This window comes from Phocoena phocoena, chromosome 2, assembly GCF_963924675.1.
Source record: "Phocoena phocoena chromosome 2, mPhoPho1.1, whole genome shotgun sequence".
In the NCBI taxonomy this organism is placed as follows: domain Eukaryota; kingdom Metazoa; phylum Chordata; class Mammalia; order Artiodactyla; family Phocoenidae; genus Phocoena; species Phocoena phocoena.
The window spans coordinates 152169585-152286111 of record NC_089220.1 but is presented as its reverse complement, the minus strand read 5'-3'; the positions used below and the strand labels follow the sequence as shown (position 1 = coordinate 152286111).

The 116527-nt window shown below is 43.0% G+C and overlaps 2 protein-coding genes across 2 annotated transcripts; one reads left to right on the top strand and one right to left on the bottom strand.

Annotated features, from left to right (window-relative positions):
* Window positions 1–1708: 1708 nt before the first annotated feature.
* LOC136118553 (protein TASOR 2-like) lies at window positions 1709–67149 on the bottom strand. The gene is given in 25 exon segments (XM_065871786.1): window positions 1709–1827; window positions 2254–2435; window positions 4485–4590; window positions 5527–5680; window positions 6483–6608; window positions 9743–13543; window positions 16737–17166; window positions 17493–18366; window positions 22117–22359; window positions 25292–25996; window positions 29256–29318; window positions 29416–29488; window positions 32624–32727; window positions 45543–45643; window positions 47480–47579; window positions 47680–47699; window positions 47782–47912; window positions 49408–49499; window positions 52435–52507; window positions 53590–53627; window positions 61225–61263; window positions 61266–61281; window positions 61578–61723; window positions 66120–66253; window positions 67145–67149. Coding segments are annotated over 25 exon segments (7875 nt in total).
* A 2786-nt stretch (window positions 67150–69935) lies between these two features.
* Window positions 69936–95268, top strand: ASB13 (ankyrin repeat and SOCS box containing 13). Its single transcript, XM_065872473.1, has 6 exons — window positions 69936–70013; window positions 83564–83751; window positions 84897–85047; window positions 87278–87412; window positions 93712–93903; window positions 95101–95268. Exons 1-6 carry the CDS (start codon window positions 69971–69973, stop codon window positions 95226–95228), a joined length of 837 nt encoding a protein of 278 aa, XP_065728545.1. The 5' UTR covers window positions 69936–69970; the 3' UTR covers window positions 95229–95268.
* Window positions 95269–116527: the final 21259 nt, after the last annotated feature.

Below are 116527 nucleotides of genomic sequence, written 5' to 3'. Positions count from 1 at the left end.
GGCTAAGCCTTCAGTTACAGAACGGGCGGCCTCGTGGGTGCTGGAAGGTTCTTCAGGGGAGGAGCACGGCTGGCAGGTGCGCTGTACTTTCCTTTTCCGTAGTAATTTCAGATTAATTCAGTGTACCAAATACAGTTAGTTATGGTCCTATTAGATTCTTATCCCTGGGGTAAAAATCAGCTGAGTGGGTCTCTAAGCAAGAGCTAGGGTAAGAATTAAAACTCAGTCATTCTTCCTCCTCCTAAGAACATACCGAGGGGAAAGGAACACTTTCGGTTCTGTAGGGGGAGTTTAAAAGCAGATAAATGGCTTTTGAGGGAAGTTCCTGTGCAGGCTGACATGACCCCCTGGAAGGGCCAGTTGGAGAGTTGTGAAGTGTCCTCTTGCTGAAGCCTGCTGCTCGGCACCGCACGAGGGAGGGGAAAGCACCGGGCAGGCCTGCGGGGATGAGGCTTGACAGATGGCGGCCAAAGTGAGGTAAGTGGTAGGATTCTTTTGGAAGCTACTTATTCTGCTAAATGGCCTAAAAAATTTAAAGTGCTGTAGAACATTCTCTTACAAATTTAATATTTGCTATAAAATCATTGCAGAAGCAGTTGAATGATTTTTAGTTGTCCTTATTAAAATGAAACAAATTAGGTACAAAAACCTTTGTTCCAAATAGATACTATGTATCTTACCAATGTTTTTGCCTGGTTTTGAGTTTTAAAGATTGGTGTAGAAATTATTTCTAATATAAATAAATGATTATTTCTTCCTCAGAGGGTTGATTTTTGTAGTACGCTGTTTACAAAAATTGAGTAAGTGAAAATGACAGTTTATAAATTTGTACCATTTAGGAAAAAAATGTTTATGTAGTGTAGCATGAAAAACAGCAGATAAAACCATTGAAGATGTTAGTTTTTACACAGGTGGTAAAACCTTTAAAACAGACTACAACATGCATTACATGTGCATTTCTGACCTTAACGTGCAAAAACAAAGCTACTGGTTAAAATACTTAGTTTTGCTACAATTGAGTACACTTGTAAAATTCTTATTTTTATCATTAATTTCAATGAATAGTTTTGAAGCTATTCTGCTTAAAATGAGAATAACTTAAAACAATAATATCGAACACTGTAACCCAAAACTAATGGAAAACTACAGTGCTGCTGTGAACAAAGCCAGACAACAAAGTCAGACATTCTGGCAATGTGTAAAACACGAAGAAAAATGTTCCCCCAAGTTGTAGAACACTGAGATACACAGAACAGTCTTCTCATATAAATCAAAGGTTTTCAAAGAAAAGGGAAAATACTCATTTGTTGTTGGCATCACCGATGTCTAGGTAAGCTGTAGTTAAATCACCTGGACAAATACAAAATTGATAATTCCGTCTTTAAAATAAAATAACCAAGAACTATTCCATAAATAGGATGCTACCTACTGGGGAAAATGTCTATGCATGTAGGCTACATTGTCTTCCGTCCTGGCAGCAGATGGACTGCAGGTGAAAACACTCATAGAATGGAGGTTAATTATTTCATTAGTGATACTTGAGAAAGTCCCATTTATGCCAAACTAGCAGCATCCCTAAATAAACAAAACTTTAAATTTATAGCATGACGTATAAGGTACAAAAGTTTTTGAGCAACTGGTTTCCTGCAGACACAGATGTCAGCATCTGCTGTCATCCAGCTCACATGGGAGAGAGTCACAGGTGTTCTTACCAGTAGCTACTCCTGAATGGAGCTGCTACTTTCTGTATATTTTCCATAAAGTCATTTACATCTGTAACAAGGATGCCACTGTTTTCAAAGACATCTCTGGAGACAACAGGCTTTTCTGTAAAAAGAAAAGTAAGCTTTTTTGGTGAAAAAATTCATTAATACATTTTAAAAGTAGCAAAATCCCTTTTATTGAAAAAAAAAGACTCATACACGTGAAGGAAAAAGCGAGCCTGTTTCAAGTGAGGGATGTGGTTGGAGCTCTGGGAGCAGCCGCCTCCATGGACGGTGGTGGGAGGGAGGGAGCTGAAACCACTGATGGGCACTTTTTTAAAAGCTTAGATGGTTACACCTAACAGATCTAGTACAGGTTTTTTTTTTTTCTTCTATTAACAGGACAAAACCCACAATACCTGCTGCCCCAGCCTCGTGTGTGTTTATTCCTGGCCGCCAATGACTCCACTTGGATGGAAGGACGTTTCTAGAGTGGACCTACTGGGCGTTAACTGGTTGATGAAAATTAGAACTAAGGCTATGAATTTACCTGTAAGGAAGACGGCAAACCTCGCGTGGACGTGCTGAATTTGCAGGTTTAGCAGACATTTCAGGTGCTCAGCTTTTGTTGATGATCGCGAGTCACACTGGTGATAATGAAGCAGCTCAAAGATATTTGCACTCTGATACGATTTCAATATTAAGTTCTTTTTATATGCAATTGAATCCACTCTGAAAAATACACAAAAATGTTAAATTTAGATAAGTCTAAGTTTGTGAAAGATTTTCTGTATCTTAATTTTCAGTTGCTTTATTCCTGGACTTTTTCTGGCCTTCACTGTACTTAGTCAAACTCCTTTTCCCTTCTGTGTTCTTTTGTACAACACACTTGGCTTCCCAGACGTCACCATCCTGTCGAATTCCCTCAAAACATTCCGAGTGTACTTACTCCTCATCCCGTCAGGAAGGACAGCACATGGCCATCGAACACTGCTTCCAGCCATGTGGCTGGTAAGCCTCCCACTCATTCCCAGCGGGCCCCTTCCTGTATCCTGTCTCATACAGCAGTGCTTCCTGTGCTTTGGCTCTCCAAAACCACTCTACTTCTTTTTGGTTAGATAGTCACCAACTTCATTAAGATCATCTAACAGCTAGAATTTTCTCACCTCACTTTTAATCTTGTTTCTACCTTTTATTCTTCCTTTTAGAGGAAAGTGTTCCATCCTGCAGCCCCTCCAGTACTCACACCCTCGCTCCTGCTTGCTGGAGAAAACCCAAAGCCTGCGTATTCCCAAAGCTCTAGTCACACCATGAACTGCATCACGATGAATTTCCTTCCAGGTTTTATCCTTTATATGTGTAAATTTATATGCCTGGCATCATACTGTACATAGTTTATCACTGTGAACAGAAATTTTTTATATGCTTCTAGTTACTATTTTATGCTATGTGTGGCATTATTTTGCATATTTAAAAAATTATGTATCTATTTAGTCCTGTATCTGCCTAGAGATGAATTAGAGGATGGTTTTGTAGCTACTGATTACCACGCATGGTTTTTGTTCTGTTTTGTTTTAGTTTTGGACAAATTCTCCCCACCTCCAAGGGCAAAAGGATATGATAAGTTTTCTGAAAAGTTCTCACTATTCGAGACTGGCCTGATGTGAAGAGATTCCAGTGACATAAGTGTCTCTGTTTACGCAAAGTCCTATGCATGCTGAAATAATTTACACTGACGGATCTTAACAGGTGTGCTCTGCCACCTCAGCTTTCATCTGCTTCTGTACTTACTCCTGAAGTTGAACCTTCCCTCTGAAGTGCTGTGTTAACTAAGCCCTGTGAGGGCCCCTTGGAGCCCCTTCCTCCCTGACAGTCTCAGCTCTCAGTTCTACTCCCTCTTTTCCTCCTGTACAAGTTCCTCTCCTAAGTGCAAGCCTTTCCCCAACTGCTATTCTCGGCCATCTTTCGAGATCCCGTGCACATCCACAATTTCAGTTGTCTTCCTTGGAGAAAGCAGTGCGGTCAAACAGAAGGTAACTGTCAGGTTGGAGACGAACATTCCGGGTCAAAGCCCAGCTTCCTGACTTCCTCCTTGTCTGCCTGGGTCAGGTCTGGCATCCTCTGTGCCTCAACTTCCACATCATTAAAGTGGGTTTGTACTGTCTGCTTCCTATGTGTGAACTTATTAGGACAGTCCTGTGACAGATGACCTGTCCCATTTATAGACTCCCCCAGTCCACCTCTGCATTCCCACACTCCTTTTCCCGTCTCATTACAACCTGCAGGCCCATCTTTGATACGGAAGGGCCTCCCGCAGGCCCCAAGTCTCATTTAAGGGAGTCTGCCTGTTTCTAGTCTATTATTTAAGAGTTAAATTAAGGCTACACGCTGGTCTCAATTTTTCTGTCCTTATAACTGGAGCAACCTAATTTATGAATAAATGTCCAAAAACCCATAGGTGAATTTATTTTTTTTACATTTTAGGATTCCTGTGTGTGTCTGACTTGGTCACTGTTGGTCTGGAGAAGGCAACTCAGACCCTGGATTATGGTCACAACACAGCTTCCTGCACTGAAAGCCTTGCTATAAAAACAAAACCCAAAAAACAGTCCACAGACCTAAACACTGCCTTCAGTGACATAGACGATTTATGTTCTTGCAAAGTGACCTTGTGGCAACACGTGGATGACACTGGTCCAGAGCTCAGCGAGCCTTTCTGGGTGAACCCGGGTGTCTCCACCCTTCCCCACACCCAGGCCTCAAATTCCATAAAGGTCTCACCTCACATCTTCTTTTAGCTTTTTAGTTTCCCTGTAGTGAAGCAACCACTTCCATATTCCATTGTCATTTAGTTTCTCCAGGATTTTGATAATTTCCTTCAGTTGTACTACAGAATGAACAAGTTTGACAAGAGAAGATGTATTTTAGGATTTTTGGCTTGTCTAGTCAAAGCCCAGGGATGATTATTTGTGAGAATAAGGCCCCATGTTTGAGTGTTGACCATCACTGCCACTCCTGTAGCTGGGCAGGAAGGATGCTGTGCTGCTCTTTAACCCGTGGTCCCTCAACCCAGCCCCACCTTCTCATACTAGCAGGAGAGCAGAGCACTGCAGTCATTAGCAGTTAAAAGCTCTGAGTGTATATAAATCTATGGATGGAACGAAAGTGGGGTCCTGTTGCAACAGAGATAAGATAGGTCTAGGCTTCTAAATACAGAATCTACAAATATTTTCATCTCCACTTTATATGCAACATTCATGCTTGTTAAGGTACGTCGTCCTCCTCTTCAATGGAGAAGTGGTATCCATGTTTACTTCTAATGTGCTATCAGAGCTGGGCAGGTTTTGATTGTACATAAAGTGTCTGCCCTGTGCTCTAACATTCTTTGACGTCAAATTCATTGCCCCGAGAGAAACTATTTATATATGAGTGTTTAAAAGCAGATAACTGAGAAGACTTCCAGTAGCCATTTTTTAGATTTCCATGATACCGACAAAATGGTAGGGGTGATGGCAACAGAAATGGAGGAAAGAGGGCTGATTTTAAACAAATATGTAGCTGATTTGATTTGGCAAAGGGAGGAATTGAATATAACAAACTCTCAAATGTGTATGAGTAGTTTAGCCACATTACCGAGTGGTTTTAATACAAAAGAGGTCAAGAGCAAAGTGCTTATTTAGCACAGCATATGACAGAAATTAAGCCCTCAACAGATGGTGACATATTGAGTTACTACTGATTTCTTTTTGATGAAATAATATTTGAATCACTGGGCAAGGAGAAATTGATTTGACTAGATATGAAAGAAAAATGAGAGACAAACCTAATGTTAAAGTTTCTAGTATTCTGTCATCTGACACCACAAAGCCTCCTGTCTGGAACAGCTCTTGGTAGGTGTAACTGAGGACGTCTTCAGGGCTGTCGATTCCGGCAAAGATGACACTGGGCAAGTGCTTCAGCTTCAGCAGAGAAGGAATCTGAAACATAAAAAGGTACCCCGGTGAAGACAGGTTCATTGGGTCATTTTTGTCACTTCTATCCAAGGGTGTCCAAACTCAGGAACAGCTGGAAATACCTTTAACCTTGATGACTGACTGGTAATTCTGTCAGTTAATAAGGACTTTTAACTCCATCAGCAATGCTGCAAACTCATTAAGATTAGTTACAAAGTGGTCTCTCAACTCCAAAGGTGGAAGACGGAATGAGGGGAGAACACCTGAGGTTTGGGACCTGTAATCAGGCAGGTGGCAAGCTCACCACCACCCTAGTCTCCCGCTTCACGTGGCGTCCGTGCTGTGGGTTCAGTTCCTGCCTCCTGAGGCAGGACCATAAGCCCAGGCTAAGCCTCGATGTCAGAGCTTTTTGGGACAAGCAATTACTTTTATTTAACTGATAGGTAAATATGGTAACAAACAAAGAGTTAAGAAAATTTTCAAAAGTCCTTTTAAAGCAAGATTTATTACTGTTAGACACCAACAAGTGTAGATTTATATCTCAGGTGAGAAAATTTTACCAGTCTCTTCATCGAGGTTCTCCCTTAGTTACTATGAAAATGTTCTTAACTCTGAGACATAATTTGCCTTATAAATACCTTGGTAAATTACAACGTTAGTATCAGCAGTACAGTATCTCAACCCCATTATCTTCCCACTTAGATTCAATGGTATTGTGCTTTAACTTCTTCCCTAAATAAAAAGGCAGTGATGAGCCTGATAATTATAGAATACCATAAAATGCCCAGAATACATTTCTCTGTAAGAAAGTTACTTCCAAACCTACCTGATGCAAATGTGACGATATATCTTCATTTCTGATGATGACTATGAGCATATCCTTCTCCCTGTAAAATGCTTGACAGAAATGCTGAGGTTCAATTTCTGTGTAGCCTCCTTTCCTTAGAATATGCTGAAAGATTTACAAATAGACATGATTTAAAAACGGATACTTGCACAGAACTACTTTTACAGTTTACTAAAAATATCAAAGACCACATCCTGTTTACTAAATTACGTTCTAATAAGGCAACATAAATGGCAGTTTATCTTATTACTAGATGTCAGCTTTCACATATAAAATGACTCCTGGGTATCACTGACAACTGGACTTAGAAGTTTATTTCAAAGGCAAAGCACTTTATAATGAATCTTTCATGTTTATAAAGTATCAAAGGTGGATTCTTCTGAAACCTCAGACTAATATACATACATGAACCTCACCCTATTCAAGGGAGTTACCTTGGGAAGGCAGATATTTACTTTAAAAATGCCATCTCCAGTCAAAATGTTTCTACGACTTTTGACAATACCCATGATGCCTATGCATTACTTTGAGTATCGATAACAAGGACGGATTCTGGAAGCTGGCAGTGGCTTGGACCCAGGCTTTGAAGAGTGGCGGGAGCCGGGTGTTACACTGTGCCTGGTTATGGGGTGCGGCTGTGTTCCACAGAGCAGTTCTGCAATAAGCCTCACTGGGAGGATAAGTTCGTGTAGTTAAAGAAGTTAACCTTTAGGAGTTAACCTAAGGTTAAGAAGTTAACCTTAACCTTGTCCTCCTTTGTGATTTTGACATTGTTTCTGTCTGAATTATTCTGGAGGTTTACCCAAAACACCATCACTTGTCATTTCCTTTCTAAAATAAGGTGTTACTTTGGTCAGTCTCCCCGCCAGATCTCAAGACAACTCAAATTTTGACTTCAAGTTTTCACTCAAAATATATGGCAATGCTAACACAACATAATGAATCAACTATACTCCAATAAAAATTTAAAAATAAAATGAGAAAAAAAGTATGGTGATGTATTTTCAAAAGACATTCCTACAGACAAGATATCTTTGAACAAAGAGCTCCTTAAAATATCTAAATATAAATCCTTATAAATCCTCACCTATTTTACTAATGAACGATTTGAATTAATACAGTTTCTGATAGGTTCAACCTTTTCATCAGCTCCTGTGGAATTCTGGGCCATCCTGTCACACCCTGAATCACCTTATGAGTAAACAGGGCCTGACACCCCATCACTGGTGAATGCTCCAGGACAGACGGATTCTCCACCATAGCTTTCTGAGCTTTTTAAAAACACTTTGCTCTTGATCACACTTTATTCTCAAATGTACTTTATACTATGTCCACACTCTCACTTGAAGTTGTTTTCAAGGTGCACACGATGTTATTTTCTGTTGTAAATAGTGGCCACGTGATAAAATATTACCATGAAATGATACAGTCACTACTGAAACAAGCATGTTATCTACAAGTGTTACTTCGATAAACATCACTGTGACTGCCTCCTTATGAAAACCAGTGTCACCTGTGCTCTGTAAAAGACATGAGAACTAAGATAGTGCATTGTTGCTTTTGAGATGGAAGCAAAAAGAAATCAAGTATTTTGCTCAATGTGGTAAAACAAGGACATGGCCATGGTGCTCAGTTGATCCCTGACTTATTTCAGCGCAGGTCAGGGTGTGGCGTATCTACTCAGCCAGAGAAAATCAACTTTAATTCAAGGTTAAAATAAATAAATAATTTCCAGGTTACTTTTGGAGGCTAATCACCTTCCAAAGACTGAAGGCCACTTAATGCTTTATTTTTTCAACTAAAATCTTACCAAAATGGCACAGAAATTGCAACAAAGACAATGGGGAGGGGGGCGGGCGGAGGGCAGACCAGATGTGGCAGCCATTTGTGAAGAACATTGGACAACAAGAGGATCCTTGATTCCACAAATTTGGAAAACACTAAAAATCATATTAAATGATACAAAACAGGAGCCATCAGCTGCCTCACAGGAGAACGTACTGCTGACTCGGGCGACACGGGGAAGCCTCGCGTTGAGGCCGGTTGCCTCGCTTTTCTAATCCACTCTCCGTGCTGTGGTGGAGGGACCACTCTGTCAAGTGCAAACGTGCTGCTCCTCATCTTTCAGAAACATTTCTCGGTGCCCTGCAGGGACCTCAGGAGAGTCCAAGTGCCCCCGCGTGACGTCCACGTGGCCCTTTTACCCCTGACGGTGATCGCCGTGCCCCCGACCGCCCCCCACCCTTCAGGAAGCCTCCTTAGGCCCCGTGCTTCCCCCCGGGGCAGCGCTGAGCCTCGGCCCGCAGGTGCCTGATGACCGCAACGTCCACACTGACCGATGCGGGGCAGGACTTGCCAGGAGGCGCAAGGCGCAGTCTGGGGCCTTTCGCTCCTCCGCAGCGGCCCTGGCATCTACACGCCGCGCACCCATCATGGCGACCGTCACGCTCGTCACTCAGCCCAGATGTTGCAAACATCTGCAGGCGCTCTGTGCTCCTCAGCAGCTTGGCGCTGGCAGGGGTCTCCTGGGACACGTCATCCCGGGGCAGCCACCCTGACTTAACCCAGGACTCAGCACGAGGGCTGACACGCGTGGACCTGAAACAAATCTCATCGGGCATTGGGACCCGAACCCTTACTGGTCTACCCGTCCACACCTGGTGAGAGGCCGGCGTCCTCTCCTGAAGGAGAAAGTCCCTGGGCCCCTGACCAGGTCTGCCACCCTCAGAATGACATCTTCGCACCTGCTCCGCCACACCTGCCACAGCTGCACAGTTATTTTACCATGTTTCTCACGTCCCGTTAGACCGAGAGGATCAGGAGAGGCAACATTCCCCTCACCTGCGCACGTGGGGCTCCAACACGCACACCTAAGAAGGACCCTGGATCCCCCTCACTCTCCACACTAGTGGAGGTACACAGGTAAGTTTTTTTTTAAAGCTGAATCTTAACCGTTGGCCTGTGCTTGTGTGTACAATTGAATACGCCTCCACTGGACTGTTTTATGAAAAGAACTCACTGCACTAATCCTGGGTAATCATACAAATCTTCAAATATAGTACAAACGGCAGATCCCTGTGGCCAAACCTTTAGTCTGCAGGGAAAGACTGAGCGGAGAAGCTGAAACACCACTTCATATCAATGGCTTCTTTCTGAAGCTGAGAATCCTGTATTACTTACAAAAAACTTAGACAGCGATCAAAATAATATAAACTGTTAAGGAAAATCTGGCACTTTACCTTTGTTCTTACAAAGAATGACTTGTCCTCTGTCTCCACGAGGTGGAAGAGGAAGGTCCTGGTACAAGCCTCCTTCACAACCCTCTCCAGTTTGACGTGCAGACTGGTGCACAGGTCTGCAACCACGTCATTGTAGGAGGCTGGCCGAGGGATGGAGGGACACAGCTCTCGGGGTTCGGCTTCTCCAGAAGCAGCGTGTGGCTCTTTCTCCTGGAAGATGACCGGGTGGCTGTTCATCACCTTGTTGAATTCGGCGTATTCGTTGAGAATGAGGGAAATGTCATTCCGGGACTCTTTCAATGTACTGTTATATTTCAGTTTGTTGAGGTGGTATGAAACAGTTGAATTTCGTTCAGAGTTTGGGAGATGATTTCTATCGTGGCCACACCTCTCCTTCCAGGAGGAGGAGGAACGGCCCACACAGCTGGGTGTCTGCCTTCTCGCCTGCTGACCCTGGTGTCTGGGGCCTGAGTGCACTACTGTCACCATGAGGGGACTCCTGCTACGGGAGGAAGGAGGCAGCCCTGGGGACTCGGGCACTTTTGTCGCAGGGAAAGCCCCCATGGCGCCCTGGAGAGGGGGCTCCTTAGGAAAGACGGCGGTGGAAGGGGCGGAACACGGAGCAACTCCCGTCTTCACAATTTGCTTTAGTTTATGTGCAAAACGCAGATACTCCAGATCTAAAGTGTTCTGGGTGAGGTCGTCTGCCACCTGCCAAGTGTCTGTCCAGGAGCTGAGCAAGCCGCCCTTGGCCATGACGCCGGGGTGCCTGCACAGGCTATGCAGGGTTCTCGTGGTGTCTCTCAGCTCTTTAGTGACAGTGAAGTTAGCGTAGGTCCTGGGGATCCCACGGAGATCTCGGATTTGGACATAAGAGGGCACACACTTATCTTCCTTCTTTAATCCCATGGGCCGGCTTCTGGGAGGAATGCCCGTCTCCAGCCCTGGAACCTGGCTCGAGTAGCCCCAGTCATCATAATCACTATTGTTTAGGTTCAGGAAAGAGTCAAAACCATCTTTGGAAGTACGTTGTTTTTTCTCGGTGTGACCGTATCGCAAAGTACAGGACTCTTCCGTATCTAATCTGGGGTTTCCACACTCACCAAAAGAGTCTTGATCCGAATCTCCAGAAAGTGGTTCATAATGGATGTCAGAGTTCACAGTGATATCCAGGCCTCCACCTCGGGTCACAGAGCCCCACTCAGCCCTCTGCCCCTCATCAGCACTCTTATCTTCCACCTGCTCTTCAAAGACCCCACAAACAAGAGGGGCACAGGATTTGGGAACAAAGGAAGAAGGCTCTGTATCGATAGTTTCACCTGTTGCGGCTGTATTCTGGTAAGAATCAGCATGTAAATAGACGGGGAAAAGCCCACCACTCAGCAGAGCTCTTGCTGCACACGGTGACCCATCTTGCAGCATGTGGGCCGGTTTGTGTCTGCCTTCTGAAGAGGTGATATGCAGCTGAGAGCCGACACCTCCTACATCTATAGCTGTTTCACATAACTCAGCTCCAGTTTCATTATTCTTGAGCAGACTGGCCATTCTGACGATCATTTCCTGTGTTTCAAACTCCATCCCGGCATCGCTGGGTCCTGCCCTGTGGGTTAGGGTGGCCTCTCCCGAGAAGAGGGTGCGCTTGGGGAGCTCCAGGTACCCGCGGGCCGGCACAGCCTCAGCTCCGGCAAGGCACAAGGACTTAACCAGGATGTAACAGAGTTCGTTTGTTTGCAAATCAATGCTCGAGTCATTTTCCTTAAGGCTCTTAGAGCTGGTCTGCTGTTTTAATGACACATTCACACCACCTGGTGTGGTTGTAGAAACAAACGTGTCAGCAAAAGATTTATTTTCAAGGATCTTCTGAGGGCTAAACGGAGGCTCACTGGTCTCCACGACAAGATGACTTAGGTGGGGATTTCTGTTCTCTACACTCATTGGTTGCAGTGGATTTCTTGATGTTACCAGGTTTTCTAGAGAATCTCTGCATGTGGCAGCTGAGGCAGGCTGGTTTAACTCCGCATCATGGTGTGGCACCTTTTCTGAGAAAGAGTAACCCTCACCACACTCACTTGGGACAATATCCTCAGTGACCTCACCAGGAAGGGTTAAAAATCTATCTTTTCTTCCTGGGTGACTTTTTAGTATTAGAGGCATTTCAGCAGAAAGCTGCATTTGCTGTATCTGAGTTAAGTTATCTTGTCCCACTGGATGGGTGGGACCAACAAAAGAATTTTCTTTTTCTGTTATGGCCAAATCTACTGTTTCAACCTGGGAGGATCTGTCAGTTTTCTCACAGTGTGCATTACAGAGTTTAAAACTACTTGGAGATACAGGCCAAGCTGGCTTTGCTTCTTCACCTGGTACCTGGCAGTCAGGGCTAGAAGCTGGTGACACTTCTTCAATTAAAGAACTGAAGGAGAAGTCTGAACCAACATGAACTTCCTCTGCAACCTCAAGGGCACAGGTTTCTTTCGAAAGTATGAAAGCCACTGTCTGTAAGTTATCACCTTTTCTCTCACTTTCTCGTGGTTTCATTGACGTGTGAGCAGCAGAGTTCACAGCAGGCACCTCTTCAGGCTCAATTATTTCTTCCGCTGTCTCCTGAAGCTCTAAGCAGGGGAACGGGGCCTCCTGCAGCTGCTCCATTTCACCAGCGGATGCTTCTTCCCAGGGACTCGTGGGCGGTGATATGGTGAGAGTGAGGTCAAGGTCAGAATCCTCCTCTGATAACTGGAGGCTGACTTCCTCTCTATTCACAGATAGGCTGGTTTGTTTGGTAAATGCAGAATTACATGTTTCAAAACTCATATTTTCACTGTTTAGACCACTCTTGTCATTCTTTAGTTCTGAAGAGCCATCCGAAGCATTCCTCATTGATGGGATGCAGTCAAGTGAATCTTTTTCTTCCAAGGGATCAGAGGCTGACGATGAGAATACTTCTTCAAGCTGGGACGACTCTACAGTCTCTTCCGAAGAGATGCTAAAGAGACTCTGAGTCGACAGAAAACATTCTTGAGAGCGCTTCATTTCTTCTCTGGGTAACAAATAACTAGAACTTTTAACTAGTGATAATGCCTCTGTTACAAGGGAATTATTAGACGGCGATGGTGAGCCTGCAACAGCCTGCCCTTTCTGTAATGAACACATTTCTTTAGCAAGTATCTCTCTACTCACTGAGGAGGCACAAAGGTACTTAGTGCCTTGTTGTCCTGACATTGCCAGAGAGGGAACGTCCCTAAGACCCTGTGTCTTTTCAAATGCGGACACAGGATGTCTAAGGCTTGTAGCAGGTGATACTTGTTTAATCAACTCCACATTAAAGGGTGTAGGTTTATCAGCTCTGTTTACAACTTCTGTCTGTATTGGTGCATAGGCATTTTTTTCAAAAGTGAATGTAACTGGTTCCAGATTAATCACTACATACTCCGTATCATCCTCCCCTTCCAACGATGACTGACATTCTTTGTTTATAGAGCTGCTATGCCGGATAAGGCCCTGCAAAGCACCTGTTTTTGTTTGCATTTTTGCATGAAAAACATCAACTTTGCTTTCAAGGGTGCTGTACACAGACTTTTGAAAAATCATTGACGGATTGCTGATCCCATCGTAAGTCCTGGCGAATGTGGACTGTGTGACAGTATCATTATAAGATGTCACCTGTGTGCCATCAAGTGGCTCAAAGGTTTTATCTTCAGCAGGAATAGGAGATCCATTAGTTTGGGTACTTCCAATGCTAGAAAGCACCAGATTAGAGGTCTCTAGTTTATCTGATGACTCTTGTTCGGCTTTCCCCCCAATTATCTGAAACGATAAAAGCAAAAGAAATAAATTAATTAAAAAAATCAAGAGCCAAATAGATCTTTTTTTCAAGCATTTACATATGTGAAGAACAGAACAGACAAAGATCAATTTTAGTTTGCTCTGTTCTTTTGAATCTTCATAGCGTAGAGATCAAGCAAATCCCTCTCTTCTTAGGCTTAAAATACCCCCCAAATAGGAATTTGTTTTATCTAAATACACACACACGAGAACTCCAAAACTTTCTTAGTTGCACAGCCTTTTTTTTTTTTTTTTTTTTAATGGACTTTTGGGAAGAAAAGTGGCTAGACCACTGGCAACTTAAAGACTTGAAAATGCAGACTGTTTGCTAAATAGCATCACTTACTTCAGAAATGCAGCAGTAGAGGAAAAAGTGCTCAATTAATTTAAATTATTTTTAGTAAGATTAAAAGATAATCTTTAAAGCAAAGAATAACTTATTTTAAACACCAGCTTTCAATTAGACTATAAATGCACTGTCCTCTGGAATGTTCCCATGAGGAAACACTAATTATTATCTCTTGTACTCAGAATACACTGATAAGCAGCTTTCCCGAGGTATCAATCTCTATCCTGTTAAATAAAAGTCCCTTACCCCTTAGCTGTCTTCTTAGCTTATAACTGGACATAATCTCTCTCTCATTTTAATACCTCCCTATTCAACAAAGCAGTAGAAAACACAGTGCAGCTTGCATTAATAAACTCAACTAAAAGGACTGATTTAAACAGTACCAGAAAGGATTTAGCATAAACAGTAACAGAAATACCTCTGGACAATTTTGATAACCTCATAAAAAGGCTGTTTCTTTTCTTTTTTTTTTTAAAGGCTGAAGAATGGTCTTGTTCAGAATATGGTAAAGTGGATTGACCATACAGTTGACCTACACCTGTAGCTCTGGAACACTACGGCCACAGATTTCCTGCCAGATTTTGAAGCAGTCGTGTTGTAAGTCAGGACCTGTGTTTCAAATCTCTTGTTAAAAACATCTCTGCCTTAGTCAAAGAAAGACACTGACCCGAGCAATTGGCATGGAGGAGCTGAGACTTGGTTTTAAGAGGACATGACTGGCCAGATACAAAGCATAGAAAACTCTTGATGGTACACTCACTCTGAGAACAGTTGTGTGACCCTCCCAATCATACTGTGGCTGATAATGTTGGGCCATAGTCGTGAATCTCACCATGCCTGTGCTCTTAGTGAAATGAAAACTTTGATAATCCTAGTTTGCCCTAGAATAGGGAGTGGTACAGGATGTGTGTGCACCTTTAAAGTATGGGTACAGTATTCAAGAAGATGACGGAAACATATTTCGAAGTATATGCTATAGAAAGTGTTAGGAATCGTTAATTTTAACATTCTACTTTCTACTTAATACTCTTTCATGTTTGCAAGAAAATCATTCCTAAGTGGACATTACTAAAGTAAGTTAATATATATTACCACAACCAAAAATACTTTATAAGAAACTAGTGTGTGTATAAATATATATGTAATAATTAAAATCTGCCTGACTAAACATAAATACTTTCTTATTCTAAGGTAGTGATTTTATGTATCTCTTTGAGAATAAGATGAAATTTATGAACCCCATCCTCAGGAAAAAAACGCATACACACGTAACATATATTTTATGTGTACACATATAAACACACACATATGTGCATATATATACATAAATACATCCACAGTATTAGACATTGAGAAACAGCTAGAGTGTCCAGATCTGAGTCTTGGCCGGACAATTTACTATGTGCCTCCAGTCCATTCTGTACTTCTCCATCCTCAGTCTTCTCACCTATAAGATGGGTGGCACGGTCCTTACCTCACCTGGCCGTGTGAGAATTAACTGAGCTAATGCAAGTGAAGGGCTCAGACCAGTCTCTGGCCCACAGCGTTCCATCAGTCTTCATTCTGATGAAGATGAGCATCTGCAGACGCTCACAGACCCTCTGAGGCTCACCCCTGGACCTGCAAATCCCCACGGAAGCCCAGGTACAGAAACTCAATGTTAACACAGGCACTGAAGGTGCCCAAACCCATGTAAAATTATTCTGTAATAAATCTGCTCTGAAAGCTTAAAAAGGCAGGTATTTTGTCAATCCATTTACTTAGAATCTTGATACAACTTTTTAATTTGCTCCAATTAAAATTCGATTATCAGGCTTCCCTGGTGGCGCAGTGGTTAAGAGCCTGCCTGCCGATGCAGGGAATACAGGTTTGTGCCCCAGTATGGGAAGATCCCACATGCCGCGGAGCGGCTGGGCCCATGAGCCGTGGCTGCTGAACCTGAGCATCTGGAGCCTGTGCTCCGCAAAGGAAGAGGCCACAACAGTGAGAGAGGCCCGCGTACCGCAAAAAAAAAAAAAAAAAAAAAAAAAAATTCGATCATCTGTCCTATCAGTTGAGAACAGTGAAATGAAACAAAGTGTATTTTTCATATTTACAAACAGTTATCTGCAGACCTATGAGAGGTCTGGCATTTTATTTACTGTCTCAGGATTTGTTTTTTGTTTTGGTGGTATGCGGGCCTATCACCGTTGTGGCCTCTCCCGTTGCGGAGCACAGGCTCCGGACGCGCAGCCTCAGCGGCCACGGCTCACGGGCCCAGCCGCTCCGCAGCATGTGGGATCTTCCCAGACCGGGGCACGAACCCGTGTCCCCTGCATCGGCAGGCGGACTCTCAACCACTGCGCCATCAGGGAAGCCCTCAGGATTTGCTTTTAAAAATATTTTTTAATATATTCAATTTTAGTTTCCTTTAAGGTTTATCAAAGATTTTTTATATTTATTATTACTGCATTTGATCCATAAACACTATTATAGGTAAACAGAATAAGTATTATTCACCTCTTTTAAAAGATAATAAGCTCAGAGAACAAGTAATTTGCCCCAAATCATACAACTAAAAAGTTACATAATTATGGTTGGCTCCCAGATCACCTGAGGTGTACGATTTTTTCCCTACTTTTGTTTCTTCAATCGGGGTGGTAGATAAGCTCTACCTGCAGACAATCCAGACTTTGTAAACTAAGTTTCTGGCATTCTAATCCTTTACATAGCTAGAGAATCCACTTTCCTAAAAGAAACCAATGCCTTGTTATGAATGTGATTTTACGTACAAAACAAATTTCTTCAAAACTAACACCAGCATTTACAGTATTCAGCTTTACCTACCTCATTATTACAAGAATAGATGAACTTCTGGCTTTCTGGGGTCTCTGGATGACCTGCTGTTGCAAACATTTCTTTCTGTTCATTCTGCACCCAAAGCTCCAAGCCTCTCACAGGCGGTGGTTTCATGAAAGGAAGCAGGGGGTCAGTGTCTGGGAAGGACACTTTGGCAGGAGGACCTCTGGGAGCCTCATTAGTCTCCAACAGAGGGTCTACGGAGCACCTTCCCACACCGGAGGACTCTTCAATTTCACTGAATTCAAACGATTCTAACGTGCTATTTATGCACACGTATTTTGCTGGGTTGCTGTGTTCTACTACTTTTCGGGATGATTGTATGACTTTGTTTTGATTGCTATAAAACAGAGCTACCCACATATGAAGTAAAAGCTTCACTTCTTCCATGTTATCTGGTAAATCAGTATTCCAAGGCCTGAGATTTTAAAGAAAGAAGAAACCAAAATCATTGAAAATGACTATTTTAGTTGATTATCTTATAAGTAAGTGCCTTAATTATTAACCTTAGTTTTTGTGTTCATTTTTATTTTAAAAATTACATGAACATGAAACAATGAGTAAAATAAAAATGAAGTTGATTTAACAAATAAGTACAGTGAATCTGCTTGGTATTATTCCCAAGTTACTGGATTTTACACACTTCCTTCTCCCTCCCCAGAGTTTAGCACAAGTATCCCTTCTCGCTACATTTATCTCAACAGAAAAGTTCATCCATTTTCATCCAGTGTCACTCCTACTCACCCGTGTAGTGCTCTGACTACAGTCTTCTCCAGGGGGTTGTTGGTATACTTGCTGTCTAAGCTGAACACGTAATCTGCTTCCCATATGAAGGTGACCTGAAAGGAGCCGTCACAGCCGAATACGGTACGAGAGCGGCAGAAGTCCTGCAGGCTGGAGGGCGGCACCCTGCTCCTGCGCCTGAGCGCTGGGGCCTCGGAAAGCTGCTGCAGTGGGGAGGTGACCTGCTGATGCCGAAATGGCATCACTTTCCCCACTGGGGTTCCCGCTTCAGGGCCTTTTGTGCCATTCTTGGCAAACGCAGGGCCTGGGGCCCCTCTCTGCTGTAGATGCTTCTTTGAATGTTCTGCAAGGAGCAGGGCATAGGAATGCTCCACAGCAACGATAGAGCTTTGGCTTGCGTCGGAACTTTCTAGGGTTTCCTCGGGCAGTGCTGACTGGGCTTCTGCAGGGGCCTGAATGCCAGCAACCAAGCTTTCTTCCTCCTGGCTGACCGTGGGGTCTGATGTCAGATTACTCTTATCAGAGGAGGGCTTGGATAACGGTCCACCTTTTTGACTTTTAACTCCTCTATGATATTCATGGTCTGATGTACCGCGCAAAGAATGTTCTTTAGAAAGCAAAACATCGTTCTGTGGCAATTCAGAGGAGCAGGGCAAGTTTCCGGGCTCAGAGGATGGTGTGGTAGAGGTAGCAGCGCTTAGTGCAAGATCAGCCAACATATTTAGGGCCTGGGAGTCACAGTTGACAATGGAGTTTTCAGGTGGGTCTTCTGGAGCCACTGTGATATTTTCTGGCTGAGCTGTACTTATGCTAATAACATCTTCTTGACCATCTGACATTTCTGATTGAAGCTGTGAAGAAGTTTCTCCTTTGGCTTCAGCATAAAAGAAAAAAAGACACATAACACTTGATTTCCATAGAATTAATTCTTTGTCATATTACTGTGGTTCAGTGAAAATCAACAGTTAAGTCAACATATTCAAGAAAAACCTCTTGATATGTTGCATAAATTGTATGTTAAATTTTTATTACCAGAGTGAGGTCTTGTCCAACTTCCTGATGTATTATAATGTATTTACCAGAGGAACAAGTCTTAAGGAATGTGCATATTAATTTAAAAAGAAATCACCCTTCAAAACTGCATGTACTCAGGCTTCCCTGGTGGCGCAGTGGTTAAGAGTCTGCCTGCCGATGCAGGGGATATGGGTTCGTGCCCCGGTCCAGGAAGATCCCACATGCCACGGAGCGGCTGGACCCGTGAGCCGTGGCCACTGAACCTGCGCGTCCGGAGCCTGTGCTCCGCAACGGAAGAGGCCACAACAGTGAGAGGCCCGCGTACCGCAAAAAAAAAAAAAACCTGCATGTACTGACCTACACACAAGGCATACTGCTCAGCTAAAGAAATATACAAAGAGAAAAAAACAAAAACAAGAAAAGAAAACAAGACTCCTGCCCTCAGAGAGCTTACAATCTAGTGAGAATCTAAGAATTTCTAAGTTTAAAGTGTATATTATAGAAGGTTAATGTACTTTCTTAGAAATCATTTCCCTTGGCAAGTTATTAGAGAAACCACCTAAGTTCAAAATAGAGATGATTTTTAACCATACTGATGTTTAATTATAATACGTTATGATACAAATAAAAAAGGAGGAAAGTAAGAATATTCAGAATCGCCAATTAATTTCAAGTTTTAAAACTTCAGTTTCTGCATTAAAAACATTTCCTCTCTATTCTATCTGCAAAAAAGCAAATCTCCTCATCTACTGATAATTCTCCTTACAGCAGGTACTCAAATCTACCCACTGGCATTCGGTCAGAAAACTAACATTCTCAGGTGGTTTACTTGCCTTCTCAGGACTTTTATTCAGCCTTTTAAAATGTGATTATCACGAAGGACAAAGTTCTCAACAATACTGGGCAGTGAGTCCCTGTGGCAGGTGGCTGGATGGACAGAAGCCAACTGTGCTCCTCTTTATAATTAGCAGTAGCAGGTCTGCAATAAATTACTAACCTGTCTGCAAAGCCCAATGACAGTACATTTACAGAGAAAACTCTGGCCTATGAGGTCATCAAACAGAATGACAAGAGTGTGTGTATGGTGAGGAGGGTAAAATTAATCAACCACTGCCCAGTTCTTATTTAAAATATCAAAGCCCAACGGGGTGAGGTACGAGAAAGTGGCCCAAAGAGGGCTGTCACGTGAACCCTCCGGGTGTACTGGAAACACATTCATTTTAGGATCTGATGTGTTTACTGACACTAAGTTCATTCTATCCTTAAATACTACGGTTCTTACACTGAGTATCACTATGAGGAAGGTCGAATATAGAGAACACTGTATTGAGTCAAGAAAAAGGGTTCATTTTAATATGTGTCATTTCAGGTAAATCATTTAATAACTGACTTGTTAGAGGTTTTCAATTAATTAAAAATACAATACTGATAATCTATCTCTTTTCAGAAATACAGATAAAATGATGCCAAATAAATTATAAAAAATTAAAGAGTTCAGTAAATAAAAACTATATTGAAAACTTTAAAAAGGACAGAAAACCATTAGTTTCAGTAACAAAATGATTGAGCCTTCTTAAACTCTGATATTTCAAGTAAAAGAAATGAAGTGGATTAGCATGGGTGATTAAGAAATAAAAGAAAAATTAACACATTATTTAAAAGGTGGTAATCTTAAAATTTTAACTTGGAATGTGGCTGCACAATATATACAGACACTTGCAATACAAATCGCCCTATTTCTGAATACCCATTCTGGAAACTTTTCATTTTCTGGGTTCACTTTTCTGCCAATGCCCAGTTGCACACCTCCTCCCACTAATCGATTAGCCTACAAGTATATAGAAGCCAATTCAGCACAAGGAATTCTGATGACAAGGCTGGGAATACAATGCATTATGTATGTATCTATACTCATCCTGTTTACAAACTAATTGGAAAGACAGGACCAAGACACACCGGATGATTGGAAAATAGTATGAATTAACTCTTTAATGTTCTCAAAAACCCAAAAAAGAAATAAAAAAAAAAAGGAGAAATGAGTGCAGATCAGAGCATCAGGAAATGACTCCGTGTGGACTTAGCTGAGCAGAGGGGACTGCACAGGAGTGACAACAGGCGTGGTTTGTGTGGGTGGCACCACGTGCCTGGCAGGGAAGGCACGCATTGGGAAACGGCAGGAGAGAAATGTGGACCCGTGGGTAAGACCACCTCGTAACTGCCTGGGGAGACAAGCAGAGAGTCTGTGTTGGGTATGACTCTCTACAGGTTGTACGGTGATATGACTGAGGAGCTTTCAGAAAAATCTTCAGCCATAAACAACATTAACGAAACTGAGGAAAGGGACTTCCCTGTGGTCCAGTGGTTAAGACTCTGCGCTTCCAATGCAGGCAGTGTGGGTTCGATCCCTGGTCAGGGAACCGAGATCCCACATGCTGCAAGGTGTGGCCGAAAAAATTTTTTTAAAAAATGAGGAAAGAAAAAACCAAGCTCATCCATAGTACCATCACCCCAACAAAACAAGAGTTTCTTTCCCTGAATTCCACTAAATTTGAGGCTTTTAAAAAACCTAAAGGTAGCTGAGAGAAAGTAGAATCATGAGATTAGACAGAAAACTGATGGAAATACAGAGATATGAGGAAATGAAGGTTTTTCTAAACAAAAAACACCACCACACATACAACACAGTAGGACTCAATACCGAAGATACTGTAAAATGTATAGATTTTGCAGCTTGGTGGAGCTGCAGTCTACTCAGAGAGACGGGTGTGAAGAGGGACATGGAGCTGGGAGAAAAGTGAGGTCCGCGGTGATGAGGGAACGTGCCAGCAACGAGGAGGTTCCAGCAGGTGGAACACGGAACTAGCAGTCAGCTGCTGGCTCACAGAAGGAGACTTGGTTATTCACTTCCCCACAAGTAGAAGTAGAAAAGCAAAACTGCTTTTAAAATTAATTTAATGCCTTTTAAAACCAAATACAGGGGCTTTCCTGGTGGCGCAGTGGTTGAGAGTCCGCCTGCTGATGCAGGGGACACGGGTTCGTGCCCCGGTCCGGGAAGATCCCACATGCCGCGGAGCGGCTGGGCCCGTGAGCTATGGCTGCTGAGCCTGCGCGTCTGGAGCCTGTGCTCCGCGACGGGAGAGGCCACAGCAGTGAGAGGCCCACGTACCGAAAAACAAGAAAAAATACAACTGAAATACAGGATTCGAGATTACTGACTGCTTTGAACCATGTCTTTACAGTTCCCTCTGGACAAACTTATAATATCCTTTTTATAACTGATTATGGTCCAGAAAAATACTGCCAGATGCTACTTGCTTGTGAATTTAGTCATTAAAAAAGGCCATTTATACTTTAACTCTGCTAAACAGTTCATGTTCAGGCTTTCTGCAGAATGAAAAGTAGGGTCTATTTAGTGAAGGTATGAATCTTTGCACTTTCTAATTTATTCACAATGGGAAACCAAGTTACTTGTCCTGTCAGTGTCTGAACTAAAGAAGACCACAAGAACATGACAGATTTCAACTGATCTTATACTGTTTCAATATACTACTTTATAATCTCGATTAGTCTGTATTACGGTGCTGAAATTTACAGGAAGAGGACTTCTTACCAGGTTGTGGCTGCTTTCTGATTCTGGGATTCTGATTGCCTTTTACTATATTTTCCCTCTGTTTTTGTGGAGATTTCTTCACAGGTGGCTCAGCCCTTGGAACAGTTTTGACTGGAGATGTCTCTCGTTTCCTTGCCCTTTTAGCATTCGTTGACACTGGAACATCTTTAGAAAGAGGAGCTTCTTGGTTTTTCCAATCCAATTTGGTTGTCTGTACAAACTGTGCAGTCAGCACTTCAGCACCTTATGCAGAAAAGACACCGCTTTTTAAGGGGTAGGGGGCGCACATATTTATCAGCATAGCTTTCCTTTGATTTGTTTTGGGGGGGAAACTTTAATAATGGGGAATAAAATATAAAATTTGGGGTATTTCATTAAAAGATTTTTGAACTTGCTAAGTGTTGGTCTATATCCCTAATTAGGATTAGGAGAAAAATATCAGAGTAATAACTTTATAAAAACAAGGCATGACTTAATTTTTTAAAACGATTCCATAATCTTTGCTGACTGATGTGGCAGGTAAGGCTGAACATGCTAGTTCACAGCACAGGGTGACGGATAATTCAATTTACACAAAAGCGACACAGCTCCCATAAAGCCATATGGTTAAAACCATGATCACACTGTAGAGAAGAGACTGTAGGTTCACAAAGAGCCATCTTACATATTTTCCTTCACTACACCTAAATATCAAAGCTTTAACACTGCCTGAAAAATCATCTCTTAAGAGAAGACAGAGGAAAGGTACATTGAAGAAAGTCCTCTTCTGATTTAACTTCCTATAAATCTATTATAATTGCTTATTTCTCTTACAAAATGCTCAGCTTTACTTCTCGCAGGGAAGGAAGGAAAGAACTAAAGGTGGAGGCACATGAGGAGAAAAAACTATTAACAACCTGCTTGTATCACACGCAGAAAGTGTTTCCATCCTTTAAGAGTTAAAAAAAAATGTTAATAAATGTTCCCTGTGAAAACGTTTTCCCCATTGACTATATAAAATAATCACACATGTGAATGTTTGCAAATATTTTAAAATTACGTTATATGGAAAATACTATTTCTAATTGATTGAGAACAGAAAACATATTAAACAGTTTCAGAATGTGATGGTTATTAGCGAAATGTAGAAAAGAGACCAATTTCATTTTATTCTTTTGAAGGTTAGAAAAATTAATGGTTTTTTAAAAAAGCTTTTAGACTCTCTTAATGTTGTACATTTCCCTGGGTCTAATTATTTTCTTCCCTACTAAACTATCAAAGGCAATAAAGCAGCAGTTTTGTTTTTAGAGTAAGACTTCTGATTTTATACTGGTTACAATTTCTAAAATTTTTAGCATAAAAAAAGGCAAAATATAAGTCAAGCAGGAAAACTGTTAAGACTAAATTAAGAGGAGAAAGAAAATAAGATGAGATGATCAAGACGAGGGGAAGCGTAACATCTGCACGGGCAGGAGGGGAACATCTCTCACAACCTAGGTCCTGCGAGGAAAAGGAGAAACACGAAACAGGTGATCCTGCAGGGACTGCCCTGCTTATTTGCATCACTCAATGACATGTTTCTCAAACTGCATGCAATAACCTATGGGTGTATTATAAAATAAACTTAATGGGCTGCAACCAGAATTCTTTATTAAATGAAACAGAAGATATCAGATTGTATTACACATAGTTAGGGTAAATGCTTCCTGAAATTTCTGTTTCAGTAATGTATGAATTTGTGTGTACTGGACTACAATATACAACGTATTTCTTTTCTTTTTTTTTTTTTGAGCTTTTGTGGTATTATATTTAGTCATCTTGGCTGGTTTAATCACATCGTTGTTGTTGTTCATTTTTTGGCCACACTCTGTGGCATGTTGTGTCTTAGTTCCCTGACCAGGGATCAAACCCGTGCCCTGTGCACTGGAAGTGTGGAGTTGTAACCACTGTACTGCCAGGGACATCCCTCAAACATATTTCTTATAGTGGATGAAATTAGCACACTTGAGAAACAGTGACAACATATATGTTGAATTACAGGTAATTTATTTAATACCTTTAAAATGGTTCATATAGAGAGAAACCCAATATGGTTGGCCTGGAATTTGTGAGGAAATGTAGAGTGTGAGTTGCTGCTTCATACTGCCGTTCTTTCTACCACCCTCCTAAACACACACATACACACACAATTTCTCAAACTATAGTTGGCCAGAAATAACTACTTGTTAAACCACAGGGTAAAATCTTAATTATCTAGGATCCTGGGGATCCACACACCTCCAGTGTTTCTTCTTTAGGCATCAGAATTTTAAAATTCAAAATACTATAGATAGGGTTGGCAAATTTTTTCTGTGAAGGGCCAGACCTCAGTCAAAGCCGCCCACCTGGGCCAGCACAGTGAAGTACAGAGACAACAGGTAATGCCTGAGGGGCCCTTTGGCCCAAGTCTGCTCACCTCTTCGCTAAGGGGTCATAGAGCATAAGTTCCTTAGTTTTAAACAAAATACACCACACGTAATCTGAGATGACTCTAAGCCAAAATTGTGTTATTTGTTGTGCTCTGTTCACTGAAGTGCATTTGACTAACATTAAATGGCTCTGGACGCTGATTCTCCCTCAGTTTTCAGGGGGCAACAAAACCACTTGAGGAACTGTTTAATATATATGTCTCGAGGCCACTGGACCTTGTTTCAGTAGGTCTGTAGTAGGATCCAGACGACCACTTTTAAAACACACAAAGGATTAGAAATTCTGCCCCAGGATGCTCTAGTTCTGGGAGAGTCCAGGCACTTTCCCCCCTCTTTAAACATGTTCAGGCTATCACTTATCAGTTTTTGCCATCTGTTCTTAGTGTGCCTGAGTTTAGCAGATCCTCTTCTTCCACTTGAATTTGTCCGAGGACAGTTCAGAAACTGAATGACCTTATTTCTTACACAGGTAAGTAAATAACTGAGTGATGATTTGAGCAGTTTTACAAGTGAAATACAAGCTTCTGGTGGGTGGGCTTTTGTCCAATTTCTTGATTTTCATGTTATCTAGATTAGTGCTTCTCCAACTTTAGCATGCACACAGATCACCTGGAGAGAGCTAACGGACACTGTCAAGCTACAGTCCAGGATCGTCACACAGGAACAGGGTTAACAGACAACAGTTATTACTAATTGCTCATCTGAAAATCCATACAGACCATGCTTACCGTTTTCTCTTTTCTCACGAAACTTGAGAGTTCTGCGAGAGTCTGGACGCTTGTTTGCTCCAGCAGGAGTTCTTCTGGGAAAGGGACGGCACAACTTCACCCTTTTACTCCGTACCACGGGCAGCGTGCCTGCTTTTCTCTTACGCTGAACTCTCAGATTTGATGCTGGACTTAATGGGACCAGAGCTCCCTGCCTTGCTTTAAACATCTCTTCAGAATTCTTTTGTGTTTCTGTTTCTTTTCTTACTTCTGCCTCTGAGTCGTGAAATTCAGCATCTGGAGTTATAACTAAAGAAAATCCAGCATCACAAATTCCATCTGAAATACAAGGAGACTGAGCACACTCTGCCAATAAGTCTAGTGCAGTAGATACTTCCAAAATGTACCCATTAGGATTTGAAAAATAAGATCTCAACTGAGTTAAAGACTGTAAAGGGCACTTTTCAGCTGGAGGAGTCAAGTCAAAAGCACTGGACACTTTGCCAAAGAATGCAGTCTCTTTAATTCCATCCTGAGAAGCAGCAGTCAATGAAGGACTTTTGTCCACCTTGTACAGTTCTTGGAGATTATGTTTTACTAATGTGTTTGGACAGATTCCTTTTTCAGAAAATGATTTCTTTGCTTCCAGGAGGGCACAATTAAGGGCAGGTAAAATAGGTACCACCTTCAATGAGATGTCATCTTCAACTTTCAAGTCTTTCAGCCCTAAAATATATACACATGTATTAAAAACCCAAAGTTCTTGTTTTTTCAAACACATGCAGGAAAAAACGCTTTAGATTACAAAATTACACGATGGTTAAATATGATACAGTGTTTCAAATGGTAATCTAAATAGCAATTAATAGAAGACTTATGGATGCACTTAATGAACATATATTATCTCCATATATATGAAAACACGCACACACAGAACCAAAAAAGAGTCACTCAGATGGGATCATCAGGTGAGAATGAAGGAGGCAGGCCCGCCTGCAGCTCCATCTCATCTGACCAGGAGCCCAGTGTGGGCTCAATGCACCGGCATTTAGAGTTGGCAGAATTACTTTTCTATTCTCATTTTCTGCTTTTAAAATATATCTAATCTGTACCTTATATGACCTACTTCAAATTCTCTTAAGAAGGTAGTCACAGGTGCAAACTTTCAGTTATAGGATAAATAAGTACTAAAGATGTAAAGTACAACATAATAAAAAATAATTAACACTGCTGATGTTACATATGAAAGTTAAGAAAGTAAATACTGGGACTTCCCTGGTGGCGCAGTGGTTGAGAATCCACCTGCCTTTGCAGGGTACACGGGCTCGAGCTCTGGTCTGGGAAGATCCCACATGCCATGGAGCAACAAAGCCCATGCACCACAACTACTGAGCCTGCGCTCTAGAGACTGCGAGCCACAACTACTGAGCTTGCATGCCACAACTACCAAAGCCCGCGTGCCTAGAGCCAGTGCTCTGCAACAATAGAAGCTACCACAACGAGAAGCACGTGCACTGCAATGAAGAGTAGCCCCTGCTAGCCGCAACTAGAGAAAGCCTGCAGCAACGAGGACCCAACGCAGCCAAAGAAAGAAAAAGAAAGGAAATACTAATAGTTCTCATCACAAGGGAAAAAATTTTTTTTCTATTTTCTTTGATTTTGTATCTATATGATATGATGGATGTTCACTAGAATTACTGTGGTAGTTGTTTCATAATGTATGTAAGTCAAATCTTTATGCTGGTAAACCCTAAACTTATATAGTGCTGTATGTCAATTATATAATACCTCAATAAAACTGGAAGAAACTAGAGTTACAACACAAACCAGTTGAACTAAAAGAAAGTAAACCCTAAGTAACCCCCAACTCTCACGGTAACTACTGGTATATATTTCATCATCTTCTCTATCAAATGAAATTTTTTAATATTATGTAACTAGACTGACTAGTCTGTATTTTACTTCCTCTCCCTGGTTCACTCTCTGACTGAAATGCTAATTTTTCAGCAACTCAATAACCTAAAGGAAAATAGTACAGGGAAAAAAGAGAAAAGGTCAGGTCACTGAGAAATAGGTAATAAAATCCTAGAAAATGTAATTTATCAGTAATAAAAAACCCACAGATAATAAAGACCTTTGGTGCCTACTAAACTGAAGTATGAATTATACCATTCTTTTTAACGAAAAAGTAACTGCAAAATTAAGAAACACCTAGCTGAATACATTTATACTTGAGCAGGTATCAGGAAAAGAATGGCAAATAAGAATAAATAGGAAAATGTGGCTAGCCATTAAAATAAAAATTCCTTTCTCTGCAGTTCATTTAGATAGTAACAAGGAAAAATAAAACATGACAAAGTTCTTATGTACTACTAACAGTTCACAATAAAGCAGCAGTTTTCTAGACAACTTCATTATTTCAAGAATTTGGAAAGGCAGAAGTCAGAACGATTTGTAACAGGCTATTATGAAATCTAAGAAAAAGAACTTTTTAAGTCTGCTAAGCGAAGAGTCACTCAATTTAAAACAAATAACCACAGCACTGAACATTTCTGAGTGACCAGAAATAGAAGAGTGTCTTAATGAACTAGAGGAGGCTGTGAACATTGAACACAACAATCCAATGTTTACTCAGAAAGAAATCCTGTGCTGTTCAACACCAAATGGTACAGGAACTAATGTTTCTTATTCAGGGGGTAGTGTACACCTAAAAATAAGAATAAAGGCAGAGCTCCTGCATACGGAGGGAGGCAGTGTGGGAACAGAGCTGGAAGCCAGCTCAGACTCAGCTGTTTGACCTTGGGCAAGTTTAAGTTTCAGTTTCCTCATCTTTGAAATGGTCACAATAAAAATACCTATTAAGGGCTGTGAAATCAATTGTGCCTAGCAGAATATCAATGTAGTAAATGCTTGAAAAATGCAAGCGGCTATTGCCATTATGTTATTATAATTGGTAATATTTTGCTTATTCCAAACAGGTAATGCCAGTAGTTCTCTGCTTTGAGTAGCTGAATACAATTTAAAAACATCAATTAAAAAATGTTTTTGGATTAGTTGTAGCTTTATAAATACCATATACTATATATAAGTTATGTTTAAACATACACAGTGTGGTTATAAAACAATGAGGAAAATTTCCTCATATGACAAAAAGAAATGACTCATTTACTTTATTTATTTGCTCAGCAAGCACTTATTATTTTTTAGGTGCCTGACATTGCTAAGCAGTAGGGATGCAGTAGAATACAAGAAAGGCAGGCATTAAATAATTATAAAAATAAATATTTAAATTATATTGGTGAAAAGCCTAGGGGTCCTCATTGAAGGAAGAGTGGTGATGGGAATAAATAAAGTGATATTTAAACTGACACCTGACAGCTATGGGTAAGTGGCTAGACCAGCACTTCTCCTCCAATTTTATTCATTATCTACCCCCACCAAAGAGAGGCTTTCTAGACTTTGTTTCCTAACTGCCCTCTGAAATTCTAATACCACAGATATACTGTATATCTATTTACAGACTGCAGGAGCAATATTTTTTGCCCCTAACAGGCAATTCCTGGTCCTGGCTTGGGGGGTGATCAACATCATCTGATCAGGGGGAAGGAGACAAGTAGTCCAGACAGAGGGAAGTGCTTCTGTGAGGACCTTAAGTCCTACTGACGGGGAGACTATGATAAAACCAACTCCCAGCTCTTGTTGTTCAATAACAAATGAATCCAGTTTTGGACATGCTGAATGTGAGGACCATCTGAGACAGTTAAGTAGAAAGAAATGTCCATAGGCAGGTGGATATCTGAGCATGGAGCAGACAGGAAAGGATAAGCCTACAAAGAAAGGAGATGAAGGATTAACCAGGGAGAGTAAAGGAAGAAAGTTATTTAAGAGAAGAAAAGAGTTACCAGGGTCATATGCTGCTGAGAGTTTAAGATGAGGACTGAAAAATGGCCCACAGGTGCAGTGAACTGCCAGTCCTGGTCCTTACCTGCTGACGGGGATGAATGGAATAAATGCAACCCGTGAAGACCCATCTGCTCCTCTCCAAAACCTACACAGAATGAGAATCAGAAGAAAAGTGAGGTTGCTGATCTTATACAATAAAAGTAAACATACTGAAAAACATTTATTCAAAAAGTTGTTCTTACTTGTTTCTGACATTAAGGCTGACGACGTAAGTAAAATGAAAAATTCTCGATCTTCTAAGCATTTGACGATTGCCTTAAACATAAAATAGCAAGAAAGAAGATTCAATTCCTCTCTCCTTCTCCCTCTACCACATTCTTCAGTGATTTTTAAGCTCATGAAAAGTTAAAGAAAAAAATTCTTGAAATGTCAGTATTTATGGGAATCAGGACAATTTTGTCCCCAGTATCAGAAACTGCAAGTTCCTTAGCATTCAAGTAATCTTGGCCTTGTTATGGCTACATATATTAAATAACTAGAACATCATGGGTTAGTTTTAGGATAGTGTTCAATTACATAACAAATCAATCAGAAACAACGTCTTTCATTTTTTTTCATTGACATGTTGGACATTTCATACTGCTAAGTAGCCGCTCTGTTCCCATTTAGCCACTACAAATTCAAGGTCAATCAGACCTATGATTAACATGTTAAGCTCATTTTAATACAAAACATATCACAGAATCCTGGGACTAGAAAAACTGGAAGATACCATCCATTAAAAGAATCCTTTCTACAGCTTCCTAAAAGATGAGTAATAAAAGGAAATAACATCATTAGGTCCCCTGGTTATAAGAAATGCAGATGAAAATAAATACTTCTATTTTCCCTCTACCACAGTCTTCAGTGGCATCTTCTGTCATTCTAAATCACAGAGATAACAGCTCTTCTTCCCCATTAGTCACCATTTCAAAAGCCTATATACCCTTAACAAAGATAAAATTCAATGTCATACGATAATTTGTCAGTTAAAAAAACAGAATAAAAGATACCACTTTATAAAGTGATAAAACATACTTCAAACATTGACAGGTCATAAGCCTACAAATACGATAAATCAATAAATTATTCAACAACTCAAGTATGAAAAAAAGACTTCTTTTCTAATTATTTATTGGAACTAATTATGAGACTGAAACTTCACCCACAGGAACAATCACTATTGTGAGTCTCCAAACATTTCTATCACAGCCCCTATGCATTGGTTGGTTTACATTTTTGTCTCCTATAGTCTTGTAAGTTCCTTGATGGCAGGGACAATTTGTCTTTTTGCTTCTGGCACACAGTAAGCACTCAAGAAAGAATTACTGAATAAATGTATCAACAGTTATATATACCCATATCTTTGGTATTTATCAGCAAACAAATGTAATTCTTGTTTTATTTTTTATCGGTGTAAAGAGTAAAAGTGACAATAATTAGCTACATTATTCTGAATTTTAGTTTTGTAATATAGATGAAAGTAAAATCCTATATCTGCTTAAAACTGTACATTTTTTTATTCCAAAATACGTGCAAGTAAAACAAATATGTAGTGTATCTTATTAGTCTCTCAAATTATGCGCTGAAAGGGCTATATAAAATTCCTATTTTAACCTTTGTGGGGAAAAAAAATCACAGAATCTTTGAAATATCTACTTCTAGCCTTTTCCATTCACACACAGAAAAATCCAGCCATACATGTCTTTACCACCTTTTAAAGAAGAGACCTTCCTCAGTACTGTTCTTGAAGTCCAGTGTTGTAGGTACAAGGGACATTTACTGCTCGTCCACTATACACCAGGCACCAAGGTGTCAAAGATGCTTAAGACATGATACCTACCCTCAAGGAGCTCAATGTCTAGGTAGGGAGACCGATATGTAAAGATTATTCATTATAAAATGAGGCAGGAAAAGCAGCCTGGAGCACTGAGAGCGAAGGACCTTATGTGATAAGTAATTTCTGTTAAGTAATTAACACACAAACTGTGAAGTAAAGCTGGGCACCGAGTCTCCTGAGTTCAATACCGGAACTACTCACAAGTAGACCCTTCACTAATGCATTTTCTGAAAGTATCTTTGAACTTCCTTCCTTTGAATTTCCAAATATAAAATGAACTACACTACTTCAAAAACACATAGCCTATAATCCCAGTCGATATTCAGTGGTTATCTGCTCAGCATCCTGTGTCACCCACTGCACCTCCTCACTGCAGAATGGGGGGCACTGACCTCGCACCCAGTTCTGGAAGGTGGGCTCTGAGTGGCCTGAACTAATCAGTGTGGGCCATTCCCTTTCTAGTTACTGCTGAGAGACATGCAGATGATGGAACTGGTCTAAGGACATAAGCCATGGTTTGGAGGACGGGTTCTCTCTGGATGCAAAAAGGAAGCACGCAGCCCTGACTGGCAGCCTAGGACAGAACTATTGCACAGAGGAGGGAGAAGCTGAAAGAAAAAGAGTCCTGAGCAAACAGCACTTGAACTTGCTTTACCATCTAAAACTGAAAAGTAAGCCTATCAAAACTCTTTATTGTTTAAGCCAGTTTGAATTTCTGTTACATGCAACTCAAGCATCTTACCTGACACTACCCACAAGGCAGCTCACCTATCTATTCTGTTAATTTACTGGTTTCATACTGTCTACTATGGGGATAAGTCCGTTGTGCCACTAAAGGGCTGAGCAGACTTGTTTGGTCACTTCCATCATGCACACTGTTTCCTTTGGGATGTTTGGGAATCACTCACTATAAGGTCAGCACCGACTCCTATCCTCAGACCGAGGAGCCCTGGTTAACACAGTGGAGAGGTCTTTGGATGTTACATATTTCTTAGTGGAATCGTGCTTTTCTACGCTATGAAAACAACAGAAGCAGCAACTTTTTCTTCTTTATACACCTAGGTGTTGACAAGGGTCACTTTTAAAGAAATATCCCACAAATCAATCTCCTTTGATTAATGCAGAAATACTAGGGATCTACTCAATTCTTCCATCATAAAACAAAAACAACAAAAAAGGATTTGAGAAAAACTGTCCTCCTATACTTAAAACCAGGAGTATGAACTGACTAGTGAGACACAGAAAAAGTAAACTAAGATACAAAGGGGATGAACATGTTAGCCAATAAATATCATGTCAATAAATATTAAATGATAAATATCCTCTTAAGGGAATTTCCTGGCGGTCCAGTGGTTAGGACTTGGCACTTTCATTGTTGTGGGCCCGGGTGTGACCCCTGGTCAGGGAACTAAGATCCTACAAGCTGTGTGGCGTGACCAAAAAAAAAAAAAAAGAAATCCTTTTAAGCAAGCTAAAACAATTCAATCTAGGCAGAGCCAACTAATAAATAGATATCAATTTCTCAATTTAAGGAAAACATAATAATAATATTTTAAACTGATGATTCTTACCAATTGCTCCCTTTTAATGTACTCTGTTAGTTTATCTACTTTTTCCCCTTGTTTGTTGGACAGTTTCACCTCATACATATTGAAGCACATATCTTGGCAACAGACTGTGGAGAAAATCAGAAACACAGAACATTTCCTATTTTAAAATGCTATTGTGAAAAATTCCGTTTCTCCCTAGACCCACCGTGTGGCTGACATGGTTGGTCTTGGTGCTCCGGCCTGGTGTCAGGCCTGAGCCTCTGAGGTGGGAGAGCCGAGTTCAGGACACTGCACCACCAGAGACCACCCGGCTCCATGTAATATCAACCGGCAAGAGCTCTCCCAGACATCTCTGTCTCAACGCTAAGATCCAGCTCCACCCAATGGCCAGCAAACTCCAGGGCTGGACGCCCCATGCCAAACAACCAGCAAGACAGGGACACAACCCCACCCATTAGCAGAGAGGCTACCTAAAATCATACTTGTAGGGCGCGGCCGGATAGCCATTACGCATGCACTAAGTATGCCGCTAGGGCGTATGCACCTAATATGCTAATCAGGTTTTGAAGCAGTGGCCTATCCAAAGCCCGGCTTGCGAAATGCGATAACCATACGGACGAATCAGGGACTTACACGAGTCCTTAAGCCCTTATATAAGCAGACGGGCTCGAGCGTACGGGGGTCTTCCTTCCATCCGCCCGAAACCAAGCTGTACTCCAATAAAGTGTGATGCGAGAAGAATCTAGCGTGTGGTGATTCGTCATTCTGCTGGTCAGAAGCGGCTCGCCGCAAGTGGTGCCGAAACCCGGGAACCTGCGCGCCCCGCATGGAGGACCGATTCAGAACTCGACACACGGAGTGAACCGCCGTTAAGTAGCCCAGTTTAGGATCAAGATCCGATTTGGGTCCCGACAAGGTTAACAAGAGTCGTGGAAGATAATCCCAAGAACGATGTGGAGCGCTCAAGGAGTGACACTGGGCTGGATACTGTTGATGAGCTTCCCCCTGCTCAAGGCGGAGATCAAGACGTTTTGGGGAATTAGCCGAACCTGGCCAGTCCCCATCCCCGTTCATTCTCAAAGTACCATTCTCCCAGTATTGTATTCCACTAGCTGTGAGATGAATACGGCTTGTGCTAGGCCACTAAGCACAGATTGGATGCTCTGAATAAGAGCAAGCAGATTGGAGAATTCCTAAAGGGAAATTGGTCCCGCGAGGCGGAGAAGATGATATTTAAGCAGAAGTTGAATATCCTGCAGCTGAATACAACCAGAGTGGATCCAGTGACTCTTGGAGAATTTACCGCATGGCTAGCTAGAGCATTTTCCTTTTTTAAGGAATGGGTGGGTGTGGGACTGTTCGCAGCCTGCTGTTTGTTTGGGATAGTGTTGTGTCTCTGGTTGGTCTGTCGTATTCGCATTCGAACCCGGCGAGATAGGATAATGCTCACTCAGGCGCTTGTGGCCATCAGTGAAGGCGAGTCCCCCGCAGCCTGGCTCTCCACCCTAAAAAACATATGATCGCCCTTGCACAGAGGGGCCTTGCCGCCATTGCACCTCTATAGGGGATCGGCCCTAGGGGCTGCCTCTGCACGGAGAGGTCTCGTTACCATTGCACCTCCATGAGGAGCCCATGCCACGTGAAGACAGCCCTTGCACCCTGCAGTTCGATTGCGAGCATTGCACGCAGGAGGGTGTCTGCGAATGCAAGCGGAAACTACCGGTACACCGTGTACATACCCCGGTATGAGCACTGGTACAGGTCAATGTCCGCTGCAATGGTCGAAAAGAAAAAAGGGGGAGATGTAGGGCGCGGCCGGATAGCCATTACGCATGCACTAAGTATGCCGCTAGGGCGTATGCACCTAATATGCTAATCAGGTTTTGAAGCAGTGGCCTATCCAAAGCCCGGCTTGCGAAATGCGATAACCATACGGACGAATCAGGGACTTACACGAGTCCTTAAGCCCTTATATAAGCAGACGGGCTCGAGCGTACGGGGGTCTTCCTTCCATCCGCCCGAAACCAAGCTGTACTCCAATAAAGTGTGATGCGAGAAGAATCTAGCGTGTGGTGATTCGTCATTCTGCTGGTCAGAAGCAGCTCGCCGCACATACTAAATTCAGAGATATCCCGAAACACACCACTGGACGCAGCCCTGCCCACCAGAAAGACAAGATCCAGCCCCAGCCACCAGAACACAGGCATCAGTCCTCTCCACCAGGAAGGCTACACAAGCCACTGAACCAACCTTACCCACTGGGGGCAGACACCAAAAACAAAGGGAACTACGAACCTGCAGCCTGCGAAAAGGAGATCCCAAACACAGTAAGTTAAGCACAATGGGAAAACAGAGAAATATGTAGCAGATGAAGGAGCAAGGTAAAATACCATCAGACCAAACAAAGAGGAAATAGGCAGTCTACCTGAAAAAGAATTCAGAGTAATGATAGGAAAGATGATCCAAAATCTTGGAAATAGGATGAAGAAAATACAAGAAACGTTTAACAAGGACCTAGAAGAACTAAAGAGCAAACAAACAATGATGAACAACACAATAAATGAAAATAAAAATTCTCAGGAAGGAAGCAATAGCAGAATAACTGAGGCAGAAGAACGGATAAGTGACCGGGAAGATAAAACAGTGGAAGTAACTACCGCAGAGCAAAATAGAGAAAAAAGAATGAACAGAACTGAGGACAGTCTCAGAGACCTCTGGGACAACATTAAAGACAGCAACATTCAAATTATAGGGGTCCCAGAAGAAGAAGAGAAAAAGAAAGGGTCTGAGAAAATATTTGAAGAGACTATAGTTGAAAACTTCCCTAACATGGGAAAAGAAATAGTCAAGTCCAGGAAGTGCAGAGAGTCCCATACAGGATAAATCCAAGGAGAAACATGCCAAGACACATATTATTCAAACTATCAAAAATTAAATACAAAGAAAAAAATCCTAAAAGCAGCAAGGGAAAAGCAACAAATAACATACAAGGGAATCCCCGTAAGGTTAACTGCTGATCATTCAGCAGAAACTCTGCAGGCCAGAAGGGAGTGGCAGGACATATTTAAAGTGATGAAAGGGCGGGGGGGACCTTGAAGATGGCGGAAGAGTAAGACGCGGAGATCGCCTTCCTCCCCACGGATACACCAGAAATACATCCACACGTGGAACAACTCCTACAGAACTCCTACTGAAGGCTGGCAGAAGACCTCAGACCTCCCAAAAGGCAAGAAACTCCCCACATACCTGGGTCGGGCAAAAGAAAAAACAGAGACAAAAGAATAAGGACGGCACCTGCACCAGTGGGAGGGAGCTGTGAAGGAGGAAAAGTTTCCACACACTAGGAAGCCCCTCCGCGGGCGGAGACTGCGGGAGGCGGAGGGGGGAGTTTCGGGACCGCGGAGTAGTGCACAGCGACGGGTGCGGAGGGCAAAGCGGGGAGATTCCTGCACAGACGATCGGTGCCGACCAGCACTCACCAACCCGAGAGGCTTCTCTGCTCACCCGCCGGGGCGGGCGGGGCTGCGAGCTGAGGCTCCGGTTTTGGTTTTGGACGGAGCTCAGGGAGAGGACTGGGGTTGGCGGCTTGAACATAGCCTGAAGGGGTTAGTGCACCACGACTAGCCCGGAGGGAGTTCGGGGAAAAGCCTGCACCTGCCGAAGAGGCAAGAGACTTTTTCTTCCCTCTTTGTTTCCTGGTGCGCGAGGAGAGGGGTTTAAGAGCGCTGCTTAAAGGATCTCCAGAGACGGGCGCGAGCCGCGGCTAAAAGCGCGAACCCCAGAGAAGGGCGCGAGCCGCGGCTAAAACCGCGGACCCCAGAGACGGGCAGGAGACGCTAAGGCTGCTGCTGCCGCCACCAAGGGGCCTGTGTGCGAGCACAGGTCACTCTCCACACCCCTCTTCCGCGGAGCCTGTGCAGCCCGCCACTGCCAGGTTCCCGGGATCCAGGGACAACTTCCCCGGGACAACGCACGGCGGGCCTCAGGCTAGTGCAACGTCACGCCGGCCTCTGCCGCAACGTCACGCCGCCTCTGCCACCGCAGGCCCGCCCTGCACGCAGTGCCCCTCCTTCCCCTATCCCCCAACCCCCGGCCTGAGTGAGCCGGAGGCCCCGAATCAGCGGCTCCTTTAACCCCGTCCTGTCTGAGCGAAAAAACAGACGCCCTCCAGCGACCTACACGCAGAGGCAGGGCCAAATCCAAAGCTGAGCTCCTGTGAGCTGTGAGAACAAAGAAGAGAAAGGGAAATCTCTCCCAGCAGCCACAGAAGCAGCGGATTAAAGCTCCACAATCAACTTGATATACCCTGCATCTGTGGAATACCTGAATAGACAAGGAATGATCCCAAATTGAAGAGGTGGAATTTAGGAGCGAGATCTATGATTTTTTTCCCTTTTCCTCTTTTTGTGAATGTGTACGTGTATGCTTCTGTGTGAGATCTTGTCTGTATACTCTTGCTTCCACCATTTGTCCTAGGGCTCTATCCGTCCATGATTTTTTTTTAAAAATTCTTTTTCTTAAAAATTAAGTTTAATTGTAATAACTTTATTATACTTTACCTTCGTTCTTTCTTTCTTTCCTTCCTTCCTTCCCTCCTTTAGACAACGAATCACCCCAAATTGAGGAGGCGGTCTCTGAGAGCAAGATTTATGATTTTTCCCCCTTTACCTCTTTTTGTGAAGGTGTATGTGTATGCTTCTGTGTAAGATTTTCTCTGTATAGCTTTGCTTCCAACATTTGTCCTAAGGTTCTATCCGTCCCTTTTTTTTTTTTTCTAAATATTTTTTAATTCAATAACTATATTATACTTTATTTTATTTTTACTCTATCATCTTTCTTTCTGTCTTTTTTCCTTCTTTCCCTCCTTCCTTCCTTCCTCCCTCCCTCCCTCCCTCCTTTCTTTCCTTCTTTGCTTCTTTCTTCCTTCCTTCCTTTCCTCCTTTCCTTCTTTCTTTACTCATACTTCTACTAATTCTCTCTACTTTTTCTCCCTTTTATTCTGAGCTGTGTGGATGAAAGGCTCTTGGTGCTCCAGCCAGGAGTCAGGGCTCTGCCTCTGAGGTAGGAGAGCCAACTTCAGGACACTGGTCAACAAGAGACCTCCCAGCTCCACATAATATTAAACGGTGGAAATCTCCCAGAGACCTCCATCTTAAAACCAGCACCCAGCTTCACTCAACGACCAGCAAGCCACAGTGCTGGACAACCTATGCCAAACAACTAGCAAAACAGGAACACAACCCCACCCATTAGCAGAGAGGCTGCCTAAAATCATAATAAGGCCACAGACACCCCAAAACACACCACCAGACGTGAACCTGCCCACTAGAGAGACAAGATCCAGCCTCATCCAGCACAACACAGGCACTAGTCCCCTCCACCAGGAAGCCTACACAACCCACTGAAACAACCTTAGCCACTGGAGACAGACATCAAAAACAACGGGAACTACGAAAGGGCAGCCTGCAAAAAGGAGACCCCAAACACAGTAAGATAAGCAAAATGAGAAGACAGAAAAACACACAGCAGATGAAGGAGCAAGATAAAAACCCACCAGACCTAACAAATGAAGAGGAAATAGGCAATCTACCTGAAAAAGAATTCAGAATAATGATAGTAAGGATGATCCGAAATCTTGGAAGTAGAATGGACAAAATGCAAGAAACAGTTAACAAGGACCTAGAAGAACTAAAGATGAAACAAACAACCATGAACAACGCAATAAATGAAATTGAAACCACTCTAGATAGGATCAATAGCAGAATAACTGAGGCAGAAGAACGGATAAGTGACCTGGAAGATAAAGTAGTGGAAATAACTACTGCAGAGCAGAATAAAGAAAAAAGAATGAAAAGAACTGAGGACAGTCTCAGAGACCTCTGGGACAACATGAAACGCACCAACATTCGAATTATAGGGGTTCCAGAAGAAGAAGAAAGAAAGAAAGGGACTGAGAAAATATTTGAAGAGATTATAGTTGAAAACTTCCCTAATATGGGAAAGGAAATAGTTAATCAAGTCCAGGAAGCACAGAGAGTCCCATACAGGATAAATACAAGGAGAAACACGCCAAGACACATATTAATCAAACTGTCAAAAATTAAATACAAAGAAAGCATATTAAAAGCAGCAAGGGAAAAACAACAAATAACAAACAAAGGGAATCCCCATAAGGTTAACAGCTGATCTCTCAGCAGAAACCCTACAAGCCAGAAGGGAGTGGCAGGACATACTGAAAGTGATGAAGGAGAAAAGCCTGCAACCAAGACTACTCTACCCAGCAAGGATCTCATTCACATTTGATGGAGAAATTAAAACCTTTACAGACAAGCAAAAGCTGAGAGAGTTCAGCACCACCAAACCAGCTTTACAACAAATGCTAAAGGAACTTCTCTGGACACGAAACACAAGAGAAGGAAACTACCTATAGTAGCGAACCCAAAACAATATAGAAAATGGGAATACAAACATACATATCGATAATTACCTTAAATGTAAATGGACTAAATGCTCCCACCAAAAGACACAGAGTGGCTGAATGGATACAAAAACAAGACCCTTATATATGCTGTCTACAAGAGACCCACTTCAGACCTAGAGACACATACAGACTGAAAGTAAGGGGATGGAAAAAGATATTCCATGCAAATGGAAACCAAAAGAAAGCTGGAGTAGCAATTCTCATATCAGACAAAATAGACTTTAAAATAAGGACTATTAAAAGGGACAAAGAAGGACACTACATAATGATCAAGGGATCGATCCAAGAAGAAGATATAACAATTGTAAATATTTATGCACCCAACATAGGAGCACCTCAATACATAAGGCAAATACTAACAACCATAAAAGGGGAGCTCAACAGTAACACATTCATAGTAGGGGACTTTAACACCCCACTTTCACCCATGGACAGATCATCCAAAATGAAAATAAATAAGGAAACACAAGCTTTAAATGATACATTAAACAAGATGGACTTAATTGATATTTATAGGACACTCCATCCAAAAACAACAGAATACACATTTTTCTCAAGTGCTCATGGAACATTCTCCAGGATAGATCATATCTTGGGTCACAAATCAAGCCTTGGTAAATTTAAGAAAACTGAAATTGTATCAAGTATCTTTTCTGACCACAACGCCATGAGACTAGATATCAATTACAGGAAAAGATCTGTAAAAAATACAAACACATGGAGGCTAAACAATACACTACTTAATAATGAAGTGATCACTGAAGAAATCAAAGAGGAAATAAAAAAATACCTAGAAACAAATGACAATGGAGACACAACGACCCAAAACCTATGGGATGCAGCAAAAGCAGTTCTAAGGGGGAAGTTTATAGCAATACAAGCCCACCTTAAGAAGCAGGAAACATCTCGAATAAACAACCTAACCTTGCACCTCAAGCAATTAGAGAAAGAAGAACAAAAAAACCCCAAAGCTAGCAGAAGGAAAGAAATCATAAAAATCAGATCAGAAATAAATGAAAAAGAAATGAAGAAAACGATAGCAAAGATCAATAAAACTAAAAGCTGGTTCTTTGAGAAGATAAACAAAATAGATAAACCACTAGCCAGACTCATCAAGAAAAAAAGGGAGAAGACTCAAATCAATAGAATTAGAAATGAAAAAGGAGAAGTAACAACTGACACTGCAGAAATAAAAAAAATCATGAGATTACTACAAGCAACTCTATGCCAATAAAATGGACAATCTGGAAGAAATGGACAAATTCTTAGAAATGCACAACCTGCCAAGACTGAATCAGGAAGAAATAGAAAATATGAACAGACCAATCACAAGCACTGAAATTGAAACTGTGATTAAAAACCTTCCAACAAACAAAAGCCCAGGACCAGATGGCTTCACAGGTGAATTCTATCAAACGTTTAGAGAAGAGCTAACACCTATCCTTCTCGAACTCTTCCAAAATATAGCAGAGGGAGGAACACTCCCAAATTCCTTCTACGAGGCCACCATCACCTTGATACCAAAACCAGACAAGGATGTCACAAAGAAAGAAAACTACAGGCCAATATCACTGATGAACATAGATGCAAAAATCCTCAACAAAATACTAGCAAACAGAATCCAACAGCACATTAAAAGGATCATACACCATGATCAAGTGGGGTTTATTCCAGGAATGCAAGGATTCTTCAATATACGCAAATCTATCAATGTGATAAACTATATTAACAAATTGAAGGAGAAAAACCATATGATCATCTCAATAGATGCAGAGAAAGCTTCTGACAAAATTCAACACCCATTTATGATAAAAACCCTCCAGAAAGTAGGCATAGAGGGAACTTTCCTCAACATAATAAAGGCCATATATGACAAGCCCACAGCAAACATCATCCTCAATGGTGAAAAACTGAAAGCATTTCCACTAAGATCAGGAACAAGACGAGGTTGCCCACTCTCACCACTCTTATTCAACATAGTTTTGGAAGTTTTAGCCACAGCAATCAGAGAAGAAAAGGAAATAAAAGGAATCCAAATCGGAAAAGAAGAAGTAAAGCTGTCACTGTTTGCAGATGACATGATACTATACATAGAGAATCCTAAAGATGCTACCAGAAAACTACTAGAGCTAATCAATGAATTTGGTAAAGTAGCAGGATACAAAATTAATGCACAGAAATCTCTGGCATTCCTATATACTAATGATGAAAAATCTGAAAGTGAAATCAAGAAAACACTCCCATTTACCATTGCAACAAAAAGAATAAAATATCTAGGAATAAACCTACCTAAGGATACGAAAGACCTGTATGCAGAAAATTATAAGACACTGATGAAAGAAATTAAAGATGATACAAATAGATGGAGAGATATACCATGTTCTTGGATGGGAAGAATCAACATTGTGAAAATGACTCTACTACCCAAAGCAATCTACAGATTCAATGCAATCCCTATCAAACTACCACTGGCATTTTTCACAGAACTAGAACAAAAAATTTCGCAATTTGTATGGAAACACAAAAGACCCCGAATAGCCAAAGCAATCTTGAGAACGAAAAAAGGAGCTGGAGGAATCAGGCTCCCTGATTTCAGACTATATTACAAAGCAACAGTAATCAAGACAGTATGGTACTGGCACAAAAACGGAAAGATAGATCAGTGGAACAGGATAGAAAGCCCAGAGATAAACCCACGCACATATGGACACCTTATCTTTGATAAAGGAGGCAGGAATGTACAGTGGAGAAAGGACAGCCTCTTCAATAAATGGTGCTGGGAAAACTGGACAGGTACATGTAGAAGTATGAGATTAGATCACTCCCTAACACCATACACAAAAATAAGCTCAAAATGGATTAAAGACCTAAATGTAAGGCCAGAAACTATCAAACTCTTAGAAGAAAACATAGGAAGAACACTCTATGACATAAATCACAGCAAGATCCTTTCTGACCCACCTCCTAGAGTAACGGAAATAAAAACAAAAATAAACAAACGGGACCTAATGAAACTTAAAAGCTTTTGCACAGCAAAGGAAACCATAACCAAGACCAAAAGACAACCCTCAGAATGGGAGAAAACATTTGCAAATGAAGCAACTGACAAAGGATTAATCTCCAAAATTTACAAGCAGCTCATGCAGCTCAATAACAAAAAAACAAACAACCCCATCCAAAAATGGGCAGAAGACCTAAATAGACATTTCTCCAAAGAAGATATACAGAATGCCAACAAACACATGAAAGAATGCTCAACATCATTAATCATTAGAGAAATGCAAATCAAAACTACAATGAGATATCATCTCACACCAGTCAGAATGGCCATCATCAAAAAATCTAGAAACAATAAATGCTGGAGAGGGTGTGGAGAAAAGGGGACACTCTTGCACTGCTGGTGGGAATGTGAATTGGTTCAGCCACTATGGAGAACAGTATGGAGGTTCCTTAAAAAACTACAAATAGAATTACCATATGACCCAGCAATCCCACTACTGGGCATATACCCTGAGAAAACCAAAATTCAAAAAGAGTCATGTACCAAAATGTTCATTGCAGCTCTATTTACAATAGCCCGGAGATGGAAACAACCTAAGCGCCCATCATCGGATGAATGGATAAAGAAGATGTGGCACATATACACAATGGAATATTACTCAGCCTTAAAAAGAAATGAAATTGAGCTATTTGTAATGAGATGGATAGACCTAGAGACTGTCATACAGAGTGAAGTAAGTCAGAAAGAAAAAGACAAATACCGTATGCTAACACATATATATGGAATTTAAGGAAAAAAAAATGTCATGAAGAACCTAGGGGTAAGACAGGAATAAAGACGCAGACCTACTGGAGAACGGACTTGAGGATATGGGGAGGGGGAAGGGTGAGTTTTGACAGGGCGAGAGAGAGTCATGGACATATACACACTAACAAACGTAGTAAGGTAGATAGCTAGGGGGAAGCAGCCGCAAGGCACAGGGATATTAGCTCGGGGCTTTGTGACGGCCTGGAGGGGTGGGATGGGGAGGGTGGGAGGGAGGGAGGCGCAGGGGGGAGGACGTATGGGAACGTGTGTGTGTGTATGGCTGATTCGCTTTGTTATAGAGCAGAGGCTAGCACACCATTGTAAAGCAATTGTGCCCCAATAAAGATGTTAAAAATAAAATAAAATAAAATAAAGTGATGAAAGGGAAAAATCTACAACCAAGATTACTCTACCAGCAAGGATCTCATTCAGGTTCGATGGAGAAATTAAAACCTTTACAGACAAGCAAAAGCTAAGAGAATTCAGCACCACCAAACCAGCTTTACAATAAATGCTAAAGGAACTTCTCTAGGCAGGGAACACAAGAGAAGGAAAACACCTATAAAAACAAACCCAAAACAATTAAGAAAATGGTACTAGGTACATACATGGCGATAATTACCTTAAATGTAAATGGATTAAATGCTCCAACAAAAAGACATAGACTGGCTGAAGGGATACTAAAACAAGACCTGTGTATATGCTGTCTACAAGAGACCCACTTCAGACCCAGGGACACATACAGACTGATAGTGAGGGGATGGAAAAAGATACTCCATGCAAATGGAAATTGAAAGAAAGCTGGAGCAGCAATTCTCATATCAGACAAAATAAACTTTAAAATAAAGACTATTACAAGAGACAAAGAAGGACACTACATAATGATCAAGGGATCAATCCAAGAAGATATAACAACTGTAAATATTATGCATCTGACATAGGAGCACCTCAATACACAAGACAAATGCTGACAGCCATAAAAGGGGAAATCAATAGTAACACAATAATAGTAGGGGACTTTAACACTCCACTTTCACCAACAGACAAATCATCTAAAATGAAAATAAATAAGGAAACACAAGCTTTAAATAACACCTTAAACAAGATGGACTTCACTGATATTTATAGGACATTCCATCCAACAACAACAGAATACACTTTCTTCTCAAATGCTCATGGAACACTCCCCAGGATACATCATATCTTGGGTCACAAATCAAGCCTTGGGAAATTTAAGAAAATTGAAATCGTATCCAGTATCTTTTCTGACCACAACTTTATGAGACTAGATATCAATTACAGGAAAAAAAACTGTAAAAAATACAAACACATGGAGGCTAAACAACACGCTACTAAATAACCAAGAAATCACTGAAGAAATCAAAGAGGAAATAAAAAAATACCTAGAGACAAATGACAATGAAAACACGACCCAAAACCTATGGGATGCAGCAAAAGTTCTAAGAGGGAAGTTTACAGCAATACAATCCTACCTCAAGAAACAAGACAAATCTCAAATAAACAACCTAACCTTACACCTAAAGCAATTAGAGAAAGAAAAACAAAAAAACCCCCAAAGTTAGCAGATGGAAAGAAATCATAAAGATCAGATCAGAAATAAATGAAAAAGAAATGAAGGAAACAATAGCAAAGATCAATCAAACTAAAAGCTGGTTCTTTGAGAAGATAAACAAAATTGATAAACCATTAACCGGACTCATCAAGAAAAAAAGGGAGAAGACTCAAACCAACAGAATTAGAAATGAAAAAAGGAGAAGTAACAACTGACACTGCAGAAATACAAAGGATCATAAGAGACTACTGCAAGCAACTGTATGCCAATAAAATGGACAACCTTGTAAGAAACGGACAAGTTCTCAGAAAAGCACAACCTTCCGAGACTGAACCAGGAAGAAACAGAAAATATAAACAGACCAATCACAAGCAGTGAAATTGAAACTGTGATTAAAATTCTTCCAACAAACAAAAGGCCAGGACCAGATGGCTTCACAGGCAAATTCTATCAAACATTTAGAGAAGAGCTAACACCTATCCTTCTCAAACTCTTCCAAAATATAGCAGAGGGAGGGACACTGCCAACCTCATTCTACGAGGCCACCACCATCCTGATACCAAAACCAGACAAAGATGTCACAAAGAAAGAAAACTACAGGCCAATATCACTAATGAACATAGATGCAAAAATCCTCAACAAAATACTAGCAAACAGAATCCAAGAACACATTAAAAGGATCATACACCATGATGAAGTGGGGTTTATCCCAGGAATGCAAGGATTCTTCAATATACGCAAATCAATCAATGTGATACACCATATTAACAAATTGGAGGATAAAAACCATATGATAATCTCCATGGATGCAGAAAAAGCTTTTGAGAAAATTCAGCACCCATTTACGATATAAACTCTCCAGAAAGTAGGTAGAGAGGGAACCTCCCAAGAACTGAATCACAGAGCTACTCTACACCTTTCACAAAAGACCCTTTTAAGAATTACTTAAGGGAAAACAGAAGTAAGAGGGCGAGAGAGAGAGTGCACATGCACGCGTGCATGTGTGTATGAAAGAGACGGTGGAAAAGAACTGGAACAGAGCTCAGGACATGCAGTGTACCATGACATCTGAACAGACCTTTGTGCTCCACGTAATTCTGTTTTCTAAAAGCAGCTTCTGGTAGTCTGTTTTTCAAAGACGACACTTTCATTACATACTTAAAATCTAGTTCATGTGGTCTAAAAAACAAAATAACAATATTATGTAATGTAATAAACACTGAAACTACAGCTTCATCAGTTTTGGTTTTCTAATATAAAGCAAACAAAAATATTATAACCACAAAAAATTCTTAAATCTATAAACGCCAGATCAAATAATGTACATATTCATAAATATTATAGATTTTTGAGTATGTGACCTCATAAACCATGGTCTGCAAATGTGTTCCCATTTTCTGAATGCATGCATTTCTGTTATAACCAAAATATCCAGACATGTGGAAGAATTATGCATATTGGAATGAGAATCTTCTAGGAATTACACTACGTAAGAACTTTTGATAATATGGAACTGCCGACCATGCAGTGCCACAGGATGAACCGCAGCCAGACTTGCATCATTTCCCCTGACTACCTTTTCCTTCTTTAAAACTCATTTTTAAATACTTGCAGACTTACAGATGCCTCCTTTCCCCCCAAATACTTCTTAATATGTACCCTTAAGAAAAATATTTCCTTATATAGCCACAAAACAATTAGCAAAAATCAAGAAATTAACAATGATACAGGACAATTTTTTAACCTACAGACCTCATTCAAATGTTGCCAACTGTCTCACTAAGGTCCCTTGTAACAAAAGAAGGTACTTTTTTCTGGTTCGGGATCCAATCCAGGATGCCACATTGCATTTACGTTATGTCTCTTTAGTCTCCTTCAGTCTGCAACAATCTCTTAGTCTCTACCTTCAGTGACCGTGATATTTTTGAATAATATAGACCATTTATTTTGCAGAATGTCCCTCCATCTGGGCATGTCTAAGATTTCTTCCTGATTAGATTGGCAGGAGCGCCACAGACTGATATCCTGTTATTCTCTGTGCATCATATCAGGAAGCACATGATGTTTATTCCTCTCCTGGTGACATTAACTTAACCACTTAGTTAAGATGGTATCTGTAGCTTCTTCCATTGTAAAGTCTTTATTTTTTCCTTTGCGAGATATGTAAATACCATCAAACTTTCACCTCCTACATCAAGCCTCCATTGATTATTATGATGTTGCCAAAATGTGATTTCCAAATTCCATCACTCTTTCTATACCTATTAGTTGCACTCTATAGTGAGAAAGAACTTTCCCTTCTCTCCCATTTATTTATTCACAGAATCCTTAATTTATTCTATGGGCTATAAATTCCCTCTCTCTTCTTAAAAAAGGCCAGTAGAAAGTAAATGATTTCTAATAGCACACCAGTTTTCATTTTATTTTTCAATTAAAGCATGTCTAACTTTCAACAGTTTTGGGTGCAAACTAAGAATAGATTAAACAAAAAGATATCACAAGATGCCCTTCACAGTTCTCTCTGCAGAAGCAAATACTGTAATTCATCATAATGTAAATACATGTAAAGGCTACTCTACTCTAGGAAAATCGAGTGAAAATTTAAAAACTAGATACTGCAAACCTTATAAAGATTCTAATAGAATTCAGCGGCTAGAATCTGTTGCATCTGTTATCTAGGCAAGTCCAAGTTGTTTCTTGGGGAAAGTCAAACTTCTAGCATCAAGTAAATTAATTTAGCCTGAGAGATCATTTTCCCATAAATGGATTAAGATACTAAAATATAAAAAGTGATTTGTCAAAGATTATAAAACTAACTTATTTCAAGGCAACGGTCAGATTTATATCTGAATTTAGGTCTCCTGTGTCATGGCCCTGTGCTCTATACATCTCCCCAAGAGTAATCTAAAACCAAGTACAGTTGCTGTATTTCACACCAGTGCCAACAAGCAAGACCTCAAAATGAGAATCAAAAAATTATACAAGCATCAGTAAAGGCACTTATTCAATACTTACAGTTGTTTTGGAACCAATATACCGTAAGAGGACCAAAGAGTTATATCACACATCAGACAGCCTTGAATAATTAATTTCCCTTTCCATGGATAGATGAGAACTGTAAGAAATGAGGGTAAGAAAGAAACTGATTATTTAATTTATGAACAAAACATTTACTTAAAGAAACAGCTAAAAGAACCAATTAAATAATTTCTTACCATCTTCTTTGAGTTCAAGTCTAGGGGGAAAAAAAAGAAGCATATTTTATAAGAGCAAAGGAAAGAAATCCAGTAAAACAAAGTATGTACATAATTACTTACTTGCTTTTATGATTATGAGCTGGTGCTGCCATCTTTTTAGGTTCCCTGTACTGAAAAGCTACAATTACATAAGGACAGATCTGTCTGGGTCGCTCAATAACAGTGCTGCCTGAAAGTTCATAGAGGTAATACTGAAAGAAGCAAAATAAGTATTATCAGGGTAATACTACAGAATTCCACGTGCAGCTAGTTTATTTCAACCCCACCCAACCCCAAAATTTAACTAATTAGATTTAGAAATGATTTATCCCCAGGTGACTATACCTGATTCAGTTCAAAGGTGCGAAAATGACTTGTCTTGTGAGAAAACTTGTTAGTATTTACAGCCACGTGGCAATCATAGCCAGAAGATGGGCTGGTATAGTTAGTTGTATAATTCTCAGACACAAACTTGACTCTTCCCTAGAATGAAAATATTAAGACTAATCAAATGTTTTCAAATAGCAATAATCTTACTCTAGGATTTATTTAAAAGTAGCCTAATAAAGAACATATACACGTTTGCTGTCAAGGTCCCGCCTCTTCATCAACAGGACCACCAAAGGCAATACTAAGAAGACAAATAATATAAATGTACTTCAGTGAGCAATCAAAACCTGTATTCTCTCCCCATCAAACAGCTTATGATGTTGGGCAGGGCTGGCTTCTAAGCAGTAAAGTAAGGAAGACTGAGAGCACATAGGCAAAAACTAAACAGCAGTATCCACCAGACAGGGTGGGATATGGGGGCACGAAACCAATGGCGAGGCACAATCTGACATAAGCAAAAAATGTCTGTTACCTGAGCTGCCAGGCACGTTGTCTGCGGCAGAACTACAGCACTTATCACAGAGCAGGAGAGGGAAGAGTAAGGGAGGGAAGCAGTGACTATGAGCCAATGCAATGCTACTTTCCCTCCAGTTCTTGGGGACAAGTTTTGGAATGTGAAGAGTTCACACTCTTAAAAAAATCAGTAGTGTTAGTTTTATAACCAAAGAACTTAAGATAGTAGGAAAGCTAAAACAAAAGCAAAACCAAAACAAGACCACAGAATATGTCCTCAAAAAGCCCCCCAATCTCTAAAATTAGAGTTTTCCTACTATTTGAGTGAAAATTCTAATTGCGTGATTCATTTATACTGGACTATTTAAGGGCATTTAAAAATTTCTGAGATCATCAGTTGCAGGTGCCCCATGAAACTGTGAACAAGGTCTCAATGTTTTAGGGGTTAAAAAAATATATAAAGGTTTCTCATTTTGACAATTTAAATCAATGAATGTTGCTTTCTAAATTCATCTCTTATAACTGAAATCACACTGCTTTATAAGCAGCTACTTGTTTTCTGTTATTTACTATTTAAAAAGTGGCATTGTGGGACAGGGTGAGAGGAAAGCTTTTCACTGAATACCTGTTGTATTATTTTGAAGCTTTTTTTAAAAAAAACATATTCATAGATCATCTATAAAATGAATTTTAAAAAAAGCTTTGTCCGTAAAGGAAAGCAAAAAGCAGTTATTTTTTCTGACTTTAGATAGCTGTCTTTGGCAAGGACTATGTGTAGCAAATGATCTGCAAAGAACATTATCACAGACTGATAATCTTTCATTTTTAAAAGAAAAATTACATAGAAGCACATTTAGTCTTTACCTTAATTAGATTAAAAATTACAACATAACCAGACTTCCCATGATACCAAGGTCTTGCATGAAGATAGTCTGAGTATTTGGAAATGTATACACCTATAAAAGTATAAAAATAGATTAATTTACACTTTAAAAAGATTATTTACACATGGGTTACCTTTAACTGAACAAGACAACACAAAAGACAAATAAATGCTAACATTAAAAAACTATTTTGAAACTGCTTACCTTTTACAAACTGAGATATTCTAAAGGTATGGAAACGTTAGAGCTAAGATACAATACATCTGTTCGACAACCAATTTTCTATTTGGGTATGGTAAGTGAAAAGGGATAAGAGTATCACATTTTTGGAAAAGTCTTCGTGAGTCTGTTTTTTCTCCATGCAATCATTCAGTGAAAAGGCCTATAGTAATCTGATTCTCAAGTTATTTTTTGCAAAAGATCTCAGTAAGTACTCATATTTAAGAATGTGTGCTGAGGTCTACTACACTGCAGCTGTGTGCCAGGCAGCAGTGCCACAAAGGGAAATACAACGAGGTCCTGCCTTCAAGCAGCTTATTCTGCTGGGCTGTGAATTCCAGGGAGGCGGGGGTTATATCTGTTTTGTTCACCACTGTAGCCACATCACAGCCCACTGCAGCTTAATAGAGAAGTGAGTCTCAAGAGGGGAGAGACTCCTTTAAGTTACGACAGGAGAAGAGGATCCCCACACAGCAGCAGCAGTGAGAATGAGGAGGAAAGGACACATTTCAGAGATATTCCTGAAGTATCTCTTTTGAAATATAAAAGACAATGGTGAGGACATGGATATAGCAGACGGAGCAATAAACTTGTGGCCAGAAGATTGGGTTCCAGTTCCAGGTTTTTCACTTACTGCTAATAATAACCATGTGACTGAGGAGTATGTCACTTAAGCGGGCAGGGTGGGCATGAGTATAGATACATAAATCACAGGGTTCTCAGGAAGATTTAAAAAGATCCATAAACTTTTAAAACTATAATACACTACAGTAATATAAAGGATTACTTTCATACACAGAACTATCCATTTCTATTTGAGCCCAAAACTATAGAACACACACAGGCAGTGGTGTTATTTTATTATTACCCCCAGTACATGTGATGAAGAAGATTGTGTATTTATAGGAGCAATCCAGCCTCTATCTACTCCACCACCCTACTGAAGCCAGCCTCTCAAACATCAACAATAAACTCATGTGATTGCAGTAAAGCACAAAAATGGCCTTAATTTTTAGAGATGTAAGCTGAGGTGTTTGCCTGTAATTCACTTTCACAATTTTCAGGAAAAAAAATTTTTTTAAACAAATGAAGAGAATAATGCAAAACATTATCTGTTAAACGTAGGTGATAGTTATATTATACTATGCTCTCTACTTTTTCTATGTTAGCATTTTTCATAATGAAAAGAAGGGGGGGTTAAAAAGAGTAGGGGAGAAGAAAAAAAGGTTTTAGGTAAACTGTTATTGGGGTTATGAACTTATCCCCTTTCATGTCCTTTAGAAGAGCTGAATATAAGTTTAAAAAAACATTTGTTTTACACAGAGTTACCATATGAGCCAGCAATTCCACTCCTAGGTATAAACCCAACAGAAATGAAAAAACATGTCCACATAAAGACCTGTACAAGAATGTACATAGTAGCATTTTTTATAATAGCCAAAAAGTAGAAACAACCAAATGTCCATCAAGTGCTGAATGGATAAAGAAAATGTGGTACAGTGGAATATTATTCAGTCAAAAAAGGAATGAAGTATATGCTACAACATGGATGAATCTCAAAAACACTAAGCTAAGTAAAAAAGTTAGTCACAAAAGGTCATACACGATTCCATCTACATGGAATGTCTGGAATAGGCCAATCCATAGGGGCAAAAAGTAGAGTACTGGTTGCTTAGGCTGGTGGGAGTGGGGAGTGACTGATGAAAATGGTCTAAAATTGATTGTGCTGATGGCTGCATATTCATTTTAGTGAATATGCTAAAAAAAAAATTGTATACTTTAAACCATGAAGCCCAGTAATCCTTCTCAGTGCTGATCTCCAACTTCTGTAGCATCTGACACTGCTAACACCCCTCCTTACAGCCTTCTGTTCTCTGTGAAACTCCACCTCCTGATTCTTCATCCCCTGGGCTGCTCTCAACTCCCTCTTCCTAGCCTTGCCCCATGGCCCCATCCCTTGCTCCCATAACCACCTGAAAGTTCTGCTCTTGCCATCTTTGCTGCCCCATGTAACAATGTTTTTGGCTTCAATTAACACCCACCCGCTGCCACCTTGAACCCCAACCTCCAGTTCTAATCCCTTTTCCAACTATTTTTACCACCAGCAGGACAGCTTTCAGAAACACTTATGACCACTTCAATATTTCTCACATTTAGCTCACTGAAGTGGTAGTGTTCATTTAGGTGTAAGCTCCAAGCTAAGCACTTGACACAGTCTCATGTAATCCTCAGAGCAAATCTAGATGATAGTTTTATCTATTTTACAGATGAGGAAAGTGAAGCTTAAAGAAAATAGTGCTAATCCACATTCTTGACAATAAGATTACCTTTCTCTTTTAACTCAACAGCTTCCCTACAATTTCCTCTCCTCCGTGTCTCTCTTCTACTGACAATATCAGTGCAGTGTAAGTTACCTTACATTTGATTCTTTCTGTTACTCCTCACATTCCACAGTTGCCAAGGTGTGTCAGTTCCATCTATTATGTGTTCCTACTGCCATTATGATAATTCAGAAGAAATCCTCACTAGCCCCAGATGACTGCACTAAACTCTTGGCACTGAAAGATACCTTCAGTACCTTTTCTAGTCCAACCATCCTTTTAAAAAAGATAACTCCTATTAGAAAACCTTAAGTCTTAGACTCAAAGCTCATTTATATGTTGAAAGGTCTGCTTCCAAAGATTACTATTTATCATCAATGAGACTAGCATTTAACATAGGTATCTTATGTAACTAACTAAACCCCACTTCACCTTGTAAAAGAGATTCCTTTTCCTTACAGACGTACCTTTCCCTGGGTCACCCAGAGTGGTGATAGCACTGCTGCCAACACAGAGTCCACGCTGACATACCAACTTTGCCTTAAACAAAAGATCGTACTTTGCTTATCATATCGTTCTTGGGAGGGTCAATGAAATAACTCTATAATCTATATACAAACTTTCAATACAGAATCTGTACATTGTATGCATTCATGGCACAAAGCAAGCTTATGTAAGGCAATTGTGTTTTAGTTAATATTAACAGTACAAACTTTTTCGTGAAATTTTATTATTTCTGTTAACAAAAATGTCACCAGCAAAACCAAATTAAACAAGCTCACAGATAAGTCCTCTCTTGAAGATTTCTTTTTCAATTACAGCTTGGGAATCACTAAGTTTGAAAATGTCTTACCCGCAAATGCTTTTTTTTTTTTTTTTAGTATGAATCCATAACATATCTTATTTGGAAGTTAAATAAACTCTCTAGTATTACTATATAATCCATAAGTTATATGGTAATGTTAATTATTCTTTAGCAAATCTATCCCTGTTCTTTAAAAACCATGACCTCAACCGAAATACTACCTTTGAATTACTTTAAGTTGGATTATAGATCTCTAGCATTGCTGAACTGTATCTAGAAGCCACACACATCTCTGGAGACATACCTGCACACAGTAGTTTCCTTCTCCACAATTTAGGTACAACCAACAATATGGATGTTCAATTTTCAAAATAAGGCATGAAACAATTCCAAGTAACTAGAATGCTGAACGTGTTCATCTTGTCCCCAAAATCATGTAATTTAAACTTGAAAAACCTCCACAAGAAATAGAAAATATCTATCTAAACAATGATCGAGAATAGAAAATATCCATTCACTCCATTGAAAGTCATTATTAATACTTAAGAAATCTGTATTAATCAAAATCTCACCACGAGCTTACAAATGTATTCAAGATAAAACTAAAGAAAACCTATGGAAAGTTGTAGAAATCCAATCTCTTTCATGACAAGCTTTCACTGTCATTTACAATGCCACCAAACTAACAAAAAAGACTGATGAACTGGTAATCTTACAAACTTTATAGACCTAAAATACCAATATTTAACTTTAATGATATAATTAATTTTGTACATTAACATCACAAAATTACTTTTCTACGATCAAATTCCCTTACCTGATTTTCAGTTTCAAACAGAAGAAACCCGTAAGTTTGTTTTTTTTTTGTTTTAAACATCTTTATTGGGGTATAATTGCTTTACAATGGTGTGTTAGTTTCTGCTTTATAACAAAGTGAATCAGCTATACATATACATATGTTCCCATATGTCTTCCCTCTTGCGTCTCCCTCCCTCCCACTCTCCCCATCCCACCCTTCCAGGCTGTCACAAAGCCCCGAGCTAATATCCCTGTGCCTTGCGGCTGCTTCCCCCCAGCTATCTAACTTACTACGTTTGTTAGTGTGTATATGTCCATGACTCTCTCTCGCCCTGTCAAAACTCACCCTTCCCCCTCCCCATACCCTCAAGTCCGTTCTCCAGTAGGTCTGCGTCTTTATTCCTATCTTACCCCTAGGTTCTTCATGACATTTTTTTCCCTTAAATTCCATATATATGTGTTAGCATACGGTATTTGTCTTTTTCTTTCTGACTTACTTCACTCTGTATGACAGACTCTAGGTCTATCCATCTCATTACAAATAGCTCAATTTCATTTCTTTTTAAGGCTGAGTAATATTCCATTGTGTATATGTGCCACATCTTCTTTATCCATTCATCCGATGATGGGCGCTTAGGTTGTTTCCATCTCCGGGCTATTGTAAATAGAGCTGCAATGAACATTTTGGTACATGACTCTTTTTGAATTTTGGTTTTCTCAGGGTATATGCCCAGTAGTGGGATTGCTGGGTCATATGGTAATTCTATTTGTAGTTTTTTAAGGAACCTCCATACTGTTCTCCACAGTGGCTGAACCAATTCACATTCCCACCAGCAGTGCAAGAGTGTCCCCTTTTCTCCACACCCTCTCCAGCATTTATTGTTTCTAGATTTTTTGATGATGGCCATTCTGACTGGTGTGAGATGATATCTCATTGTAGTTTTGATTTGCATTTCTCTAATGATTAATGATGTTGAGCATTCTTTCATGTGTTTGTTGGCATTCTGTATATCTTCTTTGGAGAAATGTCTATTTAGGTCTTCTGCCCATTTTTGGATGGGGTTGTTTGTTTTTTTGTTATTGAGCTGCATGAGCTGCTTGTAAATTTTGGAGATTAATCCTTTGTCAGTTGCTTCATTTGCAAATGTTTTCTCCCATTCTGAGGGTTGTCTTTTGGTCTTGGTTATGGTTTCCTTTGCTGTGCAAAAGCTTTTAAGTTTCATTAGGTCCCGTTTGTTTATTTTTGTTTTTATTTCCATTACTCTAGGAGGTGGGTCAGAAAGGATCTTGCTGTGATTTATGTCATAGAGTGTTCTTCCTATGTTTTCTTCTAAGAGTTTGATAGTTTCTGGCCTTACATTTAGGTCTTTAATCCATTTTGAGCTTATTTTTGTGTATGGTGTTAGGGAGTGATCTAATCTCATACTTCTACATGTACCTGTCCAGTTTTCCCAGCACCATTTATTGAAGAGGCTGTCCTTTCTCCACTGTACATTCCTGCCTCCTTTATCAAAGATAAGGTGTCCATATGTGCGTGGGTTTATCTCTGGGCTTTCTATCCTGTTCCACTGATCTATCTTTCTGTTTTTGTGCCAGTACCATACTGTCTTGATTACTGTTGCTTTGTAATATAGTCTGAAGTCAGGGAGCCTGATTCCTCCAGCTCCTTTTTTCGTTCTCAAGATTGCTTTGGCTATTCGGGGTCTTTTGTGTTTCCATACAAATTGCGAAATTTTTTGTTCTAGTTCTGTGAAAAATGCCAGTGGTAGTTTGATAGGGATTGCATTGAATCTGTAGATTGCTTTGGGTAGTAGAGTCATTTTCACAATGTTGATTCTTCCCATCCAAGAACATGGTATATCTCTCCATCTATTTGTATCATCTTTAATTTCTTTCATCAGTGTCTTATAATTTTCTGCATACAGGTCTTTCGTATCCTTAGGTAGGTTTATTCCTAGATATTTTATTCTTTTTGTTGCAATGGTAAATGGGAGTGTTTTCTTGATTTCACTTTCAGATTTTTCATCATTAGTATATAGGAATGCCAGAGATTTCTGTGCATTAATTTTGTATCCTGCTACTTTACCAAATTCATTGATTAGCTCTAGTAGTTTTCTGGTAGCATCTTTAGGATTCTCTATGTATAGTATCATGTCATCTGCAAACAGTGACAGCTTTACTTCTTCTTTTCCGATTTGGATTCCTTTTATTTCCTTTTCTTCTCTGATTGCTGTGGCTAAAACTTCCAAAACTATGTTGAATAAGAGTGGTGAGAGTGGGCAACCTCGTCTTGTTCCTGATCTTAGTGGAAATGCTTTCAGTTTTTCACCATTGAGGATGATGTTTGCTGTGGGCTTGTCATATATGGCCTTTATTATGTTGAGGAAAGTTCCCTCTATGCCTACTTTCTGGAGGGTTTTTATCATAAATGGGTGTTGAATTTTGTCAGAAGCTTTCTCTGCATCTATTGAGATGATCATATGGTTTTTCTCCTTCAATTTGTTAATATAGTTTATCACATTGATAGATTTGCGTATATTGAAGAATCCTTGCATTCCTGGAATAAACCCCACTTGATCATGGTGTATGATCCTTTTAATGTGCTGTTGGATTCTGTTTGCTAGTATTTTGTTGAGGATTTTTGCATCTATGTTCATCAGTGATATTGGCCTGTAGTTTTCTTTCTTTGTGACATCCTTGTCTGGTTTTGGTATCAAGGTGATGGTGGCCTCGTAGAAGGAATTTGGGAGTGTTCCTCCCTCTGCTATATTTTGGAAGAGTTTGAGAAGGATAGGTGTTAGCTCTTCTCTAAACGTTTGATAGAATTCACCTGTGAAGCCATCTGGTCCTGGGCTTTTGTTTGTTGGAAGGTTTTTAACCACAGTTTCAATTTCAGTGCTTGTGATTGGTCTGTTCATATTTTCTATTTCTTCCTGATTCAGTCTTGGCAGGTTGTGCATTTCTAAGAATTTGTCCATTTCTTCCAGATTGTCCATTTTATTGGCATAGAGTTGCTTGTAGTAATCTCTCATGATTTTTTTTTTATTTCTGCAGTGTCAGTTGTTACTTCTCCTTTTTCATTTCTAATTCTATTGATTTGAGTCTTCTCCCTTTTTTTCTTGATGAGTCTGGCTAGTGGTTTATCTATTTTGTTTATCTTCTCAAAGAACCAGCTTTTAGTTTTATTGATCTTTGCTATCGTTTCCTTCATTTCTTTTTCATTTATTTCTGATCTGATTTTTATGATTTCTTTCCTTCTGCTAGCTTTGGGGTTTTTTTGTTCTTCTTTCTCTAATTGCTTGAGGTGCAAGGTTAGGTTGTTTATTCGAGATGTTTCCTGCTTCTTAAGGTGGGCTTGTATTGCTATAAACTTCCCCCTTAGAACTGCTTTTGCTGCATCCCATAGGTTTTGGGTCGTTGTGTCTCCATTGTCATTTGTTTCTAGGTATTTTTTTATTTCCTCTTTGATTTCTTCAGTGATCACTTCATTATTAAGTAGTGTATTGTTTAGCCTCCATGTGTTTGTATTTTTTAAAGATCTTTTCCTGTAATTGATATCTAGTCTCATGGCGTTGTGGTCGGAAAAGATACTTGATACAATTTCAGTTTTCTTAAATTTACCAAGGCTTGATTTGTGACCCAAGATATGATCTATCCTGGAGAATGTTCCATGAGCACTTGAGAAAAATGTGTATTCTGTTGTTTTTGGATGGAGTGTCCTATAAATATCAATTAAGTCCATCTTGTTTAATGTATCATTTAAAGCTTGTGTTTCCTTATTTATTTTCATTTTGGATGATCTGTCCATGGGTGAAAGTGGGGTGTTAAAGTCCCCTACTATGAATGTGTTACTGTTGAGCTCCCCTTTTATGGTTGTTAGTATTTGCCTTATGTATTGAGGTGCTCCTATGTTGGGTGCATAAATATTTACAATTGTTATATCTTCTTCTTGGATCGATCCCTTGATCATTATGTAGTGTCCTTCTTTGTCCCTTTTAATAGTCCTTATTTTAAAGTCTATTTTGTCTGATATGAGAATTGCTACTCCAGCTTTCTTTTGGTTTCCATTTGCATGGAATATCTTTTTCCATCCCCTTACTTTCAGTCTGTATGTGTCTCTAGTTCTGAAGTGGGTCTCTTGTAGACAGCATATATAAGGGTCTTGTTTTTGTATCCATTCAGCCAATCTGTGTCTTTTGGTGGGAGCATTTAGTCCATTTACATTTAAGGTAATTATCGATATGTATGTTCCTATTTCCATTTTATATATTGTTTTGGGTTCGCTACTATAGGTCATTTCCTTCTCTTGTGTTTCGTGTCTAGAGAAGTTCCTTTAGCATTTGTTGTAAAGCTGGTTTGGTGGTGCTGAACTCTCTCAGCTTTTGCTTGTCTGTAAAGGTTTTAATTTCTCCATCAAATGTGAATGAGATCCTTGCTGGGTAGAGTAGTCTTGGTTGCAGGCTATTCTCCTTCATCACTTTCAGTATGTCCTGCCACTCCCTTCTGGCTTGTAGGGTTTCTGCTGAGAGATCAGCTGTTAACCTTATGGGGATTCCCTTGTGTGTTATTTGTTGTTTTTCCCTTGCTGCTTTTAATATGCTTTCTTTGTATTTAATTTTTGACAGTTTGATTAATATGTGTCTTGGCGTGTTTCTCCTTGTATTTATCCTGTATGGGACCCTCTGTGCTTCCTGGACTTGATTAACTATTTCCTTTCCCATATTAGGGAAGTTTTCAACTATAATCTCTTCAAATATTTTCTCAGTCCCTTTCTTTCTTTCTTCTTCTTCTGGAACCCCTATAATTCGAATGTTGGTGCGTTTCATGTTGTCCCAGAGGTCTCTGAGACTGTCCTCAGTTCTTTTCATTCTTTTTTCTTTATTCTGCTCTGCAGTAGTTATTTCCACTACTTTATCTTCCAGGTCACTTATCCGTTCTTCTGCCTCAGTTATTCTGCTATTGATCCTATCTAGAGTGATTTTAATTTCATTTATTGCATTGTTCATCGTTGCTTGTTTCATCTTTAGTTCTTCTAGGTCCTTGTTAAATGTTTCTTGCATTTTGTCTATTCTAATTCCAAGATTTTGGATCATCTTTACTATCATTATTCTGAATTCTTTTTCAGGTAGATTGCCTATTTCCTCTTCATTTGTTAGGTCTGGTGGGTTTTTATCTTGCTCCTTCATCTGCTGTGTGTTTTTCTGTCTTCTCATTTTGCTTATCTTACTGTGTTTGGGGTCTCCTTTTTGCAGGCTGCCCTTTCGTAGTTCCCGTTGTTTTTGATGTCTGTCTCCAGTGGCTAAGGTTGTTTCAGTGGGTTGTGTAGGCTTCCTGGTGGAGGGGACTAGTGCCTGTGTTGTGCTGGATGAGGCTGGATCTTGTCTCTCTAGTGGGCAGGTTCACGTCTGGTGGTGTGTTTTGGGGTGTCTGTGGCCTTATTATGATTTTAGGCAGCCTCTCTGCTAATGGGTGGGGTTGTGTTCCTGCTTTGCTAGTTGTTTGGCATAGGTTGTCCAGCACTGTGGCTTGCTGGTCGTTGAGTGAAGCTGGGTGCTGGTGTTAAGATGGAGGTCTCTGGGCTATTTCCACCGTTTAATATTATGTGGAGCTGGGAGGTCTCTTGTTGACCAGTGTCCTGAAGTTGGCTCTCCTACCTCAGAGGCAGAGTCCTGACTCCTGGCTGGAGCACCAAGAGTCTTTCATCCACACAGCTCAGAATAAAAGGGAGAAAAAGTAGGGAGAATTAGTAGAAGTATGAGTAAAGAAAGAAGGAAAGGAGGAAAGGAAGGAAGGAAGAAAGAAGCAAAGAAGGAAAGAAAGGAGGGAGGGAGGGAGGGAGGGAGGAAGGAAGGAAGGAGGGAAAGAAGGAAAAAAGACAGAAAGAAAGATGATACAGTAAAAATAAAATAAAGTATAATATAGTTATTGAATTAAAAAATATTTAGAAAAAAAAAAAAAAGGACGGATAGAACCTTAGGACAAATGTTGGAAGCAAAGCTATACAGAGAAAATCTTACACAGAAGCATACACATACACCTTCACAAAAAGAGGTAAAGGGGGAAAAATCATAAATCCTGCTCCCTGAGACCACCTCCTCAATTTGGGGTGATTCGTTGTCTAAAGGAGGGAAGGAAGGAAGGAAAGAAAGAAAGAACGAAGGTAAAGTATAATAAAGTTATTACGATTAAACTTAATTATTAAGAAAAAGAATTTTTAAAAAAAAGTCATGGACGGATAGAGCCCTAGGACAAATGGTGGAAGCAAGAGTATACAGACAAGATCTCACACAGAAGCATACACGTACACATTCACAAAAAGAGGAAAAGGGAAAAAAAATCATAGATCTCGCTCCTAAATTCCACCTCTTCAATTTGGGATCATTCCTTGTCTATTCAGGTATTCCACAGATGCAGGGTATATCAAGTTGATTGTGGAGCTTTAATCCGCTGCTTCTGTGGCTGCTGGGAGAGATTTCCCTTTCTCTTCTTTGTTCTTACAGCTCACAGGAGCTCAGCTTTGGATTTGGCCCTGCCTCTGCGTGTAGGTCGCTGGAGGGCGTCTGTTTTTTCGCTCAGACAGGACGGGGTTAAAGGAGCCGCTGATTCGGGGCCTCCGGCTCACTCAGGCCGGGGGTTGGGGGATGGGGGAAGGAGGGGCACTGCGTGCGGGGCCGGCCTGCGGTGGCAGAGGCAGCGTGACGTTGCGGCAGAGGCCGGCGTGCACCAGCCTGAGGCCCGCCGTGCGTTGTCCCGGGGAAGTTGTCCCTGGATCCCGGGAACCTGGCAGTGGCGGGCTGCACAGGCTCCGCGGAAGAGGGGTGTGGAGAGTGACCTGTGCTCGCACACAGGCCCCTTGGTGGCGGCAGCAGCAGCCTTAGCGTCTCCTGCCCGTCTCTGGGGTCCGCGGTTTTAGCCGCGGCTCGCGCCCTTCTCTGGGGTTCGCGCTTTTAGCCGCGGCTCGCGCCCGTCTCTGGAGATCCTTTAAGCAGCGCTCTTAAACCCCTCTCCTCGCGCACCAGGAAACAAAGAGGGAAGAAAAAGTCTCTTGCCTCTTCGGCAGGTGCAGGCTTTTCCCCGAACTCCCTCCGGGCTAGTCGTGGTGCACTAACCCCTTCAGGCTATGTTCAAGCCGCCAACCCCAGTCCTCTCCCTGAGCTCCGTCCAAAACCAAAACCCGAGCCTCAGCTGGCAGCCCCGCCCGCCCCGGCGGGTGAGCAGACAAGCCTCTCGGGCTGGTGAGTGCTGGTCGGCACCGATCGTCTGTGCAGGAATCTCCCCGCTTTGCCCTCCGCACCCGTCGCTGTGCACTACTCCGCGGTCCCGAAACTACCCCCTCTGCCTCCCGCAGTCTCCGCCCGCGGAGGGGCTTCCTAGTGTGTGGAAACTTTTCCTCCTTCACAGCTCCCTCCCACTGGTGCAGGTGCCGTCCTTTTTCTTTTGTCTCTGTTTTTTCTTTTTTTTCTTTTGCCCGACCCAGGTATGTGGGGAGTTTCTTGCCTTTTGGGAGGTCTGAGGTCTTCTGCCAGCCTTCAGTAGGAGTTCTGTAGGAGTTGTTCCACGTGTGGATGTATTTCTGGTGTATCCGTGGGGAGGAAGGCGATCTCCGCGTCTTACTCTTCCGCCATCTTCAAGGTCCCCCCCAACCCGTAAGTTTCTTGAAGTTCTTCGTGAGTATAGTTACTTGCTTTTTTTCTTGGTAAAAAGTTTTGTACTGTATAAGGAGAGAATAATCAAATGTTATAAACATGTTATTTTGCCTTGAAAATTAATTTTTAAAAATGCATCATCTGAATTCCTCCTGTTAAAAGACTAATGAAATTTATTATTTTTCTATTCCCTAGAATATATTATAATTACCTTTCAAGTGACTATTTCCAAGGATCTTTTATTTCAGCTGAAATGTGATAGCTAAAAAGAACTAGGCTTATATATCAAAAATAATGCGTCTATTTCTTTAAAACTAAAATCAAACAAACACACAGACACAGTGTGTACCAAGCACCTCACCTCATTTAAGAAAATGTCATTTTTCACCAAAGTCACTTGACTGTACTGAAAACCATGCTCAGATGCAGAGTCCAAGTAAGAAGTATGGAGAATTGAAACTGCCCTCTGGAAGAGAGAGTCTGAACTCAAGGACACTGTCTCAAAAACTGTAAAACACAAACAAAAATAATGCAACTGTTTAAGATAACCAAAGGATGGGGAAAAGTGGCACACTAAATACCACTGAATACTGATACAGGAAATATATCATCTATGATAATAGGAAATAATCATCTATTTCCTTATTGCATAATTAAGACATTTACAATGTGTTTTGGCTACCATATCTGGACTATCTTAAAAGATCTCACATGTGAAAATAACCTCAATGGATTATAACTGAGGGTGAATTACTTTTTTTTTTTTTTTTTTTTTTTTTTTTTGCGGTATGCGGGCCTCTCACTGTTGTGGCCTCTCCCGTTGTGGAGCACAGGCTCCGGACGCACAGGCTCAGCGGCCATGGCTCACGGGCCCAGCCGCTCCGCGGCATGTGGGATCTTCCCGGACTGGGGCATGAACCCGTGTCCCCTGCATCGGCAGGCCGACTCTCAACCACTGCGCCACCAGGGAAGCCCTGAATTACTTTTAATGCAAGAATAAATCCCTTTTGGTTTAAAGCTGGGTGCTGTAACCATACTGGGTAAAAGCAGATGCAACTGTAGTGTCAAACTGGTGGTCAGCAACTGCTTAGACCAATGCTTCTCATTCTTACATTTTTTTAACCCTAAGCCACATTTTGATAAACTTACCCTTCCTGTCTTCTCACCAAATCCCCAAGGAAGTCTGTTAGGTTCCTTGGAAGGAGCCTACTACTGCACACTCAGCACACACATTAGAAATCATGTTTCTTTGGGGCTTCCTCACCAGCCTGTACATGTCTATTAAAATTTACTTCTCATGGGCTGTATTATAAAATCATCATTTTACAAAAATAAAACTTCATTACTTTTTTTGAAAGTGCTTTTTTCAAACCATACCCATGTGTTATCCCAAAGATGCTGGTATACCCCTCCCATGAGAGGCATGCTTCCTAATTGAGAACTACTGACTCAATCCAGTAATTCTCTTGATTGAGCCCTTGTGTTTTTTGATTTTACCAGTCCTCACTTAGCAAGAACTGAGCCTAATGAGTTCTCATAACATTTAACTATTTGATTTGTTTACTCCTTTCTATTTACAGCCTCTCTATTCTCTTTAACAAGGTTGGGGGGAGGATACACACTGATTATTTGTAAATAATAGAGAGAATAATTTATGTAAGACTGGAAGTTTGGGCCTTACAGTATAAATAAGTACATTAATATGGCTTCCTACTTATACCAGGACTCTGCCAATTACACTAAAGTTCAAAAGTTAAAGAAAACATAAGCTTTTTAATTAAAATTAATTTATGAACAACAGATTAAAAAACCCTAGACTATTACAGAAATCAAAACAAACATTTCAGTAAAATTCATTTGGACTAAACTGTCCTAATGCTTCAATTCCCAAGGTAATTTAAAAATGATTTTGATAATAATACTTCATAGTATCAAAAATAAAAGATTATAAATAGCAAGGAAAGAAAGAAAAGAGGATGAAACACTTAAGAATATTCTGAAGTTGGCACATCTGATCTATATCGATTGTATCTTACTTTTATTTTTCCTCAGTTTCACCTTCTCTCTTTCAATATCAGTATACCAGTGCTGTGAAAAATATGGATATTCTAACGATATTCAAATAGCAAAACACCAGTGATAACAATTAAAAAATTATGGCTTTCTTTAGCTACTTCCTCAAAACAAACTGGGAAGCCTATGCACTTGCAAACTCCTTTTACAAATAATCTGTACAGCTAGCTCAAATGCAAGTCAGGATTCCTTTAAAAATTATAATTTTGGAAACCTAGTATTTAATTTTTTTAAAAGGCAATATAATATTATACTATGAGGCTCAATATTTGTGAAAGATGTTGCTTACAAGTGAAAGAAATAAAAGTTGTCATAGCTTTGGAAATGACCAATCTATGATTATCAACTTCCCTAAATTCTGCAAGATGTTAATAGATTATAAGTTTCAGAAGTACTGAATACTACATATATCCCCAATTTTGAGCGTCAACGCACAATAATAAACTGAAAACTGTGAGAAATAATGCAATTTAAAAGACCCTATCTAATACAATGTGGGGAGTACTGCTCCCAATAAAGCTAGGACTAATGGTAATGATTTAAAATAAACAAGGAGGAACAAGTAAGAAATGACTTATTTTGTACTTTTATACTGTAACTTCTAAAACTATTTATTTATGGTTAAAAATGCTTCCTTTTTATGTCAGCACTCTCCAAATAGCCATATGTTAGAAAAGTAATAATATTACTGTTGGCAGAAGGAAAAGCATATCAAAAGAGAAGTTAATGGAAAACCACAGTAAACCCTGAATCTTTCATGACTTCATAATAAATGACCTCAATTATACTCTCAAGAAAGCACAAGTTTCCTGCTCTATAAGTAAGGACATAATGAGAATTTTATTGATAAATCATTTGACATGGCCTCTTCCCATACAATGCGCTTTCATTTAACCACCTAAAACAAGTGTACAAAACGAGGAGCATCAAATAAATGGATAGTTTCATTTTTTGCTGAGCAATGCACATGCTCTAATTAAACAATCAAGATGATGAGAATATTAAGAGAAAGAAGAGGGGGCTATTCCACAAAGAAATCTAAAGCAACATCTAAGAAGGTAACTTGAAAAGTACCTGTCTGTAAAGCATAAAGAGTATCCCTTACGGTTTAAGTGATCAACAAAGAGCACATGGAAAAAATTGAAGTTGAATCAAAATGGCTCTGAAAACTGAGTTAATATTCTTTCCTGTAGCACCTGGCTTTGAGCACGTTTCTCTGCCATTTGTGGATTGGATCTTAAAAGTTAGGTCAAGCTTGGGTTTCCCTGGTGGCACAGTGGTTGAGAGTCCGCCTGCCGATGCAGGGGACACGGGTACGTGCCCCGGTCCGGGTAGATCCCACAAGCCGCGGAGCGGCTGGGCCCGTGAGCCATGGCCGCTGAGCCTGCGCGTCCGGAGCCTGTGCTCCGCAATGGGAGAGGCCACAACAGTGAGAGGCCTGCGTACCGCCAAAAAAAAAAAAAAAGTTAGGTCAAGCTTGACACAACAAGTTGGATTCTGCTCAAAGCGCCCTGCATCAATCTCCCCCATCTCAAAATCCATGACAGGGATACTGAGTGTCTGATTTCGGGACACTTTTTTCTCTCTTTATAACTTCTAATAAGAGAGATAAAAAAATTATAAACCAGTTTCTGATGCTATACCACAGGTATCTATTTTCCATTCTATAAGCATCTGGTCTGAAAGCAAATAATGAGATGAACAAACGTCAACAACTTAGGTGTCACAGTAATCTAACAGAATCTAGCCACTTCTACATCTCCCCCAGACTTACATGACCACAACTCCTGTTTGTGAATTAAGCAATAGCACTTATCAAAGACAGAAACACTAAGAACCCAACAATATGTGCCATTAAAGGCCCTTATTAGTAGAAGGCAACCTACACCTTTTAATACTCTCCATGCCTATATACTTTATCTCCTCTAAGTAGGTCATTTGACAGTTGTTGAAGGAACAGCCCATTCTTTAATCACCTAATCCTAAAATGTACTACCCTTACCTTTAAGATATCAAAGGACTGCCAGTTTAAGATATATACAACTTTTTTAGAACACAATTTGGCAGAAAGTAACAAAAACTTAAATGGGCATACCAAATAACCATTCCATTTCTGGGAATCTATTCCTCAGAAATATTAGCATAAGTGCAGGGGTTATTATGTCCAAGGGTGTTCCATGCACCAACACCTGTAACAGCAAAAACACTGGAGACAACCTAAATTGCCATCAATAGGGAAACACCTTGCAATCACTAAATAAAAACAAAGTAAATCTGTATATACTGACGTACAAAGATATCTATTGTATACTACTGAGTGAATAATATGTATTATCTGTCATTTTGGTAAAAAAAACATAAAAAATTATGTGTTTGGAAGTATACAGAAAAAGATGTAGAAAGATGGGCAATCCAACCGTTAACAGTATATACACCAATGGTGATTGGGGAGTGGACAAAAAGGAGAACTTATACTTTTGCCTTATATATATCACTACAATTTAGATTTTTCTTACATAAGCATGTATTACTTCTACTATTTAAAATATCTCAATTTAAAATCAAGTAAAATAAATCATAATTTCAAAGAAATACAAATAGAGGAGTGTGACAATTTCTCTTGAACATACACACCTTTTCTGATGCAATTTGCAAACTTAATCACCTATCAATTTTGGACTAATAATTATAAGAAATCTGTAGCTACTGGAAGTTATAATTTTTAAAAAAGTCCTTTCATTTTACATGATCTAAATTAAAATCTAAAAAACTGTACTGTGCAACTTTGGATTCATTAGTAATAGCTTAGAGCATTTAGTTTAATACCCACTCTTCTCTGATATGAACCTTGTCTCGGTCTCCTCTACCAGGGAATGTAGCTGGGAGGGTGGTCTTAATTCATTTTCACCAAGTATACCCCCAGAATTCTTGACATAGTCCTGTTCTCTGCTAATGTCATAAATGCTAAAATGAAAAAAGAAAAAATTAAATCATAAAGTGAATAGTTCTATTTCAGGCATATCTACTATATAAATAAATGTTTACTGAGCATCTAGTTTGCATTAGGTACAATTTTGTAATGTTTCCCTTCTTTGTCAAGTCTCCAGAGCTAAAGGCTAAATTTGCTGTATAAGAAGTAGTAACACACATAAATTGAAGTGGTTTTCCCCCAATTCTTTAATTTCTAAAGAAAATTTTCTTCACAGAGATAAACAGGAATCAATTTTGCCTCATTGAAAAAAAACTTTCAAAATGCACAGATTATAGAACCACACCCATGTTCTACTGGCTGGAAATAATAAAATCAAATAGAACACAAATAAAACCTCTCCCCACCCCTAAATAAGTAATATTTGATTCACCCTTCATTAAACAAAACTATTAGTGATGACTATTATGTATCTAGTACTATGCTATACCCTGGATTTTATCAAGACAAACGAGAAAAAGGCTCTATGATGAAAGTGTCCGGGTGGCCTGGAGATCTTAGAATGTGCTCACAAAATACTCCTAGAGTGAGCGTGTGACCTTTGGAAAGCAAGGGCTGTATCTCCTGGTGACAGTGGTCTCAAAGAGGAAAGCAGAGCTGGAAGTAAAGACCCTCCCAAACCAGATTACACTTGCAACTTAGAAAAGGAGTAGCAACAAAGGCACCATATTTTTAAAAACAATCCTCAGCTTCAGGAGCAGAGGAGGGAGCCCTTAAGCCTGAAAACTGCTCTGTTGCATCCGTACACTGGGCTCAAACACATCTTCAGAGCTAGAATAAGATGAAGCCAGGGAGAGTGCATCTTTTCCTTTGTCCTTGGTGAGAAAGCTTTCCCAGAATTCTCTCTGCAGGCACCCCATTCTCACCTCATTGGCCAGAACTGAGTCACACGTTTATTCCTAAAACAATCACTAACCAAAGAGAGTGGAATTACCATAATGAGCTTAGAGTAACTAATAGTCACACAGCCCCCCACTCTCACCTGCCCAAGCTGCTCCTGAAGCATGGGATCACCCCAAAAGCTAGACAAAATTGTGGTTTGGGGGAAGGGAAGAAAAAGGGAGGTGATTACTGGGAAGGCAGTCAACAACATTATCACCCTAAGGTCTCAACAAGTTAGTGGTAGGTCTGCACTAGAATCCTGGTCTCCTGAATCCCAATTTAATTCTCCCCTCTTGACATAATGAATGATATAATCAATATTGCTACTTTTTCTAAAGAATCATAAATATATTCACACAGTTCTATCTCAAATCCTTTTTAATCTCTAAGGCTACTATTTAATCTCTAAGGCTACTGCTGAGGTCGATTCAATACAAAGGAAGGTAGTGAGTTGTAGCTGCTGGACAAACTGGGAAAAACATTTACAACTATTTTCAGACTTTGAACAAGAGATAGCCCAGCCCTTTGATCCCTGAACTGAAAGAAAGTGAACAAACAAGCTTTCTGACTGGATGCATGTATTGCACCATGGGTGGGAAGGGAGAACCCCACATAGAATGATGGTATTGTTGAGCTAAGGAAACAGAAATTTGAGTTTCAAGAAACTAAGGTGGTTTGAATTTTGGGGACAGTACACAAGGAGGAGAAAGATATGTGAAGAACTCCAGAAATTTGCATAGGGGTTCACTAAAGTCTGACTGAATACTAAGTTTCACATGTATAGCGAGAGACTCCAAGAGGTCAGGAAAAGAACTCCCAGAAAAAGACTCCTGGGGAGCTGTAGAATTACCAAGTACCAGAGCTCACACAGCCTTGGAAGACATTTGAGTTATGACCTGCCAGAGAGGAAAGAAAGACCTTGCTGAACACCTGGGGCATTCAGGAGAAACCCCTGAAAGCCTTGCCTTAGTAGGTTAGCAAAAAAAATAGTAGCCTTAGAGATTAACAAAAAAAATAGATAAATGAATTACTACATAATAAGTATTTTGGGAACAATTCTTTTAAAGTTCAGGAAAAAATTACCTTAGATTCTACACATAGCAACAAATTCCAGATGGGTTAAAGACTTAACAGAACAGAACAAAACAGAATAATATACATATTCTGGCTCTTGGTGGGTAAATACATTCAGAATATTGAAGATAAAAGAAATACTCTAAGAGAATATATTTCTGAATATATAAAAACTTAAAAAAGCTTTTCTACAAGAAAATGTTGAAATCAAGCAACAGAGTGGAGAAAAATTATAACATAGTAAGCTAATAATAAGGAAATGTTTGCTTTCTAATATATTTAGTAAATACTTGCATACACACATATATGTGTGTATATATGCATACAGATATAGATATAAATACATCTATACATAAGTATATAAATATATGGTATATACATATATAAATATTAATTTTAAAATATAGTCTATACTCAGATCTAGATGATCCTTTGTTAAGGAAGAAATATTGAAGAAAATACAAACACACGGCATTGTCATAGGGAAAAACATAACATCCCCTGGGCAAATATATTCATTAAAAAATGTACTGCACTTAGTAAAAAATGCAAGAAACTTGCAAGAAAAATGCAAGAGCCTAATTTTGGTAGACAAGTGGCAAAAAGGTTATAAACACATATTGCTAATAGGCTTGAAATGTCACTTCCAGGCCTGGGGCGATGAATTTCCCCGCGCTTGGGATTCGGATAGACGGGGTTCAAACCCTTGTGGGTACAGCGCCGGACTGGTGGTAAAGACTCAGTCTTAGGGGAGACCTCTCCTGGGTCTGATCTCTGCTAGTCCTTATGTGTTTCCAGATGGGATCATTCCTGATATTTTTACTTTTCAGCTCAAACTAACTTCTGCATTTAGGCTCAGTACAGGTCCCGTGATGTGGCTGCAATCGATTACTCAATTGCCCACTTGGAATCATTTGTAAACAGAGTCTTCATTTCTGTCATGAGACTTCAAAAGGCGTGGTGTATGCGTGCGTTTTAACGAACCTGAACAATTTGGAATTTATGATTTCTCTGGAAAGATGAAAGAAACAGGGGTATGCCAACTCGGGTTGGAAGTCTGTAGTTAAAATGAAAGTATGGGGGGAGGGGCGGGGAGGCTCTGGAGCTTTGCTGAGGTCGATTCAATACAAAGGAAGGTAGTGAGTTGTAGCAGCTGGACACTTTTGCACACGGACACTTAGACACGTGGACACGTTTTACACACGGACACAGGACATGTTCTGCACGTGGACATATGGGCGCAATTTGCATGCACATACATATTTTGCACACGGACGCTGATTTTGCCCGTGGATACTTGGACATGTGGAAATGTTTTGCACACGGACACTTGTTCTGCACTTAGACACGTTTTGCACACTGACACGGACGCGTTGTGCACATGGACATACGGGCACGTTTTGCATGTGGACATATTTTGCACCTGGACACGTGTTTTGCAGAGGGACGTATGGACACGTTTTGCACACTGACACCCTCTGCACATGGACACACGGCACGGTTTGCCCAAGAACAAATATTTTGCACATGAACACGTTTGCCTAGCAAACACCAGCGGCGAGCTTGGAGTCAGACGCAGGTCCTGAGCTGGGGGAAACCGCGCCGGCCGGGCCTGGAACTACAACTCCCAGCGCGCGCGGCCGCCTCTCCTGGACGCTCGGCGACGCCGATTGGCCCCGCCCAGCGGGCGGTGCTAGTGGCGGGGCCGCAGAGCCGGGACGCGGGGAGCCGGTGGCATGGAGACCCGTGCCGCAGACGGCAGCTTCCTGGGCGACTTGGGTACGTGCGGGTTGCCGGGAGCGCGGGGCCGCCTTCGTGAACCGAGAGCTGCATCTGCTTACATTCGCCTCGAGCAGGGACGAACCCGCTCCGAGGGGTCGTCAGGGGCGTCTGGCTGGGCCCGGGTCGGAGGGCCGTGTCTTTAAAGGAGCAGGTCCGGGGGTCCCATGCAGCTCAGACTTGGTTTCTGCGTCCGGCTCCTGGTCCCCTGCCGGCCGGGTCATCCTTGTGACTTCAGAACCGGAGACCCACCGGAGCGCTGCGCACCCTGGGGAGGATGCGGGAGTGTGCGTGGTCATTGCCAGGTTCCGAGGGGAACCTAGGAAATGCCCACGCGGGACCACTCGTAGGGCAGCCCTGGCACGGCCCGGGGTGGGAGCTGGACCGTCTTCCAGGCGCCCTGTGGGAAGGTCGTGCGCAGGGTCGTTCGCATGCAACGGATACACCCAGGAATCCAATCCAGAAGGAGCATGTGCCCTTGTCGCACTGTGTGAGACATGCGACCTCGGTTCTTAACTGAACCTTCTTTACCGTTTGGGCAACCCGAGAATAAAATGGATTCGAGGGCAAAAGGCCATTCTTTGGGGAAGCAAACTTTCCCGCCTACGGAGTAATTCTAGGGCAGATGAGCAGTGAAAACACTTCCAAAGCCTGCAAAGAAAAAAATAATCTATAAAGTGTTTTTACACTGATAAAAAAAATGTAGTGCGAATGAAAGTGAGAAGTCTTATGGGTTAATTTAGCTTAAGACGAAGTGCAGTCCTAGCAAAGCTATTTTAGTTGATTTTGCAAAACAGCCACCTGCCACAGGATCAAAGGCATTTAATAAGCATCTCTGTTTTTACTTGGCATTCCACCCCAGGCAGGCACAGGGCTTTGACCCTGCCAGTGTGTGCTGTGTTTGGTTGGTTCACCATGGAAGCCTTTTAAACACATTTTAATATTTTTGTTCATGTACAAGGTTCAATAGCATAGCATCACTTCCGAGTATGTTTTTTGTATAGTTTAAGGAATGTATCTTTAGAAGAAAAACATATTCTAAACTAATGGACGCACAGTTTCTGGGGTTCGTGGCTACTTTTGACATTGTCATTGTTTAATTTCATATATTTCTCTCAAAATACATCCTGCTGACAGTTTTATTCTCAACACTAATGAATAAGCTCAATGTGTTGAATCCAGAGCTACACTGCTATCCCAGCAGAAGTAGAGGCCCATCATAGGAACTTTAACGCATTTTATCATTCTGATCTCAAATTCTATACATGTGGTATACTCTAACCAAACCGTGTAGCTTTATTTTTTTAATTAAAAAATTTTTTTATTGGAGTATAGGTGCTTTACAATGTTGTGTTAGTTTCTACTGTACAGCAAAAGTGAATCAGCTATACGTATACATATATCCCCTTTTTTGGATTTCCTTCCAATTTGGTCACCACAGAACACTGAGTAGAGTTCCCTGTGCTATACGGTAGGTTCTCCGTAGTTTTATTATTATTTTTTAATGCATTTATTTATTTTATTTAATTTTTTTTGGCTGCGTTGGGTCTTCGTTGCTGCGTGCGGGCTTTCTCTAGTTGCAGTAAGCGGGGGCTACTCTTCATTGTGGTACGTGGGCTTCTCACTGTGGTGGCTTCTCTTGTCGCGGAGTACGGGCTCTAGGTGCACAGGCTTCAGTAGTTGTGGCTCGTGGGCTCTAGAGCGCAGGCTCAGTAGTTGTGGTGCATGGGCTTAGGTCCTCTGCGGCATGTGGGATCTTCCCGGACCAGGGCTCGAACCCGTGTCCCCTGCATTGGCAGGCGGATTCTTAACCACTGCGCCACCAGGGAAGCCCTGTAGCTTTATTTTTAATATAACACCTCACAGAGGTAAATGTTGCAGTCTTATAATATGGCCTTATCAATAAGAACCAAGAATTTAGGGCAAGTCACACCCTAAAGTGAATCAGTGTTTGTTACTTAGCAAATGTAATTCATATCATTATTGACCCTAGGTTGTGTCTATTTGTAAAGTTGAAAACGTGACTCTCGTCGTATTCAGCATCTGTGCTCAAGGGCTTCTGACTTGGAAGCAAGAGGTTGGCAGAAGATGAAAGGGTGCCTTAGGGATCTGGGCTCTAAGCAAGGTGAGCTGCTGGTGTTCTTCAGTTATCCTCAGCCAAGAAGTCTAACCAGTTCATTGGCCTCTGGGGTGTTGGGAAGATGGGATGGAGAGAGAAAAGGAGAGGTAGTCCCTGGGACCGTGATGAGAGCCACTGAGCTGCTTTGCTGTGGGCCAGGCGCTGGCCACCGAGCCCTGTGACAGTTGCAGGACAGTCATCATTATCGATTAACTTAGAGGTGAAACTGAGTTCGCATAGCTAGGGAGTCACAAAGCTGAGGTTTTAACACAGGTGGTTCTTTTTTGTTTCGTTTCTTTTTGTTTTGCTTGTTTTATGTTAAAAATGCTTTTGTCCTTCCTATCAGATAGGTTCATCTGTAATCAATTTGTAGGGCTGCCTGGAGCGCTGAGCTGGTTTTGTGACTGGGATGGATGAACCATGTCCGCTGTGGGTTCTCAGGGGACTGGGGAGCACTGCTACCAGCCATCATCTCTGTACTATAGCACCTTTTGGGCTCTGAGAAATGTCTTTGCCTCCAGGGGTCCACAATCAGGATGGTAGACTGATCTGAGTCCCCGGGCCCGGGAACCTATATCCAAGTTCATCCTTTTGTTGAGTCTGTGGAATTTGATTTTTTTTTTTTTTTTTTGCTGCGCTGCGTGGCTTGCGGGATCCTAGTTCCCCGACCAGGGATGGAACCTGGGGCCCTGGCAGTGAGAACAAGGAGTCCTATCCACTGGACTGCCACGGAATTCCGGAATTTGATTTTTTAAACATAGAATTGTATGGAAAGTACTTTGAGAGATCTAGATAATCAGTGCCCTGGCTGGGAGGTCAACTTCCTTAAAATCTTCTCAAATCGTGCTTCTGTTTCTGCCTTAGCGAAAGCTGCATTCTAGAAGTGTCTAGATGTGTCCTTTAGTGGAGAAGCCTCTGGGCACTATATTACACAGCTAATAACACCGTTTGAAGGAAATTAGGCTGATTTTAACACCAGCTGCGATTCCGGGTAGTCACTGCGGCCAGGAGTGGCTGCCGACTATGGCAGTACAAGTGAGTTTTGATTTTTTTGGTATAACCCTCCTGCCCTGGTCATCAGCACCGTGGGGTGGGAGGGAGGCAAGGGGAGGGGTTGGGTGGCAGAGAATTGGATAAGCGGTTAGTAGGGGCTGCTGAGTGAGGGCGAAAGTTGGATTCGGGCGTTTCTCATTAAGCATGTTTAGGAAGATCTTTCTTTCCTTTTCCCTGGCTGTCTGCTGCTTCGGTAACCTCTTCCCACTTTTCTCTTTTGCTTTCACTTGTTCTCTTTCACTTTCCTTTTGCCTCTCCTAACTGAGCTTTGACTGTCTTGTCCTTGTAGGAAAGTAAACCTTTTCTCTTTAATTTTTATCACATTTAACAGATCTTAAAACCACGTATGCCAACCTCAAGTTTACTGACAAACAGTATTTGGGGTATTCATAATTAAAACACTGAAATAGAACTTGTTGAAAAATCTCTTCAAGAGTAACAAAATTCTCAGCCCCAGTTTCTAAATAAGTGTTTCTACATATAAAAATGATTTCCATTTTCCCTGAGAATCAAGGTGACTGGTAATATCAAGCTCACTGAACTTTAATTCGGACAGCACGTTAAAGATGGGTGGTCACCACAAAGCATTTATTAAGCACCACCTGTGCCAGGCACTTTGCATGTATTGTGTCTTTGGTCCTTGCAGCATCCTCTGGAGCAGGTCTGTCATTCTTAGGTGCTGGTTTCTTTGTCCTTGTGGGTTTTTGCCCCTATTTTGTTTTTTCACTCTTTACTGTCAGATGGATGGGTGCACTTTGCCATGATTTCTAGATCCTTTTAGCTCTTCAATTTGTTTTTGCTTTGTACACACAAATCCTTGGCCTTCTGGGACCTTGGGGGACAAGTCACTCGGGACCCCTGACTTTCCCGAAAGCTGAGTTTAGCCCGCTGAGAGCAGTCCTCAAAACACCAGCTCCACTGTGGCTTCAGCAGCTGCTCCTGGTGGCTACATCTGCACACAGGTGCCCCACGGGCATGGATGGGGTATGGGGAGGCTATCCATCATCATTTCAAGAATATTTATTTACTGGGGTATTTGGGGAGAAGGGCTTATTTCAGAGCTGCAGCTGTGGCCGAGAAGGACATGTCTGCAGCGAGGGCCCTGGGCCCCCCTTCATGACATACCTGGAGCAAGATTCCTGGCCCAAGCAGCATTGAAGGGTGCCTGGTGGATACTGAGCACGTTGGATCCACTTGTGGTGTAGGTGTTCTCCGTGGCGTCTTGAAAACACTCTTTGTTTGAGCGGGGCTGCTGTGTGGAGGGGCCCCTGGCTGGGGGAGGAGCGGTCAGGGTCAGGGTCTGCACAGGGGTCGGGTTCTAGACTCTGGACAGAGTAGGGCCGATGAGTGCTCCGCTCTGCATGTGGAATGGGAGCCCGGCAGGCCCTGCACGTCGCAAGGCCAGGCTCTCCAGGAGCTGCGGTTGGCTGAGAGCTGCGGTTTGGGCTCAAAGAGCAGGATTCTGGGCTCTGGATGACTAAGCAGGATGCTGGTAAATTGGCTCTCTGGAGAAAAAAGGGGGAAAAAAAAAAAAAGGAAACCTGATCTGATTTTCTGCTTTCCCTGGTGTAAATACTCACCCCACGCTGATTTCAGCTCCCAGTTTCCGCCTGGCGGAATTGCTGAATATTGAACAGTCGGCCAGGGGAGCTGGTCTGGAACACCCACTGCTGGACACGCGTAGTGAAGGCGGGTGCCAGGGCCAAGGGGCTGGGACTCCATGCAGGGGACTCATGCGGGATCCAGATGCTGGAGCCGGAGTCCCAGGTGGGGCTTTGGAACATGACAGGCAGTAGAACTGGAGGCTGGGACCCAAACAGGACCAGTAGAAATAGAATGATGCTAACAATCCCATCATGGTCATAGTGTGTGCTGTCGTCGTACACTTGCCTGGCACCGTGCCAGTCATGCCCAGCAGGATTTCACTGTCATTACCGCCACCCCAGGGGACTAGGCAAAAACATCGCCATTTTATATGAGAGAAAGCTGAGGCTTAAAAAAAATTGATGTGTAATTGAAAACTGAGGCTTTGAGAGGATAAGTGATGTGCCCCAGGTCACAGGGCTAAAGGACAGACAGACGTTGGACTCATGAGCTGGGTGGTTCCTGAGGCTCCTCACCATGTATCCCGCTCCCAAGGGAAGGCTGACGCTGAACCACTTGAAGTGTTCAGCTGGGGTTTCTTGATTCCCGAAGGCTGGGCCTGGGCCGGGCAGGGCCAGCCCTCAGATGTGAGAGTGTCAGGGCCCGGCCAAGGTACACGGGGGTGTCGGGTTGGGAGTCAGCAGGTGCACATCTGGTGCTCAGGCTGGATCAGTCAGGTCAGGCAGGGGTGCAGAAAAGTGGCAGAAATGTTCTCAAGCGTCTGTCATTCCTTCTCGGGGTGACCTTGCACTTGTCCGGTAGAAGATCCTGTAGGTGGTGTCGGTGAGACTCTAGTTTTGCAGATGACGGTTTTCACTTAGTCCTTCGTGAGCTTGGCTTGCCAGCAGCCACTCAGCAGAAGGAGTGACACAGGTATCTCCGTGACCTTGAACCGAAGCATGGGCAGGAGGCAGGAGGGGCCTGGGCGCTGCTGTCTGCCCTGCAGCACCAGCGCCCTGGTGCTCTGTCTTCTGGGGACTGCAGCCTGGGCTCTGCTACAACAAACTCCTGTTTAATTGATGCCCTGGCCCCTGGCATGGCCGGAGTGGGCAAGGCCAAGGTGTGGCCCAGGTCAGTGTCAGGGCTGGGCAGGCCTGTAAGGGGCCGGTAGTGGGGTGTACTCTGGCGGGGGCAGACCCAACTGCAGTAGAAGTTTTCCAGCAAGTAGAACAGGCTTCTGGAGAGTCTATTTATTTGATACCTGTGTGTCAGGCGCTGTGCTGGAACAGGAGGTCGGCGGCTGCGGTCCTGTCCTAAAGATGCTCATGGAAGGACAGAAGAGGCGTGAAATCAGGTGCAGCTGTGTGTACAGAGGTGGCTTACAGGAGGGCATGGGTGGGCAGGCTGCAGGCTGGAAGGCTTCCTGAAGGCGCTAAGACTCAGTCTCGGTGGGGAGGATGGAGAGTAGGGGGCTGAGTGGGGCACAGCACCCCCAAAGGCACAGGCCCTGGACCACCCGACCCTATGTCAGCTACATGAAGCTCAGTGTAATTGGAGACAAGGGTGTGTGTGTGTGAGGGTGGTGATGGGAGGGTGTGGGGGGAGACTGGAAAATGGGGCTGGGACTCCATCCTGGAGGGTCAGTTTGCCTGGCTTGCAAAGGAGTGTGGATGTTTTTCTGGAATCAGGAGCAATCTAAGGGTCCTGAGCAGGCCCCCCATGACCCGCTGATGACCTAGCTGCATTAGGGAGGGGGCGAGGGGAGGGGGTTCTGGGGCAGGGGAGCACCAGAGGGGGCTGTTGACAGGATGAAGGGAGGGAGGGTGACGGGAAGGGGGTGCTAGGGGACCACTTATGTGGCAGGGCTGGGATTTAGGGGAAGGCTCATCCCCGAGGGAACTTGCCAGAGGGAGGGTCTCAGGTTTCCAGGGCGGCCCCTCTCCCAGGGGGATGGTACAGGGGTGGGGGCATCTGGTCACAAGTGGGGTCCAGGCACAGGGCCAGAAACAAAGCCTGAGGTCAGTGGGTTGGCTAACGTACAGCGTTTTCCTGCCTCTGTTCCCTGCTAGCAGATGTCTTTTTGCTTTAAAGTTGATAAGTACATGTCAGCCGTCCCCCGTCTTCTCTCTGGTGGGGGGTCGTGGGAGGGCGTCGGGGGTGGATGCCTCTGAGCTTCCCACTGAGGACCAGCGCTCCTTCATGCAGCTGCAGCCCCGTGGGCCACCAGGCACCCCGTGTTCTTTATCTCTGGGGTGGCTCTCCCCTCCCCCTGTGCTTCTCGGGGTGTCCAGAGGCCATTGAGGCTACCACCTCCCCCTGACCCCCACCTCCCACTGTAAAGGTGTCTCCCCAATGACATCCTGTGGTTGGTACCGGCTGTCGGTGACAACCTCCCCCATCTCCAGGGCCTCCTCCATCTTTGTTACTTCTTTACAATAATTTTTAGGGCTTCCCTGGTGGCGCAGTGGTTAAGAATCTGCCTGCCAATGCAGGGGACACGGGTTCGAGCCCTGGTCTGGGAAGATCCCACATGCTGTGGAGCAACTAAGCCCGTGTGCCACAACTACTGAGCCTGTGCTCTAGAGCCTGTGAGCCACAGCTACTGAAGCCCGCGTGCCTAAAGCCCATGCTCCAGACTTCCCTGGTGGTGCAGTGGTTAAGAATCCACCTGCCAATGCAGGGGACATGGGTTTGAGCCCTGGTCCAGGAAGATCCCACATGCCGCGGAGCAACTAAGCCCGTGCGCCACAACTACTGAGCCTGTGCTCTAGAGCCTGTGAGCCACAACTACAGAGCCCGCGTGCCACAACTACAGGAGCCCACGCGCCTAGAGCCTGTGCTCTGCAACACGAGAAGCCACGGCAATGAGAAGCCCGCGCACCGCAACGAAGAGTAGCCCCCACTCGCCACAACTAGAGAAAACCCACGTGTAGCATCGAAGACCCAACGCAGCCAAAAATAAAAATTAATTGATTAATTAAAAACGTGACCTTTAAAAAACATAATTTTTAAAGTTTTCATTGTGGCCAAAAACAAAGAAATGGTCAAGATGGTAAATTTTAAGTGTGCAGTTCAGCAGTATTAACTACATGCACATTTTGGTACAACAGAGCTCCAGAAGTTTTTCATCTTACAACACAGGAAACTCTGCACCTATTCACCTTCCCATTTCTCCCCTTCCCCACCCCCGGCAGCCACTATTCCATTTTCTGTCTACGACTTTGATTCTAGGAACCTCATATAAGTGGAATTGTACAGTATTTGTCTTTTGTGACTTGCTTATTTTACTGAGCATCATGTCCTCAAGGTTCATGTACGTTGTAGCCTGTGACAGAATCTCTTTGGTTTTTAAGGCTGAGTAATAAATATTCCATTGTGTGTATATATCACATCTTCTTTATCCTTTCATCCCTCCATGGACACTTAGGTTGTTTCCATGTCATGCCTATTGTAAATAATACAGCAGTGAATAGGGGTGCACATATCTTATCGAGTTAGAGTTTGCATTTTCTTAGGATAAAAACTGCTGGATCGTATGGTAGTTCTGTTTGAATTTTTGAGGAACCAGAATACTCTTGTCCAGAGTCCTTGCACCACTTTACATTTCCATCAACAATGCACAAGCGTTCCAATTTCTCCACATCTTTGGCAATATTTATTTTTTGTTTTTTGATAGTAGCCATCCTAATTGGTGTGAGGTGGTATCTCACTGTGGTTTTAATTTGCATTTCTCTGATAACTGGTGATGTTGAATACCTTTTCTTGTGCCTGTTGACCATTTGTATATCTTTTTTAGGGAAATACCTATTTAAGTCCTTTGTTAATTTTTTAATTGGGTTATTTATGTTATTGAGTTGTAGGCATTCTTTATATATTCTGATATACATGGTTTACAAATATTCCTCCCTATCCTATAGGTGCCTTTTCACTGTTGACTGTGCTCTTTGATGCACACAGTGCTCTCCTGTGTTATCACACCTGCTGCTTCTGATCTCGGCCCTCAGTTGCTGCTAAGACAACTGCAGCTGATGTTTATTCACTAGAAAATATGGTTCCCAGTAAGTTGCACTTCCTCTATAGACTGGTCATAAGGAGATAGAATTAGATTTTCTTTAAAAAATTTTATGTCCACACTTTATCATTCACATTAGTAATTCCTTCTATTCATTCGTCCCTTATGCACTCAACAAGCTAGTGTCGTGAGCATCTGTTTTGGGCCTCACACTGTGCCAGGTGCTGGGAATAGAGCCAAGCCAGTGATGCCCAGCAGGCTCACTGCAGCCCCGCCTCTTCGGTGATGCTTTCCTGATGGGCTGTCTTGCTTCTAAGTTCCCGTAGCGTGACCTGTTCCACCACTATCGCAGTCGTCCTGTCCTGTTGTTTTGAATTGTTTCCCCACACTCCCCAGCCCATGACCGTGACCTGCTGATTGCCATGTCCATCCGTCTCTGCAACGCGGTGGGAGAGGCTGCATCTACCTGCACGGGCTGCTGAGGGATGCCCAGGCCTTCCCTGCACCGCCTTCCTGAGCTGCACTTCCCTCCTTCCTGCAGGACCCAGGACTCGCCCTGCTCTCCTCTTTTTACTCAGTCTGCCCTTGGGGTTCTGCTCCCTCCAGACTGACTTGAGAGTCATCCACAGCTGCTTTCCACTACCCACCCCGCAAGACAGGCATGCAGGCGGCCATTCATCACGACTGGGAGACATACTGGGGTCCCCAAGCTTGGCTTACTTACTTACTCCTGGGACAGTAAGTAAGAAGTTCCCCAAGCTTGGCTTTTATGTTTGTGGGGATCAGATCTTCCTCTGCGTTCCAGTCCTCCCTTCACTCCCCTGGCCCCCCATGACCCCTGTGGGGTCGCACAGTTAGGTACAATGAGGGGGTTAAAATACCACAAATAGACTCCATTTATGGAGCACTTACTCTGTGCTGGGCCCAATGCTAAGTGCTTTTACTTTCATTCATTTAATTTTCATAACCCACCGATGAATGAACTATATTATTATCCCAATTTACAGGTGACAAAACTGACAGTCAGGGAAGCTATTTCTCGCACAAGCTAATAAATGGCCGCGCTGAGTTTTAGCCCTGAGCGGTTTGGCTCTGCGGCTCCACTGCGGGGGTGGGGTAGGGCTGTAGGTCGGCGGCAATGAGGGGATCTCCAAGAGGGGACAGTCATCAACACATAACCCAGGAGGTTATCCATCTGCCAAGGAAATACATTCACCCCAGATACGGTGCGTGAAAGTGCTTCTGATAAGACTTGGGAACCATGTGGTTGATCAGAAGGTTTTCTAGGGAGATGTGATAATAAAATGTAGTTATAATAAAAGGAAACTGCTTATTATGAAGAGGTGTGTAATGCGGTCGTCTGCCGAAGTTGGGGCTTGACAGTAAGGATGTGTCAGCATAATCCAGCACTGTTGTCATTTATGACATTTTAAAAGAGTGTCTAGAAGACTGCCCTGTACCCCAGGTGCTCTGACCGGTGTTGAGAAAACATCCTGTAGTTTCTGCATCTGGGGAGTTTACACTCTGAGTTTGCATGCGTTTGTCTGCACCTGGCTTAAACCATAAAGAAACATCACCCTCACACCACAGGAAGCCTGGCTGTCAGGGCTGCAGGCCCCACGTGACCAGTGACTCACCTGGTGCTTCCCATCCTCAGAGCCGACCTTAGGCCGGTGGTCCGACGGCCACGGCACTTCCCAGCTCGCGTCTAGGCAACATGGGGGGCGAGGGGTGTGTCGAAACTGTGAACGCTCTCAGCAGCCTCTCCCTCATGTGTCGTTCACTGGAGTTGGGTCAGACGTCCTACGGGAAATGGGAATCCTGTGGTTAACTTAGACCGCTTGTCTGGGTGGGATGGATGCACGATACTACTAGTCTACTTCTGCTGCTCGGCAGGCAACCAGGTGGGGACCTCAGCACAGTAAGCCCTGGTGGAGGCACAGACGAGGGGCTCACCCAGCACGGATGGGGCTGAGGCTGGGCAAGGCCTCCTGCAAACCTGACCACTGCACTTCAGTCAGGAAAGGAACAAGTAGGCGTTATCTAGGATGAACAGGGAGGGGTGGAAGGTGAGATAGAGAGGCTAGAGGTGGGGAGAGAAGGCGGCTTTGTTCAGAGAGAGAAGTGGTGTCGGTTCTCAAGTGTGGTCCCCAGACCAGCTGCGTCAGCATCGTCTGGGCACTTTTTAGAAACTTAGATTCCCAGGCCCCACCAAGACCCACTCAGCTCTGGGGGTGGGGCTCAGCAGCCTTCGATTTCACAAGCCCTCCAGGCGATGCTGATGGAAGCTCCAGTTTGAGAACCCTTGGCTAAAACATGGGAGGTCAGGGTGCTGCATCTCGTGCACCTGGTTCTCTAGAGCTGAGGGCAGGGGAGGGGGAGAGGTAAGGCATTGTGGAAGAAAGGGGGACTGTTAGAGAATTTTACTCCTTTTGGGGAGAGGAGTCGTGCCTTTGTTTATTTCTTAATCAACACGTTGTTGAATATGTATTTTACGAGGTTGGAATGCAAAAATAAATAATTATAGTTTGAGATGAATGAAAATGAAGAGATAACATACCCAGCTTATAAGCTGCAACTCATGCCATACTTAGAGAAGATTTATAGCTGTAAACGTTTACATTAAAAAAAGAAGAAAGAGCTCAAATCAATAACCTAATAACCTTTCATCTTAAGACACTGGAAATAAAAAAGCAAACTAAACCTAAAGAAAGCAGAAGGAAAGAAATAATAAAGATTAGCGAGAAAATTAATGAAATAGAGAAACAATGCAGAATCTCAACAAAACAGAAGTTGGTTCTTTGAAAAGATCAACAAAATTGACAAGTCTTTAGTTAAACTGACCAAGGGTGTGTGGGGGGGGAAAGATTCAAATTACAAAATCAGCAATGAAAGAGGGGATGTTATTATGGACAATACAGACATAAAATGATTATAAGGGAATACAATGAGCAATTGTTTATTAGTCTGCTTGGGCTGCCATACCAGAACACCACAGACTGGAGGCTTAAACAACACGTTTATTTCTGAGGCTCTGGAGGCTGGACGTCCAAGATCAAGGTGCCAGCAGGCTTGATTTCTCCTGAGGCTTCTCTCCTATGCTTGCAGACAGCGCCTTCTTGCATGTCCTCACATGGTCTTTCCTCTGTTCATACTCATCCCTGGTGTCTGTGTGTCCTAATCTCCTCTTCTTATAAGGGCACCAGTCAGATTGGATTAGGGCCCACACTAATGGCCTCACTTTAACTTAATTACTTCTGTAATTAAGTTACATCTCCAAATACAGTCACATTCTGAGGTATTAGGGGTTAGGGCTTCAACACATGGATTTTGTGACAGGGGGCACAGTTCAGTCCATAACAAATTGTATGCCAACAAATTAGATAATGTACATTAAGTGGACAGATTCCTGAAAAAGACAAACTACCAACTACCAAAGTGGACTCAAAAAAAAAAAAAGTCTGAATAGATTTATAACAAATGAAGAGACTGAATTATTAAAAAAACTTAAATAAATGAAAGCTCAGGCCCAGATGTCTTCACAGATGAATTTGACCAAATATTTAAAGATTTAATACCAATTCTTCATCAACTCTTCCAAAAATTAAAAGAGAGAGTACTTCCCAACTCATTCTCTGAGTCCAGTATTACTTTGATGCCAAAACCAGACAAATACATCAATCACAAGAAAAATGACACTCATGAATGTAGACCCCCAAATTCTCAAAATATGCACCAACCAAACTGAGCAATGTATAAAAAGATTATACACCATGACCAAGTGGAATTTATCCCAGGGATGCATGGTTGGTTTAACATCTGAAAATCAATCAATGTAATACAGCATTTTGACAGAATTAAGGGAAAAAAGCCAGCCTGATCTTTGCAATAGATGCAGATAAAGTACTTGACAAAATGCAACACCCTTTCATGATAAAAAGACTCAACAAACTAGAAATAGAAGAGAACTTCCTTGACCTGATAAAGGGCATTTATGAAAACCCACAGCTCACATGATGGTTCGTGGTGAAGGACAAAGCTCCAGGACCAGGAACATGGCAGGAGGTGCCTCTTGGCACTTTTGGTCAACGTGGGGCTAGACGTTCAAACCAAGGCAGTTAGGCAAGAAAAAGAAAAGGCATTCAGATTAGAAAGGAAGAAGCAAAGCTACCTCTATCTAAATGCATATGACATGATTTTGTATGTAGGAAATCCTGAGATTTCTGCTAAAATTGAATAATTAAATCAAGTCCCTACTTTGAAGGCTCTCCCAGGCCAGGAGTGGGGACAGTATAAGTGCTGCATTATAGGCATGCAGATGTCAGGGTTGTGGGAGACGTGTCTTCCGGAGAAGGAGCTATTTCAAATGGGTCCACGTGGATGACGTAACATCTAAACAGGAGATGCAGAATGGATGATCGGGGTGGGGGCAAAGGTGGGCTTCTCAGGCAGAGAGAATATATGCAGAGATGCAGGTGTGCAAGGGCAGGGGGCCACAGTGAGCCAGCTGTGTGGCTGGAGAGAGTGGGCTTGTGTAGGGCAGTGGTGGCAGATGGGTCAAGGAGGTGAGCAAGCTGCAGATCATGAAGGACCTTGTAGGCCTCACCAAAGACTTGGACTCCACCCCTGGGCAGTGGGAATCACTCAAGGGTTTTGAGTAGGGGTGTCTGGACCCATTACACCATTGTGTATACAATGGCTTGGGTTTCGTAAAGGGTCCTGGGGTTCATCTGACCTGGACAGAAGTGGCGTGCTCTTAGCACTGCATGTTTTTCTTTCCAGGTTTCTGGGTGGAGCGCACCCCCGTGCACGAGGCAGCCCAGCGGGGGGAGACACGGCAGCTGCAGCAGCTGATCGAGAGCGGGGCCTGCGTCAACCAGGTCATGGTGGACTCCATCACGCCCCTGCACGCGGCCAGCCTGCAGGGCCAGGCGCAGTGCGTGCAGCTGCTGCTGGCCGCCGGGGCCCAGGTAAGCCACCTGCAGCGTGGTCCCCAGACTGATGGGACCAGCTCCAGAGAAAAAGAGGCTTGGGAAGAGTGTTCTGTGTTATGCAACACATGGGAAGAAAGGAAACCACTGCAGGAGGCTGAGAAGGAGAGGAAGGAGGAAACCAGAGTGGGCTGTAGTGGGGCCTGAAGGAGGAGGGAGGGCTGGTCTCCATGGCAACCACACCCTGAGAGGACCGGTGAGGGTGCTCGTGGACCTGGCTGTTGGGAGGTCACTGGTGGTGGAAGAGAAGGCCGGGTTAGCAAAGCGATGGCACGCTCTGCTCTGCACGTGGGCAGGCAGGCTGTGGACACAGAGGCGGACTGCCTACCGGGCTGGTGGGGCCTTGGCGGCAGGAGCCTTTTGGGCTCAGAGAGCAGGATGACTAAGTGGGATGCTGGCAAACTAGCTCTGGAAGAACAGGTAAAAGGAACAAGAACAAGATTCTGATTCGCTGCTTTCCCCTAGTTTATGTACTCACACCACAGCCCATGTGGAGCCCCCAGCATATGGTATCTGGTATCTGGCTGGTAGAATTGCTGGGTATTTACCAGTCGGTTGGGCGAGCTGGTAGGAGCTGCCCTGGGACAGCGGTGGGGGGTGAGGAAGAAGGGAAGGCTGTGTTCTGCTCACTCTTCCCAGAACTCGGCTATGAAGGCGGTTCCAGAGGAAGTGGAACAGGCTTCAGCGTGAACCCAAGTAAACAGCTGAATTTGGACAAATTCTAAGCAGAATCTGCCAGTTTGGGGAGTTGCCTTTTCCTGCCTCATGATTTTCCAACTAGACGAGGCATGTTAAACAGTTTCAGGCACACCTCCTAGCTGAGGCTGGAGTTAAAGCCCGTTTTCACACCCTGCCTGTGCTTATTAGGTGTTGGGGTGGTGGCCGGAGTGAGGCTGAGCTAAAAAAAAGCCCCCAGTTGCACGCCCGCTGTACTCAGGCGGCCAGTAGACATGCCCTACTTTCTATCTCTGAACCCCCTTGCCTGGCACGGCACCTCAGCACGTAATAGAAAACCTAAGAACTTCGAAAAACTACGTGGTGTTTCAAAGATGAACGTGCATCAGGATGAGAAGGCGAGTGGCCTGCACCTTGCCCTCTGATGCTCGTTTCCTCCGCCCCTCAAGGTGGACGCCCGCAACATCGATGGCAGCACCCCGCTCTGTGACGCCTGTGCCTCGGGCAGCATCGAGTGCGTGAAGCTCCTGCTCTCCCACGGGGCCAAGGTCAACCCGCCCCTGTACACGGCATCCCCGCTGCACGAGGCCTGCATGAGCGGTGAGTCGGGTAGCGGTGATAGCCAGGAGGGGAAGCCATCCGCTGGTGAAGCGGGGCTCCCAGGCTGGGTCTGGCTCTTGGTCCGTCAGCCGTGGAATCTGACGCTTTTCCTCCTGGAGATACAGTCCTCACCCAGGGCTGGGGGTTGAAGGCAGGGTTCTATTTCTAGCTGATTCGGTGCCTTTCAGATGCTAACCCTGGAAATGGGTGCCCTCGGCAGCCGCTCACTTAGTGGCTGCTGTCGTTCTGGCCTGCAGGCCCCTGATCTTGTGGGGAGATGAGGCCCAGACGCACCCCCAGGCAGGAACTCTCAGAGGAGCCGAGAGCTGGTCCTCAAGGCTCAGGGTTGCCCTCTGAGAATAGGTGGATTTCAGACGGTGGGAGGATATGGCTGCTTCAGCCTCGCTGGGTCAGACGTGCCCAGCAGAGGAGCTACAACAGGCAGAACTGGAAATTTGGGGTGAGGCCAGCTGGTGGGCAGTGTTTCAGATGACAGACCAGGGAGTTTGGGTTCGACTGTTTTGAGCAAGGTTTGCACACTTGTGTCTTGTGCTTTGGTCGGCGCGGCGTTTGTCTTCGCTGCATTTGTTAGGGTGCGGGGTGTGGGCTCTTCCACGGCTGCACACAGGGCCAGTCTTTGCTGCCCTCACCCCGAATCCCACAGTTAGGTCACCTTGGTCGCCCACAGGCACTGGGAATTGCTACAGATGGCTCTGAAGGTTTTCGAGCAGATGCTGAATGATAAGAACACATCTTTGAAAGGTTCGTTGAGTGGCCATCCCTGTGCAGTGTAGGGGAGGGAAGCTTATCTTTCTTCCTTCACCTATCCTTGGTTCATTGGCCGGGGCCCTGCCGATGAGACTGACAAGGGACCAATTAACAAGAGAAAAACAAGTGGAAGTTAGTGTGTGCATTGCACATACACACGGGAGAGCTCAGGCAAAGGGTGGTTAGAATTGGGGTTTGTGTAGCATCTTAACAAAGAACAGTAATTCCGTCGAGCAGACACAAGACCAAGGAAAAGGACCATGAGCTTCTAGGGATGATACGTTATATGAAGGCAAATACAGCGGGGAACTCCTGGGAGACAAAGGCCAGTTAGTAAGATTTGCGGTGTGGACCCCTCTGGTGCCGGCTCTGGGCTGATCAGGGTCTAGAGTTGTCCCTGGTGGTTCACTTCTGTCCTTCCTAGTAGAGACGGGAGGGGACACCTTTATACATTTATGTCCTGCTTTTAGGCAAATGGGGGAAGACAAGAGAGATTTTCTTGTATCTGCTGCTTCTTACTTGTCTTCAGCTCCAAACGGTCCTTATGCCAAAGTGGCACATTTTGGGGTGGCATATTCTGCTGCCCTTCAATACGAAAGGGGGGGCGATATCCTGGAAATGGAGAGGTGAGCTGGGGGCCATCGCAGTGACCCAAGTGCAAAGCTCTTGGAGCCCAGGTGGGATGGATTCATGTGCCGAACTTTGAGGGAAGAATCAATGGGATTTGACGTGAGGGAGAGGAGAGCACGGCGTCAAGACCGACTCAGGGTGAGGAGGAGGCTGGCTGGAGAGTGGGGGGAGGACCTCGTTGTGGGGGGCATGTCCCCCCGAGAAGGGCCAGCGCCCGGTGGTGGAGGTGGGGCTGGGTTTCAGGGCTGGAGTTGGAGAGTCGGTGCCAACAGCCAAGCATGATCAAGGGGTGAGAGAGGATGGAGTCTGGGACGGGATGAAGCCTGACCCCATACCAGAGTTAAAGACCCGGAGAGGAGCCGGGAAAGAGGCCAGAAAGGCGTCTGCTGGGAGGGGGCAGGGAACCCGAGCAGTGGGGAAGTTTAGGGAAGTTCATCCAGGCGGCTTGGCGTTCCTGACACAGCTTGGGGGGCAGCTGGAGGTGGGGAGCCCCTTCCTTTTCCCCCGAGGGCTGGAGAGCAGTGAGGAGCCTTCTCTGCGTCCACAGCTGGTGAGCCCAACTTTGTGTTCTCCCAGCATGGGCGCCAGCCGTGCCCTCCCTCCCTTTCTCCCACTGCCTGGTGAGCTCGGGGGGCCACTGAGCTCCCAGGGGAAGGACACCCGCGCCGTGTCCAGGACCCACTGCTCCTGGTCAGGATGCAGGCCCACCTCCCTTCCCTCCTGCTGCCGCCAAGCTTGGGGCTCACCTGCTCCAGCAGCCGCGTGTCTGCCAAGCCTGTTATTTCAAATATATGTGATACGATGCCTTTCCTCCATCTCCATTTCTTTCAAGGAAGTTCTGAGTGTGTGAGGCTTCTTATTGACGTTGGGGCCAACCTGGAAGCGCACGACTGCCACTTTGGGACCCCTCTGCACGTGGCCTGCGCCCGGGAGCATCTGGACTGCGTCAAAATGCTGCTCAACGCAGGTGCGTCATGTTTATACCTGCCCGGCTCACTGCGGGTGCGTTGTGTTCACCTGTGCTGCGAGCTGGCAGAGAGCTGACTGGTGCAGTCAGGTAGCCCAGGTTTGCAGCTGGTTCTCCCACTTGTCAGCTGAGTCCTTGGGCCTCAGTTTCTGCATCTATAAAACCGGACAAATAGAACTTATTTTGCAGGACTGTTGGGAGGATTCGTGATAACATTTCCACAGTACTTGCTGCACAGTAGGTGCTCAACAAACACGAATGATTATTTTTGGCAGCCGCAGGGGATTGTCCCCAAGGCCTGCCTGGTCTGAATCAGGAGGGGTCCAGGGGAAGCGGGTCAGTTGCGTCAGGATCCAGGAGGCTGTCAGGTGTCCTAAGGATAGAGAGGTTCCCATGGTGAAAAACAAAAACAAAATAAAAAGAACCCACCAAGAGACTTCCCTCGTGGCACAGTGGTTAAGAATCCACCTGCCAATGCAGGGGACACGGGTGCAATCCCTGTTCTGGGAAGATCCCACATGCCACGGAGCAACTAAGCCTGTTCACCATAACTACTGAGCCTGCGCTCTAGAGCCTGCAAGCCACAACTACTGAGCCCGTGCACCTAGAGCCCAGGCTGTGCGATAAGAAGCCCGCGCACCACAACAAAGAGTAGCCCCCGCTTGCCACAACTAGAGAAAGCCCGCGCGTAGCAACCAAGACTCAACGCAGCCAAAAATAAATTAATTTATTAAAAACAAACAAACAACCTGCCCAACTGAAGCTAGAGTCAGGACCTGTCGACCACAGAAGTTTTAAAATGTAGCCAAAGCGGCTATGGGCAAGGAGTTATTATGAACCCAACTTAAATTTCTTTTTTTTCAAGATTTTCTTTATAAAGTAGGGTCACATCTAATGCATTCTTATTTTTCTTTAATTAATTTACTTACTTTTGGCTGCATTGGGTCTTCGTTGCTGCGCCTGGGCTTTCTTGTGGTGAGCGGGGTCTACTCTTCATTGTGGTTGCGCAGGCTTCTCATTGCAGTGGCTTCTCTTGTTGTGGAGCACGGGCTCTAGGCGTGTGCGCTTCAGTAGTTGTGGCTCGCGGGCTCTAGAGCACAGGCTCAGTAGTTGTGGCGCATGGGCTTAGTTGGTCTGCGGCATGTGGGATCTTCCCGGACCAGGGCTTCAACCTGTGTCTCCTACACTGTCAGGCGGATTCTTAACCACTGTGCCACCAGGGAAGCCCCCAACTTAAATGTTTTGTTGAGGGAACATTTTAGCGCAGCCATCTTGTCCATTCTGGAGGCAACCTAGGGAAAAACCAAAATGGTTCAGAAATAGAGGATGAATTCTTTCTGGATGACGGTCTTTTGAGCATCAGTTATATACAGTTTTCTACTACTGAGTCTTATTCACTTTAACATGCCACTCTTAAGTCTTTTCAGTGAACACGCTTCATTTTGTGTAAGGTTAGTCACTGGGGTAGTTTTTGTTTTTTATGCAAAGATTAAATATCTAGATTAGAAACAGTGGGTCTTCCAGCCGAGTTGCTCATGATGGGATGGTTGGATCCCGTTTTTGCCAACGGCATCTACCTATTGTTCCTGTTGAGATTTTTTTTTTTTTTTTTTTTTCGGTATGCGGGCCTCTCACTGTTGTGGCCTCTCCCATTGCGGAGCACAGGCTCCAGACGCGCAGGCTCAGCGGCCGTGGCTTACGGGCCCAGCCGCTCCGCGGCATGTGGGATCTTCCCGGACCAGGGCATGAACCCGTGTCCCCTGCATCGGCAGGCGGACTCTCAACCACTGCGCCACCAGGGAAGCCCTGTTGAGCTTATTAAAATAAAAATTTCATAGCACAGCCACCCTCTGCGGGGCGCCTGGCGTGCACGTGTGCAGCACACCTTCATCTGTTTTCTCTCTGGTTCCTTTCTCATGGTTGGAGGGGGGAAGATCAAGTGAGTGGTGTAACCCACTGTCCTTTCCGTGTCCTGAGGACCCTGTGTAAGTGATGACTCCTTTGTAAGAAGTAGGAAAGCAGCTCCCCTCGACCCCTGGGTGATGGAGTTTCCTGGTTCAGTAACCGAAAGGATCAGAACTAGAGCAGATTTCAGGGTCTCTCTGACGCGGGGGGCTCAGCAAGGTCAGCAAGAACTCACCTCCTCTGAATCTTACATCTCTGCCTTCCTCACCGTTCCCTTTATCCCACGCCTGGCATCCCTAGTAGGGGAGAAATGGCTGCAGCAGCAGAGTTTGGCTAAAATGCAGATTCTTGACTCCTGAGGCTTCTGATGGCTTCTTCCCCTCAGAAGAGCGAAACTCCCCCCTCACACCTCCTCCATGTCCCATCGGCCTGAAATGGGTTCGTGTCCAAACCTTATCCCATCCCTTTGGCTGGATTGTGCCACATTCTGAGCGGCTGGGGTCTGGGTTGAGGAGAGGGATTCACCCAATCAGGGCCCAGCCCTGCCCCAAGACCTCTGCCCCGGGACCCCTGCCCCACACCGCAGGGTGCAGCTCCTGGGTGGGAGGCAGCCATGATGTCCACGATGGCCTTAAGCAGGGGATCTGGTGGTTACAAAGGGAGTTTCCATCCCCTGGGAGTGAGGGCTGAGGAGATTTCCCCTGGGGCAGGATCCTGAGGTGTCAGTGTCTACCACCAGCTCCAGATTTCATCCCTGATTCTGTTGTAATCTCAGATGGTCTCCTTGACACCTCTTCCTAGATCACATGCATTCTTTTTTTCTTCTTAAAGAAAACTACTTTTTAACTATGGAAAATCTCAAATATACAGAAAAGTAGAGAGAAGAGGACAGCATATGCTTTATTTTTAGAGTAGTGATTTGTCACTTTTTGCTGGAACAGCTAATGAAAGCTATGGACCACATCTCTAGAAAAATATGCGTGCAGGTTCTTTTGCACGCGATTTTGGAGAGGGTCCTGGCCCCGCAGGAGGAGCAGAGCCATCGGGGCCACGTGGTGCCCCCCGGGGTGGACTCAGAGGCTTTCTGTTGGCAGCAAGGTCAAGATGCCAAGCTGTGGATTATTTTTGCAGAGGATTGCGGCCAAGGGGGTGAAAGTCCAGTTATTTCTGGTGAGGTAACTTTTAATCTGGTCCCCGGCAGTAAATATTTAACCGTGCTGGGAGCGTTCAGAAGGGGCGTCCACCTTCCCAGCAGTGCTGGTCCCTCACGTCTCTGCTGTTGTCTCACTGAGCAAATCCCAAGACCCTGTGCTTGCCACCCCATCCCGGGCATTGCGCTGGGTTCTATTTTTATATATATGTATATTCAAAATGTTTTTTATTGGAGTATAGTTGATTTACAATGTTATGTTAGTTTCAGGTGTACAGCAAAGTGAATCAGTTATACATATATATATATATATCCATTCTTTTTTAGATTCTTTTCCCATATAGGCCATTACAGAGTATTGAGTAGAGTTCCCTGTGCTATACAGTAGGTCCTTATTAGTTATCTATTTTATATATAGTATTGTGTATGTGTCAGTCCCAATCTTCCAATTTATCCCTCCCCACTTCCTTTCCCCCTGGTAATCGTAAGTTTGTTTTCTACATCTGTGACTCTATTTCTGTTTTTGTAAATAAGTTCATTTGTATCATTTTTTTTAGATTCTACATATATGCGATATCATATATTTGTCTGTCTGACTTACTTCACTCAATATGACAATCTCTAGGTCCATTTATGTTGCTGCAAATGGCATTATTTCATTCTTTTTCATGGCTGTGTAGTATTCCATTGTATATATGTGCCACATCTTCTTTATCCATTCATCTGTCAATGGACATTTAGGTTGCTTCCATGTCTTGGCTATTGTAAATAGTGCTACAGTGAACATAGGGGTGCATGTATCTTTTTGAATTAAGAGTTTTGTCTGGCTATATGCCCAGGAGTGGGATTGCTGGGTCATATGGTAGCCCTATTTTTAGTTTTTTGAGGAACCTCCATACTGTTCTCCATAGTGTCGTGCTGGGTTCTTGGTGGGTGTGTGACAGCCCATCCTTGTTACCTGAGGTTTTACTGAATCCACTCTAATCCTGTTTTGCTTTGAAATCAGGCTTTTGATCACGAGCAAACACTGTCCCTTCTCTCTGACACGTGAATTGAGAATTTTTAAGGCCTAGGTGGCGTCACGTGTTTTGCTGGCTCTGGCTTTTGTCCTCAGTTCCAGGCAATGTCATCGTTAGTCCCATAAAGCCACTTTCTCCCTGGCTTCTCTGTCCCTTCTTTCCTCTGCCCCCCTCCCCATCCAACTGTTCTAATGAGTATCTGTGTGTTATTGGTTGAGACATGAATTTTTCATCGCGGTAAATGGTGTTGTTATAGATTTGACTCTCCTTCCTGTTTGCTCACCCATTCCTGAATTTTCGAGACCCACCCGTGTTGCTCCAGGAAGCTCTGGTCCGTTGTTTCCAGCTTCTGCGGAGATGCCAGCTGCCCTTCTTAATCACCAGCCCTCTCTCTGCGCCCAATCCAGTGATACCAAGGCACATTTTAAACAGATCCCGTTTGTCCCTTGGAACAGTCACCCCGCCAAGCCTTGTGTACCGAGAACCCACAGTGGGCGGGAGGGAAGAGCTGTTCAGTGCTGGTTCTCCTTGACCTTGAGAGTGACTCTGCTTCCCCACCCACCCTTCTCCATCCCTAAAATAGAGACAGCCTCTTTCCTCCCCGATTGGCAAGAATATTGAGAGAATTAATGACCTGAGAGGAAGCCACAGGGACTTTAGATTCTGCAGACTTTGCAACTTATTTTTCATTACAAGTTTAATGTTCAAATTCATATTTGCACTATGACTGCAACACTATAACAATACTTATTCGTATCAGCAATATTGGAAGAAACCCCTGATGTGGTAGATTGGTTAGATTGTGGGGAAAATGCTTCTTTTATTTCATGGGTTGATTTTTACTATTATTTTTGTAATACATATCTGCCAAGTTAAATAATTAGGTAATTTATCCTGCTTCCTAACTGACGGATTTTTTTTCCTGAACTGCCGTCTGAGTTTTGACTCTGGGAAGTATGGGAGCTTTTCTTCACGTGTGTTATGTGCTTGCATGCTTGCTATTTTCTTAGCATCACACAGGCCGCTTTAGGAACACAGTTCTTATATTCTGCTAGGGGATTAAAATGATTTTAAGTCAGAGAGCAGAAGTTTTCAAGTATTTTTGAGCTGTGGGACTAGAAAATCTAATAGCCTTATACCCCCTCATTTCCTCTTGTTCTGACCCTCAAAATTTCTTATTACACAGTGACATACTGGTGATCTGATTTTTTTTAAGCCTCACCTTGATAATATTTTATGATTGTGATTTGAATCTGTTATTGGAGGGAATATCTTCACTGATCCTGGGCTCTTTGCTGGCTTCTTGAAAATACTTTTCTCCCATCCCCTTTCTCTTGTAACCTCCTTATCCACTTGGGAGCAGACCTCAAAGAAGTTGGTATTTTCTTAAAAGAAAATTCTGAGGCTCCAGGGGATCCCACTGTATAGAATGGTGACGGCCGTGCCCTAAGAATGGTGTTTTACACAAATCATATTTTTATCAAAATCTCTTATTTTTAAAAAGCGTCTAAAAATGCTGTGTTTAGCTATTACTTGTTTGCATCTTTCTGAATGTCTGCTGTCATCCCGAGAGCGAGGTGGATGGCAGAACTGAATTCACAGTTACTATACTTCCTCTCTATCTGAACTTCAGGGAATTTGGGGGGAACATTCCCTATTTTCCCTTTGAGCTTCCCTTTTGTAAAAGATTTCTTATATTTAATGTCCATTCATTCATACAACACACATTTTTAGAGCCACTGTCCTGTGTACGTGGTGTGTGCGTGCACGTGATGTGTGTGCCTGAGTGCATGTCTGTATCTGAGGTGTGTGCAACTGTGTACCTGTGTGCACATGTGTGTGCCTGTGCGTGTGTGTCTGGTATGTGTCAGTGTGTGTCCATGGTGTGTGTGTGTGTACACATGGAGGACAGCAGGAGAGCTTGAGCAACTCACCTGAGCTTCCAGAGCCTCAGGACCTGGGGACAGACAGCATAGGGCGTTAAAGCAGCCTCTGAACCCACAGGGAAGGTTTCTGTCTTGTTTTTCTTCTTTTTGGTTGTTTCCAGTTATACTTCTTTTTTAGCTCTCTTTTCCTAAGGAAAAATAAAAGGAATCAGTGCTTCTGGATTTTGAAGAAGGTTTTGAAAAGGCTGCAGCAGAGTCTTGATTTTGTTCCTGGGGAGGGGTTGCCGCTTTTGTGTCCTGTGCTCCTTGGTGACGTTTGTTCCTGCTCCGGACCTGCAGGGGCCAACGTGAACGCGGCAAAGCTCCACGAGACGGCACTGCACCATGCAGCCAAGGTGAAGAACGTGGACCTCATCGAGATGCTCATCCAGTTTGGAGGCAACATCTATGCCCGGGACAACCGGGGGCGGAAGCCATCCGACTACACATGGAGCAGCAGTGCCCCCGCCAAGTGCCTGGAGCACTATGAGAGTGAGTGTGTGTCATTTGTGTGATGCCTGCACTAAGGTCTCCAGGGGAACCTCGTGCAGGAGGGCTTTGTTCTGATCACCTATCAGTTCATCTCTGAGTCAGTCGTTTCTTGACTCAGACTGGGTCCCTATGAGGCCGATGATATAGATGCAGCCCTCACTCTTCAGCAAACAAAGGACAAACCATCTGGCTAAGACAAGACCTCCTCTCTGGGACACATTTTTAAATGAGTTTACATAGAATTACAGTCACAAGAGGCTTTCAAACACTTATCAATTGAAAAAGAGCCCATTTATTCCACATTTTGCCAACCGTACCCAACCAAAATCCATCGTGAGTTTAGAGGCAAATACCATCCACGTCTACTGGGGAAACATTTCCTAGAAGGTGTTTCTTTTCCTGCATTCAAATAATTTGGGGGAGGAAGTAAGTGGGAAAATGAATGTCACTAGTAATTCTGTTTATTTTTCTTTCAGGGAGCTTTGTCTTTCATAATGTTTCATAAGTTGAGAATACTTTCTTTGGTTGATTTATACTTTGATCAAACACAGATGGTCCTAAAGGCAGCCTTCGAGGCCAGGCTCTGCTCTGTACACATTCCTGTGGCCCAGCTGCCAGGGACCTCCAGGCACTTTCCTTCTTTGGCCCTGGTGTCCGTCCCTCGTGAGCTATAGCTCCAGGCTTCATCTTCAGGCCTGTGGCCCTGACCCTCTGCCACCAGGATGTGCATTTGTGGACTGTCTGCCCCTGTGGGTCAGTTCTCCGTGGGTCCCTGTGGCCTGCAGCCATCAGGAGCAGAGCAGAGCCAGCACTGCCCGCCCGAACCCTCCCCCAGCCCTCATTTGTCTGGAAGTTTGACAAACAAGCCTACTAGCTGTAGATTAGTGCTTTGCTGGCAAATCTGTGTGCTGAGTTATAACGTTATGGGGAAAAAAAAAAATCACAAAACCCCAAAAGCCAAAAGCTCACAAAGTGAAATCCCAGTGGCCATGACCTGAATTCCATTTCCTGATCTTCCATCCTTGGTCCCTATTTGTCCTTCCTGGTCGCCTTCCAGAGAAGGTACTCAGGGTTCAGCCTCTTTTCAGGAAAAGGGAGGTGTTTTCAGTTCCATGTTGGTACTTGTTAAGTTGAAGGATGCTGTGCTTCTTCCTTAAGTTAAGCTAACCTCACGTGCGTCTTGTCCCCTTTTTGCAGAGACACCTCTGAGCCTGTCCCAGCTCTGCAGGGTGAGCCTGAGGAGGGCGGCTGGCGTCAGGGGGCTGGAGAAAATTGCCAGGTTGAACATCCCTCCCCGGCTCATTGACTACCTTTCCTACAACTGAGCTGCAGACACGGGGTCAGGGTGGGCCGGTGACACCGGGCTGCTGGCCTTGCTGAGCCCAGCGTTGGGCCACAGGGTCGCTCTGCCCTGGGTGCCTGAAGCCATGCTGTTGCTGTAGAGAACTGGAGTCTCTCTGGGCCGTCCTGTTTTGTCTTCTCTGCAGACCCTTGGCAGGTGTTTCTGAGGCCCTGGGAAGGCCCTGGGCTGGCCCTCCTGGGACTTCAGTCTAACTCTGGCATCCTCCCGGCCGTGCAGTTGTCTCTCTTCACAGACCTCCCTTGGAGGGATCGTCAGGAAAGACTCTCCCAGGAGCACAAGGGAGCCCGGCGGGGCTGGGGGTCCAGGGCCCTGACGCTGATTCCACACGACCAGGAGGCACCATCTCTGATTCCTTCATCACCAGGTGGCCCTGGGTGTTCAGGAGGAGGACCCGTGCTGAAGAGGGGTGGGGCCCTGGGAGGGGGGGTCCTGACTGCAGCCTGGATGCCACTTTGGGGACAGCCTACCACTTGGGTGCTGTTTTCTGAAGCCACAGTTGGCACTTTCCGAGACCCACCTGCGCCCAGGTGTACCCATCGCTCAGGGGGCTTTATACAGGTCTTAGTGGGGGAAGCCTCAGGCTTTTTATTCCCCACAATAAGCTCAGTGTTTCTTAGGAAGTTTTTCTTTGAGGTCTTAATTCTTTTAAAAAGTGTATAAAGCAAAAACTTTTAGACACATACGCTGTAACACTTAGGTTTCGTTAACAAGTCTCTAAAGCAGCAGGTAAAAGGAAGGCATCTCAGCACATCTTCCCAGGGGTAGTGATCCAATGTGAAGCACTGTTAGGAAGCTCTTCAGAGATTGTTTTTCATCTCTTTCTACAGCTGCCAAATGAATCCTATTGCCACCCTAAGTTTTGCTCATTCCTTGAAGCTCTGCAATTGCAATTGCAATTGGCAGAAGAGGTCGCTGGCACCTGGTGGGTACTGTCAACCGTGGATTTATGCATTTTGTGGATACTTAAGGAACATCTGTTATGCTTCAGGCACTGGCTCAGTGTTTTGAACTGGCTAAGAATGTGACTCACCATCAAGGCAGAGAAAGAAACTGTTTCACAATCTGTTTCTTTAGTAATAGAAACAAGTAATTCTACATGATAAACCAGGAGGTAACATGACGTAGTATGTTTAGACTGCATCTGTCTGCTTAAGATTCTATATCATAGTTTAAAAAACGAACCCAAAACCCGGGAGTTAAACTAGAGGACTTCTGTATAAGTAGTTGAGGTCTATTTGGTTTCAGGGGAAATGGAGAAGGTACCGCTTGTGAACCCTCTTGAGGGTCAAGCCTGAAGCCATCGTCCCCAGAAATGTGACCTCACCAGACTCCCCCAGGAGTGTGGGGAGTAGAGTGAGCGGGGATGGGCCAAGGTCACGCCAGCTGTGCTCACAACCAGAGGCACCTCTTGGCAGGTCTACTTGGGTAGAGCCCAGATCTGGTGGAAAGTTCCACGCTGGCAGCCGTGGGTATTTTCCAGCTCCTCGGTTCTGGCTGTTGTTACAATGGTGCTTCATCGTATGTGGAGATAAGAGCCCCTCCCATTCGGCTGCAGGTGTACATGCCTGTTCTGGGTAAATCAGTGTATCTGCGTGTACTAATAAAATTAAAAAGAGCGTTGGGTTCTGCCCTTTCATCTTTGTAACAGGAACTTGCCTCTAGCCATGACAGTTGCTAACATTTCCACACGCGGAGTGCTCAGGGCAGAATCCGGTCCCCATACTCACTGCTCAATAAAGGTTGTTGGAGAGAGTCCATCCTTGTGTTCACATGGCCCTTTTCTTACGTGGGTGTGTGTGTGTGTGTGAGCTTCATCCTATGGGAGTCAGAGGGGCCACTGTCATCTCCTCTGGGTTTTAGATGGTCAAGTGATGTCTGTCTCACATTCCCATCTTCCCGCCTCTCTGTCCCTGGTGCTGGTCTCAATGCCACCCACATGCGGAGAGACCCTGCCCAAGGGATCAGATGACTAAGATTCTAGGGCCTCCAGTACCTACCCCTCCCCACCTTTACTGAGATGTAATTGACATAAGATTCTTCAGTCTAGACCCATCCGTAGGGTGAGGCTGAAGACATCTCTCCAGCCCTCTGAGCCTGGGTCTTCCCAGCTGCAGGAGAGGGATCAAAGGTCAGACTTTGATCATTGAAAGGATGTTGATGATCAACCACTGAATCTTAGCAATGAGAAAATGAGGCCCCGTTAGGCTGAGATGTTTTTGTGAGGCCAAAATTAGGTGATTAGAAGATGCCTTGAAAACTGAGACGTGCTCCTCAAATGTAAAAGTTGTATGTATGCCTGTACTGTGGCTTTGCTGATGTGTGTAGATCTTACAGCCATGTAAATGATTCTCTTCTGACTTTGGGATAGGACCACCTATTTCAGGAGTAATCGGTTCAGAAGTCCTCGCAGTTTACATTTTAAAACTCAGTGTGCACATAGGGAACTATATTTAATATCTTGTGATAAACCATAATGGAAAAGAATATGAAAAAGAATATATATATATGTGTATAAATGAGTCACCTTGCTGAACAGCAGAAATTAACACAACACTGTAAATCTACTATACTTCAACAAAATTAAAAAAAAATTCAACACGCAGCTAACAGATTTGGAGAAGACATTTGCAACACTGATATAAATGGTGATCGAAATATATAAGGATGTTTTATAAATCATTCAGAAAAAGATTAACAACCCAGTAAAAAAAACAGGCAAAGACGATGAACAAGAAATTTACAAAAGAGGAAACCTCAGATGTCCCGTGACAGGAAAGGATGGTCACTAATGATGAGAGAAATGCAAATTAGTGAATACACAGTTCAACAAAATGATACTGTTATATACCAATATCTTGACGAAAATGAAAAGGTCTGACAGTTACTTAATATTGATAGATTGTATGGGTAAATGGGAACTCACAGACTGCCAATGGTGATATAAACTGGTACTTGTGTTTTGGAGAGCTATTAAATGGTACTGTTAAAAGTGCTTATACCATATGTGCACAGCATTTCTATTTGTTGGGGAATTTTTTTTTGCCTTCCAGTTTTGTTGAGATATAGTTGACATACGGCACTGTATAAGTTTAAGGTGTACATCGTGAAATGATGACCACCTTAGATTTAGCAAATATCCATCATCTCATAGTTACATTAAAGAAATAGAACCCTCAGAATGGGAGAAAATATTTGCAAATGAAGCAACTGACAAAGGATTAATCTCCAAAATTTATAAGCAGCTCATGCAGCTCAATAACAAAAAAACAAACAACCCAATCCAAAAATGGGCAGAAGACCTAAATAGACATTTCTCCAAAGAAGATGTACAGACTGCCAACAAACACATGAAAGAATGCTCAACTTCATTAATCATTAGAGAAATGCAAATCAAAACTACAATGAGATATCATCTCACACCAGTCAGAATGGCCATCATCAAAAAATCTAGAAACAATAAATGCTGGAGAGGGTGTAGAGAAAAGGGAACACTCTTGCACTGCTGGTGGGAATGTGAATTGGTACAGCCACTATGGAGAACAGTATGGAGGTTCCTTAAAAAACTACAAATAGGGGGGGACCTTGAAGATGGCGGAAGAGTAAGACGCGGAGATCGCCTTCCTCCCCACGGATACACCAGAAATACATCCACACGTGGAACAACTCCTACAGAACTCCTACTGAAGGCTGGCAGAAGACCTCAGACCTCCCAAAAGGCAAGAAACTCCCCACGTAACTGGGTAGGGCAAAAGAAAAAACAGAGACAAAAGAATAAGGACGGCACCTGCACCAGTGGGAGGGAGCTGTGAAGGAGAAAAAGTTTCCACACACTAGGAAGCCCCTCCGCGGGCGGAGACTGCGGGAGGCAGAGGGGGTAGTTTCGGGACCGCGGAGTAGTGCACAGCGACGGGTGCGGAGGGCAAAGCGGGGAGATTCCTGCACAGACGATCGGTGCTGACCGGCACTCACCAGCCCGAGAGGCTTGTCTGCTCACCCGCCGGGGCGGGCGGGGCTGCGAGCTGAGGCTCGGGTTTTGGTTTTGGACGGAGCTCAGGGAGAGGACTGGGGTTGGCGGCTTGAACATAGCCTGAAGGGGTTAGTGCACCACGACTAGCCCGGAGGGAGTTCGGGGAAAAGCCTGCACCGGCCGAAGAGGCAAGAGACTTTTTCTTCCCTCTTTGTTTCCTGGTGCGCGAGGAGAGGGGTTTAAGAGCGCTGCTTAAAGGAACTCCAGAGACGGGCGCGAGCCGCGGCTAAAAGCGCGAACCCCAGAGACGGGCGCGAGCCGCGGCTGAGGGCGCGAGCCCCCGAGACGGGCGCGAGCCGCGGCTGAAAGCGCAAACCCCAGAGACGGGCGCGAGCCGCGGCTAAAACCGCGGAGCCCAGAGACGGGCGGGAGACGCTAAGGCTGCTGCTGCCGCCACCAAGGGGCCTGTGTGCGAGCACAGGTCACTCTCCACACCCCTCTTCCGCGGAGCCTGTGCAGCCCGCCACTGCCAGGTTCCCGGGATCCAGGGACAACTTCCCCGGGACAGCGCACGGCGGGCCTCAGGCTGGTGCAACGTCACGCCAGCCTCTGCCGCAACGTCACGCTGCCTCTGCCGCCGCAGGCCGGCCCCGCACGCAGTGCCCCTCCTTCCCCCATCCCCCAACCCCCCCCCCCCCGCCTGAGTGAGCCGGAGGCCCTGAATCAGCGGCTCCTTTAACCCCGTCCTGTCTGAGCGAAAAAACAGACGCCCTCCAGCGACCTACACGCAGAGGCAGGGCCAAATCCAAAGCTGAGCTCCTGTGAGCTGTGAGAACAAAGAAGAGAAAGGGAAATCTCTCCCAGCAGCCACAGAAGCAGCGGATTAAAGCTCCACAATCAACTTGATATACCCTGCATCTGTGGAATACCTGAATAGACAAGGAATGATCCCAAATTGAAGAGGTGGAATTTAGGAGCGAGATCTATGATTTTTTTCCCTTTTCCTCTTTTTGTGAATGTGTACGTGTATGCTTCTGTGTGACATCTAGTCTGTATACTCTAGCTTCCACCATTTGTCCTAGGGCTCTATCCGTCCATAACTTTTTTTTAAAAAATTCTTTTTCTTAATAATTAAGTTTAATTGTAATAACTTTATTATACTTTACCTTCGTTCTTTCTTTCTTTCCTTCCTTCCCTCCCTCCTTTAGACAACGAATCACCCCAAATTGAGGAGGTGGTCTCAGGGAGCAGGATTTATGATTTTTCCCCCTTTACCTCTTTTTGTGAAGGTGTATGTGTATGCTTCTGTGTAAGATTTTCTCTGTATAGCTTTGCTTCCAACATTTGTCCTAAGGTTCTATCCGTCCCTTTTTTTTTCTAAATATTTTTTAATTCAATAACTATATTATACTTTATTTTATTTTTACTGTATCATCTTTCTTTCTGTCTTTTTTTCCTTCTTTCCCTCCTTCCTTCCTTCCTCCCTCCCTCCCTCCCTTCTTTCCTTCTTTGCTTCTTTCTTCCTTCCTTCCTTTCCTCCTTTCCCTCTTTCTTTACTCATACTTCTACTAATTCTCCCTACTTTTTCTCCCTTTTATTCTGAGCTGTGTGGATGAAAGGCTCTTGGTGCTCCAGCCAGGAGTCAGGGCTCTGCCTCTGAGGTAGGAGAGCCAACTTCAGGACACTGGTCAACAAGAGACCTCCCAGCTCCACATAATATTAAACGGTGGAAATCTCCCAGAGACCTCCATCTTAAAACCAGCACCCAGCTTCACTCAACGACCAGCAAGCCACAGTGCTGGACAACCTATGCCAAACAACTAGCAAAACAGGAACACAACCCCACCCATTAGCAGAGAGGCTGCCTAAAATCATAATAAGGCCACAGACACCCCAAAACACACCACCAGACGTGAACCTGCCCACTAGAGAGACAAGATCCAGCCTCATCCAGCACAACACAGGCACTAGTCCCCTCCACCAGGAAGCCTACACAACCCACTGAAACAACCTTAGCCACTGGAGACAGACATCAAAAACAACGGGAACTACGAACCTGCAGCCTGCAAAAAGGAGACCCCAAACACAGTAAGATAAGCAAAATGAGAAGACAGAAAAACACACAGCAGATGAAGGAGCAAGATAAAAACCCACCAGACCTAACAAATGAAGAAGAAATAGGCAATCTACCTGAAAAAGAATTCAGAATAATGATAGTAAGGATGATCCGAAATCTTGGAAGTAGAATGGACAAAATGCAAGAAACAGTTAACAAGGACCTACAAGAACTAAAGATGAAACAAGCAACGATGAACAATGCAATAAATGAAATTAAAATCACTCTAGATAGGATCAATAGCAGAATAACTGAGGCAGAAGAACGGATAAGTGACCTGGAAGATAAAGTAGTGGAAATAACTACTGCAGAGCAGAATAAAGAAAAAAGAATGAAAAGAACTGAGGACAGTCTCAGAGACCTCTGGGACAACATGAAACGCACCAACATTCGAATTATAGGGGTTCCAGAAGAAGAAGAAAGAAAGAAAGGGACTGAGAAAATATTTGAAGAGATTATAGTTGAAAACTTCCCTAATATGGGAAAGGAAATAGTTAATCAAGTCCAGGAAGCACAGAGGGTCCCATACAGGATAAATACAAGGAGAAACACGCCAAGACACATATTAATCAAACTGTCAAAAATTAAATACAAAGAAAGCATATTAAAAGCAGCAAGGGAAAAACAACAAATAACACACAAGGGAATCCCCATAAGGTTAACAGCTGATCTCTCAGCAGAAACCCTACAAGCCAGAAGGGAGTGGCAGGACATACTGAAAGTGATGAAGGAGAATAGCCTGAAACCAAGACTACTCTACCCAGCAAGGATCTCATTCACATTTGATGGAGAAATTAAAACCTTTACAGACAAGCAAAAGCTGAGAGAGTTCAGCACCACCAAACCAGCTTTACAACAAATGCTAAAGGAACTTCTCTAGACACGAAACACAAGAGAAGGAAATGACCTATAGTAGCGAACCCAAAACAATATATAAAATGGAAATAGGAACATACATATCAAAAATTACCTTAAATGTAAATGGACTAAATGCTCCCACCAAAAGACACAGATTGGCTGAATGGATACAAAAACAAGACCCTTATATATGCTGTCTACAAGAGACCCACTTCAGACCTAGAGACACATACAGACTGAAAGTAAGGGGATGGAAAAAGATATTTCATGCAAATGGAAACCAAAAGAAAGCTGGAGTAGCAATTCTCATATCAGACAAAATAGACTTTAAAATAAGGACTATTAAAAGGGACAAAGAAGGACACTACATAATGATCAAGGGATCGATCCAAGAAGAAGATATAACAATTGTAAATATTTATGCACCCAACATAGGAGCACCTCAATACATAAGGCAAATACTAACAACCATAAAAGGGGAGATCAACAGTAACACATTCATAGTAGGGGACTTTAACACCCCACTTTCACCCATGGACAGATCATCCAAAATGAAAATAAATAAGGAAACACAAGCTTTAAATGATACATTAAACAAGATGGACTTAATTGATATTTATAGGACACTCCATCCAAAAACAACAGAATACACATTTTTCTCAAGTGCTCATGGAACATTCTCCAGGATAGATCATATCTTGGGTCACAAATCAAGCCTTGGTAAATTTAAGAAAACTGAAATTGTATCAAGTATCTTTTCCGACCACAACGCCATGAGACTAGATATCAATTACAGGAAAAGATCTGTAAAAAATACAAACACATGGAGGCTAAACAATACACTACTTAATAATGAAGTGATCACTGAAGAAATCAAAGAGGAAATAAAAAAATACCTAGAAACAAATGACAATGGAGACACAACGACCCAAAACCTATGGGATGCAGCAAAAGCAGTTCTAAGGGGGAATTTTATAGCAATACAAGCCCACCTTAAGAAGCAGGAAACATCTCGAATAAACAACCTAACCTTGCACCTCAAGCAATTAGAGAAAGAAGAACAAAAAAACCCCAAAGCTAGCAGAAGGAAAGAAATCATAAAAATCAGATCAGAAATAAATGAAAAAGAAATGAAGGAAACAATAGCAAAGATCAATAAAACTAAAAGCTGGTTCTTTGAGAAGATAAACAAAATAGATAAACCACTAGCCAGACTCATCAAGAAAAAAAGGGAGAAGACTCAAATCAATAGAATTAGAAATGAAAAAGGAGAAGTAACAACTGACACTGCAGAAATAAAAAAAATCATGAGAGATTACTACAAGCAACTCTATGCCAATAAAATGGACAATCTGGAAGAAATGGACAAATTCTTAGAAATGCACAACCTGCCAAGACTGAATCAGGAAGAAATAGAAAATATGAACAGACCAATCACAAGCACTGAAATTGAAACTGTGATTAAAAACCTTCCAACAAACAAAAGCCCAGGACCAGATGGCTTCACAGGTGAATTCTATCAAACGTTTAGAGAAGAGCTAACACCTATCCTTCTCAAACTCTTCCAAAATATAGCAGAGGGAGGAACACTCCCAAATTCCTTCTACGAAGCCACCATCACCTTGATACCAAAACCAGACAAGGATGTCACAAAGAAAGAAAACTACAGGCCAATATCACTGATGAACATAGATGCAAAAATCCTCAACAAAATACTAGCAAACAGAATCCAACAGCACATTAAAAGGATCATACACCATGATCAAGTGGGGTTTATTCCAGGAATGCAAGGATTCTTCAATATACGCAAATCTATCAATGTGATAAACCATATTAACAAATTGAAGGAGAAAAACCATATGATCATCTCAATAGATGCAGAGAAAGCTTTCGACAAAATTCAACACCCATTTATGATAAAAACCCTCCAGAAAGTAGGCATAGAGGGAACTTTCCTAAACATAATAAAAGCCATATATGACAAGCCCACAGCAAACATCATCCTCAATGGTGAAAAACTGAAAGCATTTCCACTAAGATCAGGAACAAGACAAGGTTGCCCACTCTCACCACTCTTATTCAACATAGTTTTGGAAGTTTTAGCCACAGCAATCAGAGAAGAAAAGGAAATAAAAGGAATCCAAATCGGAAAAGAAGAAGTAAAGCTGTCACTGTTTGCAGATGACATGATACTATACATAGAGAATCCTAAAGATGCTACCAGAAAACTACTAGAGCTAATCAATGAATTTGGTAAAGTAGCAGGATACAAAATTAATGCACAGAAATCTCTGGCATTCCTATATACTAATGATGAAAAATCTGAAAGTGAAATCAAGAAAACACTCCCATTTACCATTGCAACAAAAAGAATAAAATATCTAGGAATAAACCTACCTAAGGATACGAAAGACCTGTATGCAGAAAATTATAAGACACTGATGAAAGAAATTAAAGATGATACAAATAGATGGAGAGATATACCATGTTCTTGGATGGGAAGAATCAACATTGTGAAAATGACTCTACTACCCAAAGCAATCTACAGATTCAATGCAATCCCTATCAAACTACCACTGGCATTTTTCACAGAACTAGAACAAAAAATTTCGCAATTTGTATGGAAACACAAAAGACCCCGAATAGCCAAAGCAATCTTGAGAACGAAAAAAGGAGCTGGAGGAATCAGGCTCCCTGATTTCAGACTATATTACAAAGCAACAGTAATCAAGACAGTATGGTACTGGCACAAAAACGGAAAGATAGATCAGTGGAACAGGATAGAAAGCCCAGAGATAAACCCACGCACATATGGACACCTTATCTTTGATAAAGGAGGCAGGAATGTACAGTGGAGAAAGGACAGCCTCTTCAATAAATGGTGCTGGGAAAACTGGACAGGTACATGTAAAAGTATGAGATTAGATCACTCCCTAACACCATACACAAAAATAAGCTCAAAATGGATTAAAGACCTAAATGTAAGGCCAGAAACTATCAAACTCTTAGAAGAAAACATAGGAAGAACACTCTATGACATAAATCACAGCAAGATCCTTTCTGACCCACTTCCTAGAGTAATGGAAATAAAAACAAAAATAAACAAATGGGACCTAATGAAACTTCAAAGCTTTTGCACAGCAAAGGAAACCATAACCAAGACCAAAAGACAACCCTCAGAATGGGAGAAAACATTTGCAAATGAAGCAACTGACAAAGGATTAATCTCCAAAATTTACAAGCAGCTCATGCAGCTCAATAACAAAAAAACAAACAACCCCATCCAAAAATGGGCAGAAGACCTAAATAGACATTTCTCCAAAGAAGATATACAGAATGCCAACAAACACATGAAAGAATGCTCAACATCATTAATCATTAGAGAAATGCAAATCAAAACTACAATGAGATATCATCTCACACCAGTCAGAATGGCCATCATCAAAAAATCTAGAAACAATAAATGCTGGAGAGGGTGTGGAGAAAAGGGGACACTCTTGCACTGCTGGTGGGAATGTGAATTGGTTCAGCCACTGTGGAGAACAGTATGGAGGTTCCTTAAAAAACTACAAATAGAATTACCATATGACCCAGCAATCCCACTACTTGGCATATACCCTGAGAAAACCAAAATTCAAAGAGAGTCATGTACCAAAATGTTCATTGCAGCTCTATTTACAATAGCCAGGACATGGAAACAACCTAAGCGCCCATCATCGGATGAATGGATAAAGAAGATGTGGCACATATACACAATGGAATATTACTCAGCCTTAAAAAGAAATGAAATTGAGCTATTTGTAATGAGATGGATAGACCTAGAATCTGTCATACAGAGTGAAGTAAGTCAGAAAGAAAAAGACAAATACCGTATGCTAACACATATATATGGAATTTAAGGGAAAAAAATGTCATGAAGAACCTAGGGGTAAGATAGGAATAAAGACGCAGACCTACTGGAGAACGGACTTGAGGATATGGGGAGGGGGAAGGGTGAGTTTTGACAGGGCGAGAGAGAGTCATGGACATATACACACTAACAAACGTAGTAAGGTAGATAGCTTGGGGGAAGCAGCCGCAAGGCACAGGGATATTAGCTCGGTGCTTTGTGACAGCCTGGAAGGGTGGGATGGGGAGAGTGGGAGGGAGGGAGACGCAAGAGGGAAGACATATGGGAACATATGTATATGTATAGCTGATTCACTTTGTTGTAAAGCAGAAACTAACACACCATTGTAAAGCAATTATACCCCAATAAAGATGTTTAAAAAAAAAAAAAAAAAAAAACTACAAATAGAACTACCATATGACCCAACAATCCCACTACTGGGCATATACCCTGAGAAAACCATAATTCAAAAAGAGTCATGTACCAAAATGTTCACTGCAGCTCTATTTACAATAGCCCGGAGATGGAAACAACCTAAGTGTCCATCATCAGATGAATGGATAAAGATGTGGCACATATATACAATGGAATATTACTCAGCCATAAAAAGAAATGAAATTGAGCTATTTGTAATGAGGTGGATGGACCTAGAGTCTGTCATACAGAGTGAAGTAAGTCAGAAAGAGAAAGACAAATACCGTATGTTAACACATATATATGGAATTTAAGAAAAAAAAATGTCATGAAGAACCTAGGGGTAAGACAGGAATCAAGACACAGACCTACTAGAGAATGGACTTGAGGATATGGGGAGGGGGAAGGGTGAGCTGTGACAAAGCGAGAGAGTGGCATGGACATATATACACTACCAAACGTAAGGTAGATAGCTAGTGGGAAGCAGCCGCATAGCACAGGGAGATCAGCTCGGTGCTTTGTGACCGCCTGGAGGGTTGGGATAGGGAGGGTGGGAGGGAGGGAGATGCAAGCAAGCGGGAAGAGATATGGGAATATATGTATATGTATAACTGGTTCACTTTGTTATAAAGCAGAAACTAACACACCATTGTAAAGCAATTATACTCCAATAAAGATGTAAAAAAAAAAAGAAATAGAGAAAAGTTTTTCCTTGTGATGAAAACTCAGGATTTACTCTCTTCACGACTTGCATACAATGTACAGCAGTTAATTATCTCTATCACATTGTACATTACATCCCTAGTACTTATTTAACTTGTAACTGGAAGTTTGTACCTTTGACCGCTTTCATCCAACTCCCCCTGGTATTTCTACTTTAGGAATGTACCTTAAAGAAACGCTCACATGTATCAAAAGGAGATGAGTGGGGATGTTTAGTGCCGCAATGTTTGTCACAGTGAAAGACCCCATCAGTAGGGGAGAAGTTGTACAAGATATTCATGTATTCACATAATGCTTACACTCCATGACAGTTAGGATGAATTAAGAGTTACATGTCTTACCACTAATGGATCTAAAAATTATATGGCAAACAAAAAAATGTTGCCAACCTTATTTACATGTAAATGTATTTACATTTACATTTTACATTTGTATAAATTGAAATACAAAACAGTCTATCTAAGAATACCCGTGTGTAGTGAACACACATCATGGAACCCACATGCCAGTGTCACGCAGTGGTTACCTCTGTGTGAGGAAGGGACATGTGACTTGGGGATGGGAACAAAGGGAACTTCAACTCTGTGAGGTTTCATTTGTTTTAAAAAAAAAAGACATGAAGCAAATATGACAGAATGCTGCAATTTGTTCATGTTGGGTGGTGAATATGTATGTGGCATTAATATACATGTAATAACACATGGGTTAACACACATGTAATAACACACGGGTGTTATTCTCCATGTGTTTCAGCATTTTTATTCATAACAAAAATTTAATGCAGAGGAGGGACAAAGGGTAGAATTATCTTAAAAAAAAGAGATCTGTGTGACTGTTATTAAGTGGATTCTGTTTAAGAACCCCTCTCAGCTTCCTATTGGCGATGAGGTCGTGTTTTGGGTTCTAAGATCTTGTATTCATTCCACAATATGTGCTGACACTTTTTAAAAAAATTATTTTTGGCTGTGTTGGGTCTTCATTGCTGTGCACAGGCTTTCTCTAGTTGCGGCGAGCGGGGGCTACTCTTCATTGTGGTGTGCGGGCTTCTCATTGTGGTGGCTTCTCTTGTTGGGGAGCATGGGCTTTAGGTGCGCGGGCTTCAGTAGTTGTGGCTCGCGGGGTCTAGAGCACAGGCTCAGTAGTTGTGGCGCATGGGCTTAGTTGCTCCGTGGCACGTGGGATCTTCCCGGACCAGGGCTCAAACCCGTGTCCCCTGCATTGGCAGGCAGATTCTTAACCACTGTGCCACCAGGGAAGTCCCTAACACTTCTTTTTGACCCACCTCGTTCATGGCGAGGAAACAGGCTGCAGCTACTTCCTTAGATAAACTAGGCTTTAAAGGCCCTGAGCGTGCTGTGCGCTGTGTGGCTCCCAGAGCTGGCCTGCATCTCATTGGAAGGAAAACGTCAGGTAAGATCCCTTCCATTGCTTGGTCTCTCCTGCTTTGGTGTGACTTACTCCCTGGATGACTGTGAACCTTCCAAAGTCCCCAGCTTTCAAATCCCAGCCGTTGGAGAGATCAAAGTGCGTTCCTATAACCAGAGGAACCATTTCACAGCAGGAAGACTGGCCTCAGGTTCCTGGGCACTGCCCAACCTCTGCAGGTGGAAACGAGGGGAGGGGCAGGAAAGAGTGGGTCTCCTGGCTGCCTGTGTCCGCCCCCCTCAAAGGAGGTGAAGTCTCTTCCCTCCCTCCTGCCCTCACTGATGCCTGCACAGAGATGCTACATGGGGTGACCCATCGATACTCCTAGATGAGCTTTGGCATTTGTTAAAAGCAAGACAACAGACCCCAATAAAGCCACTTATACTAAGCCCCACGTCACCAAACCGAGACATAATTACAGTTTCCAGTCTCCCAGAACTGAACCCAGAGCAGTCAATCAGGAACCACCTGACCAGCACTAGTTACACAATCTACCTGACAGACCCCTGCACTCCCTAAAGAAAAGTGACCTTGCAGTAACCAACCCGCTTTTTTTGCCTAAAATAACTTCCTTAATCTGGCTCCCCCTGGCCTATCAAAGTCTCTCATTTTGTACAGCTAGACGGACGGTGCTAGACTTGACTCAATTTCCTCAAATAAACTCTTACAATTTTTAATATTCCTCAGTTTATCTTTTAACAAGTTCTTGCAGACACGAAGGATGCCTTTGCAAGCCCATTTCCTCTCCTGGGCTGCTTTCCTTCTGGGGGTAACACCCCTCACGTTTAAGCATTTGAGTTCCTTTATTCGGGAAAATGAGCCTAAACCTGGCTTCCGGCACGAAGCTCACCAGCTCACGTTGTGAACAGCTATGCTGTCCCACAGGAGTGCTAGCAGGCTGATTGCTTTCCCACCCTCGGCAGCCCCGCAGCATTGACTGTTCTCCCTGTAATGGCCTGGAAAAGACTTCCAGATCCCGGAGACTTTGCTTCCTCTTTCCTCAGTGTGGGTACCATATGCATCGACAGCTAAGCCCATGTTATGTTGGAGTCGAAGTCTGATCTCTGGCAGTTTAAATGCAAATATGTCCTAAGTTGGCCCCATCTAAACAGGGTGCCTCCCAAAAGCCTAATGTCTCAAAACCACAAATAAAGGGAGGAGAGATTCGTGACAAGTCTCTCTCTCACACACACAGTTCCTTCCCCATACAGAATTTGACTTCCCAACAGCTGGTCTCTAGGTGTGTAGTTCTCAGGAACCACAGACCTCAGAGAGGAGAATTGGCAACTGAACTCTGAGCTGGGTGTGCAAGTAGCTTAGCTCTCTGCTTTCTGCATGATCCACAGAGAACACTCCCACTGCTTCTCGTTGTTCACCAAATCCCGAGGCTCATTCTGCTGTGGTAGAGCCAGGGCACTGGATGAGATGAGAAGCAGAACGTTCTCTCAGCCCTTGGTCCACTTACCCCTCCCTCCCTCCCTTCCATCCAACTTTCCATCCATTCATCCATCCTTCCTTCCCACATACATACATCTACCCTTTTTTTCTTTCTTGTTTTAACCAGTTATTCTATTTTCAGTTCTCTGCTGGGCACTGAGGATACCAAAAAACCCCACCAAAACCCAAAACCAACACCCCAAACAAACACAAATCCTGGCCCTGAAGGGTCTGAGATCACTTCTCAGGGAGCAGACACAGGAACTGCAACTGGAAACAGGGCAGGTGAGGGTCATGAGCCCCAAACAGGAAGGAAGCTCCAACTCTACTCTTAGGAGGGAAAGAGAGAGATGACCTTGCTTCTGTTTCTCAAGTCTGGAGTTAATAAATACAATTGCATTCATTTTTATATCCATGGTGTTGTATAGTTTACAAAACTTTATAAGGACTTGAATTATTGGCAGAACTTTTCCGGACTGAGTGTGGAGATGCAAAAGACTCATTGATGCAGTTTCTCTTTTGTTTCATACTTTTCTCCCAAACACAGAAACAAGAGACTGAAGTTTAATTTTACATGTGTGAAGCGTTTACTCTAATCCCTTCTTATGCTTACTATTTCCAAAGACCTGGAGGAGACTTTTACAAAGGGACAGATTGGGCCACGCAGGGAGCAAGAGATTTTGCCTATGAGCCTCTGGGGATCTATACCATGCAGAACACGAACAGGTGATTAAAAAAACTGAAATTAATTGAGCTGTAGGAAAAAAAATCATCACAAGCTACGTTCAAAGAATCTAATCATTACTTTTTTTGCCCCTTTTTATTCTGGAGAGTCAGAGAGGTCCCTTGCTTCTTTTAAAAAAGCAAAGAGTGTACAGCAATAATAGGATTTAGTTCTACTTAATAACCACCTGAAAAGGGATAAGGGTAGCACAGGGAGAGGGTGGAAGGTGGAGGCACGGATGAGGGGAAAAGAAGAGAGCTAGTGGAAGATGGGTGGGGCACCGGGTCCTGCTTGTCGGGATTACCAGTTCTACCAACTGCCCTTGGTGGCATCTCACAAGAGAAGACTGGCCAAAGCTCTCAGAACAGGCTGACAGTAGGGTGCTGTTTCTGACATATAGGGCACCGATTAGAGCAATATTACCTGCAAGGCTGGAGGACATCAACCTCCACACCTGTAACCCAGGGAGCCACACCTGAAAGGCAGCCCCAGGATCAACTCCACATGCCTCTAAAACAAGGGCCACACAATCGCGGAGACCTGATAAAACCGAATGACATTTCTAATCACAAGGAAACTAATCACAAGGAACCAGACGGGGGACTTTGGTTCTTAGTTGAACACATTGCTTTACAGAAACAAATATGACAAGCTCCCAGCCCAGCCTGCAACAATGTGTTCCTTTGGTTTTAGAAACACGTAATCGCTTTAACTGATTGCCTGTGATCGTTAGAGCATCCTGCTAGGGTCTGCCCTGGTCACAGAGGAATAAAACCCAAAGCAAGGCAGCCAGCTGACTGCAAACTCGAGGGCTCTGCTCAGGGCTGTGGGGACACTGCTCGGGGAGGGGCCGTCACCCGCAAATGGAAGCATGACGGAGTCCAAAGGCTGGATGGTGAAGGATGAGGACCGAATGCACTCGAGACTAAACAAAACAGAATTTCAAAGGCATTTGGTTTATATTGAACTTGAGAGAAAGCAGGAGGAGGAAACCTTTACCGAGATGCCCAAGGCACTTCTGGTTTTAGAAGTTTGTAACATGGGTTGTCCCACCGATGTGACTTTAAATGGAGGTGGTGCCTTTTGTCACAGGTATGCCTCCAGGACTCCTGTGAGTCACCTGCAAGTCCAGTTTGGTGCCCAAAATGGGAGAAGAGTGGGAGAGAGAAAACGAATAATGAGAGAGAGGAAAATAAATTTCTAAGTTATTGGGCAAAAGTCGGATGAGAAAGAAACAATTTAGGGGTGAAAGAGATGTTGAAAACTTGTCCCAGCAGAGTTTGGTTACTACCTGGAGTAACATTCAGGGGTGGGAGGCCTCGGGGTGGATTGGGAGGAAGGGATTCTATGCAGAATGTGATGGTTAATTTTATGGGTCAGCTTGACTGGGCCAAGGGATGCCAGGTAGCAGGTTCAACATTATTCTGGGGTGTCTGTGAGGTTCTCTTTGCAAGAGATGAGCATTTGAATCAGTAGACTGAGTAAAGAAGACCACTGTCGAGTAAAGAAGATGACTATCCTCAATGTGCGGGCACCATCCAATCCTTCGATGGCCGGGAGAGAACAAAGACGGGGAGGAGGGGACATCTACTCTCTGCCTGACTGCTGGGCTGGACGTGGGCTTTCTCCTGCCCTCGGACTGGGACTTACACTTTTGGTGTCTCTGGTCCCCAGGCCTCCAGGTTTGGACTGAAATACACCACCAGCTCCCTGAGTCTCCAGCTTGCAGACAGAGGGTGGGACTTTCTGCCTCCATAATCGAGTGAGCTCTGTGTGATAAATCCCCTGCTCTCTGTCTGCATGGGTATGCATATCTCATTGGTTCTGTCTCCGGGGAGAACCTTGACTAACACAAGAAAGGAGTATTTTGCAAATCTGATGGTCGTGATTCAACATGGTGGTGTCTATTGAATATAAACTTAGGACACACCATTTGCCAAGCAAAAATGTGGCTTAAAAATTGGCATTTATTAAAATATGTAGCATAGTCTGCTACCTACTAAGCACTGTCTTCCATCAGGGGGTAATGCCTGAAAGCAGCTAGGCTGGGATTTCCAGGGTTCGGGTCAAACGGACCTAAAATATCCAATCCCACACCCTGATCTGCCAGGAAGGAGATGAAGGTGGTCATGGGCTTTCCTCAGCTTCTGTTCCAGTGGTTCCCAAACTTTTGCATGGATCTGAGTCACCTGGGAGGTTTGTTCAAACAGACTGCTGGGCCCCCACCCCCAGAGAACCTGATTCAGTGGGTCTGGGGTGAGGTCCAAAAATCTGCATTTCCAGTAGGTTCCAGGGGAACGCGGCTGCTGCTGGAGGGGTGTCGGGAAGACCCACACTTTGGGGACCACTACTCTGCCTGCTGCGGTTTCCTCTTCACCAGGCTCTCGGATTTTTGCTTCTAGGCCCCGTTTAGTGAAATGTCCTTGACGTCTAGTACTTTAGGGAGATGTATGCAGCCTCGCGATGCCAGGCACAGCCGAGGCCATTTGCTGTCGTGGACCCTGCTCCGTGCTTTCTGGAGGAATCGCAGGGAGCCAGGCTTCTGAGGCTGGAGTCCTTGGAACGTTGCTTCCCAGCTCCTGGCTACAAAGAATAACACTTTCTCTCGGCTGCCGTCTGTGTCGACTTCCAGATGCAGCCAAGCGTCTGAACCTCAGGAATACACTGTAAGTGTATGGACTTGGTGCGGACAGATGGCTCTGATCACAGCCCCGGTGTGAATCATTATTTCCCTCAGGATGTTCCTTCCAATGGCTGAAGGAAGTGACAGATGACTGGAAGAGATCCAGAGACGTTGCATAAATCTCTGTCTTATCAGTGAACGAGGGCAGGCCACCATGGATTGAGTTTCCTCTGGTGTTTTTTATATTTCCAAGTGCATCCAGGCCCCTGGTAAAGCTTGGCCCTTGAGCAACTTCATAAAGTAAAGGAGAGGGCGTGCTGCCATTTTCTGCACTGAAAACAGTAGAATAAAAATGTAACCTGGGCAGTGGCTGCAGCCGAGCGCATGGCAGGATGGGGATGCTTCTCTCCCTTCTGGGAATTTGCCAGACTGAACCCTCAGCTGTACCTTATTTCCTCAGGAGGTCCTTTTGCCCAAAATGGGACATTTGGTCCCCTTAGGAGATCAGAAGGCCCACCTGGGCTGGTTCCTGGGGGGGACACTGAGGAAGGCAGGTACCTGGGGTCAGGAGTATTTCTCATGATGCTCAGGAAGCTACAGCCAGAGTGCGGACCCAGCCCTTGCCCAGTGCAGGCAGGACTTTTTTTTTCTGTTATAGTTTTTTTTTTTTATTCAAACAGAAAGTCACAAAAATTATAATCATCCTCATCAGTTCACTCAGTCCCATGTAATTAATTTTTTTCATCTTGATCTTTCGTTAGCACTTTTATGAGTTCATCAGTTTTCCATCAGAGTTCTGAAAATGCTTATTCATTCAGTTCAGCAGTATAGTCAAGTTACCAGAAACCTGTACTTGTCAGAGTCTTTTCCATGAATTCCTTGAAGATGAAACCCTTTTATAGGAACATTTTTGCAAAAGCATCAGAGTATACCCAGAACTGTCTGTAAATGACAAAAGACTTAAAACTGACCATGGTTAAAGATTTGATGAAAGTTCATAATAATGCAATTGACAAGGAAATTTAGTTATTTCTGAGATATACATTTTAAAATAATAACTAGAACTATGACTTATAACATTATACCAGAACATACAAGATTTTTAGGAATTTCATGTAATGTCTGAAACATTTATATTCACATATTTCCATACAAATAACCCAAAGAAAGTTTAGTACTAGTTTTGTTTTCTTTTTAATTTTTTAATTTAATTTTATTTACATTTTTATACAGTAAGTTCTTATTAGTCATCAATTTTTTTTTTTTTTTTTTTTTTGCGGTACACGGGCCTCTCACTGCGGCGGCCTCTCCCGTTGCGGAACACAGGCTCCGGACGCGCAGGCTCAGCAGCCATGGCTCACGGGCCCAGCCGCTCCGCGGCATGTGGGATCTTCCCGGACTGGGGCACGAACCCGTGTCCCCTGCATCGGCAGGCGGACTCTCAACCACTGCGCCACCAGGGAAGACCTAGTCATCAATTTTATACACATCAGTGTATACATGTCAATCCCAATTGCCCGATTCATCACACCCCCACCCCCACTCCCCCGCAGCTTTCCTCCCTTGGTGTCCATACATTTGTTCTCTATATCTGTGTCTCAACTTCTGCCCTGCAAACCAGTTCATCTGTACCATTTTTCTAGGTTCCACATACATGCGTTAATATACGATATTTGTTTTTCTCTCTGACTTACTTCACTCTGTATGACAGTCTCTAGGTCCATCCACGTCTCAACAAATGACCCAATTTTGTTCCTTTTAATGTCTGAGTAATATTCCATTGTATATATGTACCACATCTTTATGCATTCGTCTGTCTGTGGGCATTTAGGTTGCTTCCATTACCTGGATATTGTAAATAGTGATGCAATGAACGTTGCGGTGAATGTCTCTTTCTGATTTATGGTTTTCTCTGGGCATATGCCCAGTAGTGGGATTGCTGGATCATGTGGTAATTCTATTTTTAGTTTTGTAAGGAACCTCCATACCGCTCTCTATAGTGGCTGTATCAATTTACATTCCCACCAACAGTGTGAGAGGGTTCCCTTTTCTCCACACCCTCTCCAGCATTTGTTGTTTGTAGACTTTCTGATGATGCACATTCTAACTGGTGTGAGGTGATACCACACTGTAGTTCTGATTTGCATTTCTCTAATAATTAGTGATATTGAGCAGCTTTTCATGTGCTTCTTGGCCATCTGTATGTCTTCTATGGAGAAATGTCTATTTAGGTCTTCTGCCCATTCTTGGATTGGGTTGTTTGTTTCTTTACTATTGAGCTGCATGAGCTGTTTATGTATTTTGGAGATTAATCCTTTGTCTGATGGTTCGTTTGCAAATATTTTCTCCCATTCTGAGGGTTGTCTTTTCGTTTTGTTTATGGTTTCCTTTGCTGTGCAAAAGCTTTGAAGTTTCATTAGGTCCCATTTGTTTATTTTTGTTTTTATTTCCATTATTCTAGGAGGTGGATCAAAAAAGATCTTGCTGTGATTTATGTCACAGAGTGTTCTTCCTATGTTTTCCTCTAAGAGTTTTATAGTGTCCGGTCTTACATTCAGGTCTCTAATCCATTTTGAGTTTATTTTTGTGTTTGGTGTGAGGGAGTGTCCTAATTTCATTCTTTTACATGTAGCTGTCCAGTTTTCCCAGCACCACTTATTGAAGAGACTGTCTTTTCTCCATTATATACCCTTGCCTCCTTTGTCATAGATTAGTTGACCATAGGTGTGTGGGTTTAACCTCTGGGCTTCCTATCCTGTTCCATTGATCTATGTTTCTGTTTTTGTGCCAGTACCATATTGTCTTGATTACTGTAGCTTTGTAGTATAGTCTGAAGTCAGGGAGTCTGATTCCTCCAGCTCCATTTTTTTCCCTCAAGACTGCTTTGGCTATTCGGGGTCTTCTGTGGCTCCATACAAATTTTAAGATTTTTTGTTCTAGCTCTGTAAAAAATTCCATTGGTAATCTGATAGGGATTGCATTGAATCTGTAGATTGTTTTGGGTAGCATAGTCATTTTCACAATATTGATTCTTCCAATCCAAGAACATGGTATATCTCTCCATCTGTTGGTATTATCTTTAATT

What these genes read in the sequence shown, in the direction of transcription:
- ASB13 (XM_065872473.1), top strand. Translation starts at nt 69,971, where the DNA reads ATGGAGACCCGTGCCGCAGACGGCAGCTTCCTGGGCGACTTGG. An exon ending in CAAAATGCTGCTCAACGCAG is followed by an intron (nt 87,413 to 93,711) that starts GTGCGTCATGTT and finishes CCGGACCTGCAG; the next exon opens with GGGCCAACGTGAACGCGGCA. An exon ending in GTGCCTGGAGCACTATGAGA is followed by an intron (nt 93,904 to 95,100) that starts GTGAGTGTGTGT and finishes CCCTTTTTGCAG; the next exon opens with AGACACCTCTGAGCCTGTCC.